Source organism: Petaurus breviceps, unplaced genomic scaffold (genome assembly GCF_028583685.1).
Source record: "Petaurus breviceps papuanus isolate PSGF00001 unplaced genomic scaffold, PetGlider_PUasm1.0 175, whole genome shotgun sequence".
NCBI classification, from domain to species: domain Eukaryota; kingdom Metazoa; phylum Chordata; class Mammalia; order Diprotodontia; family Petauridae; genus Petaurus; species Petaurus breviceps.
The window spans coordinates 30,131,534-30,275,712 of record NW_027185764.1 but is presented as its reverse complement, the minus strand read 5'-3'; the positions used below and the strand labels follow the sequence as shown (position 1 = coordinate 30,275,712).

General features: G+C 38.2%; 3 protein-coding genes across 11 annotated transcripts in view; 2 read left to right on the top strand and 1 right to left on the bottom strand.

Moving 5' to 3' along the window:
• The first annotated feature begins 25,067 nt into the window (after positions 1-25,067).
• Positions 25,068-84,470, top strand: OCLN (occludin). Of its 5 annotated transcripts, none has more exons than XM_069085000.1 (9): positions 25,068-25,240; positions 34,817-34,940; positions 36,145-36,814; positions 39,205-39,366; positions 64,172-64,320; positions 73,536-73,745; positions 77,876-78,047; positions 78,614-78,655; positions 82,826-84,470. In XM_069085000.1, the coding sequence occupies exons 2-9, from the start codon at positions 34,891-34,893 to the stop codon at positions 82,925-82,927; spliced, it is 1,557 nt and encodes a 518-aa protein (XP_068941101.1). In that variant the 5' UTR covers positions 25,068-25,240; positions 34,817-34,890; the 3' UTR covers positions 82,928-84,470. The 5 variants fall into 5 exon arrangements, with proteins under 5 accessions (XP_068941101.1, XP_068941105.1, XP_068941102.1 ...); XM_069085004.1 differs by having other exon boundaries at positions 25,068-25,251; positions 34,825-34,940; XM_069085001.1 differs by lacking the exon at positions 25,068-25,240 and adding an exon at positions 25,286-25,436.
• A 10,193-nt stretch (positions 84,471-94,663) lies between these two features.
• Positions 94,664-125,194, top strand: GTF2H2 (general transcription factor IIH subunit 2). 3 transcript variants are annotated; one of them, XM_069084996.1, is made up of 17 exons: positions 94,664-94,803; positions 95,426-95,482; positions 100,573-100,668; positions 101,101-101,178; positions 103,727-103,763; positions 103,983-104,069; positions 108,954-109,004; positions 109,440-109,494; positions 111,852-111,957; positions 113,427-113,517; positions 113,660-113,747; positions 114,687-114,794; positions 118,457-118,520; positions 119,282-119,385; positions 119,921-120,023; positions 122,584-122,623; positions 124,877-125,194. In XM_069084996.1, exons 3-17 carry the CDS (start codon positions 100,613-100,615, stop codon positions 124,994-124,996), a joined length of 1,188 nt encoding a protein of 395 aa, XP_068941097.1. In that variant the 5' UTR covers positions 94,664-94,803; positions 95,426-95,482; positions 100,573-100,612; the 3' UTR covers positions 124,997-125,194. The 3 variants fall into 3 exon arrangements, with proteins under 3 accessions (XP_068941097.1, XP_068941095.1, XP_068941096.1); XM_069084994.1 differs by lacking the exon at positions 122,584-122,623; XM_069084995.1 differs by lacking the exons at positions 94,664-94,803; positions 122,584-122,623 and adding an exon at positions 95,026-95,235.
• A 4,000-nt stretch (positions 125,195-129,194) lies between these two features.
• SMN1 (survival of motor neuron 1, telomeric) overlaps positions 129,195-144,179 on the bottom strand; it is a 22,441-nt gene continuing 7,456 nt past the window's right edge. For 2 of the 3 annotated variants that reach the window (XM_069084999.1, XM_069084997.1), the window contains 7 exons: positions 141,401-141,520; positions 140,866-141,063; positions 140,201-140,362; positions 137,875-137,946; positions 136,871-136,981; positions 134,097-134,147; positions 129,195-130,462 (listed from right to left, as the gene is read on the bottom strand). In XM_069084999.1, coding sequence (XP_068941100.1) covers positions 134,100-134,147; positions 136,871-136,981; positions 137,875-137,946; positions 140,201-140,362; positions 140,866-141,063; positions 141,401-141,520 — 711 coding nt within the window. In that variant the 3' untranslated portion in view covers positions 129,195-130,462; positions 134,097-134,099. The remainder of the gene's footprint in view (positions 130,463-134,096; positions 134,148-136,870; positions 136,982-137,874; positions 137,947-140,200; positions 140,363-140,865; positions 141,064-141,400; positions 141,521-144,179) is intronic. The other variant, XM_069084998.1, reaches the window with a different exon arrangement.

Below are 144,179 nucleotides of genomic sequence, written 5' to 3'. Positions count from 1 at the left end.
TAGATTCCTCCCACAACCTTCTGTATATAAGACCCTGTCTTGTCTTCATGTTTGTGAGAGCGCCATAGAATGATCTAGCACAGACTTACTCTGTGTCTAATACAAGCGAACTTTTAATAAACTTTACTTTTCTTTGGCTGAGAAGACGTGAGACGAATTCATTCAGCAGGACCCGGTGTGTTGGTATTTTGGGGTCTCCAGAGCAACCCTCTTTATGGGTAACCTCTACACACACATTCACACATCCTTTAACAATAAATTGGCACCACCTGGTCGAGAAAGGTGAAACTGAGGGATGCTGAAGGCCGGCTGTCTCAGAATCACAGAAGGCACTGCATTTAGGGCTTCCACTTCTCTGGGCAAAGGCAAACCTCCAGGGTGGACTAGGGACAAACCTAGCTCCTGAGGCAAATACTACCAATCAAGCTCATTGATATTCAAGCCCACTCAGTGAGATTCATGACTACACAAGAGATTAGCCTGACCATAAATGAAAGAAAAATGCTGTTTGGTTTATGACTTGTCGGAAGGAAGACAATTGAATATGCACATCGATACAAATTTCAGAGGAAGATCATTCTAGGCAAGGGAAATAACCCAGAAGCAGGAGATGGACTGACTTGCTAGGAGGCCAAAGTCAGATTTAAGAGTAAGAGGTGGGGAGTAAGACTAGAGAGGTTGAAAACTAAACAGAACATTTTGTATTTGATCCTGTAGGCAATAGGGAGCCACAGTTTACTGAACATAGGGGAGTGATGTGATCAGACCTGTACTTTAGGAAAATCACTTTACTGGTTGGATGAAGGACAGATCTTCCTGGGAGGGACTTGAGGCAGGCAGATCCACCAGCAGATTATTGCAATTGTGAGGTGATGAGGGCCTGCACTAAAGTAGTAGCAGTGTCAGAGTAAAGAAGGGAGTGTATTCAAAATATGGTGCAATGATGAAATGGTATTGTTTTCTACAGTAACATTTTTAAATTTTTTTTTGCCTTTTTTTTTTAGGGCAGTTGGGATTAAGTGACTTGCCCAAGGTCACACGGCTAGTAAATTTTAAGTGTCTGAGTCTGGATTTGAACTCAGGTCCTCCTGACTCTAGGGTCAGTGCTCTCTATTCACTGCACCACCTAGTAGCCCCCACAGTAACATTTTTCCATCACTCTCTTAAGTCTAAACAATCAAGCCCTAACTTATTTTTGTTGTTGTTTAGTCATGTCCTCTTTGTGACCCCATTTGGGGTTTTCTTGGCAAAGATACTAAAGCAGTTTGCCATTTTCTTCTCCTGCTCATTTTACAGATGAGGAAACTGAGGCAAACAGGGTGAAGTGTCTAAGGTCACATAGCTGGTGGCTGAAGTAGGTTTTGAACTCAGAAAGATGAGTCTTCCTAATTCCAACCCCAATTCCCAAGAAAAAATGCTAATATTTAATATTTAACAATCACCTCTCACAAACTGCTATGAGCTAGCCCTAATAGTACAAGCCTGTAAGACCCTGCTCTCAAGGTGAGTTGCCTGTTTTACAGGAAACTTTTGTAAGGTGGAATAGAAATCAAACTACTTTACCAGGTTCTGGAGACCATGATCAGCCTTTTAATCCTCATTCCCTAAACTCAAAAGGCATAGTGCTATTGATGGAAAATAACTTAGTGATCAAGTTTTAAACTGTTAGCTGGCAACCTCCTGGTTATTCTACAGGTCTAGCTAGACCAAATGTGTATTGAATATCTCCATTCTACTTTTACCCAGTACGGGTAAACATTCCAAGTCCTTATACTAGGAAGACCTCAAGCTCAAAGAATCATCTTTTTTTTTTCCCTTGTAATTTCTCTTTATATTTTCAGTTCCAAATTTTCTCCCTCTCTTCAGCTTCTCCCCCACCCATGGAGAAGACAAGAAATACAATACCCATTATACATATGGTGTCATGCCAAATCTATTTTTACATTAACCATGCTGTAAAAAGAAAAAGCAAGAAAAATAAAGTGAAAAAATGGCCCAATCTGCACGCAGTTCATCACTTCTCTTTCTCTGGAAGTGGATAGCAGAATCTCAGCTTTTTTTTGACTGATAAGAGGAATTATTGGTAGCACTTCAGATGACTCTGCCCAGCTGTGCTGAAAGGAATAAATATTTATAATATTCCTCTTCATTGTATTCAGTGAAGTGGTTTCCTGTTTTATTTTCCTCCATTTTTACAGAGAGGGAAGTTAAGGAAATGTTCTAAGTTAACTTATCATAAGCAACATGTTTAAAGGACTGACTATATAGTAACAGGGAAAAGATTATGGTGCAGAGGAACATTCTGGGGCAATTTGGAATAATCACTCTGCTCTGAATGCTGAGGTAGCCTGCAGGAGTTTGTAGATGCATGGTATTTAATACTATGGGTAAATTATATTGCTCTGCCCCTTCTTGTTATGCTGACCAAGGATAAGAGTAAGGGACTTTCTCAGGATAAAATCCATAGAATGCACATTTGGAGCTCAAAAAGTAAATATTTCTCCTTGTAGTGTATGAGATTTTTGGAATGTAGACCTTACCTTGGCACAGAATGCCCCTCTCTTAGACTCGTTCCCATGGAGACTTGATGGCTCATAAGTGTTGTACAACGGGTGGGCAGGCATTACTCTGAGTTCCTCAAATTACCATGGCATTTGACCTTAAAGGAACTTCTGTAGTGAAGTTACTTTCTGAGTTCCAAATATGCTTTCTATGGATATCATTTTGAGATAGCTCTTTATTCTTATATTCAGCCATCATAACAAGAGGGGGAAGATCAATTTAATTTACTCACAAAATTAAATGCTGTTCATTTACAAATTCCTGAAGGCTAGCTGGCACTCAGACCGAACAAATATTCCCAATTGCTCCAGGAGCCTAGGTGGCAGACAGATTGATGAAGGAAAAGGAGGACTGCTTGGAAAGTCCATATAGGTTGGTATCCATGGTGGATAGGATCTTCCCTGTTTGCCTATATGTACAGGGAGATAGGAATACAGAAAGGTGGGGGAAGGGAGGAGGCCAAGACTAGACCAGAGGTGCTGACCAGGTGAGAGCAAGACTAAATCAAAGCCAAGGCAATGATCCAATGGGGGTTTGGGTAAAAGCAAACAGGACCAGCCAATCACAGAAACAGTGAGGTGCCCAGACTCAGTCCTCAGTATCTTCTCCACTGTATCCTCAGAGAGGAAGGTCCTTTCCACTCTCATGTTTACCATTTACTTCCTGTTTCCCTTCCACGCAGTTCGAGTGAGAGAAGGGGTGTGTGTTTGGGGTGGGAGAAGTCATACTCAGTTGCTCTTTGCCCCTCCCCCCACTCAGCTACAGCCCAAGTAGCACAGAGCAAGACAAGTATTTTATTTATTAAGTATTTACTGAGTGCCAGGTACCGTCAGTACCTGGGGAAACAAATAGAAACAGAAGCAAAGTTCCTGCCTTCAAGGAAATTATATTCTAATGAGGGAAAACCACAAATTAAAGGGAACATGGAATGTGGGTAGAGAGAGAGGGTACCCACTGGGGGCATGATGGTATAGTTTGGAGAGTTAAAAGCATAGCTTGAGCACAAAGAAATATGGTCAACATGTTGTGTTAAGTGTCCCCAAAATGGAGGGGATCAAGTCCCCTGAAAAGAATTTACCAATAGAAGGGGGCCAATATGCTGGAGGGATAATCTCAGGTGAGAAGGCCCCAAGTGTTGAAGGAGTTCCATCTGATATTTGGAAGTTTTTTTTTTAAAGCAATTGGGGTTAAATAACTTGTTCAAGGTTACACAGCCAGTTATTTCTGGCTGTGGTGCTGAGTATCTGAGCCTGGATTCAATTCCCCAGGTCATCCCAACACTGGGGCCGATGCTCTTACTCGCTGTGCTACCTGGCCACCCCTGATATTTGGAAGTTTTGTTAATCTAATTTCTCATTTTTATTTATCTGTTATTTATTAAAGGCCTAGATGGCTATCTAACATAAATAAGTATGACTGTGAACACAAAGAGTGGGATAGAGAGATGGAAACAAAACCCAATGAAGAGAGATTTTTTCCAGAGTGGGCTACTGGGGGTAAATTGGGAAGAGGAATGGAGAAAAGAACGGAGAAAGCATTTGTCATTTCCCCCCATTTAAAAAAAAATTAACAAACAAATATGCATAATGGTGAAGCAAAACCAAATTTCCACATTGGCCATTTCTAAAAATCTCCATCCCATTCTGTATCTTGAATCCATCACCTCTCTGTCAAGAAGGAAGTAGGATGCTTCATCATTGGTCCTCTGGAATCATGGTTGGGGACTGCATAGATCAGAGTTCTTATTTGACATTCTTAATAACGATCCAGAGTGCATAAATAAATCAGATCACACCCCTGATGTTGCTGTTTTTTCCTTTTTGCACCTGGAGAGATAGACATAAAGAAACAAATCAAATGCTTTGTGGTGAGAAGCATTGGTGTGAAGGTATCTTGTCAATAAAGTGGCTGAGGGCTGCTGCTCCAAAAGCCAAAGGATACTTCTATGTCATGGGCCCCACTCCATCTGGAACATTCACAACCCCCACTCCCCACCCCTTTCCCTCACCCCTACTTCCCAGGCACTGACCAAGGAATGATACACTGATTTATAGCTAGGAATCTTTACCACTGGAGTTTGAGACATAACCTTGATTTCATTTGGAAGGTCATATGGTTTGAGACATTCAGCGAGAAAGCATGGATTTGTCTAAGAGACTTTAACCACAGAGCTACCAGAATTCGGGGAAGGACACCCCCTGAACCGGCTCATTTCTTGCTTCCCAAAAGAGTTTTGCCCTCTCTCTTCTTCTTCAGAGTTAGGGGGCCTCTTTAGTTTTTGAGTCGGATTCCGATGGTGATTTCTGTCCTGACCAATGAGTATCCATCTCCAAAGTCTACTCCAATTCCTAAACAAAAAAGTGCTACACTTTATTACTCTCTGTTCTCTATATGCACTAGATTAGATTCAAATCTCTTGCTTCTACCACTTTCCTTGAATTCTTATGCCCATTCAATTTGTTCCTATCCCAAACTGCTGCCTTCCCCATTTCCCTTGCTCCCACCTTCTCTTATCACATTGAAGCCATATTTTGTGGATAATTTGCCCCGCCCCTTTTTTTTTTTGCTAAATCCCATCCCAGATAGACAAGGGATAATAGCACATCTACTGCTGCCCTTTGTAGTGTGACTTTATCTTTTCTCTCTTCCCTAAACTTGGCAAAGAGGAGGGGCTGATCTGCTCCTTGTTTTCCAACTTCAAGACCACTAATTATTCCATTAGAAGGACATGATTTTCATTCCTACCTCAACACCACATCTTTCCTGCTGTAAACTACCACTCCCTGGGGCTCATTTCCATCTTCCTCAATGACTTCAGTATCTGACTGACTCTCCTTATGGAGACTAGGTACAGCATGAAAAAAGGTGGATTTGGAGGCAAGTGAATCTAGGTTTGAATCCTGACTCTTCTTCCTTTCTATGCAATCTTGGAAAAGTCACTTGCCATCTCTGGGCTTCAACTATCTCATCTTTAAAATGAGGGGGTTGGGGGCAGCTAGGTAGCACAGTGAATACAGCTCCAGCCCTGGAGACAGGAGAACCTGAGTTCAAATACGACCTCAGACACTTAACACAAAAACTAGCCATGTGACCTTGGGCAAGTCACTTAACCCCAACTGCCCTCCAAAAATCGAAAACAAAAAAGATAGGAATAGGGAGTGAGGCTGCAAGCATGCTTTAATAAAGCACAGAGGGTACAGGAGCAAAAGGCACAGAAAGTCGAGAGATAAGCAGCAAAACAAGAAGGTATGTTGGGAGAAGGCATGGGGGGGACATGGGATGGGGTGCTGGAGCAAAGCAGGCAGTGTGGGGAAGAGGATGAAAAGGGGAAAGTCACTCATATAACCACAGATTAGGATTGGGAGCACTCAGCTACAGACTTGATGGAGATGAAAGAGGGCTGGTGGGGCAGGAGTTTGAGAACTCATTTATAGGGTTTTAGTTGAAGGCAGACTTATCTGTGCCAACTTGGGGTTAGCTAATTAACATATCCAGATCATTTCTAAGTTGTCAGTAAAACTTTAAAGTTAATACATCCACATCACATTAAAATCATCAGCAACATTTGGGGTTCTAGAGCTTATCTGAGGTCTACAGATCATAGGACCACAAGGTTCTGACAGCATGACCTGAAGGGCTTCCCTTGATTTAGCCTGCATTCTCAGGATGCGAATTTTGGTTAAAATGATACAATTTGCAAATTGTGCTTCTTTGATCTTTGTAAGTGACTTCTAGGTTTCCTTTTGCAAGTTTACTTCCTTCTATTGTTACTTTATACATGCTAAGTATAAACTCGCTCTACTGACTTGAAGAGGAGGAGGGTGGTCAGGGCAACCAGAACAAGACACAATTTTAACACATTAGGCCATTGACAACTTTATAAAAAAACAGCTTTAGTACAATGGTAGGAGTGGAAAACAGTATGCAAAGGACCGAAGTCCATGGGTCACAGATGACAGTGGAGGCAACAAAATGGAGACAAATAAAGGAAAACAATGTTTAGGGAAGCTCATCATAGATTTCCATTCATTAAGTTTATTTTCATTTCAATACCCTACCCCTCCAATATAATCATCAGCTCCTTGAAAGGAGTGACTTACATTCTCTTATATTGTTCCTCTTTTTTTTTTTTTTGAGGCAATTAGGATTAAGTGACTTACCCAGGGTCACATAGCTAGAAAGTATCTGAGGTCCTGTTTGAATTCAGATCCCCCTGACTCCAGTGCTCTACCCACTGTGCCACCTAGCCACCCCTTGTGTTCACTATACCTTCCATAGTCTTAGCACAGCACCACCTACTTAGTAGGTGCTCAATAAATTCTTGTGGATTAATCAATCCAACTCAAAAGCACTTATTAGACATCTATAATGTACTAGGTGCTAGGGATGAAAGGACAAAAATAAAAATAGTCCCTTCCCTTAAAGAGATTATAGGCTGGGGCAGCTAGGTGGTACAGTGAATAAAGCAGCAGGACCTGAGTTCAAATGAGGCCTCAGACACTTGACACAAAAACTAGCCATGTGACCTTGGGCAAGTCAGTTAACCCCAATTGCCCTCCAAAAAGCAAAAAAAAAAAAAAAAAAGGAGAGAGATTATAGGCTACTGGAAGGATAAAACATTCCAACATTTAAGTAAGTGCAAGATAATGTGGGAGTGAGAGAGCAGTAATCTAAAGGGATCAGAGAGGCTTGTCACAGGAATTCAGATTTGAAGGGAATTCTAAGATGTATAGTGGCCAGTTATAGCAGGAATACAAGATGATCTGTGCAAAGTGAGGAGGAAATCTAATGCTGGGAGACAAAAGTCATCAGTATTCTACGGAGTTTTAAAATATGACCATTTCTAGCTGGAATGGGAAGACTGGTCAGTGAAGATCCTTAGAGGATGCTATGTTCGCCCTTTCTAGTGGGTTACACAGAGCATGCACAACATTTCCTGCTTAATTTCCATCCAACAAGAATGGTTGGTGAGACTTCTTCCAATCAAAAGTGATTTAAGGGGCTAGTACTACGGAGTGACAAAAAATTTTCTGCTTGGCCTGAAGAGCCTGAAGAACTGACCAGGTATGTTCATCCACTCCTCCCACCCCACCACAATATATGTGAGAAAGCACATCGCCTATTTCTTTTGTGTTTATTCTCTCCCCAATATTGATGAATGAGTATGAAGGATGGAATTGACCAGTTTATGAACTAATGAGTTCAACCAGATGGGAGGAGCCAGAGGCCCCTTAATCAAGAAGAGGCAATAGCAGAGATCACAATAGCCATCATAGCAGGTGAGGGACCTGCTTGATCACAGTATATCCTGGAAAGAGCCACCTCAGCTAAGCAAGGGAACAACTCATCTGTGTTACTGCCATACCCCAAAGTGAACTTGGTGGGACTCTGTGAAGGAGGAAGGGGACTTCCAAGACCAAGAAGTTTTTTGTTTCAATCAGAATTAAGTGATTTGCCCAGGGTCACACAGCTAATAAGGGTCTGAGGCAGGATTTGAACTCAGGTCCTCCTGACTCTAAGGTCAGTGTTCTATCCACTGTGCCACCTAGCTGCAGAGTTCTGAGCTACCCTTGGTTCTATATTTTCTCTACATGTGTGCTTCACTACACTTGTATTACCTATTTCAAGCGTGTGCTCACTCTCCCCAAAGACTGTGTATATACAAGTGGGAAAAGATGCCCTCATTCTGGGGAACTTTTTGTAATATCTGTCCTTGCCATCCCCCTCAGTAAATGTCTTTTTGTAAAAACTAATTAATGGGGGCAGCTAGGTGGCGCAGTGAATAGAGCACTGGCCCTGGAGTCAGGAGGATCTGAGTTCAAATCAGACTTCAGACACTTGACAGACTTACTAGTCGTGTGACTTTGGGCAAGTCACAACCCCAATTGCCCTCCAAAAAAGCAGCAAAAAAAAAGTATAAAAACTAATTCATGTCAGCTGACTGATTAATATTGGTGGAAACATACCAGATGGGGCGAACATGTGATACTATTAGAAGACACAACCCCTCAGGGTTAGGCCTAGAATCTTGAGGAAGGAAATAGTCACCCACTGGGGACCCAACCTGCCGGTGTGAGGGGGGGTTAGGAGAATGAACTAAGGGGGACAAGGGAATTTCTAATCTCAAAGCAGGAATTAGAATACAACTTTTCTTTTTTTTTTCTTTCCCCATTACTTCTTCCCCTCCTTCCCCCAAATGGCTGCTTACAGTAACACAGCTCTTTCTAATTAATATCGGATAGGGATAAATAAGAGTAATTTGCATTTCTCAGGCTCTTATCTGTTGGGTTTCAGGTGACCCCTGTTCTAGTTCTTCAGGTTGGTTTTTTTTTAAACTGAGTCTACTTTAAAATAAATGCTAATTGTTGCAAAATACTCCAAAGGAACGGAGGACCTCACAGGTGACAAAACCATAGAAATACATAATCTTCAACGACAAACTCTGCAATATAAAGTTAAATAGCTGTTACTACCCTTTTTTTCATCATAAACCTTCAGGCAGGCAGTCAGGATTTAAAAGCCCTGCAACAAAGCCTAAGACTTTCCAAATAGGTCACTTACTGAGTGCATATATTAATAAATGAAACAACTAAGGCTGTACAATGTATTTACCTATGTATGCACAGAGTCAAACAATATGCAAATAAAATATATTTGCAAATTCATTTTGTGTATTTGTAACTAATATGAAGGAAATGTACCTCCTAAAAAGCTGAAAATAGAGATGCTTTTATAAGATGTTTAAAGTGTATCAGTTTCAGCCAACCCAGCTCAAATGCATTGATGAGATCAGGACTGTCAATGATAAGGGAAAAGAGACTTTAGTCCTTTTTCAGTGTGGGGCTATGGGGTAAAGGACTAGCAGAGTTAAAATTAGATCAGACAATAAATGATACTGACATTTTGGTCAGCTTTGCTTTTTCACTTGCCATCATAATCGCTACTATTTATATGTTACTCTAATGTTCAAAAAGCAGTTTATGTTGTCTTGCCAATCAGTCAATAAGTATTTCTGTGCTAGGAGCTGTGCTAAGCATGAGTATATTAAGAAAAAGTAAAAACAGTCCTTTCTCTCCAGGAGCTTGTGGGAGACAACGTAAACATAAATCAGAATGTACAAATACAAGGTAAATACAGAGTAGCCTTGAGGGGAAGGGAACTGGGAAAAGATTCCTGAAGAAGGTATTGCTTGATCTGCTTGAAGGAATCCAGGGATTCTAAGAGGCAGAATTCCAGGCATGAGGGACACCCAGTGAAAAAGCAGAGAGAAGAGGTGAAGCATCATGGGTAAAGAACAGCAAATAGGTCAGTATGGCTGGAAGGAAGAGTGTGTGGAAAGGAATAACATGTCAGAGACTGGAAAAATAAGAATGAGTCAGGTTATGGAGATAAACAGCAGTGTTTATATTTGATCCTGGAGTTAAAAGGAAGCCAATGGAGTTCACTGAGTGTGGAGGGCAGTGGTGGTGGGAGTCAGGGGTGACACAATCAGACCTACATTTTCCGGAAATCATTTCAGTAGCAAAGTGGAGGATGGATTAGCAGGGGGAGGAAGTCTTCCCTTTCTCCATCTGAGGAGCATTCAAGAAGGTCCAGAGCTGTTTTTGCATGCAGGGAAAGTACCGTAAAACTTCTCTGGGGCAAGCAGTAGGAAATGTGTCCTCAACTGACAGGGCATATGGGCAACCACCCTATTTTGGCAAAAGAGGCAGAGACAGAGACCCTAGCATACTGGTGCATGTAAGCAAGAAGGGGATTACTTCAACGGAGGAGATGATAGTTCCCTGTTAAGTATTCTTCTACTTAGGTGCTGTTATTTATACTCTGCTCAAAGTCTGCAGGTGCTTTGGGCACATTTCAGCTCACTAAGCTACAGCTCTAGAGGTCTCATCTTAGTTACTCTTCTGAGGTCAGCTATCTAATACTAATGTAAAATGGATACTTCAGACAAATAATTAGATAATTCAAGCAAAAATCCTTTTCACATAGATTAACCAATTAAGTAAGAAAAATGTGGGGTTTTTCCTACAATAGAATTTTCCAAATTACTGCTATTTTTTGCTTTTGCAGTGTAGATGGTGGGGCAGTTAGGTGGCTCAGTGAATAGAGTACTGGACCAGGAGTCAGGAAGACCTGAGTTCAAATCTGATCTCAGATATTTACTAGATGTGTGACCCTGGGAGAATCACTTAACCCTGTTTGCCTCAGTTTCCTCATCAGTAAAATGAGTTGGAGAATAAAATAACAAACTATTCCAGTATCTTTGCCGAGAAGACACTAAATGGGGTCATGAAGGGTGGACATACTTGAAATAATTGAACAACAAAAAGTGTAGATGTGGAGATCACCTACCTATATTTAGGAAGGCACCAACATACTTAAATATAAGGTCTCCAATCATTGTGTTAGTTGTTAGTCTCTAAGACTACACTTAAGATTTTTTAAGAAAATCCCTGTGATCTGAAGGTTGTTGATTTCTAAGCCTGGTGTATTAGAATAGTTTTTCTACTAGTAGGGCATCAGGTGTGGTTGAGGTAAGGAACAAACAGACTGCATTTTCCAAAATACCTGGGCTCTAAGAGAAATTCCTTCCTCATCAGAGAAATGGTCAAAGTATACAAACAAGCATTTTTCAGAACGCTACAAATTACTAACAATAAGAGAAATGCAAATGAAAAGACTCTGAGAATTTATCTCATTCCCAGCAAACTGGTAATGATGACAAGAGACAGGAATAGTTTATGTTAGAAGAGCTGGGGAAAGACAGGGACACTAACGTATTATTGATGGAACAATGAATTGGTACTACCATTCTGCAAAGAAATTTAGGATTATGCAAATTTATTATCCATAATATTTTGATGAGGATACAAACAGTGTCCTAAGGATTGAGTTGCTTTTCCCTAGTTTATTCTCTAACCTGAAGGCCAGCTAAAGTCTCTTCCCCTAAACATGAAATACCACAAAACTTCCCCCTTATTCTGGACCATAAAATTCCTCGTCTCCCCCCATCCTGGGTTATAAAATTTCCCCTGTCTCCCTTATCTTGGACCTCCTATCCTGTCATTCATCTTTCTCATCCTGTCCCTAATCTTCAACCCCCATTGTTTAACTTTCTTGTATTTCTTTTGTCTGGGATGTTTGCAAAGCAAATATTTTGCTCAGGTCTGATTTTCTTTGCAGGAATTCCTCAAATGCCTCTTCATTGACCATCAATTTTCTTTTTCAGTGAGGCTCAAGTTTACAAAATTATATCACTTTTGAGCTCCTTTGGAACACATTATTCCATTCCCTCCTTTGGTTCCTAGTGGGCATAACACAGTCTTGTGCTATTTGAATGTCTTTTCCTTTATATTTCAATGTCTTCCTCCTGGTCAATTGCAGAATTTGTTAAGAGAACTGTTCAATTTAACTATTATGCTTTTTTTGTTTGTTTTTGGAGGGGGAGGAAGGGCAGTTGGAGTTAAGTGACTTGCCCGAGATCACACAGCTAGTGTGTCAAGTGTCTGAGGCCGGATTTGAACATCATTCTGAAATATCTATATAAGCATTACTTCCCCAAATATCAGAGTCTCACTTAGCTTTCTTGCTAGGAGACTGGTACTGCTTTTGCATCAATAAAACTCCCAATGAATAGCTAAGAGAAAATCCTGTAAGTGAATTCTTTCATACCTGAACCAGCTCTACCAACTCAAAACCTCATCACTTTGACCCAGAAATTCCACAGCTAGACATATATCACAAGGTGGCCATTCACAAAATGAATGACTTCATATAAACCAAAATATTTATGGCAGAACTTTGTAGGATAGCAAAGCACTGCAAACAAACTGTGGTACATGAATATAATATTACTGTGCTCTAAGAAATGTCAAATGAATACAGAGAATCATGCAATGATTTACATGACTTGATACAAAGAGGAGTCAGGAAAATAATACATACAATGACTACATCATTGTAAATGGACAGAATAACTGTCACAAAACAAATGAAACTGAACATCATGAAATTATAAGGAACAAACCTGATCCAAAGAAGAGATATGAAAGCTAACTCCTCATACCAGCTTGCAGAGATCAAGAACAGTTGTGGAACATTGCAAGTAAAGTTGGATTGTTTTTGAACATGTTGGTTGGTTTCAGTGAATTTTTTTCTTCAAAAAATTGCTTTTTTTTTGTTATAAGAGAAGGCTATCTAAGAGGAGGGAGGAAGAGATATATAGGAAAAAATCTGGGTAATATAAAAGCAAAAGATACTAATAAAATCTATTTTTAAATAAAGAGAAATCCCAAGGACTACATTTCCCATTAAACTGTGTGCCTGAAGCACTGAGTGATTATCATAGGATGAGAAAGTGAAGGACTCAAAGAAGAAGAGGAAAAACTAGTGCACAGGACCTATGTGAGGAGGTTTCTTAAAATGCAACACCCAAATCCTGGAATCTAGGAGTCCTGGGCATGTTCCTGAGACCATAGGGATAAAGGAGAACCAGCTAATGAGATCTTGGCACATGCACTTTTCAAAGTTTTGTGTCAAAGGTGCTTGCACTAAAGGCTTGTTCCCTCCCCCAACTCCCATTTTTAACCATTCCAAGAAGCATTTCCGTTTATGCTGGGTAGTTTATTTCATTACATGTGTCTTCCTTGGTTGTTCTATTTGTTTAACTTTCTTGTAATTCTTTTATCTGGGATGTTTGCAAAGCAAATACTTTGCTCAGGTCTGATTTTCTTTGCAGGAATTTCTCAAATGCCTCTTATTGACCATTAATTTTCTTTTTCATTGAGGCTCAAGTTCACAAAGTTATATCATTTTTGAGCTCCTTTGGAACACATTATTCCATTCCCTCCTTTGGTTCCTAGTGGGCATAACACAGTGTTGTGCTATTTGAATGTCTTTTCTTTTATATTTCAATGTCTTCCTCCTGGTCATTTGCAGAATTTGTTAAGAGAACTGTTAAATTTAACTATTATGCTTTTTTTGTTTGTTTTTGGAGGGGGAGAAAGGGCAGTTGGAGTTAAGTGACTTGCCCAAGGTCACACAACTAGTAAGTGTGTCAAGTGTCTGAGGCTGGATTTGAACTCAGGTTCTCCTGGCTCCAGGGCCAGTGCTCTATTCACTGGGCCATCTAGCCACCCCTAACCATTATGCTTTTTAGAGTTACTTCTCTTCTTCCATATTGTCCTTTACTTATGTGTATTTGCATTACCATTTAATTGTTTCTCTTTTGTTTCTTTGGTGAGGTTTGCCAACATGGATTCAATTTTTTCTAATCTGATGATTATTTCTGCTTGCACATCCCCTAAATTCTGCTTTCACTATTCTTGTTTAATGAACCATTCAGCAACATTCTGCTGCAGCTCCATGCTTTTTTGGAATCCACAGGGGCCACTGTCTCCTCAGGTGTCAATTCATTTTCTTATTTTTCCCCCAGGTAACTGGAGTTAAGTGACTTGCCCAGGGTCACATAGCTAATAAGGGTCTGAGTCTGGATTTGTACTCAGGTCCTCCTGACTCCAGGGCCAGTACTCTATCCACTGTGCCACCTACCTGTGCCCAATCCATTTTCTTTTGTCTTGAAATATTCATTCACAGATGTCTGGATTCATTTAGATGATCTAGAGATCATATTCCTTTCTGTTACTAATATCTTCCCTGTTTATCTTTTTATGCTATAACATTTTTGTTCATTCTTTTAAGTATGCTTCAATCTGTAGTCAAACTCCATTAGTTCTCTCTCTGGGGATAGATAGCATTTTTCATCATAAGTCCCACAGAATTGTCTTAGATCATTATATTGTTGAGAACTGCTAAGTCACTCACAGTTGATCATCTTACAATATTGCTGTCACTGTGTACAATGTTCTCCTGGTCCTATTCATTTTACTTTGTATCAGTTCATGTAAGTCTCTCCAGGTTTTTCTGAGAGCATTCTGCTCATCATTTCTTTCTTTCTTTCTTTTTGGTCTGGAAAGTTGGAAATTTATCTTTTTAAATAATATTGTACTTTCTTCCCAATTATATGTAAAGATAATTTTTTTCAAGTTTTCAACATTCACTTCTTTTTTTCTCCCTCCTTCCTTCTCCTCCCCCAAAGCCAGCAAGCAATCTGATATAGGTTATACATGTACAATCATATTAATCATATTTCCATATTAGTCACATAGGAAAAGAAGAATCAGAACAAAAGGGAAAAGCCACGAGAAAGAAAAAACCCAAAAAGTGAAACTAATATGTTTCAATCTGCATTCAGACTCTGTAGTTCTTTTTCTGGATGTGAACAGTCTTTTCCATCATGAATCCTAGAATTGTCTTGGGCATTTTATTGCTGGGAAAAGCTAAGTCTATCATAGTTGATCATTGAACAATGTTGCTTTTACTGTGTACAATGTTCTCCTGGTTCTGTCCACTTCACTCAGTATCAATTCATGTAAGTCTTTTTACGTTCTTCTGAAACCCTTCTGCTTGTCATTTCTTATAGCACAATAGTATTCCATTACATTCATATACCACAACTTGTTTGACTATTTCCCAATTGATGGGCATCCCCTCAATTTCCAATTCTTTGCCACCAGAAAAGAGCTGCTATAAATATTTTTGTACATATAGATCCTTTTCCTTTTTCTGTATCCTTTGGGATGCAGACCTAGTAGTGGTATTGTTAGGTCAAAGGGTATGCATAGTTTTATAGGACTTTGTGTATAGCTACAAATTGTTCTCTAGAATGGTTGAATCAGTTCACAACTCCACCAACCACTTCCCCTCCAACATTTGTCATTTTCCTTCTCTGTTCTATTTGTGCTATAAGTCTTAAACTAAATTTTCTTTTTTCTTTATTTTATTTTATTTGCTTTTTGGAGGGGGAAGGCAGGGCAGTTGGGGTTAAATGACTTGCACAAGTTTTGTGTTAAGTGTCTGAGGCTAGATTTGAACTCAGGTCATCCTGACTCCAGGGCCAGTGCTCTATTCACTGCGCCACCTAGCTGCCCAAAGTTTTCTTTTTCTTAGATTTTTGGTAACTTTGTTTTTCTCCTTACTTATTTTTCAGTTTCTGACTCCTTCTTTGATGGTAGATCTCCAGGGGCAAGACCTCAAAGCTATCACCACCTCCTCCTACAGTGTATCATTCACCTTTCATCAGACTCAGTATCTTCCACAAGTGACTTCTGGGGGAGGGGATGGGGAACAATACTGGTCTTAACTGGATGCCAGTCCCATTTCCTTAGGTTGATGTAGCCTCTTACACATGCTGGTACACTGCCCCTATTCCCTCTTTTTTTCAGTTCTCTATCTCAACACTTGGTGCAAGTGTGCTGCTCTGTTGACATCACAGGTGAATAAAGCATCTGGCTTTTGGCTTTCCATGTTATAGGGAAGGAAAGCAGAGCTGAGTTTTGTTGCGAGGTGGTGATTTGTCTTATGTAGCCCTTTCAGTGTCAGTTGGCTCTCCCAAAATGGTATTAAGAGCACTTTAGGGATTAGCCTTCTTGGTGAGTTCATTGGGTCATTAAATCCTTATATTTTTGTTGTCTTAGTTTGTGTAGACAGCTGTCATTCCTTTATTTCTTGTGCATAACTTCTATTTTGGAGAGGTTTGAGGGGTCATAAGGAGCAGAAAAAAAAAGTACTCCTCCCTATTGTTGGCCACGTATCCTGGAAGTTGAATAAGTTTTTATTAAAAACCTACATGTAAAGCACTTGTGCCAGGAACTAGGTATACAAAGATGCTATGAAAGAAAGTCTCAGCCTACAAAGAGCTTACATTCTACAAGGAGAACAAAACCTATAAACAGTTAAGTGTGAAGATAATAACTTGAGCAGTTGGGAGAAAACATTAAAAATTGAAGGAATCAGTAGAACTTTCCTACAGGAGGTGCACATGACTGGAGACTTGAAGGAAGAAAGGATTCTAAGAGGCAGAAGTGAGGAACCTGTGCATTCCAAGACCAGGGATAGGTATGTATAAAAAGACCAAGGCAGGGTACAGAACGTGAGTTTGAGAAACAGCCAATAGGCCAGTCTGGCTAGAATGTCAAGTTCTACAAGGGAATATTGAGCAATAAGCTAGGAAAGAAGCCTGGGGCCAGATCGTGAAGGACTTTAAGTGAAAAGGTGAGGAATTTTTATCTTAGAGGAGCCAGGGAGTGATATGGTCTAGTCAGGCTTGTGTTTTAGGGTGATTATTTTGGTAGTGATATGTGAATGGCTGATAGAAGAGATCAGAAGCTAGGGACCCAGGCAGGTTTGTCAAATTGGAACTGGACAAGAGGTGATGAGGCCGCTGGCAAGGCAAACAGAGAGAAAGAGCTGGATGGGAAAGGCATCACAGAGGTAGAAAAGATCAAATGTTGGCAATTGCTTGGATATGGGGGGGGGGGGTAGGGAGCGTAATAGAGAGGAAAAAGAGAGGGATGACTTCAAGGTTGTAAAACCAGGAAGGATGATGTTAAATTTGGTAGAAAATAGGGAAATTCTTAGGAGCACTTTATACCACCACCTTAATATTAACCACAACAGCTAGCATTTACAGGTTTACTTAGCATTTACAGCTAAGATTTTCAAAGCAATTTACTAATATGATTTCATTTAGTTCCTATAATAATCCTAGAAGACATTATTATCCCTCTTTGCAGATAAGGAAATGGATTCTCAGAGAAGCTCAGATCAAACGGTACAATTTTTTAAACTAAGGTCTCTCGTTATAATGAGTCCAACAGTCTTTTGACATTCCATGATGCCTCAAGCCCCTAATATCCAGGTGTACTACCCTGGGGTTCATGGTCCTTCAGGAGGTCTGTGAACAGACTTTAAGGGGTCTATGAACTTGAATGAGGGAAAACTTACATCTTTACTTTCACTAAACTTCAACTAAAATTGATCATTTCCTTCAATTATCAAAAAACATCATTCTGAGAAAGGGTCCAAAGATTTTACTATGTCCAGACTGTCAAAGAAGTCCAATATACACACACACACACACACACACAGAATGAAGATAGCCTTATCTAGTCTAATCTGCCTCTGAAAAAAGAATATTCTACAGCATCCCTAGGAAGCATTCATTTGGCCTTCTTTCAAAGCAAAGTCCACTGTCTCCCAAGGCAGGCCACTGCACTTTAATTTTAACAATATTTAATTAAAATGTTTTATTGCTGTCTTTCATCCATACATCATGGTTATTTCTGGAGAGGTAAAGAAGTATCCATTTCCTCAGAAGAGCCTTATCCCACAACAAAGAAAAACAAAGAAACAGGCATTTGATATAGTTAATCAAGTTTAACAATGTATGTAACACTCTAACCAAGTAGTCTCCTTGACTAAGTTGTTAGAAACAAGGTAGTTCTTGAAGACTCTGAGGAAGAAACAGGAGGCAGAGTGGATCAGGTGAGTCAAACCACTGTTTGCCCCTGCCCTTAGACCCTGCTGAAGATAATCCTGGACCTTGAGCCCAAGAATCCTAAAAAGAGTAGTACCCACATCATCAGCCCTCCTTCCAGCCCCAAAAATCATGACAGAGGGAAGATGTGACACCTGTTAACCTGCTTTTGCTATAGCTCTTGCCTCCTCAGCAGTCACAGCTGCTGAAGACATGGAAAAGAATTTTCTCCAGACAAAGGTCCTTGGTACTGCCAAATGACTCACCATCAGAAACAGATACAGTTTTATCATTGGAAATTAATTGAAAGAAGATGCTTTGCTGCTGCCTCTTACAGACATTGAGGCCCTTCCTTCCCTTGGATTTGAAGCTGAAAACCTATTCTGTCTCTTGTCTTCCCTTATTAGAATGTGAGCTCCTTGAGAGCATTTTCTATCCATACTGTTTCATTTTTTTTTTGGAGGGGGGAAGGCAAGGCAATTGGGGTTAAGTGACTTGCCCAAGGTCACACAGCTAGTATGTCAAGTGTCTGAGGCTGAATTTGAACTCAGGTCCTGCTGACTCCAGGGCTGGTGCTCTATTCACTGCACCACTTAGCTGCCCCCAATTGTTTCATTTTCTATTTGTATTCCTAGCACTTAGCATAGAGTATTTTCCATAGCGTCTTCCCCTAATAAATGCTTTAATCATTCATTCACTCACTCATGTTTTTTCATTTGCTTAGAGCTCCACTTCCTTTTCATTATCTTTTTTTCATTTATATTGTAGTCACTCTATATAATTTTCTTTTGATTGTGCTTATTTTACTTTGCATCAGTTTACACACATCTTACCATGTTTCTGTGAATTCTTCAGGGTGGTCATTTCTCAGTATACAATATATCTGGATGGTCTCAGCCTATCTGAAAAGATGTTGGAAGGACATGAGAGACTACTGAAGGAATCTGAAAGGCTAAGAGACACTGGCCTCAGGTTGCCAATTGAAAGTACCAATTCTATAGCAACTTTGTAAAGCATATCAGAATCACTCACTCCCTGGCCATAATCACTGAGAACTGAAACTTTTTCTAGGGCATATGACTACTACTGGAAATTTGTGAAGAAATGTAAAGCCATCATTTAAAAGACTCTCATAAATCTCACCTGTAGGCATGAGCCTGAGAACCAAAAGCAGACAGGGGTTATCAGGACTGAACTCTCTGGCACTTTTTTGGGATAGCTTTTGTACAAGAAATGTGAATAGGTTTTCATGGACTCTTACTAATGGAGATTATATAATGGTTAGTTTGTATAAAATCCTGACATGATGTTTTTTACTACACAATAGCATATGATCTTTATTTGGAGAACTGTAATTTGCTTTGTGATGCTATGTATAAAATACTTACACATGACCTGTAAGCTTACAACACTCTATGCACATTAATTGATGTTTTAAGATGTGGGCCTCAGATTGTATAACCAGTATAATTAGCAGGGATACCAAATTTTCTTTTAGACAGAGAGGAGGACATTTAACAGCTTTGCCCAAGGAGGCAAATAGACTGAATTCCCAAACTACCTGAACTTACAGAGTGATTTGAGAAAAGTCCTTAGGGCTCTGTTCCACATGAGTGTGCCCATGGTGCCAAGTGACTATATCACAGGAAGAAATTGGAAGGAAGGCTCTGGGAAGGAGAAAGGCCAGTGCTCAGGATGTGAAATGGTGATATCATACAACCTAGGAGTCCTAATACATTCCTGGAACCCCCATGATAGGAGAAATGAACCAGAAAAGTATAATAACTGGCAAATGCAGTTTTCAAGAAGTATTATCAAAGATATTTATCTATATTCATGGGTTCTACCTGCCTCATTCTAGTTCCTCAGACAGAGAGAAGAAACTGAAAAAGAGACAGAGAGCCAGAGAAGAAGAAAGAGGAGGATCACAAGGAAGAGGGGCAGAGAGGAAGAAGGAAAAAGAGGAGAGGAAATGAGAGGGAAACCTCTCATTATAAAACCAAAGAAAGATGGAGACAGAGGCATCTTTCCCTATTTCATTTCAAAGCTGTGTTCACTTCTCAGAAAAGTCCTTTTCCCAAGCTACTCTTCCCAGGTGCGAACTGGTGAAGAAATTACACTCACACAGGAAGGAGTGATTTTTAAAAATTGCTTTACAAGTTGGTCCTAATCAAAATGTTTAAAATTCCAATGTATGGCTCATTTCTGATATTTCAATAAAAAAATAACCTGAATTTATATGACCTCTAAAAGTTTTCAGGAAACTAGGTAAAAATGTATAATTATCTAAAACCAAATGATATAATTATCCAAAATACTAACTTGAATAGAACCCTAATCTATGTGAATACAGAGTTGAATGGGAAACAGGCTATACCTGCATCCTAATCCTTATACATTTACTGTATGTCATGAAATGCTGGTTACTCCCAGGGATAAGAATAATTAAGTTTACTCATCATATTTCATCACCCTTTCTTAGAAATTATTTCCTCTTGGCTTCTCCATATATAGATAAAGAAAACTGCAACAATTTCAGGAGGACTTCCTACTAATTATTATTATTATTGTTTTTTTTTAAGCAATCGGGGTTAAGTAACTTGCTCAGGGTTACACGGCCAGTTATTTCTGGGTGTGGTGCTGAGTGTCTGAGCCTGAGATTCGATCCCCAGGTCATCCTGACACTGGAGCCGGTGCTCTTACTTGCTGTGCTACCTGGCCACCCCCCCTACTCATTATTATATGTGACTTCCAAAGATATGCATGAACTCAGATGCAATTACCAGTCATTCTATTCACAATGGGAGATGGGATAGTGAGGAGTTATTCCTTTCTCATCTCCCTAACTTTATACTATTTAACAGTGTGGAGTGACATACTACTTATTAATACATTTCCATTTTCTTCTGAAAATCTTCTGCTTTCCTCAATCAAATGGTTACAACGAGATTCACTGAAAGAAAAACCTTAAAATTTTTGAAGTTATTTTTGTTAGTCTTTTGGTTTTTCTATTTCTTACACATTCCTTGATCCTCTCTTGCAAGCCACTGTATGCATCAAAGATTTTAAAAAGAGACTAATTTAGCAAAATCAAAAAACATCAAACATCTTGATATATAGACAGAGTATTCCACATGAAGTGTCTCTCACCAGTACAAAGAAAGGAAGATGTATTTTTTCAACTCTTCTCCAGGGCTAATCTTGGTCATTACAATTACACAATATTCAGTTGAAATTTTCATTCTTTTCATCTACATTGTTTTAATCGTTGTGTATATGATTTTCCTAGTTCTTCTTAATTCACATCATAAGATACAGACTGTACAGTGTAAAGAATGTTGGATTTGCAGTCCAAGAACTTGGGTTCAAATCCTGACTTGGTCATTTACTACATTGAAAAAGTCACTTCACCTCTCTGTGACTCAATTTCCTTAACTGTAAAATGAAGGGTGAGCTGGATGACCTTGAAGGTCCCTTCCAGCTCTAAACCCATTATGCTATGTCTTCTTTGAATTCATATTTATTTTGTCTTACTGTATCATAATAAATATTCCATCACATTCATGTAACATGGGTTGTTTAGCCATTTCCAACTGATGGGCATCAAATTTATTCCCACTTCTTTATTACCACAGAAGTGCTACTATGAGTATTCTGATACATATGAGACCTGTATGCACTTCACTGGACATGCTATACCTTGTCAAAATACTTCTTAAAATATGGCACCCAGAACTGAATACGATATTCCAAAAATACTGGAGCAACTATCACCTCCATTGTTTAGATAACAGTGCTTTTTAAAAATGTTACCTAGACCAGATTAGTATTTTTGGTTGCTGTGTCACATAGGTGATTCCTTTTAAGTTTGCAATCTGCTCATCTCCCCATTCCCATTATTTTTTTCCCCACATGAAATATTTTTAGCGAGTTTCTTTATGAGGTTGATTTTTTGAACCCAAACATGACTTTACATTTAACTCTATAAAATTTTATATTAGATTCAGTTCCTCATTCTTAGCCTAATATATTTTTGCATCCTAATTCTGTTTTCCAAAAACTTTGCCAAGTATGATAAGGATGCCATCTAACACCTATACTTCTAAAACACTTATAAAAAATTTTTAGAACAGGAACAATGGCAGGTCTCTGGGGAGTTGGGGAGGGGGTGTCTTCCTAGAGACTTTTCTCCAAGATGACATAATTCAATTGAGTTTTGCTTATTGAATTATATTAATAGAATGTTAGAATAGTTCAATAATTAACAAACTATTCTTTTGTTCCTAAAATGATACAAAGTTTAAAAAATCAATTTAGTTCCTCTAGTTATTCTCGATGCAGCATATGTATTTATAATATTAAATTTTAAGATTTTAAAGACAGGTGATAAATCTGAGACAATTGCTTAATTATACAAACTGAGTGGAATGTTGGGAGATAATTAAAGTAATCTTAAGGCTACCATTTAAAGGATTAATTTGATAGTTTCCAGCTTTATAATAACAATTAAGCCTGCATTATCCAGGAAAATACACACCTGCATTAAAAATATAATTGCAGTAATGACTTTAATGCAAAAGATTTCCAATAAAACTAGTTACCCAGTAACACTCATCATTTAAAGTTCCTCATATATATTTTACATGTGGTACTTACTGAAAGATCACAACATGTCATCAAGATTTAAGGCAGAGGAGACTTTTCTCTCTAAGCTCTGAAATGTGCATACTTCTGGGTGGTATCAGGGAGAGACTTAATTATTAGCAATACAAACCTTAAAGTTTGAAGCAGGAAGTGAAGCCCAATGTATGAAATTTAAGTTCCAGACTCAATGCAAGCAGGCAAAATGACAAGAATTGTAATAAACTGTTTTATTGGTTTGTTTGTTTTTTTTCCACAGAAAGGGCTACTGAACATGTAAAATCCTATAGGATAAGAAATAGGACCTCAGACCTCTCAGTTACATCAGTAAATAGTGGTAATGCAAATAAGGCATCAAATCCTTTTTGAAGTGAGGCTTTCTTGAAGTAATTCAATATAATTTCATGGTCTTTATTAAATTCAACAAGCATTTATTAAGTGCCATTTCTCTTAGATCCTTCCAGATCTATGAATCAGTGAGCTCGGCACTGAGATACTGATAAAAAGATCCAAAAAACAACCTAGTCTCTGTTGTCTAGAAGTGTACAATCTACTAGGAGTGATATGATATGTACAGGGAGAATAATAAAAGCTACACTATAATAGGAGCAAAGGACAGAGATAAATCACTTTAATCTGGGGAGAGGGTGGATCAAAGAAGGTGGTTCCTGAGTTGAGCCCGGATCAGTGACTCCAAGTAGTGAAACTTCCTTATTTTACAGATGAGTACCCTGAGCTCCAGAAAAGTTAAGTGACTTCCAAGGTCACTTACATAGTATGCTGCAGAGTAAGGATTTAAATTCAAGTCCTGTGACTTGAAGTTTTTCCACTTCATATTTCTTTCTTTCTTTTTTTTTAAAGCAATCGGGGTTAAGTAACTTGCTCAGGGTTACACGGCCAGTTATTTCTGGGTGTGGTGCTAAGTATCTGAGCCCAGATTTAATCCCCAGGTCATCCTGACACTGGAGCCCGTGCTCTTACTCGCTGAGCCACCTGGCCGACCCTTCCACTCCATATTTCAAAAAGCATATGAAAGGACAGAGTGAGTTGGGATGGGGTGGGAGTGGGAAAGGTTTAAAAAAAAATGATGTAGAAAATTGCAGGAAGGGATCAGGGTGCATGAATAAGGAGTAAATGATGTAATGTTGGAAGAGTAGGTTGGAGCCAGATTGTAAAGGGTCTTCAAAACTAGACAGAGGGATGGGTAATGGAAAGCCACTGAAGAATTTTGAGCCAAGGGAATATCAAAAGCAGATAATTAGCAAGATAAATTTGATAGCAGAGTGAAGGATTGAGTGGAGGGTTGAGGAAGGAAAGCAGCATCCCAAACTGGAAAGAAAAATATAGTGAAAAGATCCCAGTATTTAAGGTCAAAAGATCTGATTTTGAATTCTGGCTCCCTTTCCATACTTCTTAGTGGGATGAGAGAGGTCGATCTGGGACTGTTTCTTCATCTACAAAATAAGCTCATTGGTCACTAGATGATTCCTAAGGTTTCTTCCGGTTCTAAATCCTTTGAGTTCAGGAGACTAGAATAGTCCAGAAGAATCGGTAAAGAGTACTGAACCAGAGTGGAAGCTGGGTAAGTAAAGAGGGGGCAGATGGGAAAGAGGTTGTGGAAGTAGAAATCTACAGCACTTGGCAGGTCATCCTATGGGAAGGAAGTAAAAGGGAAGGATCAATTACTAGGTTTCTAGCCTAGGAAGAAACATGATGTCACCAAAAAAAAAAAAAAACCTGGAAAGATGGAAGGAGGTGCAACCGTGGTACTTAATTCACTTTTGTATTAGAAATAGTCTACGATCGTACCTTTTTTTTTCTACGCCTTTAAAACAACTGTATCACTTGAAGACAAGTTAAATCGTTTTTATTTCTTAGGTTCCAAGTACCCACAACCCTCCACATCCAATTCAGTAGAAAATACTACAGGATTTCAGACTTAGAAATGAGACCTCGAGAAAATTTGGTTCAATTCCCTCAGTTTACAGATTATTAAACTGAGTCACAAGTAAATGAAGGGACTTGCCTAAAGTTGCATTGTAAGTGGTAGAAAAGCGGAACCTCACACAAAGGCGATCACTTCCTTATTTTTAAGAATAATAATCTCCCTTCAAGATTCTCCACAGTTGGCCTGCAGTTCAATAGTTCTGTCTTTGACCACACTTGGGGAAGCTTTGGGAGAGCAGCCCTTTTCCAACCAAAGCGCATGCCAAACTAGACCCGAGAGAATTCTGGAGGATCACACCCTTCCAGGAAAACTAGGGCTTGTGGGCGATTACGCCTTCAATTTTCCAAGCCCCCTTCCACAGAGCCTCAAGACTTCGCCTGAGGAAAGGCGCTTCCGAAGCAGACCCAAACTCACCTAAACGGGCAAAGCCCGAGGGTATTCACTCCGCCCTCTGAAACTGAACCCTGTCTCTTTAAGCTCTCAGAACTGATGTGCAGAGAGAGCTACCTGTTTGTCTCCGCCCGCCTCCTCCTTCTCCTCCTTCCCCCCCTCCCCCGAGTTTCAGGTGAATGGGTCACTGGAGGCGGCGGCGCCACACCTGCTCCTTCCCGCCCCCTCCTCTTCCCCTTTCCTTCCCTTCCTTCTTCCTTTTGCTGTATTAGCCGCGAAGGTCCCCGGAGCCTCGCGCGCGCCTGGAGAAGACAGGGTCGGAGGTGGGAACTGCGTTGTGGAGGAAAGGGTCTGGCCGAGCTACAGCCGGGGGGGGGGGAAACCCCAGTTTAGGAACTGGTGCTGCGCATGCCCGGGGGCTGGGTGTGGGGAGAGGGGAGAAGGAGGCTCTGGCCACAGCAAAGCCCATTCTCCCGCTGCCTGCTCGCGTGAAGAGGATCCAGGAGGAGCTGGAGTCAGGTGCGCAGGGGCCAGTGAACTCGCTCTCCTAGTGCGCCTCTGCTGTGCCTGGCGCGGGGACAGTGAGTAGGGGACAGAAAGAGGTCTTACGTGTGCTTCTCCCTCTCGGAGGCTGGAAGGATTGAACCTGCTTCCCCGGGGGGGCTCGGTCTGGGGAAAAAAGGAGAGGGGCGCCTTCGGCACCTAGCCTTCAGTCCTGGACTAAGACTCCTCGGAGGAGCCGATTGGGGTCGGGGATTGGAGTTGCTGAAGAGCCTGGGGACTTGAAAAGGAATGGGGAGGGGATGGCGGGAGAGGGTCTGGGAGGTGGAGGGCGGGGGAGCCGGAACCTAACTTGGCCCCCTGGGGTGCTCTGAGAGGGTGTGTGTGTGTGTGTGTGTGTGTGTGTGTGTGTGTGTGTGTGTATGTATATGTATGTGTATGTGTGTAAAAAACTGCTGCCTGCTCTCTTAGGCTGAAATATTTAAAGCCACTCCCAGTTTTTTCAGAGAAAACTTTTCACTTTTCTTGGGTTATTGTTGTGGTTTTCTTGCCACTGTAAGTCTTCTTTGGGAGCTTTCGCGGGAGGGGGAAACCCGAGCCGCGCTCGCTTGGGGCCGCGGTGCGAAGGGTCTACTGTCCAACGGGGTGCAATGTAGGACTTTGAGGAGCAGGGGTGAGTTGTGGGTGGGGGTGGGGGGACGTCCGTTTCTCTCTCTCCAGCCCTTCTTGTTGGGACTCAGACGAAACTTTTGGAAAAGAGACCCGGGAGCAGTTTGCAGAACCTGAATGAAGTCCTGGACGTTTGGTCTGGTTTTTGTTTTGGGGAAGCGCAGCCCCTGGGCTCTCAGCTGTAGTAGTGGAGATGGTGGGGCACCCGAATATAACTAACTACACCTAGAAAAGCTTAGCCCCCCCCCGTTCAATACTATAGAAATACTGAATCAGGGTATTGATTAGTAATTGAATGTTTTGAGATCGTTGCATTTCCTTGTTACTGAAGCCCATCGTGGTTATAGTTTGGTTTTAATTTGTGTGAATGGAGATTTAATTCATTTTTTCATATATGAGTTGATCGCTTGAGTGTAGATACTGCTTTATTTTTTGGGTATAGATACTGTGTCCTCAGTGCCTGACTCATAGTAAACTCTTAATAAATTAGCCTGATTGCTTGGGGAGAGTAAAAGGAACATATATAGATGTGACTTGGGAATTTTTACTCTACCACTTGTTACCAAGATGATTTTATATTAGATACCCTTTCTTTTATCTTATTTGCACAAACAAGATTGGGTTTGTCTCTATTAACGAGATAGAGCTTCTAAAACAGATGGAAGGACTAGTATTAGAAACGTCCACATTTTGATCCTTGGCCAACTTTCACAAATAGGTTGGTTGGATTTGCTAAGGGCAGCTTTTTATGTGACTTCTAGTTCAGGTCCCTAAACCAACCATCGGACACATCTTTCAAAGGAAGTTTGGAGAAAAGGGTTGAGGGGCTAAGAAGTACCCAAAATGGCCTCTTTATTCACTTAGTAATCCTTCTATTCTCAACTAAATGGTTTTCTCTAGATAAATGTGCATGTACAAAATGATCTATGAGGACAGAAAATAAATTTTCTTGGCTCATATGGGCTCACTAACACATTTAGGCATGACGATTGAAATTCTTGGAAAACTCAAATATTTCTGATTTAAGGTGATGGGAGGAGGGGGAGTTTCCCCCCTATCCTTGGACAGTCTTCAGGCATTTATTATTTGCCCTGTGTTAGGCACTGTGCAAAGTTCTAGGAATACAAAGAAAAGCAGTGAAACTGTACCTACTCTCTAGAAGCTCACCCTTTAATGAAGATCATGCAAACTAGTGTACATACAAGATAGATATATAGTAAATGGGTATTAGTATCAGAGGAAGGGCATTAGTAGTGGGGGAATCAAGAAAGATTTCTTGCTTAACAGTTTGGGGCTTCTAAATCTCAAGATTGAGAAATAATTTAGCTCCACCAGAAATCTGTAAATCTGAGATACTCATAAGTGTGATACAGAGATGATTTTTCTAAATCAAAATCGAATTGACTTAAAAATACCTTTATTGGTAGAAACTTAGGCACCAAATATAGCTTATATAAAACTTGAGTATTAATAATTTGAGTTATAATTTGTGAATTTTTAGCATATTCACATGTATTTTTCTTTTCAATTTAGAGGTATAGCCTGTAGTCAGTGGTTTATGTGCATATATAAATCATTATGGTATATGGTGTTTTCATTGTAATTTTCACAGAAGATTTGAATCACCATTTAAAAAGCACTAGACAAAAAAAGGAAAAAACCCAACCAAACAACCAAAACATTAAACTGTAACCTAAACCTTAACTGCTCTTAAAGACTATAGCCACAGTTTATGGCAGAATCCAGAAACCACTCACTGATCACTCAGCAAGCATTTTTTGAGCATCTCCTATGTGTCAGGAACCTAGGGATTCAAAAGCAAAAACAGTCACTTAAATGCAAATTACTATGTACTTATAAGAGATTAATCAGGCATGTGGTATAAAAGATAATCTCATAGGGGAAGGCACTAATTGCTGAGGGCAACAGAAAAGGCCTTTTTGCAAAAGGTGACAGTTTTACTAAGTCTGGAAAACCAAGAGTAAGAAGTGAGTAGAGAGCATTCCAGGCCTGGGAGACACTCTGTGCAAAGGTAGAAATGGGAGCTAGGTGTGTCCTGCCCCTTGAACAGCTAGTCTGCCTGTATGGCTGGATTGTAGAGTATGTGGAAAGTATAGAAGTCTAAGAAGATTGGAAAGTTAGGGAAGGGGTCAAATAGTGAAGAGCTTTAAATGCCTGAGGACTTCTTTTATATTTGATTCTAGAAGTAAGGGGGAACTACTGGAGTTTACTGAGTGACAGATACCTATTCTTTAGGAAAGTCATTTGGGCAACTAAGTGGAAAATGAATTGGAGTGGAGATGGAAAGCAGGGATAGCAATAGCAAGGCAGTTACTGTTGTCTACGTGGGTGGTAAAGAAGGCCTGAACTAGGAGGAGGGTAGAAATGAGGAGTGTGAAGGTTGAAACGAGTCAGTTGGTTATAAATGAGAAGTTGAGAATAAGAAGGCTTTGAGCTGGAGGGATGATCAGGGAAGGCAGAGGAGCTGAAGTGGGTCCTATAAGTTAAAACAATTGGAAAAGTATTCATTTCAAGCAGGAATCCTTTTCCTTAAATAAATCCTCAGATAACTTCTTTGTATCTGTATCATATATCTTCTTAAATTTAGTCCACTCTTCTAGCCTGACAACTTTTTAAATCCTGACTCCATCCTCTAGGGCTTTAGATACCCCTCTTAGGTTTGTGTCATCTATAAATTTGATCAGTTTATTGATCAAATTGCATTCGAGTCATTGATAAAAATATTAGCCAGCACAGAGCTGAGCATGGATACTTGACAGTCCACTGCAGATTACTGTTCCTTGAATCCAACTCTTCAACCATTTCCATCTAATTGTACTCCTGTTTAGCCTGTATCTCTCCATTTTTCCAAAAGAAAAGTGTGACCTCATTTATCAAACATTTGGCTGAAATCTAGGTAAATTCTATCAGAAGCATGCCTAAGATATACCAGTTTAGCAACTGTGTCAAAAAATGTTGGTCTAGCCTGTTCTGGACAAAGCAACACAGGCCTTTAATGATCACTGCTTCCTTTTCTAGATAGTGACTAACCAATTCTCTAGTAATATGTTCTGCAATATTCCTAGGAATTAAAATAAAACTCACTATTAGCTTCTAGTTTAGAAATTCCATTTTCTCTCTCTCTTTTAAATTGGGACCACATTTCTACTTCTCCAGTCCTGTGGTGCCTCTCTTTTCTCTGAGTTTTCAAATGTCACTGGCAGTGATTCAACTATCACATAGGCCATAGAACCAGGAATGTCGTTCATCTGGACCAGAGGAATTGAAATCATAAAGGACAGCCAGGTACTTTTTCTTATCTCTTTAGATCAGCTATTGAAGAGATCTTCCTAAAGCCCAGGTCTGACCATGTCAATCCTTCCTGTTCGATAAATTCCTATGTTTCTCTGATACTTCCAGGATCAAAACAAAACAAAACCCAACCCCAGAAACTTTTAATTTCACTTTAAAAACCCTTTCATCCATCACCTGGCCCCTTCTTACTTTTCTAGGCTTCTTCCAGTTTACTCTCGTCCCATGTACTATTGACCCAATGACACTGGCCTCATTGCTATTCCTTGTACAAGACATTACATCTCTCAACTCCACTTGTTTTCTTTCTTTCTTTTTTTAATGGTGCCTATTTAAAATAGATTTTTATTTTTCAGGACAAGAACTCCATCTCCTTGTCTACCAGATTGATAAAGTACAGTATTCTTGACTTCTCTCCATTTGTACACATTGAAGCATTCAGAATGTCCAGGTTTGCACAGTAGCTCAGATGTTAAACTGCCATTGTACTAAGGCCTTGTGTACAGATTTGAGTCTTTCCATTTTAAAAAAGATGTATGAAATGCTCTCTCTTTGGGTGCATTTAGTCAACTTCCTCAGTGGTGGAAAGTACTTTGAGAACAAAGTGCCAGCAATGGGAAGGGATAGCTTCAAAAAACTTTTTGGGAAAAAAATTGGTAGGATTTTGTACCTAGCTGGGTACAAAAGATGAAAAGTTTAAATCAAAGATGACAATGAGGCTTTCAGCACACTTGACTAGGAGAATGGTAGCGTCACTGACATTGTACCCAGCTAGGTACAAAATCCTACCAATTTTTTTCCCAAAAAGTTTTTTGAAGCTATCCCTTCCCATTGCTGTCACTTTGTTCTCAATGCACTCCTCTAGGAGGTGGAGTTGCTCTCTGTATATAGACTGCTCTTGTACCTGAGTGGTAGGGGCAGCTAGGTGGTACCATAGAGCATAGAATGCCAGGCCTGGAGTCAAGAAGACCTGAGTTCAAATTCAGCCTTCAGCACTACCTGTGTGAGCCTGGGCAACCCTGTCTGCCTCAGTTTCCTCATCTGTAAAATGAGCTGGAGAAGGAAATGGCGAATCATTCCAGTATCTTTGCCAAGAAAACCCCACATGGGCTCATGAAGAGTCAGACATGACACAAAATCACCTGAGTATCCACCAAGCATGCCTCCTCTTTCTGGTGTGCTCTTTGAACTCTTGTATAACATAGCTGCGATACGGTTGCAGACATTTTCTAATTCTATCTTGCTGATGCTCACATTATTCATTCTCAGTTGGTTATTTTATTACAGTTGTCATTGTTCTTATGTTTGTCTTCATCACGAATCATGCCTTGGAGTTTCTCTTCTTCCACCATAGTCTTCGTGTTGAAAACATAAGCAGTCATCCATTTTTTATCAGCTGCCTTGTTTCTCTATTTCCAACCAAAAGCTATTTTTTTCTTTCTATTTATTTGAGTTCTGTCAGTGACACTACCATTCTCCTAGTCAAGTGTGCTGAAAGCCTCATTGTCATCTTTGATTTAAACTTTTCACCTTTTGTACCCAGCTAGGTACAAAATCCTACCAATTTTTTCCCCAAAAAGTTTTTTGTAGCTTTCCGTTCCCATTGCTGGCACTTTGTTCTCAATGCACTTTGGACCCTTTAGCATGTCAGTCTGCTAAGTACAGCAGCCTCTTGTCCCTGAATCCAGGCTCTTTTGATCCTAGTTTCAATGCTTTCATCATACCATGTCAGGCTAATCTTCCCTAATCACTACTTTTCTTATGCCCTTCCCTTGCTCAAAAACCTTATTTCTTTATTTCCTGTTGCATCATATTTGGCTTCCTTTTCCTGATTTTTTGGGCTTTCCCTCCCTGTCCAGATTTACTTCCTGCTATTTCCAATACGAACCCTTGCCTCTTTCAGGTTAGTCTCTCATTGCCCCACAAACAAATCTTTCTCCTGCCAGGAAATGTTGTCTAACTAAATCTTCCCCGATTTTTTGGACTGATCCACAGTTTTATTTCTTACAGGAAGCCTTCCCTGGTGACTCTAAACTTCATTTACCTGGTCTTGTTTGTGATCTCCCATAACCCTTAGAATCTGTTTCATGCCATTTCTGGTTTTCCTAACAGTTCTTTTTTTCCCCCCATTTCTGACATACTGTTTATTAAACCAATGAGGGGTAAAAACACAATGATACATTCAGGTCTTTACAAATGAAAGGATTTGAAGTCACTAGCTAATTTGATTTCCTTCTCTTGCTCCTGGGTTTTTTCATTATGTACTGGGTGACACTGAGATGAAAAAAGCCTTCAAGATCATTCACTACAATTTCAAAAGTGAATGTTTTAAAACATCTCAGCAGTAAATGGTCTTTTTGCTAAATTTTGACCCTTAACTCTCAACAAGCATCAAAAAGAAATTAAGAGTTCTAAGAAAATTTTGGGCTCTGTTTAAGGCAAGAAGAATCAAAACTCAAATGCCTCACTGCAACAATTTATGCCAACATTGTAGACAAAATTAACATGAAACAGTACATTATCATCATTAAACTGCTTTAGATCTGTTAAATACATGCATATCAAAATTCAACCAGATAAATTAATATTTGTAATTAAAATTTCAGAGTAACATCTGTACATGTCCTGAATCTCGTTAGTAAGAAATCTTGACTTAAGTCCAGGTCCCATTCTAATGTACCATTAGCACTAGCACATGATATTTTCCTTTGGTGAACTTAACTCAGACTGAAATCACCGCAACAGAAATACTCTGTTGGCTTTCCAGGAGATTCAGGGAGAATATAGTGAGGCAAAATGTAGGTAGAAGTTGCAAGTGGTCACTTAGGTCTCAAGTTTTAGATTCTCTTATCCCATTGATCAAATTCTGTACAATATTTTCCATAATTTCAACCATTTGTAAGAGGTTTTGCACTGTCCTGAAAAGACTCTTCCTTATTTCTTTTGAGAAACTCTCCAACCTCATTCTCTTTCTTTCTTCTTCCTTCTACCTCTGGCTCTTTTCCTTGCTCATTGGACAGGTCACTTTGTGGAGATGGCAGGGTTTTTAGATGGCTACTTGGATGAGGTAGATTTATATTTGCTGACACATCCAGCTAAAGTTTCTCTGTACTTATGTAGGCAGCCAAAATGGATCCAAGAACCCCAGGCTCTTTTGACTGCCCTTCTTCTAGGCCAAAGTTTTGTGGGAAATTAGTAAGGACTTTCCCACCAATTTCCTGTTTGGCATTCCTGGGTATCAATGTATGGTAGGGATCCAGGGATGATGGGGGTGGTCTTGAATTTCCTATCACCTGATTCTGATGCTGTTCTTTTGCCTCTGGAAATTGTGTCAGGAGACAAGGTTGAGTGGCCATTTGATCCGGAAGGTGATTGGTAATCTGAAGTTCATCATGTTCCTGATCCCTAGGTGGACTTAAATCTTTCCCCTTGACTTTTCTCTTCCTAGGAGTATTATTGTCACAAACCTTTTTCATGCCCTTTTCTGAGGCATCTTTGACTTGGGAATCAGACATGACTAATCCTTTTTAGAAACTTTGACATCCAAACCCTGGAAGCCACATTCCTCAGGAAGGTACTCATACAAGAATGGATATTTCTACAGAATTAGCTTTTTTTCCTCAGAGCAATCATCTTGGGATGGCATTAATTTCTGATTTTGTGAGAGGTGGAGCCAAGATGGCGGAATGGAAGCAATAACTTTCCTAAGCTCCTCTGTGGATCCTGTCACTAAACTTTAAAAAGTAAATCTGAATGGATTTTAGAGTGACAGAATCCACTGAGAGACAGAACGTGGCAGAATCCAGCCCAGGAAAGTGCCCACGTGGGTCTGGGCAGGACCAGCAAGGACTAGAGAGCAGACTCCAGACAAGTGAGAAGGAGCCCCAGCCAGCAGACTCTTCTAACAGTTCTTACTGAATCTAAGTCATATTCTCAGTGGTTTGCTTGTTGGGTTTATTGAACATTGACTGGACTATCATTGCTCTATACTTAGAATTCTTCAGGAAGCTCTCACTCTTCTGTGACGTTGCAGAAAGAATTCACTTCTTTATTTTTAAAATAAATTTATTTATTTTTATTTTCACTTCCATAAATTTTAAATTTTCTCCACCTTCCTTCTCCCCCTCCCAAAAATTTTGTGTGCAATCTGACATAGGCTCTACATACACTTTGTTTATAGAAAAATTGGAACAAATGGAAGGAACCATGAGAAAGACAAAATAAAAAAGAGCAAATTACAGTGGCTTTGATCTGCATTCAGACTCCATATTTCTTTCTCTGGATGTGGATAGGACTCACTTCTTAGTTTGGAGTTAGACTATAATGATGTTCTCTACAGTTCTTTTCCACTTTGGGATTCCATACTACCTTGTATTATTTGTTTCTCTTTCATATGTGAGTTAGTTTTGTCTTTGCAACTGGAATAGAAGTCCCTTGAAGGGTAGGAGCCCCGAAAGACCCTAGCACATTGCTAAAGGCATAATCTAGGCATTAAGTACACTAATGAAAATTATGTGTGTACCCCTCTATATGTGTACTGTCTTCTCACATGCTCTCTCTTCACATACCTCTCCATGAATGTTCCCTATGCACATTTGTGGGATAAACCTCAGGTTTATGGGAAAATATTCATTGCTCTTTTTTTTTTTTAACCAGTCCATTTCATTTGCTTAGGAAAAAAATTCCTTTTACTGTGGATTATGCTATAGAGATTTTTAGGATTAAGTTAAGCAATCTTTAAAGGATTATTTTGATGTATTTTTGAAAACAAATAATTTTGTAGAAAAATACATGCATAATACTACATTTTATCTGCTGGAAATTTTCAAAGTTTTATTGAATTTTCTTGCTCATTTTTCTTCCATTTTCTTTCACTAACAGCAAAATATAGAACAATGCTCACATTTTCTGATAGAGTCTAAGTTGTGTGAGGGTAAGGGACCTTGGGATTCCTTTGTTTCCATGGTGCCTGGCCCATTGCCATTTATGCTTGTTGATGGACTGAAGGTTCCCACCCCTGCCCCAACCTATGGCAAAATGGAGAATAATAATATTTTATTTTTTCCTTCACAGGGTTGTTGTGGGAAAAGTAATTTAAAATATGGCATAGATGTGAGCAGCTTTTATTATCATTATTAGTGTTAAATCATTAGCAAATTAAGAAGTATAATAGTTAAGTATAACATTTAGAATTTGCCATTTGAATCTTTAATAGTAGTTGAGGAAAGGAAGTGAAAAATTACATTTTCAAGATACTTAGACCTAGAATAGTTGGTTACTTGGCTCTTTAGCTTCAACTGATGGACATGTGGGTAAGCTTCTGGTATTAACAACAGGATAAGCCAGTGACTTTAATCCAGTTTCTTAAAAGTTGTTTATTTACATATTCACTTATTTGTTTATTTATTTTTTTCCAGGTTGTTAGTCTTATTTTGGAGGAGGCTAAGAAGAATTCTTCATTTTGAAATTTCCTAGAGCACTGATATCAACAATGTCATCCAGACCATTTGAAAGCCCTCCTCCGTACAGACCAGATGAATTGTAAATATCCTTCTGATATTTTTCTTAATAACTTAGTTATCCACAGGGAATGAGAATATGTAGTTGTTTATATAATTAACAATAGTTGGTCGGTAGAATATAACTCTTGCACTCAGATTTTTGGCAGTTGGTACAATATAATACCTTTAATAGCTTTTCTATTTAAAGGTTGTTACAAATTTCCTTAATTACTTGTGATTTTAAGTGTGTCATTATTCATGGAGTGGGATTGGGTTACTGTACCATTTTCTTAATGGAAACTAGAGCAATAACATGACTGATAATGGCTTAAGTTATTTCAGAGAGTATATAATTAATGATTTGTGTTGACCATTTAACGAGTGTGGAATTTTCTAAGATTTCCTTGTTTCTGCTATTTTTGTTTTTCCTTTGGATTTATTCATGAACAGATCATAGCATCATAGGTTTAGAATTGGAAGAGGCATCTCAGGTCATCTAGACCAACCCCCTCATTTTACAGATGAGGAAACTGGGGCCCGGAGATGTTAGGTGACTTTCCCTACTTATTTTCTCCCGATTCTTTTTATTTATTTGCTGTTGGCACTTGTTTGTGATAGGAATAGCTGTAGACTTAAAAGTGCAGACTTTGGACAGGCTGATTAAACTCACTGGTTTGTGTGAAAATTAAACTTGAAAGAGTCCTACACTTATCTTGAGACTTCAGCTATAATCCTAACTTTGCCATTTAATAGAATAGCTCTATTACCCTGGTAAGTGAGCCTCAGTTTCCTCATTTTTAAAATGGAAGTTTGAAAAACAAGTTAATGAAAATCCACTTTTTCTCCTTTTACCCCCCTCATTGGAAAAAGAAAAACAAAACTCTTGTCACAAATACACATAGTCAAGTAAAACAGATTTCCTCATTGGCCACATCTAAAAATTTTATGTTAATCTGCACCCCAAATCTGTTACCTCTCTTTCAGGAGATGCATTGTGTGTTTCCTTATAGGTCCTCCTAATGGTTGCTAATTTATTTGTTCTTTTGATATTTTGTGTACCGTAAGCTCTTTCTGGGCAGGTTTGTGTTCTTGAAAACCATGGCAAAAATATGCCTTTGATAGCTTTGGATCTAGGTTTTCATGTAAATATTCCTTCCAGTCCTTTTCATCTTGTGTGATTTAACTGGGGTCTTGCCATAAATCTTGTAACTGAAAAAATGTTTTTAAAAAAAATTTTATTTCAGCAAACCATCTCATTATGCACCAAGCAATGACTTATACAATGGAGAGATGCATGTTCGACCGATGCTTTCACAGCCAGCCTATTCTTACTATCCAGAAGATGAAATACTTCATTTCTACAAGTGGACTTCCCCTCCAGGAGTGATTAGGATTTTGTCAGTGATCATTATTGTGATGTGTATTGCCATCTTTGCCTGTGTGGCTTCCACACTTGCCTGGGACAGTGGCTATGGAAGCCCCTTTCTGGGAAGCAGCTACTACCCTTATGGAGGAAGCAGTGGCTTTGGTAGCAATCTAGGCTACGGCTACAGCTACGGCTACGGCTATGGAGCTTATACTGATCCAAGGGCTGCAAAAGGTTTTTTACTGGCCATGACAGCATTTTGTTTCATTGCTTCATTGGTGATATTTGTGACCAGTGTTATCAGATCGGGAATATCCAGGTCAAGAACATACTTCTTGGTGGTGATCATTGTAAGTGCTATCCTTGGCATTATGGTATTCATTGCTACCATTGTCTACATAATGGGAGTCAATCCAACAGCACAAGCTTCTGGATCGTTGTACTCAGCTCAGATATATGCTCTCTGCAACCAATATTATTCACCTACGACAACTGGACTCTATGTGGATCAATATCTTTATCACTTCTGCATTGTGGATCCTCAAGAGGTATGAGTACAAATGAGTATTTTTTTTCTACATGAGTCATTAATTGTTATTATTATTATTTTGCTTTTTTGGAGGGCAATTGGGGTTAAGTGACTTGCCCAAGGTCACACAGCTAGTTTTTTGTGTGTGTGTGTTAAGTGTCTGAGGCCGGATCTGAACCCAGGTCCTCCTGACTCCAGGGCTGGTGCTCTATTCACTGTGCCACCTAGCTGCCCCGAGTTATTAATTATTAGCAAACAATTAACATGCATGTTTTTGGGGTGATGTATATAATGGTTTTTTTTTTTTTCAATTAGGAATTTTCCACCTTTTCTTTCACCTAAATAATTCACTATTTTATTTACTTGGGGCTTTGAGGAAGGCAAGAAATTCGGGGAGGAGAATATGAACGTGCAAAACTTTGTACAGTATCATCCTATTGTTTTCAAAAATAGAATGTGTAATATGAGTTTTATTTCTGCTGCTTGCAAGACAGGAATAGGTCTGCTGCAGCAGAGCAGTTGGATGGCTGGATATCCTAGAAGCATCTCAATACTCCTTCCTTCTGCCCAGAGGTTCTCATGCCTGAGCCCTCTACTTAGGTGACTGTATCCCCTTCTGTTTGACAGATACATGGTAAAATGGAAAAGGATAGGGTCTGGACCTTTGATTTCACTGATAAGATGAATTCTCAGGCCAGGAAAACTCTAGCAGTGCAGATCAACACATCCTTTCTGTAACTTAAGGTCTACACTGGAGAGTTGCCTAGAGCACTGACCATTTAAATAACATACTCAGGGTCACACAGCCAGTATGTTATAGATGGGACTTGAAGCTAAGTTTTCATGACTTGGCCAGTTCTTTCTCCTCTAGGCAACCCTGACTCTCTTTGAATCCTGTGTCTATGCTTAACAACCTCTGTAGTCTTGGGCAAGTTATTCAGCCTCTCTAGCCTTCAGTTTTCTTAATTGCAAAAAGATATGATTCAGTTAGGTGACCTCTGAGTTCCCTTCCATCTCTAAATCTTTGACCTTATTCCAAATTAGATATGTTATTGAAAGACTGACTATAGCCACCCTGTTCATTCAGTCATTTTTCAGTCTTCTTTACCTCTTCCTGACCCAATTTGGGGTTTTCTTGGCAGAGGTCTGGAGTGGTTTGCCATTTCCTTCTTCAGTTCATTTTCCAGATGAGGAAACTGAGGCAAACAGATTTAAGTGACCTGCTTAGGGTCACACAGCTAGTCAATGTTTGGGGCCAGATTTGAGTTCATGGGGTGGCTAGGTCGAAGAGTGAATAGAGCACCAGCCCTGAGTTTAAATCTGGCCTCAGACACTTAACACTTACTAGCTGTGTGACCCTGGGCAAGTCACTTAACCCCAATTGCCCTGCCTTCCCCCCTCCAAAAAAACCTAAACAAACAGATTTGAGTTCATGAAGATGAGACTTTTTGCCTCCAGGCCTGGCACTGTATCCGCTGTGCCACCTACTTGCCTTAGTCATTGAAAAACTTTCAGTGGACACCATGGGGCCATGTTGGTATAGTGAACTGGTGCTCCCCCCAGTAAGAGGCCACCTTTTTGTGATGCTGCGTTTTGAACAAGGAACCTGGCATCCTTAAATAGTTGGTTAAATCTAAGCTGCATCTTCCATGTCTGTTGAAAAGTAAAAACATTGAGTATTTTTCAGTGTAGGGTACCTACAATAGGAGGAATTCTTATGCAGGAATATTATCCCAATTGGACACTCTGTCTGCAAGTGGAAAACTGAAAAGTCCTACCAGTAAAAAATGATTTTTTCTTTCCATTTTAAAAATTTGGATCTTCATATAATAGACCTTCACCTACTGACTATGAGACTATACTGTTGAAGAATTTTGATCATTCTTAGATTGGCTGGTTCTTTTTGTCATCTATAAAGAATGACTTTATTAAGCAAATAGTATAAACAAAATTATGAGTGAGGGATGCTTACTTATTATTGATTATTTACAAATTACTAAAGGACTACTTACATACATAGTCTTATATATTCATTGAAGCAGGTCCCAGGGGCGGCTAGGTGGCACAGTGAACAGAGCACTGGCCCTGTAGTCAGGAGAACCTGAGTTCAAATCCGGCCTCAGACACTTAACACAAAAACTAGCCATGTGACCTTGGGCTAGTCACTTAACCCTGATTGCCCTCCAAAAAAGCAAAAAAAAAAATTTAAAGCAGGTCCTATAGGTTATTGTATGTAGGTGAAATTAATGAAAACATGTATTTAGGAAGTATGAATTAGAGACTTTTATCATTGTTCTTAGCACATCAGTAAAGGTGGTTGTCCTTATTTTATGGAAAGGAAAATAGCTTATTTTAAATCTCCCAAACAGCCAGGCAATTAAAGTTTGATTTTCTTTTAACCCTTTTTAGGCCATTGCTATTGTGCTGGGGTTTCTGGTTGTTGCAGCTTTTGCTTTAATGATATTCTTTGCTGTGAGAACCCGAAGTAAGATGGACAGATATGACAAATCCAACATTCTATGGGACAAGGAAAGTGTCTATGAAGAGCAGCCTCCTGATGTAGAGGAATGGGTAAGTGTAAAAGAAAATGAACTCTCTTTTACTCGGGTATTGGACCGTTGACCCCGATGTTCTATTTGACCCTTAGTGTGGCTTTGTTTTCCTTTGTTCTTAAAATTAAGATCAATTTATCTTACAAACATAAGTTAATTTTTATCATTTGAAAAGAAAATGGCTGATATCAGTGACAACTGCCTCATTATGATATGAAAATCCACATTCTCATTTTCCTTTTATAAAGGAATAGACCTATGAAGTGATTAGAGAAATGCTTCCAAATGAAACAAATATCTTCCGTTTATCTGGGCATTGCAGAAAACGTCATTTTTCTCTTTCCCCTTTTATTTGCAAAAATGTTTGCCAGCTTATAAAACATCTAATTTTACAAATTTCACACAAAAATCACAGCTGTGTAAAAAAGCAGTGCTACAGTACATTGTAGTGCATGTAGTCCCTATGTGCATTTGGTTGTGATTTTGGAGAGGGAGGGGTTGAGGAGGATGAATTTTGAGAAGAGGGTTTTATTATTTTCCTCTAGGCACAGGGAAGGACAGCAATGCTAGTCTTACCAGTGGTGTCTTCCTTGTGGTATGTGTATTAACAGTTTTCCTTTCCTCCCAACCCCCATACCCTTTGATGCCTGGAATTTCACCTTTAGACAGTATTTCTTGGAACTTCAAATTTATGATTATATTGCTGTATGCTAAGCATCTAGATGTTTGCTTTTTCTGCCTGTAGAGTTTTCCTAAACCTCATTGTCTACAAAAAGAAGGGGGAGGAACGAAAAAGTTAGTGGATTGTTTAAGAGCTGTTGGCCCTACAGACTGGCAGCTGGCCTGCTTGGTTTATAAGTCATTATGGAATTATAGTGAAAAATGGCCTGAATCCTTCCTTATGTTTTGAAGATGAGGCCTCAAACACACTCAAACAAACTCATGGTCTTATTGTCATAGTTTTTAACAGAGACTTAAGAGACTATCATAGACTTTATCGGAAAACAGAATCCAGGCCTGTGGCATGGCAACTTCCTAAACATATTCAGAGCCATCACATCTCCCTTGATCTTTCCCCTACACCTTTTTACTATGGTAAAAGTATGGTAGGTGATTAACAATATAAAGATGAATTCAAGTGGGATCTTTTTGTAACAAGTAATAAATGCAAACACCACCTATTATTTAAAATATAGATGCCATGGGATACGTGTATGGAAGTGTTTTTCTCACAACTGGTTAAGACTAGGATCTTAAGGCATTTGGAGTAGGTCAGTTTTGGTAGGGGTATGAAGAGGGAAGGACAGGATATTTCTAAAGAGGATAGACCTAGGTGGAACCTTAGCGCAAAGGAAAACTGGGCATCTTGGGGAATGCCAAGAGTTGGGAGAGTACTGATGGAAGGTAAAGTTTAGCAGAGGACTGTCTGAAACACTGGATGGAGGAAGGTGGTATGCTACATTAGAAAGAATGGAAGTCTTAAAGTCGAGATTCAAGGTCTTGTCCAGCCCTGCTAATAACTTTTTATGAACTTGAAGAAGTTACTTTACCACTCTGGGACTCATTTCCTCCTTTATGTAATGAGACAGTTGGACTTAAGTAAATTTCTAACTCTAGAAATATTTGTTTCTGTGAACTGTTTTTCCCTAAAGGGAGACTGAAATCTAAGTGGAGTCTTTGCCAGTTTATGGTATAGCATGAATGAGGAAGTCTTCTAAGACCTGCTGGTATGGCCTTTCCCTTCCTCTCTCCCCTGCATTCCTTTCCCCTTTTTTTTTTTTTTAAATTCTGTCTTTTTCATTACTGCGCTCTTCTTAGAGCACTGTGGTTTCACCCCTCTGTTCATCACTTTGAAAACCCCCTTGAAAACACTTTGTGGGTTTTTTTTCCCACCTTTGGATTCTCATATTTGCTATAAGAAGTCATTGTGTTTTATAGAGAAACTAGTATAACGCTACCAAGGAATGTTTTCTTTTGACCTTTAGCTCTAGGCAAGGCCACCTTTAAGAGGGATAGGACCAGCTATTGTGAGCGGCAGCTAGTGAGTGTATGAAGTAAATGTTTCGGTGAGAGTTTCTGGGTGTGTCTTATGTTTGTTTACTGGTGGTTGGTTTCAATAGGTATGGGAGACCAGTTCCAGCTGATGAGCATGGAAGTCCCAGTGAACTTTGTGCTGTCATCTGGTTTTGCCATGATGAGGGTTTGATCAATTGTAAGTGCTTAAGATAATGGAATGAAAGATGTCTGTAGGAAGATAGAAAATTGCATGTAATGATAGATTACTTTTAACAAATTTGTAGGCTCTCCGGTTTCCAGTGATGTTACAGAGAATGTGTTTTAAGGTGTGCTGCAGAGTTCCTGACTATCAGGAAATAAATCGATGGTATATACCATAAAATTCAATTTTACAAAGCAGTGTTTTCATGACTATGAAATTGGTGGTGCAAATACTGGTGATTCCCATTTCAAACACAAGAAATGAAGGTTGGGGGCTGTCATTTTAATCCATTTTACACACAAGGAGTCATTTCTATTGCTTCTGTTTTCTCCCATGGGAAGTGACTGTTAGACTCACTCACAAAGGCCTCTTTGAAATAAACATTTTAGTTTCTTTGCAACTTTTGTGTCAGTCAGGTATCTTGATTTGCTGTAGATGTTTACATTCTAAATTAAGAAGTTAATTTCCTCAAACTCAAAACTTTTCTTTGTTGGATTGTTTACTTATTTGTAAGTTTCTTTGTTAATTTCAGATTGGTTATTGTTCTTCCTTGTTAATGTGGCCTAATCTTTATTCAGGCAGCTAAGTAAAGAAGTAGATAGAGAGGCTGGCCTGAAGGTGGGAAGACCCAGGTTCAAATTTGGCCTCAGACACTGTGAATGACACTGGGCAAGTCACTTAACCCTGTTAGCCTTAGTTTCCTCATCTGCAAAATGGGCTGCAGAAAGAAATGGCAAATCACTCTAGTATTTTTGTCAAGGAAACCCTGAATAGGGTCACAAGAGTTAGACACGACTGAAATGACTGTAGAATCTTCATTTTTCTGATACTGCAATAGATATAGGAAGACTTGTTGGTTTCTGAAGTGAAAATAATACTACATTCCACCATACTATTTGCCAAGAGTATACTATTTGCAAGGTACTATACTAGGCACTGGAAATACAAAAATGAACAAGATGTGGGACCAGATAGCTTCACTGCTGGGAATATAATCTGAGGATGTATTAAAAGGGTAGCTATTTATCCAGATATTTTTGTTTCAGCATTCTTTGTAATAACAAAACAACTGGAAGCAACTGTAAGAAGTCTTGCAATGGGAGGGATGATTAAATTGTGGTATTTTGATGCAATGAAACACTATAATACAGTTAAGATTAGCAAATATAAAAACATAAGGAAATAAGGAAAGTTTTGTGACAAGACTTCAGTGAAATAAGTATACTTTAGGATCATGTAAGAAGAAAAGTGAATGAGAATGAATGGACAAATCACACTGTTGGAAATTTAGAAAATTATTTGAAAAGTTAGGGAAATTTACATATTTAAATTTATTCATTTAAGTGAAAATCATTATATTGGCATTGAAAAATATTTGTAATTACTAAGACAAAAATAAAGATGGGAATCCCCATGTTCTCAAGAGACAGTGTACTTATTTAGTCAAGAGTATACTGAATGTGGAGTCAGGATGACTTAGTTTTATGTCCATCTTGGATACTTACTAGCTGTGTAACCCTGAGCCAGTCATTTACTCTTTCTGTATACACACACATTTGTATATACACATATACAGATGTGTGTGTTTATGTGTCTAAATATAGAGACACACATATATATCTAAGGGATTTTAATACTAGACAGTGATGATGCAATACAAAGTTTTAAAATGAGTGAATGTTTAAAACAAAAAATTAGTTATTTTTTTTAATCAATTTTAAAATGCTATGAGAGTTTAGGGGGTTAAGGAAAGCCTGATGGAGAAGATAGCATATGAGCTAGGCATTGATTGCAACAGACTGATGAATAGCTAAGGAAGAGCGACTCTTCCAGACTGAAGGACCAGAACAGTGGTTAGGAAACTTGGAATAGATAGGTTTTGTTTGCTCATGTGACATGTGAAGTAGAGGCAAAGGTGAATAGGTAAGTTGGTGTAAAATTATAAAGGATTTTGAGCTTAAACATTTTTTGGGGGGGCATGGGAGACCCATTTAAAACGGGTCTTTTTTTGGTGGGTGGGGGTGTGGAGAAGTGACTTAAGACCTATGCTTTAGGAAGAGTAATCTGTCAGTAGTATATAGGTCATATTGGAAAGGAAAAAAGACTGGTGACACTGTTGAAACAAAAATATAATGATAGCTGCCATTTAAATAGTGTTTTCAGATTCGTAAGATATTTTACATAAATTTTCTCATTGGAGCCTCACAACAACCCTGTGAGTTAATTATCACTAGTGATTTGCCCATTTCACAAAGGAGGGCACTGAGCCTCAAGAGAGGTGGTGAGTTGTTGAAGATTATGCCATCAGGTGAGATGTGACCTTTGATTTTCCCTGCTCCAAGTCGAGCACTATATCTTACATCGTTCAGGCAGGTAGTAATGACTGACTGCCATAGGGAAATCGAGGGAATGGAGAACAAACAACAGGTGGGAAAGGTATTACAGAGGGTGGGCTAACCCGAATTTATAACTGATTATGGGAGTTAGGATAAGAAGAATCAAAAGTGACTCCAGTGTTCTGAGCAGGGGTGATAAGATATCATCATGATTAATTTTTTAAAAAGTAGGTAAAACTGAATACAAAGTAACCTTACAGGGAAAGGCACTTGCCCCTGGGAGGACTTTCGTTGGTGCTTTCACAGATTCTTGAAGGGAGCCAGGAATTCTGAGAAAGAGAGGTAAGGAGAATGAACATTAAAAAAATTAGACCAGTATGACTAGACTATAAAGTTCATAAAGGAGATGAATGTACAGGGAAACTAGAAAGATTGGAAGTTTTCAGGTTGTGAACTGATTTAAATGCCAGGGGAATTTATAAGTGATCCCTTGAAGTAATAGTAAGTCACTGGAGTTTGTGAGGGGAGGGATAAGTAATGTGATCAGACCAGCATATTAAGTCTGTTAAGCATCTGTGTGGAGAATGGATTGGAGTAGAGAAATATTTGAAGCAGGATAATCAGTAAGAGATTGTTGGGGGTGTAATGCCACGAACGAGCAGCTTTCCAGAGGACTGCTACTGTGAACAGCTTCTGAGGTTCTGATTACACTGTATGGTGAACACTATACCATTACAAATCAAAGCACAACATCCACAGAAAATCAAGGTTCAGCATTCACAATGTTACAACTTATCACAGAAAATCACAATATAGTATTAACAACATCTTATCATTAAAATGGCCACAAAGTAGTCACAATATTTAGAACAAAGAATAATCATCTCAAAGTACAATAATCAAAGTCTTCCACTCACGGGGCACACTTGATTAACTCAAATCAGTCACTTATTTAGCAATCAATTACTAAGTATCATACACAAACCCTTCACCCCTAGGTCAATAGTAAACTTCAGTTTCATCATTACTCAGTACCCAGGGAGAGGTCTTTTCATTTTGACTTGGGGCGAGCTCTCAGATTCCCTGGATCCCCTTCCATGGTCCCAGATTCTACCTGGATTCACCAGACTGTCACCTGGGTTCAGTGGCAGACAGCTCCCAGTTCCTTGTCCAGCCCTCCAGGTAGGTGCTTCTCCATACTGAAGTTCACAGGGTCTGGTCCATCTCAAATCCTTCACAATTTCTGCTTCTGAGAATTCAAAGCTCAACCAAGTCACAAACAGACAAAGTCTCAGCATCCCAGTCATGCTTCCTCAGTCTTCTTCTGGACTCCTGGGTTCCTCTGTCACCTGGGTTCCTGACTCCTGGGCTCCTGTTCAGAAGAAGCTCCACCACCACAAGTTCTCAGGAAATTCTGGCTCAGTTCTCCATTCTCTCTTCTGTAGCTGCTCTGCCACCAGATGCTGGTCCCAAGAAATTCTGACTGTGCCTCTCTGGGGCTTTTCCTTATATACACACAGCATTAGCTTCCTGTTTCTGCCAATCCCTTCCTGTTACATCAGTAAAAGGAGATAGGAGTTCATACCTTCTGTTTCCCCAACAGAGGCTTGATCAATTACCTGCTACCTTGTCAATACAAAAAGGGATCTTCAAATTCAAATTACATTACCATTTGGGGAGGGGGGCGAAACACAGCTAGGTGGAACAATGGATAGAGCACTGGCTCTGGAGTCAAGAGGACCTGAGTTCAAATGCAGCCTCAGACACTTACTAGTTATGTGACCCAGGGCAAGTCACTTAACCCCTGTTGCCTCCAAAAATTAAAGGGGCAGCTAGGTGTGGTACAGTGGATAGAACACCAGGCCTGGAATCAGGAGGATCTGAGCTTAAATCCAGCCTCAGACACTTGCTAGCTGTGTGACCCTGGGCAAGTCACTTAACCTGGATTACCTTTAAAAAAATATTAAAAGAGGCTGTTGGTTCAGATAAGAAGTTTTGAGGACCCAGTCTAGGGTGATGGCTATGTTAGCAGAGAGAAGAGAATGTACATGAGAGCAATTGTAGAGAAAGAAAGGACAATATTTTAAACAAATGGATAGGTATAGTAAGTAAAAGGAAGGGGTTAAGGATGGTGCAGACACATAAGCCTGGAAGGCTGGTGGTGCCCTACTAATTCTGTTTTTGGATATGCTGAGTTTGAGGTAATAGACATCTAAGTGGAGTTGTCAGTCAAGTGGTAAGAAAAGTAGAACTTGAGTCAGAGAGAGAAATGGAGAGTGGGGAAAGGGAAAGAATGAAAAGGGAGGTGGAGGGCCTGAGCACTGAATTTCAGTGGTGCGTACAAATAGGAACCTTTCTTGGCATTGGGGATACAAGTATCAGTAGTCCAGGATTCTGGAAAGAGGTTGGGGAGGTGAGGATGTCATATATACAGAAGTGATCATTGAAGTCATGGGAGAGTATGAGATTTCATAGTTGATGAGGGAGAGAAATTTTATGTGAAAAATATGGAGGAAGCTCAGTATTTTTACTAAACTAGAAGGCAAGACCATCTCTTGAGAGTGAATAGTGTAGGTAGGGTGGAGGTGGAGGCCTCGAGGAGATTTGAAAAGTTTTCAAACAGGCACTTGTGATAGTAATGGCAATTAAAGATTCCCCTGTATTGGCTTGGTTTTCAAATTGATTGTATTAAAACCCAGAGTTTGTTAATCCCACCTGTGGGATGGGCTTGTTGATGTGAAAAGAAAGTCCTGAAGTGGGAGGAGCTGGTGACATAGATTTGGAGAGACACTAGAGAGAGGCGGAAGATCTTTTTTTTTTGGAAGCAGCACCTCGTGGAGAGAGAGAGACTAAGAGGTTGCTGGTGGCCGCTTTGAATTGCCCTGGACTTTTGAGACCTGCCCCCTGAGCTGCCAAGGACTGAGGAGACATGGCTGTTTTGCTGGTACTTTGTCTGTCTGTTTTGATGTTATTTTGCCAGATTTGTCCACTGGTGAAAGACTGTCCTGTTGAAGAAGTCCTGGAACCTGGCATTTGGTTAAGAAGGCCTGAGACTGTCCTGCAGACAGAGAGTGAATACTGTCCACTGGTGAAGGACAGTGCTGTTGTTGCAGGGGTCTGGGAGCCTTTCTGTTGGTTCAGAAGCCCTGAAGAAGGATTTTCTTGTTGTGTGTTTACAGAAATCCTGGGAGAGGGCTTTGCTAATGTGTTCAGGGGTTCTAGGACTGTTCTACAGACAGAGGATAAATTCATGAAGGGACTGGCAATGTATCTTATGGCCTTGCTAAGCCTTGTCTCCCCAGGAACTAAGATTGCTGAGAACTTGCCTCGTGTCAAGATGAAGAAAAGACCTCCATTTGGGTATTAAGTGCTGTGTTTAAACTTGATGTAACTCTGGGGTAGATTCAATTGTGATCCAGGGGTGGGGAACTTTTGACCTTATGTTTGGAAACTAATCTCCATTTGAGAAGAGGGGCTTTGTGGTGGACTTAATTAAGGTATAGCCTAGGGGTGGAGAAGTATTTAGAACAGAGACTTTGTAATTGATTGAATGATTGGAAGGTCCTGGGCTGGGGTAGTACTTGGAGATTATTTAATCATACTTAGTAAATACTGTATTCTGAATGATGTCATGTTTTGATCTTCTCTGTTCTGGGTTTGTTACTGAATAAAATAGAGAGCACCTATGCTGGTATTTTGAACCTGGGAAGTTGCCTTTGCTTGATATTACATTACAGCACTTCACATTCATTAACTAGAGGTGAATGAAATTAGCAAAGTGCCTGAATGTTTGTAAAGAAAAAGGGAATATAAGTTTTCTACCTTTTATAAGAGTAATTGCTAGGGCCACCCAGGTGGTGCAGTGAGTAAGAGCACAGGCCCCAGTGTTGGGATGACCTGGGGATCAAATCTGGGCTCAGATACTTAGCACCACACCCAGAAATAACTGGCTGTGTAACCTTGAGCAAGTTACTTAACTCCGATTGCTCTAAAAAAAAAAAAAGAGTAATTGCTTATGTTTGTATGATGTTTTAAGATTCACAAGGTACTCTTCTTACTACAGTTCTGTGAGGGAGAAGTATTATTCAGATTTTTCAGATGAGGATACTGAAGCTCACAGAGGTTTAAATAAATTGCCAGTGGCTATACAACTATATTAGAAGCAGTTCTCACTTAACTCTAAATTCAGCACTCTTTCCTCTGTACTGTGGTGCTATTGCAATTGCATCCATAGTAGTAAACCATGAAGAATAAAGACAAATGTTATAAAATCTTGAGAATGAAGATAATAGAATCATAGAGGTCATCTGGTCCATTTCCCATTTTACAAAAGATGATTAAGGCCCAGAGAGGGTCTGACTCCCTGTGACTCCCAAGTTAACATGTTTGGTGAATGGATCAAAGAGAGGAGGACCAGAAGCAGGAAAATAAATAGTTAACTCTTTTGCATAAGAGGTGAACACAGATTCGGTCTATAGTAAGAGTGGAAATAAGTAGAATAAGTAGAACAATTACCACCTCATCCCAAACATAATCAGTTTTGAAAATTTATTCTGAACCTTTTTTTTTTAGGATCGGAAACCCAAAAGGATATCAAATGAGTTGGCTTTCTCCAACTCAGTGGGCTTCAAACATTTTTGTATGTTTTCTTTATCAGAGAAAAATTATTTCCCTCACCTTGCTAGCTCTAATTACCTAAGCAGGAAAACACCAAGCACATCAAATTTGCTGGAGATTTCTGCCCTAGGGAGGGAGGCAAGAAAGGGTTCTCTTTTTCTGTTGCCAAACAGAGAAAGCCTCTCAAGAGATCCTGGCTTTCCAGGTACCACCTGAAGGGAGTTCTCCCAAATTCAGGATCATTATAGATGGCAAAGAATGGCAGACTATAATTTAGTTTGCATAAAATAGCTAATTTACATGTCCCAGCTGGTTCTTAGCCTTGCCTCAAATCTCCTGTTAAATCCATTGGGGAAATTTCCTCTCTCTTAAAAAAATAAAAACCTCAGTAGGGTTTTTGCAACAGTGGGTTTTTTGCTCTGAAACAAACTTCCCAATAAATTCCAGATAAGGTTCCTGATAAAATAATTGAGTTATCCATGTTATTACCGTCTGAGCTCGGAGTGGGGAGTTGGGGGCTGTGTCCTTTAACTTTAACAATATGACCACCACAGTGCCTTTGTTATTGACCAGTTTTGTTGTCTCTCATTGTTGATTTATTTACATTGTTGTAGTCATTCTATATATTGTATAACATACAGTTATTTGTTAGATTTATTCAGTAAGTTTATTTAGTTGCCTAATCTTTTTTTTTCTTTTTTGCTTTTTGGAGGGGGGAGGGCAGGACAATTGGGTTTTAATGACTTGTCCAAGGGCACATAGCTAGTAAGTACCAAGTGTCTGAGGTTGGATTTGAACTCAGGTCCTCCTGACTCCAGGGCCACCTAGCTGTCCCTCTTGTTTCTATTTTAAATCACATATCTCACATGATAACTACCACCCTAGTTGATCATTTCTAGCCTTTATGATTCAGAAAACTAATTGGTTTCCCTGTCTCAAGTCTCCATTCATATATCTGTCCCCCACAAAGTCAATCAGCAAGCATTTATTAAGTGCTTACTGTGTCCTGGTCACTGCTAAAATCTGGAGATATAAAGAAAAATTTAAAAACATAGTCACTGCCCCCAAGGAATTTACATTTTAATGGGAAGAGACAACATGCAGAAAATTATGTACAAAGGAGATATATAAACTGAAAATGAGAGTTGATCCTAGTAGGAAGACAATAATAGCCTGTGTATTTTGTGGGGACGATGGGGTCCAAGCACCTCATTGGGGGGGGAGTTGTGTATGAGAAGGTACCCAATGGCTTCTTGGCAGAAGATGAATTGGATCTGAGACTTGAAAGAAGCCAGGAAATGGAGGTGAAAAGGGAGAATATTTCAGCATTGGGGATGACCATTGAAAAGCCATATATTTGGGTGATGAGTGTCCTTTGCAAGGAATGACAACGAGGCCAATGTTGCTATATTGTAGAGTATAAGACGTGTATTGTGGTTGTAAGAAGAGTAATAAGACTGAGAATGTAAGAAGAAACTAGGTTACAAGGAGCTTTAAAAGCCAGAGAGAATTTTATATCTGATGGTGGAGTTAATAAGGAACCATTGAAGTTTAATGAGTAGCTGATGACATGGGCAGACTGTAAATAGTTTTCTACCTATCACTCCTTGTCCTTTTTGTTTGATCACTTTGGGAGCATAAGTTGAGTGATTGTATTCCTCGGTCAAATGGTTATGTACAGTTTAGTGACTTTGGGGTTGTGAGTTACAGTCTGAGTTGTTTTAATTTGCATTTCTCTTATTTGTGACTTTCAGATCACTAATAATAACTTTTTTTTTCATTTTCTTGTTGATAGCTTGCTTGACTCTCTTCCCTTGAGAACTTACTTTTCAGATTGGACCACTTATCTCTTGGGGGATGGCTTCTGTTTTATTTGTTTGTATTCATTCCCTGTATATCTTAGCTATTAGACCTTTATCAGAAGAATTTGTTGCTAAGATTTTTCTCCTACTTAACTATTCCCCTTCTGATTTTTAAATGCATTCTCTTGGTTGTACAGTGTCATACTTTTCAAAGTACTTTTCAGTGACTTTTCCAAGACCATACAGTTGGTGGCAGAGCCAGGGCTTGACCTCTGGGCCATTTAAATGATAACTAATATCCTGTTACCTTTCAGAAACTGCTTGCCTACTATTTCTTCCTTAGAGAAGATAGGGACAAGTAGCCAAAACTTTTTACAAAACAGTTTTCTTCTGATATTTAGTGACTTTGTGAAAGATTTGTTGGGTAATAAAGGTTGAAATGAATGAGCCATAGGTAGTATGATAGTATATGCACACTATTATTTATGATGTAGAAAATACTCCTATCACGGATGATTGATTGGACATACATTTTGCTACTTATACACTAACATTCATCAGAAGAGAACTGAATTTTTTCTCATTTTGTAGTTTCTGATTTTATAAATGAGAAAATAAAGGGCCATGGAAATGAAAAACTTAGAAAACACAAATTAAAGCAGTTTGAGGAAAATTGTGAAACTAACTTGTATGGTCCAGTAGAAAGAGCATTGGTTTCAGAATCAGAGGAGTGAGTTTGAATCTCATTTGCATCATTTTTTTAAGCTGTGTAACCTTGAACAAGTCCCTTAAACAGTTTTCTCTTTGGTAAAAGGAAAGGAAAGGAAATAGATCTAAATTTCCAGTCCTATGATTGTCCTTATTAAAAATAATTATCTAAAGGCTTATGGAAATTCAAGCTTATCTTCAGTACTCAAATCTTACGTTTGGTAGAACCATTTTGAAATTGTGATAGACACATTTGAGAAAAAGAGACATTCAGGTTAGATTTTCCTTGAATTATGAAACCTGTATACTGCAGATGTTTTTAAGAAAGGTGATATGACTAATAACGCCTGTTGGAGTTGTGAAAAGTGATCCAAACATTCCGGAATTCAATTTGGAACTATGCCCAAAGGATTTTAAAACTGTGTGTACCCTTTGACCTAACAACATGACTACTATTTCTGTATCCCAAAGAGATCAAAAAAAGGGTGAAATGACCTATATGAACAAAAAGTATTTATAGCAGCTCTTTTTGTGGTAGCAAGGAATTGGAAATGGAGAGGATGCCTATCAATTGGTGAATGGTTGAACAAGCTGTGGTATATGATTGTGATGGAATACTATTATGCTATCAGAAATGACAAGCAGGAGGGTTTCAGAAAAACCTAAAAAATGTACATGAACTGATACTGAAGTGAGCAGAACCAGTAGAACATTGTACACAGTAACAGGATTATTGTACATTGATCAGCTTTGAAGGATTCAACTACACTAATCAGTATTATCTTTTTTTTTTTGAGGGGGGAAGGCAAGGCAATTGGGGTTAAATGACTTGCCCAAGGTCACACAGCTAGTTAAGTGTCAAGTATCTGAGGCTGCATTTGAACCCAGGTCCTCCTGATTTCAGGGCTGATGCTCTATTCACTGTGCCACCTAGCTGCCCCTGATCCAAGGAAATTCAAAAGGACTCATGATGAAAAATGCTATCCACCTCCAGAGAGAGCACTGAAGGACTCTGAGTGCAGATTAAAGCATACTTTTTTCATTTATTTTGTTTTTCCTGCTTTTTTTTCCAACATGGCTAATATGGAAATGTTTTGCATGCCTTTCACATATATAATTAATATTCTATTATCTGCCTTCTCAATGGGTGAGGAAGAGGTGAGGAGAGGATTTAGAACTCAAAAATTTAAAAAAATGAATGTTAAGGGGCGGCTGGGTGGTGCAGTGAATAGAGCACTGGCCTTGGAGTCAGGAGGACCTGGATTCGGATCTGGCCTCAGACACTTAATACAAAAACTAGTCATGTGACCTTGGGCAAGTCACTTAACCCCAGTTGCCCTCCAGAAAGCAAAAGAAAGAAAAAAAAAAGATAAAAATGAATGTTAAAGTATATTTTGGGGGCGGCTAGGTGGCGCAGTGAATAGAACACTGGCCTTGGAGTCAGGAGGACCTGAGTTCAAATCCTTATCAAACACTTAACACACAAAAAACTAGCCATGTGACGTTGGGCAAATCACTTAACACCAATTGTCCTACCTTCCCCTTCCAAAAAAAAGCAAAAATTAAAAAAAAGTATATTTTGTAAAAAGACGGTATGATATATTGGAAAGAGTATTGGTTTAGGTGATAGAAGGCACAGATTTTAATTCCCTATTTATGTTAGCTACTTGGATAGTTGGGTGACTAGCCATGAGTAATCACTCCCTTTAACCACCTTTCTTGCTGTGTAGAATGGGCCTAATTAATTGTATCTACTTTGCCTACCTCCTGGCCTATGGTTGTTGTGTTGACCAAAAGAGGTGATGAAATGCATGGAAGAGTTTAATTAAATTTTAGTACACTATACATATGTTACATATGCTCAGCAATACTATGTACATCCTGGGTAGTAGTGTAGAAAACATGTAAACTCCAGTTGCACATTTTTTTGGTTGTTTTGTTTTTTTCTAAGCCCACCTCTATAGTATAAAGGAATCCCAGAATACCAGCCACAGAAGGGAGCTTAAAGATGAACAGAAGAAAAAACAGATCCAGAGAGGGGAACTCACTTCTGCAGGATCATTTGTGGTATGGCAGGAACTAGAACAGGCCCTTTTCCAGCCTCGTGATCCCAGCTCCAGAGCTCTTTGTTCAGTCTCATATCTTCCCTTTCCTCTCCCTTCTTTCTTGTTACTCTGTATAGTTTATTTAAGAAACAACAACACAGAAATAGCTAGCTCCAGGTTCCCCACCCCTAGGTAGAAAAACAAAATTAAGAATAGCATTTGGTAGGGCCCTCAAGGTGGGTGAAGGTGGCGCAGTGAATAGAGCACTGGCCCTGGAGTCAGGAGGACTCGTTCAAATGTGGCCTCAGACACAACACAAAAAACTAGCCGTGTGACCTTGGGCAAGTCACTTAACCCCAATTACCCCACTTTCCCTCCTCCAAAAAATCAGAAAAAAAAAGCATTTGGAGAAAAGGGGAATGACCTAATTTGGACTTCTTGACCCATGGATTGCAAACCCTTGAATAAAAGTAGTGAAACGTGCCCCTCTTGTTTTTTTTTAAGTAGTTGGCAGGTGGCCAACCTAATTGCTTCTCCAACAAAGTAAATTCATTCTAGAAAGTTCAAAATCTTTTGTTATTAGTATGGAACAACATTTACTTAGTTGCTGCCCCCAGGGCTTAAAGGCCCTGGTCTTGGATCTACGGGAACTTTCACCTTTCTCTACCAAAAAAGGGAGATTGGTAGAAAGCAAAGCTCTGTGTGGATCCCTGACCGAGCTTGGCGTGTGTAGCCCATGAAGTTCGGATTGCTCGCCTGGTAGCCATGCTCTCTTTTGCAACTATTTACATAATGTTTACCCGAATGATCTCATTGGAGATAATGTTTTATACCTCTGAAACCAGGTGCTTTTAGATATTAGCATTCAGTTTGAAGGGGGGTGGGTGGAACAAAATGAAAATAAAGGCATTTGTCACAAGCCCCATCCATGGTTCTCACAAGTTCATCTTTCCCTTTAACCCGGCTTTGCAACACTGGTGCAAACAACAGTAAAAATTGATGCCTGATACATTATCTCATCTTGAAACTTATGCACAGTGGGGGATGGGGTGAGGTAGGCGGGGCCAGCAGCAGGGGAGGGGTGGGGTAGGTTGTGGGAGGAGTGGGGAATGGATACAATCTGCTGGAGACATCTGCTGGAAGTGGGCCTGGCTCTTTGTTTTGTAACCAGCACAACCATTCTCCAGTGTGCCTGTTCTTTATAAAAAGTCTCCTGGGGCATGGGCTGCCACTGTATTAGCATATCACTTCTTTTAAAGAAAAAAAAAATAACTGGCATCTGTGTTTAGGTCACAAATGGAAGAGAGCAGAATTTGTTTATTTTATTTAGTTTGTTTTGTTAGATAGCCAAAGTTAAAGTACACAGGACCATGTCAACTCAAACAACATTGGACTCTGAGAAGAGAGAGAACATGCTGGAAAGGAACCATTGCTAGATTAAAGAATATTACATGAAAATGAATCAAGTTTTGAGTGTCCGCCGCTCAAAATGGGAATCGCCAGCTTTTTTAGAGAGGCAGCATTAAGAGTTGTTGTTCAGTTATGTCTGACTTTTAAGTGACCTCATTTGGGGTTTTCTTGACAGATAGTGGAATGGTTTGCCATTTCCTTCTCCAGCTTATTTTACAGATGAGGAAACTGAGTCAAAGAGGGTTAAATGACTTGCCCAGGGTCACACAGCTAGGAAGTGTCTGAGGTCAGATTTCCTGACTTCAGTTGGGCACTCTATCCCTACTGTAACGCCTAGCTGCCAAGCATTAAGAACCCTGGGTTCATATCCTACCTTAGACTTGCTTTGTAACTTTGAGTAAGTCCCTTGATTTACTTGTTTACTTAGTTAATTAGCCGGGTAAAGTGATGATGATGGCAGCACTTGTGTTAATCCTTTCACAAAGCTGTTGTGAGGAAAGTATTTTATAAACCTAAAAGGTATTTAGAAATGTAGGATAGTTGCAATTATAGCCAAGGAAAGGCATTAACTGTGTGGAACATGGAAGAAAGGTCTGTGCTATAGTCTGCCTGAAATAGATGAAAAGCTTGAACTCTGCCACGTTGGCTTCCTTCTTTTTAAATCACCACATGGCTAACATGCAAATGCAGGTTGAACTGGTCTGTAGGATCAGGTGGCAGTAAAGCGATGGTCATGGTTTTTTTTTGCCCGGTACTCCTGATATTATCTCTAGGGTAATCATGAGTCTTGGAGAGTAAGGTAATACATAAGTAAATGGTGGTTGAATGGAATAAAATCCTGTGGTTTCTTATCCTTAGATCTGTTATCACAAATATAGATCGTCCACCCTGTATGATTCTTGCCTCTGCCTCTCTGTCCTTCTCCAGACAGACCTGTGTGTGTTCATTCTGATGGGACTTGATGGGAGGCACTGCCGGGTTATCACAATCTGAACATTTATGTTTTCCCCTTGACTGAATATAAGGTTTTTTTTTGAGGAAGCCATTGAATAGCATTCAGATACCTCTTTGCAGGAAAACCTTGGGATTTTGTTCTGGATTTTGTTCTACTGAACTAAATGCTTAAAAAAAATATACAGGAAACAAAAAAGGGGGCCGCTAGGTGGCGCAGTGAATAGAGCCCTGGCTCTGGAGTCAGGAGGACCTGAGTTGAAATCTGGCCTCAGACACTTAATACTTACTAGCTGTGTGACCTTGGGCAAGTCACATAACCCCAATTGCAAAAAGCAAATAAATAAATAAATAAATGCACACAACACTATCTTATAATCACCACCCTTCCCAGTCATTTGCATGGCTATGGTCTCATATAGAAAAAAACTTACTCAGTTTTGAAAATTGATCCCTGACATTTTTAATGAACATCTGTAAGAGAATGCACTGGTCACAAAAAACTAATTAGAAACATCATAATAGACAACTTCATTCCATTGTTGACAGGTTTACTAGACTAGCAAACTAAGGGAGTATTTTGGATAATGGTTCCTTGTCTAGAATTCAGTCTCACCTCTGGCATCATTATTATTAGCTGTGTAACTGTGGACAATTCACTTAACCATTCTAAAACTCGATTTTCTAATCTGCCAAATTGGAATGATGATACTTGTAATAACTATAAACTAATGTATATTTAAGAAAGAAAGAAAGAAAATTGATCCCTAAGTGCCCTTAAAAACTGCCACTTCTAGAATGAATTTCTTCTATATATATTTAGTCAGTTCCAACCACTTTTCCCAGTTTCATATTCTTAAGCATCATTATTAATTTTTCTTTTTACATTGTCTACAGTTAGAGGTCAAATATGGTGGCTTCACTGTTATCACTGATGAGACTAGATCACTGTAAAAACATTGGCAGACCAGTTTCATTTTGTCTATTTGCCATTTACTTTCTTAGTTTATCTACAAATTCATTTGGTTGATCTTTTTAGTTGGATCTCACACAGAACTCTACAGATTAATTTTCTCTATTATTTACTCTTCATTGTTTCATAAAGCATCTTAAAAAAAAAGGAAGCATCTCAGTGCTGCAGCACAGGATTGTGAGAAGATCCTGCTCATTTATCTTTATCTGTTCTCATTACATCAGCATGAATGCTGCTAATTAAAAATGTTCTAGTCACTGAAAAAAAAAATAAAGCAATGTTATATATCTGTTATTCTTCTTTAAGGTTTTGCAAATTAACTTGTACTCTAAACCTTCATTGCCTTTGGCTGCCATGTCCTTCTGCTTGCCAGAGGGATCAGGTGTGTTTAACTCAGTCGTTTTCTGGGATCTTCTTGCCTATTCATTGTGGCTTTGTTAAATTTCTCTAAGATGTCGAAAGACTCATTGTCTTTACTTTTGCAAGTTGCCATTTTTTTTCAGAGTAAAATATTTGTGTTGAAACAGATTGGGTTGAATCTTGTGGTTCAGTTGTTTTTCAGTCAAGTCCCAACAATTTGTAAACCCATATGGGGTTTTCTTGGCTGAGAAACTGGAGTGGTTCGCTATTTCCTTCTCCAGCTCATTTTCCAGATGAGGAAACTGAGGCAAACAGATTTAAGTGATTTGCCCAGTGTCACATGGCTAGTAAGCATCTGGGGCCAGATTTGAACTCAGGAAGATGAATCTTTGTGATTGCAGGCCAGGTACTCTGTCCATTTTACCACCTAGCTGCTTGGGTTGGAGGAGTTATAAATGAATGTAGTATTTTCTGATTTTTATCCATATTTGGCACTGATTTTAACTGTGCTCACTCAATCTGCCTGCAGTTCTCCCCATGGTTTATTAATTCAAGGACGTTTTCCTAGTTCCAACCTGACTGAGTAATTAGCAGTATCTTTGAGATATAGTGGATAGAAAGCCAGCCCAAGAATTAGGATAGCTTGAATTAGGCTCTTCTTCTGACACCTCCTGTCTATAACTCTGGATAAATAAGTTAACCTATTAACCTAGCAATTTTCTAAGAATATTTCAAGAAAAAGGTAGATCTTCCTTGGTGGTGAAGTTACATCTCCAGACAGAAACAAACTATTCTCTATGGGATGGCATGCAGTTAATTTTCCCACTCATATCTTCTCAGAAAGCTGGTAGCTAAACAGGTGTTAGCAGACCTGGAAAGACCTCTACTTTTATAAAGTAAGTAATATTCATAATATCTGGCATTTGCCAATTTCTTCCTTAAGGTTTAAAAACCACTTTGTTATTTGACCGATTGAGAGAAATCTGAAGGAAGCCTTGAATGGATTTGGACTCACAGGTCTTTACTGGTTGAGCATCTGTAGGTGAAAAGTATCAAAAAAACTGGAAAAACTAGCTAAACAACTTAGTGGTTGGAGAACTTGTGCTACCAGGACATGGAAGGCAATTGGGGCATTCAGGTTATAAAATTAGAGATGATACTTTGAGATTAAGTGCTGCTCCCTCTGGCACCCCATAAACTCAGCTATTTTAATTGCCAAGCCGAGAAGCTCATCCTAGTTTCCTTTTAGCCTGCTCAGGAGACTAAACAAAAGCACAAAATGTTTGAAGCAGATGTAAGTAGTAATTTTGTATGGAGAAAACTTTCTATCCAAATGGTAGACTTCTAGGCAGTAATACTTTGCTAGGTGTCTCCACCTCTTCAAGAGTTTCATAGCTTGGGTGTGGTAGAGATTCAGCCTGTATGCATTGGTATAGTGGCAGAGGGTGTTTGTTGAGTTTCAAAGACAGAGAACCTGCATTCAAATAGTAACTAGTCCACTTACTGCCTGTGGGACATTGAACAAATTACCTACCCTCTCTGGGCCTCACTTCCTCATCTGTAAAGTAAGAAGCTTGTACCTTTAGTTCATTAATCTATGGTCCTATTACCCAAAGCTAAGTCCATGAGAAATTACTTTGGAAACAGAGCTGCATAGGACACCCAACATCCAGAAAAGGTTTACTTTGGTGTGTGATTGTTGTTTGCTATTCATTTGTTTCAGTTGTGATCCCATTTAGGGTTTTCTTGGCAAAGATTGGAGTGGTTTGCTATTCTTTTTCCAATTAATTTTACAGATGAGGTAACTGAGGTAAACAGGGTTAAGTGACTTGCCCAGGCTCACACAGCTAGTAAGTGTTTTAGGCCATATTTGAACTCGGGTGTTCCTGACTCCCGGCCTGATGCTCTATCCACTGTATCACCCTAGCTGTCCTTAAGAGGTTATTGTAGCAATTCAAATAGTTGATGGTAATGAGGACCTTTATTGGGTTGGTAAAAATCAGAATAAAAAGAAGGGAGTCATAAGCAGGTAACTGATTGAATATGAGAAGTAAAAAATGAAAGATAACCCTTAGGTTCTGAAGAAGAGAAACTGACAAATAGTGCCATAGCCTGAAAAAAAGTAAAGTTAAAAAGGAGGAGCTGGTTTAGAGAGAAATCTGACAAGCTCTGTTTTAGACATGTTGAGTTTGAGGCACCTGCAGACTATCCAGGAGGAGGGAGATGTTGGTCTAGAACTCAGAAGACTGGCTAGGGATGGAGTTAGTTTGGGGAGGTGTCTGTGCAGGGGTTATAGATGAGCTGTGGCAGTGAATGAGACTGCCCAATGACAGAAATCAGACAAAGAGAAAGGCTAAGGCAGAAACCTGGGCGGGGTAATAGCTACCTTGAGGAGACAAAAGAAGGAGACTGTTTAAGGATAAACCCAGGGGAATACATTATCTCTTAAGCCAAGGGAGGAAGGTATATTTAGGAAGAGGATTCAGCCTCAGGATTTAAGAACAGAATTGTAAAAACATGGCCACAAAGACTGGGGTGTTGGAATGTTAATAATTAATTTGGGGTAGTAGCTAGGAATGCCTTTGTTTTTGTTGGCAAAGAAAACTTTGGGGTTTTCTTGTCAAATATGCTGTAGTGGTTTGTCATTTCCTTCTCCAGCTCATTTGACAAATGGGGAAACTGAGGCAAACAGGGTTGCTTGATTTGCCTGGGGTCATAAAGCTAATAAGTGTTGGAGTTCAAATTTGAACTCATATCTTCATGACTCTGGGCCAGGTACTCTATCCCTACTGTACCACCACCTAGCTGCCCAGGAATGTCTTTACTGTGATTCAGATCAAAGATGTGGAGAAACTGATTGTTTCTAAAATTGGCTAATAGGAAAAAAAATCCAACCAGTTGAAGACTGGTCAGAGCTTGATAACAACGGCATGTAAAGTGGATTTTTCTTCATAAAAAATTTTGTATTTTCATTAAATTTTCATTTACAGATTATTCAATAAAAATACTGAAGTAAAAATACAACTAACACACCTGAAGAGTTAGGTGAACATTTGTAAACCTTTGGAATCCTATAATAAGAACATGACGTGAAACTGATATATCAGAGAACAGCTGTTTATGTTAAAATGCTCACCTAAAGTAAAATAAATGTATAGGCTCCTGGCTGTGTGAGCAAAGACATCATCTCTTTTTCTCCTTAGTCTGGAAACAATCCCAATTTTATAGTTTTATTATGGTTCTCTGTATTCTCTTTGTTTTCCTAATTTAAACTGGAGATCAAGAGATATATGCACTCTTGAACTGATTCAAAAAGTTCCTTAGAAGTGTACAAAAAAAAATGTGACCTCAGGACACTTGTCCTCTGTGGGCATCTGTTTCCTCCTTGGTGAAGAAGAAGGGTTTGGAGAAAACAACATAGAAAATGACTACAACAATGTGAATGAATGGAATGAGCAACTGCAACAAAAAACAACCCATAACTGAATGTTGAGTAATTACATCGACCAAGAAGTTTAGCCCTGGAAAGGAGATGAGAAAAGATCCGTTTCTCCTTTTGGAGGTTTGGTGGGGGGACTGAGGTATGGATTATTAAATAGAATAATAGATATTTTTTGGTGTGTTAGTTTATTTTTAATAAACTTTCATTTTTTTCTATTCATTAGATGGCTCTCTGGGAGGGCTACATTTAGAAATAAAGTTGATATAAAAAAGATAAAATTTACTTTTTCAAAAAAATAAAGAAATGGAGGAAAACAGTATAGATAATGACTGCATGTTACCATTACTGCAATATTATCATTAATGGTAATAAATAGGGAAAAAAAACAACCAAAAGCAGAAAACAAAAACAAATTACCAACATGCTATATAAGTATGATGACCAAGCATTTCACAAGAAAAATTGTATTGTGGAATGTCATAGCTTCTGTCAGATTTGTTTGGTTTTGTTAAATAATTCAGGTCTTTTCCTCTTTTTTTTTAAATTCTTTGTCTCAAGGGATGGCTTCCTGGGTAGGGTAGGGATATAGTCAGAAATGAACACAACAGAAAAACAAAGTATATTAATTTTTTCAACAAAGGGGCAAGACAAGAATGTTTTAGGTTCCTCTGAGCATGCTCTCAAAAAATCCAAAACCCCGTCTCTCCTTGAAGCTGCCGAGGACTGCAAGGGGACAAATTATCTTTTATTTTTTGGAGAGCAGTTGGGGTTAAGTGACTTGCCCAAAGTCACACGGCTAAGTAATTGTGTCAAGTGTCTGAGGCCGAATTTGAACTCAGGTCCTCCTGACTCCAGGGCCAGTGCTCTATTCACTGTGCCACCAGCCGTCCTAAATTATCTTTCTTAAGAAGACTCATCTTCTGAGTGTGAATTTCCATTACTTTCCTTCAAAGCTCTGCCTATGATTTCTATAGAAAGGGAAAACTCAGTGTGCAAACTGCCACAGGATAGAGATCATCTGTCTATTGCAGAGAATTGCCTGGGCTCTGAAAAATGAATGGCCTTTCCCAAGATCCTACAGTTACTGTTCTATCCACTACAGCAGCTACCTGACCTGATAATAAAAGTGTAAAATTTTACCTTGACAGGCAAATCCAATTTCTTTTTCTGTTTTTTCCTTCCCATCTTACCTCCCTACCCCTCCTCATTTCTTCATAGGAACAATGTACTTACTAACCTATAGGTAATTATAAGTGATCTAGCAAGAGGGCAAAAATTATTCTTTTTAAAGGTAGATGGTGAAGCCAAAATGGCTTAGGAATGCTGTCGCTTATCACCTATCTGGGACAGCTAGATGGTGCAGTGACTAGAGTGCCAGGTCTGGGATAGGGAAGACCTGAATTTAAATATGGGCTGACACACTTATTAATAGTGTGACCCTGTAGGCAAGTTGCTTAACCTTGTTTGCCTCAGTTTCCTCATATGTAAAATGAGTTGGAGAATAAAATAACAAACTACTCTAGTATCTTTGCCAAGAAAACTCTAAATGGGGTCATGAAGAGTTGGACATGACTGAAGAAATGAACAATATATTAAGCCTGAGGGTAAAGGCAAAAGACCATCCCAGCTCTCTAGAAGCTCACTTTATTCAAGATAAGACTGGTATGCCAGCGCTTTGAAGGAGGTTGAATTCTAGGTAGAGGGATTTAAATGTGATATGTTTATGAAGTGACTTAATCTCTAGTTTATCAGGAGAGTTGAGATTTAGAGCTCTGTTGTTCTCCCTTCTCACTTGAATCTCAAAACCGAGAATGCTTCACTTCTTTCCGAGCATAACTGATTTTTCTCTCCAGTTTTCCTAGTTTCTCAGTGTTCTCCCTGCCACTTTAATAGCTTTATATTTACCTTGAATACATTTTTGTGTTTACTTAACCATGTATACTTCTACCCTACAGTACTTGGCCTGTAATCAGGAGCTTGATAATTGCTCTTGGGATTTAATAATATTTCATCTGCCTTATGAGAAGGCTGAGTCAACGCCTGTGTTAATGCTATAGAGGGGCTGTAGTGGTGAGGAAAACATTTAATTGTACAGACTGAACTCTAATAGATAAAATTCTGATTAGCAAAGTTAGCGTACTATGAACAGCATAAAGGACATTTTGCTTTCTGTGTGCTTAGACATTTGAGCCATTGCTTTCTAAAATTATAGGCCTATCAAAAATTCATTTGTGATAAAGTTGTAAAGGTATAGCTCTGGGGGAAGAAAAAAACATTGGAGAAATTGTATTGTGTGTGATTTTTTTTTTTTTTTTTTTTAAAGTGGGAGACCCTCCTGATCCCTAATTAGGCTAGGCCTCCAGAGAAAGAGCAGGTTTCTGGACTTGATCATTATCCCATGTAATCTAGGGTGTACTGAGAAATTCACTAGGAGCAAAGAATGGCCCCCCTCTTCTTCTGCCCTGTAGCAGGGTCTAAGAACACTCCCTGGCAACCCCCACCCACTGGTTTCCCAAATACTGCCAAAAATCCACCTTCCCAGTAGAAATATGTCATTCCTTTCTGCCTCAAAAGAACAGTAAACAATCAAGAATTTTCCCCTCCTCTCCACTCCAGTACTACAGACAGCACCAATATTCCATGGCTTATCTGTATATAATTATGTATGGTATTGTGAGAATATTGCCTTTTCACATCATGGAATGAAAAATTTGCCCCCAAATTGACACAAACTGGTACCTCTGCTTCCCAGGGACTAATCAATTAGATAAGTGCTGTACCTAATAGCTTAGACTTAGAATGATGAAGGAAATTCTGGTCTTCAAAAACTCATGAAAATTCCTTCATCCAATATGCTAATTGTCCTTTTGGAGGATCACACTCTCAGTCCTTTTGACATGTAAATATTCTTCTCACACTGTTTCCTGAGGTCTAAGCCAATTTCCATAATAATGAAGCCTGGTATGTGAATGACAGCTTTATAAAAGGAGTTTACTCCCAAATTATGGAGAGAGAAGAAAGAAAATTAAACTGTGACCATTTTTATATGCCCACTATAGATAAAAACAAAACCTTTTAGAATCTGTAATAAAGGAGAAGCGGAACTTTCATTTTTCCTCCTGATTCTCATGTTGTTAAGTCCTTTTAAAAAAGTGTTATTGAATTTAATTTCATTTTGAGTATCATCTGAATAGTGCTTTAAGGTTTTCAAAGGGAGGCAGCTAGGTGAGGCTAGAGGGAGGTAGAGCTCTGGACCTACTGTCAGGAAGACCTGAATTCAAACACTCAGACACTAGCTCTATGGCCCTGAGACAGTCACTTAACCTCCATTTGCCTCAGTTTCCTCATCTATAAAATAGGGATAATAATAGCACCTACTTCCTAGGGTGGTTGTGATGATCAAATGAGATAATAATTGTAAAGCACTTGGCACATAGGAAGTGCTTTATTATTATCATTTCCTTCATAGCAGTCTATCGGTCACTAATATAAATACTATCTTCATTTTACAGCTGAAGAGACTTAAGCTCTTAGGAGTTGGATGACTTACCCAAGGTGGAAACACCTGGTGTGGAGCCAGGGTGTACAGTAGAATCATAAATTGGGAGGGGCTTCCTTCATGTTATAGATAAGGAAGCTGAGGTTTTCAATTAAGTCAAGAAACAAACACAAGCTCACAAGGGTCAGAACTCAGTTTCCCTGAGTCTGACCCAAGTTTTCCAGCTCTACCCCTCCTATTATGACACAGACAACTGAAAGGGTAACTGGTGGTCAGCAGTGGCTTATTATACCAATGTGTATCAGAACAATCAATGTTTCTATATGATGGGCTTACTTCCATTTTCCTTGAACATCTAAGATTATTTTGTTAGGAAGAAAGCCTTATATTACAGCATTTTCACATCTGTGGTCTCAGATGACTCTGTTAACATTCTTATTTCTTGATGGGGCTATCTCCTTAGGTGAAGAATGTGTCTGTAAACACACAAGAAGTACCTCCTCCAGTTCCATCTGACTATGCAGATAGAGTTGATAGTTCCATGGCATATTCCTCTTATGGCAGAATGAATGACAAACGACCATATGCAGACTCTTCATACAAATCAACACCGTAAGTAACCAACATCCCCCACACCCACCTTTGGTTCAGTGACTCTATAAATCAACATGATGTTTTATTTAGAAATTAATTCTGGTGTGTAGAATTGCTACGAAGACTTTTTTCAAGCTATATGGCACCCATGTGGACTTCCATGAATGTCAATGTATTTCCTATTGCATGGCACTATGGAACAAAGGAAAGAGCGCTTGGAGACTACTGTCTTGGGTTCACGTACCCAGTTGCTAGTCATGTGACCTCAGAGAAGTCATAGGACCCCATAATGCAAGAGCTAGAAGGGACTCTAGAGATTATCTGATTAACCCTCTCTTTTTACTGATGAGGGCATGTAGCACCAATGCAATATTTACAGCAACCACGATCAAAATAAAGACTGTGACTATAAGTATCACATGACATTCAGTCACAAAATATGCCATACTCTCCAGATGGAGGATAAAGCTGAAGGATTTATTTAGATACCAGAAAACCAAATCCCAAAACCAATAAGCAGATTCCATCTTAGTACCAAAGATATTCAGAAGCCATAATAACACTGAGAGCCACAGCATCCTTCAGCCTTCCCACAAACAAATATGAGAGATCAGTATTTAATCACAAAACTCTGTCTCCTTGCCTGAGCTCCTCTGTCCCCAACTGTCTCCAATTGTCTTCAACTGTCTCCAACTGTTTCTCTCTCTACCTGGCTAGCTCTCTGTCTACCAGCTTCCTGTGGGCTTTCCTTCCCCTTCAGCAAAACTCCTCCCACCACAGGCTCCATTTGACTACATTGAGCCTGTTAGGGGGCAGAGTTTATTTTCACAGCAGGGAAGCTTCCTGTGGGCTCTAGCAGGGAGAGTTTATCTTCACAGCAGGGGAGGTCTTCAGACTCCCCCTAGGTCTATTAAGGGGGAGGGAAAATCTTCAAATTCCCATTCCCTTTACATGGCATTGAAGTCCAAAGAGGTCACACAGGTAGGGAGTAGCAGAGATAGCATTGGAACCCAGGTGCTGCTTTGATGCCAAGTTTACTGTTCTCTTGGCTATACATGCATATGCTTGGTCCCATTTACCCTCCTTAAGCTTCAGTTCTTTCCTTTGTAAAACAAGAATGATAGTGCTTACGTTGTTCTCCATCTCCCCAAGTTTTTGTGATAATTAGGTCAGGTAGTTTCTGTGACGTCCTTTATAACCATAAAGCACTGGGTAGCATCATGCTGAGTTATAAATTTATTATTGTTGTTGGTAGTATTTCTCACTTGTTAGGTTACTTGTAATTGATAAGCTTATTGCTTTATATCTTTTACAAGATTTTGAGAAGGAAGAAACCTTAAAGATCACCTAATCTTTTTTTTTTAAAGCAATTGGGGTTAAGTAACTTGCTCAAGGTTACACGGCCAGTTATTTCTGGGTGTGGTGCTGAGTATCTGAGCCTGGGATTCGATCCAGGTCATCCCGACACTGGAGCCGGTGCTCTTACTCGCTGAGCCACCTGGCCGCCCCTTGGATCACCTAATCTTAACACTTTCATTTTATAGATGAAGAAAATGAGACCCAGAAATTTGCATACTAACTATCCCATTAAAAATATTTTTAAATAAATTGACTTAGGAATCATTATTTGCATCATGTGTTACGTATGTCACACATGTGGAAGTGGGTTCTTTTCTGTTCTTGCTTCTCTTTGGAACATCACAGGATTCATAAGATTTAGGGAGGAAGGGAACTCCTAATTTTGTGGATAATGAAATTCAAAATACTGAGTTCTGCATTAGCCTTGTTTGTTGCATAGGTTTGATGCAAAATTTTGTGGAATAGAGATCACTGCCCTGGCAGTCAGGAAAACTGAGTTCGAGTTGTATCTTTGTCTGAACTGTATGTGGGGACCTTGAACAAGTCATTTGGTTTCTTGGGACTTACCTGTGAAAATAGAAGTCTTGGTTAGGCAATCTTTCATCGCTATTCCACATCTAAATCCAATGATTCTATGTTGCTCCTACCCATCTGGTCCAAGAACTGTATTTTACCTTGGACTTTGTTACCTGTTTCTCATGTAGTACCGTAATAAATGATGCAAAAAGAAGCTTGGGGAAGTTGCTACCATGTTCATAGGGATGGCAAGATGGCTCAATGTATTTGATTCTTTAATAAGACCGTCCTTACCCACATTTCCTCCTTTCACTTTGGAAAAGTCATATTTGACATCTCTTAGTTTGAATTTTCCAGCAGAATTATTGATGAATAGATTGTGAACTGGATAGAGCCAGGATGGAGTTTGTCTAGGCTAGCACCATCATTTTGAAAATGAAAAAACTGAAGTTTAACAAAGTAAAATTGGTTTTTCTAATATCACAAGTAAATAGCAGGGAGAGGTGGGGGGGCGGGGGAGGGAGGAGGATTTGGACCTGAGGCCTCTGGTTCTAGACTTGGGGATTTTTTTTTGACATGGTGCTGCCTGCCCCACATTCAGCATAGAAAGGAGTCATATAAAGGGCCATTCTTACAGCACAGGAGGTGCTGAAACCGTTAATCCTACACTGGCAAGCCGATTTTAATTATAGGATCCAGCTGGAAACAATGAACTTTATTATAATAAATGGAATGGAATTTGGAAACCAAATAGACCTGCAATCGACCTTACTTAAATAATCTTCTATTTGGGTGCTCAGTAGCTACCTCTATATTGATTAAAACGAGGTATATTTTGAGAAAAGGTTTTCCTCCAAAACCTCTTTTTGACCTCACTTTCTAATACCACAGCACTGGGCTAATTGGTCCTGTTTTTAAAGTTACAAGTTGTCATTTGTATGACTTTCAAGTTTGTAAAACTAATTTATTTTACATCATGTGACCATTGTTGTCTCTCAATTCTTCAGTTTAGCAGCATGGGCATTCAGGATGCCATTACTTTCCAAGATTTTAAGGGGAAACAAGTATTTACTGTGTGCTACTGTGTTCTAGGCACTGTGCTAAGTATTCAAAGACAAAAAAAATCTATGTCCCTGAAGAGATTCTATCAAGTAAGGCAATATGGAGCTAAATAATTATGTTCAGTGTACACACACACACCTTCCTCCCCCCCCTGCATATTACATATACATATGTGTGTATACATATATTAGCATGCATAGAAATATCACATGAGCACTTAATGTTGTATACATGTAAATATACATGTGTGTATATATTAGTACATGTTATACAGGTGTCTACGCACATAAACATTTATTAAGTGTCTGTCTGCCAGTCAGTGTGCTAAAATGCTAGGCATACAGAAAGAGACGGAAGAGTCCCTGGCTGCAAGGAGCTCACATTTATGTAACATCTTCTGAGTGCCAGGCACTGCGCTAAGTGATTTTCAAATAGTACTTCTTTTGATGCTGAAAACAATCCTGTGAGGTAGGTACTGTTAATTCCATTTTATAGTCGAGAAAACTCAGACAAACAGAGGGTGAGTGACTTGCTAGGGTCACATAGCTGGCGACTGTCTGAGGCTGCCTCCAGGCCCAGTGCTTTATCTGTTGTGCCACCTAGGTGCCTCTTGGGAAGGCTGCCAGATAAAGCTTTATGTAGGAGGTGGGTACCTAGTATGTGTGAAGTATTCTGCTGATTTTTGAGGGGGATACAAAGGTGAAGAACACATTGCCTCTTTCCTCTGGGATCTTAAAGTCTAGTAGCAGAGCTATGATGTATACAAAGAGCTAATGAGAAGTAATATGTAGCAAGAGGCCTGTCAGAGGCCCAAAGTGCTAGGAGCATCCAGAGGAGGAAGCAATACCAAATTTGGGAAATTCTGGATCTATATAAAATCATAGGATCAAAAATTTAGAGCTGGAAGGAGCCTCAAAGGCAGCCCCCTCATACATCTCCCTCATTTTACAGGTGAGGAAACTGAGGCCCAAGGAGGTTAAATGAACCTCCTGTGGAACCAGTAACTAGCATTAGGGGCAGGATTTGCACCCAGGTCCCCTGACTACAGAACCAGTGCCCTTTTCGCTGTACAGTACCGCCTGTTTCATTTCTACTTGTATTAGGTAACGACAACACTTCTAGCCCTTGATATCCAGGTACATAGAATCAGAGAAATTTAGAACTGGAAGGCTATGTAGGGTTTAACTGGGCCCGTCTTCCCATTTTACAAATGGGGAAACTTGAGTCCCCAAGAAGACAAGTGACCAGGCCATGTTTATTTGTTATTGTTGTTTACTAATTTCAGTTGTGTCCATTTCTTTGTGACCCCATTTAGGGTTTTCTTAGCAAAGATACTGGAGTGGTTTGTCATTTCCTTCTCCAGTTCATTTTTCAGATGAGGAAACTGAGGCAAACATTGTTAAGTGACTTTCCCAGGGTCACACAATCTCTTGTTAATGTTAGAAGCAAGACAAGGACTTAGTGTTGTAAATCCATACCCTGTTCAAAATCTGCCAAGATTAGGAGACAGGAAGACATTTAGGTGAAGACGATTCCTCCACCTTTGCTAAGTGGGTCCGAGTATCTTAAATAGGTCTCACTCCCAATTATTCCTTCCACACCCAGGTTTGGATAAAGTAGGACAGGAAAATGAAGATAGTGCCGGACTGCTCTGTAAAATTTCCATGGGTAGCAGACTACTAGTGGTCACTGGTCTTTCTCCTAGACATTCACAAGAGGTGAGGATATGAATGATGGCATTGCCCAATAATTTTGGAAAGCTGGTGTAGCAAATGAGAAATTCTATAATGAGGAGCCATCTGACTGGTCTTCCTGAATCCAGTCTAGTCCTTCACCAATCTGTCCTTCCTAATAAATGTACTGTTAATATCATGGCTCTCTAGTCTAGTCCTTCACCAATCTGTCCTTCCTACTAAATGTACTGTTAATATCATGGCTCTCACTATTTTTGTCATGTCCCTCAAAAACCTTTATTGCATGACCATTACTTACCAAATAGAGTCAAACTTCCTCATCCTGGCATTCAAGGCTCTCCATAGATTGGCTTCAACCCACCTTTTCAGCCTTCTCATATTTCCCATCTTCATGTATTCTCTTCTTCCAAACTAGATCTATAAAATGGGCACAACATTACTTCTAGTATCTACTTTACAAGGCTTCTGTCATAATTAAGTTAACGTTGCAAAGATTTTATATATATTATAGCCAGATTGTGGAGGGCTTTGAGCGCCAAAAGTGGAATGGTTCCCACTTCCCAGTTAATCAGCATCTATCCCTTTAGGGGGTGGGGAATTCTCTTTATCAAACCCCTTCTGGAAAATGTGAGTGAATATGACAGAAGATCTACTAAAATATACCAAGAAAGTAAGAAAATATGGTGATTTGTAAGATTGAGGTCACTGAACCAGAGTTAACTTAAATTCAGTTTTTTATTAAATTGATAGTGGTGGTGATATCTTCTAGCGAATTAGGAAAATTTCTTTTGGTTAGTTAACAATCATTTGAGTAGTATGACATCAGTGGTTTTTGAATCAGGAAAACCTGGGTTCAAATCTTACTCACACATTCTTAATAGCTGTTTGACATTGGGCAAGTCATTTAACCTTGCTGAACCTCAGTTTTGCCATCTATAGAATGGGCTGATTCCTTCCCAGAGTTGTAAGGATCAAATACAACAATACAAATAAAGTGCATTGTAAGTGCCAGCTATTGCTTTTTACTATGAGCCTCAACTATTAAATGAAATAGTCTAAACTAAAATGTGATGATGCTGATAATCTTTGTACAGGAAAAATGGGTATGAATCAAACACTTGTTCTTGGAATAAGTGTCTAGGAAGGGCAAAAAAAAAAAAGTATGGTGATATTTAAAAGATGTGGGGAAAAATCCAGATGGAAAAAATCCAAGCTGAAGTTAGATGTCAAACTTGCTGCTGCTGTTTGTCCTTCCTTCTCGAAGAGGACCATGTTGTCAGGGAGGTGATGCTATGACATGCAAGTGAATTGGATTTAAGTGAGGGGGAGGGCTGTGCAAAGTCACCAGCTTCAACTTTCTCTTTCAGAGGCATCTGGGTATATTGTGGCAAGATAAAGATTAGGATGACTGGAGATGGCCAGTCAACCCCAGATCACTATGAATCAGCTTAAGTTATAATACCGAAGATTTCTGATATCATGAGCTTTCCACAAAACTTGTAAATAGAATTCTAGCAGAATTCAGTGATTGATTCTGTTCCTTTTCTGTTGCCTTTCCCCTGAAAATTGAAGCCTGTTTCGAAGGTTTTATGTTATCATTCTTGCCACTCAAAACTGTGTTCAAAGCAAGAACCTAGGCATATCATGTGTTACCCTAACAAAGTTTTGGACAGAGCATCTGGAAAGTTTGTTTTCTAATGACTCATGGGACAAAACCTGGCTTCTCCATCTTCCTACATGCAGTGATTAAAATGTGTAGCAATTCAGTTGTGGAGCAAGCTTGGGAGGTTTTCAAGCTTGGTGACAAATTAGAATGGAGAGGAACTGCCAAATCATGTCCTGTCCCAATCTAAACACACCCAGAAACCTATCTTTTTTAAAACCCTAGTTGAAAACTTCCTTTGTATATTAAGTAAGATTTTAAAGAGGGGTGGGGAGTGACAGAGGGGAAGATAAAGTTTTCTTTTGTTGATCACAGTAGGGACACTTATCCAAATGCATTCATTAAAGTCTACTATGTGCAGAATTCAGAAGACAGAGAGATGAAATAGGTAATGATTACAGATTATCTGTTTCAATTTCTTCCTTGTATATTTCATGTTTTAGTTATTTATTTTTTTAAAAAAATAATTAACTTATTTTTAGTTTTCAACATTCCCTTTCATAAGATTTTGAGTTTTAAATTTTCTCCCCCTTACTTTCCTCTTCCCTCCACAAGACCTCATGCAGTCTGATATAGGAGCTATTTATACATTCATATTAAACATTTTCACTTTAGTCACGATGTAAAGAGGAATTAGAATTAATGGGAGGAACCAGGAGGAAGAAGAAACAAAACAACAAAAGAAAAGGAAAGCAAATAGTCTGCTTCCATCTGCATTCAGACTCCAATGCTTTCTCTGGATGTGGATAGCATTTTGCATCATGAGCCTTTTGGAGTTGTCTTAGATCCTTGCATTGCTGAGAATAGCTAAGTCTATCAAAGTGAATCATTGCACAATGCGGCTGTTAACTGTGTACGAAATTCTCCTGGTTCTGCTCGTTTCATTCAGTATCAGTTCATGTAAGTCTTTCTAGGTTTTTCTGAAGTCTGCCTGCTCATCATTTCTTGTGGAACAGTAGCATTCCATTACATTCATATGCCGCAACTTTTTCAGTCATTCCCCAATTGATGGGCATCCCCTCAATTTCCAGTTCTTTGCCACCACAAAAAGAGCTGCTATAAATATTTTTGTACATGTGGGTTGTTTTCCCGTTTTTATGATCTCCTTGGGATACAGTCCTAGAAGTGGTATTGCTGGATCAAAGAGTTTGCACTATTTTATAGCCCTTTGGGCATAGTTCCAAATTGCTCTCCAGAATGCTCTCTAGTTCACAGCTCCACCAACATGCATTAGTGTTCTAATTTTCCCATATCTTCTCCAGCATTTGTAATTTTCCTATTTTGTCATGTTAGCCAATGTGTTAGGTACCCCAGAGTTATTTTGATTTTCATTTCTCTAATCAATAGTGATTTAGAGCATTTTTTGTATGCCTTTAATTTCTTCATCTGAAAACTGCCTGTTCATATCTTTTGACCATTTGTCATTTGGGCAATGGCTTGCGTTCTTATGAATTTGACTGAGTTTTCTATATATTTTAGAAATGAAGTCTTTATTAGAGACACTTGTTCTAAAAGTTGTTTCTCATCATTCTGTTTTCCTTCTAATCCTGGTTGCATTGGTTTTGTTTGTGTAAAACCTTTTTAATATAGTCATTCATTTTGCATTTTATAATATTCCCTATCTTGTTTGGTCATAAATTCTTCCCATTCAACTGGTGAACTGTTCCTTGTTCCCCTAATTTGCTTATGGTATCATCCTTCACTATACCCATTTTGACCTTATGTTGATATATGGTGTGAGATGTTGGTTTATGCCTAATTTCTGCCATACTATTTTCTAGTTTTCCCAGAATTTTTTGTCAAATAGTGAATTCTTACCCTGAAGCAGGAGTATTTGGGTTTACAAAAATCATTTAGAGGTACTTTTTAAAGTAATGAGATTTTAGGAAGTTTTGATTAAAATGTAAATTTGCCCCTGAGTTCTTCAGTTGCATGTTTTGTTAACTTTGGCTACATCCTGAGCTTTCTCCGAATTAAAAGCCAATAGTTGAAAAACCACCTGTTAACTTGCTCTCTGTTGGCCCTTTTAAAATTTTCCTTTCCCTCCTTGTGCATTCTTAAAACTTCCTCCCCCATTGGCTATTGTCTATTCTCTTCCCCCTCCCCCCCAACTTCAGACTTGCATTTATATTAAATTTGACTGTTATGTCATAAATCTGCATTTTGAAATGATTTTACTTAGTTGGGAGTGGTGGTGGTGGGGAATAAAATACTTCTGCAATAGTAAGCAATGCTATTGGAAAAAATATATATTGTTGCCCATTCATTCTTTCTAATACATGACTAAAAGTTTTAAAGGATTTTTAATAACTATCTTTACTTATGCTTTAAAGCTTAATCACCTCCAGATTTAAAAAGATTTTACCTTGAGGTATGAATAATTAAACTTTTACATTTAATCCAAAGAAATTTTATGTGAATTTTTAAACTTCCAGTGTTGTATATAAGAACATATTCCCCTTCCCTACTTTAATTTAGTTTAAATCATTCCATGGAAATTAAAAAACCTGTAGAATAGAAAAGTCTAAGATTTCCCCAACTGAACTGGTGTAGGGTAAATTACTGACATATAACCTTTCAGATAGAACTAAGTTTTCTTAAGATTAAATGCCCTTATTTTATTTAGAAAGGCTGAAGAGAGGCTCCTTTTAAATCAGGACCTAAAAACTATTACATGCATCAGAAAATCCTAAGGGCTGCAAAGTTGGGCATACCAAACTCCAGGAATCTGTTCAGTGGACTGTGCATAAATTTCTTGACTGAGTAAGCACACAGGATTTTGGAGGTCTCTTGGCATTTATTCTTGCTGCTGTTTGGATTGTGGGGGAGGGCTGGGGTTGAATAGTATTGCATTTGTTAAGACCATTCATTCTGTGTAGTGCTTCTGGTTTTGGTTTATAAATTGACGACTGAGGTGTGATGGTGCTGTTTTCTTCTAGAATACCAGAAGTGGCTAAGGTGCTTCCAGTGACTTCACCAGTGGATGATTTCAGGCAACCTCGGTACAGTAGCAACAGTAACTTAGCAGTACCTACAAAGAAATCTCTTGGGAAAGGAAGGACAGCAAGAAGAACTGACCAGGACCACTATGAAACTGACTACACCACTGGTGGGGAATCGTGCGAAGAATTGGAGGAGGACTGGGACAGGTACAGAGAGAGCATCTGGAGAGCACAGACCATGATGGGTGACCAAAATGGTGCTGGGACTTCTTACTTTTAACTAGATAATTTCCTGGGTTCTTTCACTTTGAGACAGCGCAGATGCGTTGGGAGAAACTTAATAAGTAGTTGCCTGCTTTGAGTTTTCCAGGGCAACTTCCTCTAATGTTGATGAAGGCAATATTTAAATGATTTCTGAAAATCTTCCCACATGCAAATGGGAAGTGCCACTGAGCTGAAATCACTGGTGTTTTCATATGCACTTAAAAGCTTTGGGAGAAGCTTCTGAAGAACTGCATAGCTGATGGTTTCAGACCATGAACAAAGCAGTTAACCTCACAGTGTCACAAAAAACTTTCTAAGAGTGATAAGGTTCAAAACAGCCAATGATGTTTGCTGGTATAGAGTTTCCTCAGCAGAAGTTGACTACAGCAAGGAAATCACAGGTCTGGGTCTCCCTCACCCCCTACTTTCCCTCCCCCCCAAACAACAAACAAACAAAAAATCAATAAACATTCATTAAGTATAGACAAACAGAAAAAGAACTGTACAAATGTAAGAGCTCTTGTAAAAAGATTCCTGGATGTAGTTTTAATATCTAGGTGATCTTAGGAAAGCTGTTTCATCTCATTGTGGCACAGCTTCCTCATTTTTAAAATGATAGGTTTGGACTAGATAATCTCTCCTTTTGAAAAACAGTATTTTACATTTTGCATGATTACACATGTATAACCTATATCAAATTACTTGCCTTTTCAGTGAGTGGGGCTGGGCGGGGGCAGGAGGAAGGGAGCAAGATTTGGAACTCAAAAATTTTAAAACAAATGTTAAAAAAATGTTTTTATATATTACTGGGGGAAAATAAAATACTAAACAAAAAATCTTTTTGAGTTCTAAGTTTTTCTTATTCCTCCCCTTCCTCCTCCCTAAAAGGTGGTAAGCATTTTGATATAGGTTATATCTGCAATCATGTGCAATTCTCTTTTAAACCACTCATACTCAGTTACCAAGTTTAATTTGAAATCTTAGATATTTTTTAGATATCTAAAACTTTATAGGTATATATTTAATATCTGAGCATATAGACATCAATGAAATAATTTGCAAGTTAGGTTATCCTTTGTATACTTTTCCCTGAACAAAGGAAAGCAAAAGCAATCTTTCTCCCCAAATAATTCAGGAATCCCATGGCAAGCGAATTTTTACTTATCTAGCCTTCCCCTCTCCTGATGTGTATGTAATACTATGTCTTCAACTGCATTCTTGACCTTTCTCCATCAAGAACGTTAACCTGTTGGTTGTCGCATAGGCATCTTAAACTCAAAAAGTCCTATATAGAACTCATCTTTCTCCCTAAATCAACCCCCCCCCAAACTTCCCTATTTTTTCTTACTTTTTAAAAATATTTTGTTTTTTCCCCAATTACATGTAAAAACAATTTTTTTTTTGCTTTTTGGAGGGGGGGCAGGGCAGTTGGGGTTAAGTGACTTGCCCAAGGTCACACTACTAGTAAGTGTTAAGTGTCTGAGGCCAGATTTGAACTCAGGTCCTCCTGACTCCAGGGCCGGTGCTGTATTCACTGAGTCACCTAGCCGCCCCTAAAAACAATTTTTAATATTCTTTTTTTTTAAGTTCTAAATTCTATCTCTTTCTCCCTCTTCTCCCAACTCCCTAAGACACTAAACAGAATGATATAGTAGGTTATACATGTGCAATCATGTAAAACATTTCCCTTTTTTGGAGGGCAATTTGGGTAAAGTGACTTGCCCCAGGTCACATGGCTAGTAAGTGTTAAGTGTCTGAGGCCAGATTTGAACTTAGGTCCCCCTTACTCCAGGGCTGGTGCTTCATTCACTGAACCACCTCGCCGCCCCTAAAGATTTCCCTTTAGTCATTCCTTCCATTAATGGAAGAAAATGAAAGTAAGGAAGGAAGCATGTTCTGTATTCAGATGCCATCAGTTTTTTCTTTGGGAGCAGATTTCATGAATCCTTTGGGATTGTCTTGGATCTCTCCCTGTTTTGTCATCATTCTTTCAATCACCTAGTTTTGAAAGGTGGGAACCATCCTTGACTTCAAGTACCTATTCCTAACATCTGATCAATTAAAAGATCCCATCTCTTCCACTTCCTTCTCATTTGTTCTCTTTTGTCTGTTCCCACAGTAGTCACTTTAGTCCAGACCCTTAATTATCTTTTGCCTGGACTACTACAACAGTATTCAGACAAGTCTCCATCAATACTTCTTCCTTCACCAGTCCATTCTCCACAGTTGCCAAATTGATATTCTTTAAGCTCAGCTAAAACTGTGTTACTCTTTCTAAGGCAGCTTCTGTCCACCCTCCGTTGGCCTTGAAGTTAAGATACACCTGGGTTTTCAAAGCCCTTTACATCCTGACTCCAATCCTCTGACATTTTATGTTGATTACTGATGGTGATTATTCTGCCTGGAACACACTTAAATTTCAAGCAAAACAGTCTACTTTTGTTCTTGGTGTTCTCCAGCGAAGATAATTCATCTCTCATTGTCATGCTGCTGCCTTTTGAAATCTCTTAACTCCCTTCAAGGCTCAGCTCAACTGCTAACACCTTCATGTAATCTTTCCTACTTTAGTACATGTCCCCTCGCTTGTAAAATAATACAATTTATATCTCCAATATTTACTTACATGTTGTATCCTCTAGTAGAATGTAAGCTCCTTGAGGGCAGGTTCTGCCTTACTTTTTTTTTTGTAGTCCCATTGCTGTCTAGCACACAGTGGCACATAATAGGCTCTTAATGCCTAAATTAAGTATATTATTATGTACTTAGGTACTTTTTGTTTGATTGTCCCTTATTAAGTTTGAATATTCTACAAGAGCCCTAAGATGAGATGCTTTCTTTGTGATAAGGTGGTAATCTTGTCTTCTCAAAGGCTTTGCCAGCATAGCAGAACATTTGATGTGCCATTAAATACTGAAAAGGCTTCTAGGACAGAGTTAACAGACATTGATGACTCTAAGTTTGGAGAAACCCATAACCAGTCTGACTATAGAGTGACCAATTTTGGAGCCAAAAACATCATATAGAAACAACATCTTGAAAACTATATGCTAGGTTATAGAGGCATTGTGATCTATCCCTGTTGATGAAATCACAGCTCTTGAAGCACTGAAGAATCATTATGTAAAAGAAATACGTAAAAGGCCTTCCCTGTTGCCTGCCACTGGAGCCCAAGTTTGGGCAGATGCTACTAGACTGAAATATCTTTGAGTTGACTCGTGGATCAAGTGTATGGCTGTTACCCATGTTCAGAGTGGCTCATCACCATGCTGGCCACAGGGTGAAAAATTATTCAGCAAGAAACTCTTAAAGATTATCTGTTAAACTATAGTGAATAAAGGAGGAAATAAGCTTCTATAATAGTGCCTACTTTGTGCCAGGTACTATGCTAAGTGCTTTTTACAAACGTTATTTCATTTTGTTACTAACAGCAACTCTACAAGGTAAATGCTATTATTATCCCTATTTTGTTGAGGAAATTGAGGCAAACAGAGCTTGTCACTTGCCCAGCTAGTAAGTGTTTAAGGCCAGATTTCAACTCGGATCTTCCCAACTCCAGACCCAAAGTTCTATCCATCACTCCACCAACTGCATCTAGACAAGTTATCAACAGGTTGTAGTAGCTAGAGGTAGAGGAGGAAACTTACACTGGTCCTTCATATATTGAAGAAAGATTACATAGTCTTGAGGGTCCAGCAAATTAATTTAGCTTATGGGTAATTATAGACAGAAGAACCAATAAGGAGCCCATTCCACATAACTGAACCTCAACTTAGTGTTCTTTGGGCAGCTAGGTGGTCAAGTGGATAGATCACTGGGCTTGGAATCAGGAAGACTCCTCTTCCTGAGTTCAAATCCAGCCCCAGATACTTACTAGCTGTGTGATCCTGGGCAAATCACTTAACCCTTTTGCCTCAGTTTCTTTATCTGTAAAATGTACAGGAGAAGAAAATAACAAACCACTCTAGTATCTTTGCCAAGAAAACTCCAAGTGGGGTCACAAAGAATTGGCCATAACTGAAAAATGACTGAACAGCAACAAAGATATTTAACAATTTTCTCCCCTCGATATTTAGGGAGTACCCACCAATAACTTCAGACCAGCAGAGACAGCTTTATAAGAAAAACTTCGACACTGGCCTACAGGAATACAAGAGCCTACAAGCAGAAATTGATGAAATCAATAAAGAGCTCTCCCGTCTGGATAAGGAACTGGATGAGTGTCAAGAAGAAAGTGAGGAATACATGGTGAGTTTCCAGAGATAAAAACCCTTTCACCAAAACTAGAGGAAGTAAAGACTGGTTTGATCATGAACAGAATAAATTCTGCTTGAGTTGGGTAGTATTAATAACATTTATCTTCATGCCCTAGCAAAGGTACTATTAATCTTGTATTCATCCACTTAAAAACTTTGGGAAACTTTATTTTACTTTGAGCAGTCTGAGGCTTTGATTTGTAAAAACCAATGATTCTCTGAAAATAGAGTCGTACTGTAGACTGGTATTAACACAAAGAAGTCTTCCGTCTAGACACTACTCCCTAGCCTCGTGTGCAGTCTTTCTAAAATGCAAAAGGAGCTGTTGGCATTAATAAAGGGAACAGGAATTTGTTTGTATCATTTTAACTTCTCTTTGCCTATATGGATGACATCTATGGAATGACATTAGGTAACATAGCACTGTCTTTTTTTCCTTTTAAACATAATTCAAGGTTTTAAACCTTAGAGTAAATTAGAGGGCTTGAGGATAATTATAATTATGCTTAAGATAAATTCCACAATAAACATGCATTTGCCTGTGTTTTTCCTTAATAGGCTGCTGCTGATGAATATAATCGACTAAAGGAAGTCAAAGCAGTAAGTATTATCAAAATTTTCTTAATTTCTCCATGATCTGTTATCTTAAAAAATTAAATGGAGTGAATATTTATGAAATGTCTGTCATATACAAGGCACTTTTAGATCTTAGGGATGATACACAAGATAAATTGTAAAGCATGCCAGTCCTCAAGCAGCTTGTGATTTAGTAGGGATGATTTTTTTAAATGTACATATAAACAGTAGTATGTGGTAAATGCTCATTCTGATAACTGCAGTGGAATGTAGGATTTTGGAAGCTTCAGAACTGGGGTGGAGGCTTGAAGTAGAGGGTGAGGGTTATTCTTCTCAGCACTACTATATCTCATTTTGGAGTAGGTTATAATAATATTGATTGTATGGTACTGCTGTTATTGTATACAATGCTTTCTTGGTTCTGCTCATTTCACTTTGTATCATTTCATATAAGTTTTTCCAGGTTTTTCTGAGAACTAGATGTTATCTTAGCATTTTCTCCATTATCTTGGATTTCTGCTCCCTCTTTACCATTTATGTTCTACCCTTTCCAGTTCAAAGACCATTCACTGTGGAAGAGAAAACCCAGTCAAAAGGAAATTGAGAGCTGAGCTGTCTTAATAGTAATCTGTTACCATCCTGTCTTGTGCTAGAATAACTGTTCCATCCCACTTATTTTCCTCTTTTCCTGAGCAGAGCTTTAAAAATACATTTTTTGTTGTTTTTGAGAGGAAATTGTGTGATAGATAGAGAGTTGCCCGAACATCTAGGGAGAAATGGCTTGAAGTCCCATTTGTGACATATACTGACTGTGTGACCTTGGTTACTTAGCCTCTCTGGGCTCTGGTACATTGATGTCAAATTCAAATAGAAATGGGGCCCACTAAACTATACATCAAGATCCCTGGGGGCTACATATTGACTTAGTTAACCATATACTAACTAACATCACATCCTATTGTATTTTTATTTTTGTTAAATATTCCCCAATTACATTTTCAGTTGGTTTTGGCAGCATTCAGGAATTGTGTGTGATCTGACACTTATGCTCTAGCATACTGTGTGAGGCTGTTAAGTTTTAGAGAAGGTGCTATCTTGTGTTAGTAGAAATAGTTTGTGCTTGTGGGGGTTGCCTATATGAAGGGAGCGACCAGTCAGTCCTTCCTATTCCATTGTTTTGCCTAGTATTTATTGCCTTGAATTCATTATGGACTGATGAAATTCTTAGAGGACCATGGCATTTAAAAAAAATTCATCCTGTTATTTGCCCTTTTTTAATTCTTAATATGTATATTTTTGAACCCATTTAGATGAAAAACAGCATGGCATAGTAGATGGAGCTCTGAACTTGGGGTTAAGAAATTTGGGGACTGGGGGCGGCTAGGTGGCACAGTGAATAGAGTCAGGAGGGCCTGAGTTCAAATATGGCCTCAGAAATTTAACACAAAAACTAGCCATGTGACCTTGGGCAAGTCACTTAACCCCAATTGCCCTACCTTCCCCCTCCAAAAAGCAAAAAAACCCAAAAAACTAAAAAAAAAAAAAAAAAAAAAAAGAAATCTAGGGATTAAATCTTGTATCAGACATTTATCAATGGTATACTTCTTGAAAAGTCATTACCTTTTCTGAGACTCAGTTTCCTCATCTTTAAAATCGTGATGATATCTATAGCACTTATATCATAGGATGAATGAGTTATTGTCATAAAAGACTTGACAGAGCTCTTTGAGCATTCCCCCCACCCTTTGATTATATTTGCAGGATTGGGAAATATGACTTATTGGCCCTTGCTAAATATGTTCCATCCCATTTAAGAATCCAGTGTTCCTAAACCACGGGGCAGAAATCCAAATCCCTATGGCTCCAAATCTCAGGCACCATCTTTTTACTCAACAGTTGACTAATGAAATCTGATCGTCTTCTTTGAATTCTTTACCTTCAGTGAGCGCTAGTGATGAAATTTTACCCACCTTGTCCCCTTTTCAAAGATGTATATTTTTCTTTCCTGTGACTTTCAAATCTTTAGAAACACATTCTAGGTTTTTTTGGATGGTTTTATTTGTTCTCATATGAATCATCAGAGGTGGTTGTCACCATTAACAATTTTTGTCAGTGTAGATGACCAAAGAAAGACAAAGACTGGACATCTTATTCCTCTCTGTCAGTTTAATAAATAGCTCCTTTGGTGTTCCCTTTGCAAATAGTTACCAACTCCACTAACTTCTCTTTCTGTGAGCATTTTTGGAAGACCTCTGACCTGGTGAAATCTACTGAACCATGTCCTCATCATTCTTTGAAGCTTAAGAAGCTAATTTCTTAGTCTTGTTTCCTGTATAGAAAGTCTCAAAAAAAAATCTCATTCCTGTTATAACTCCAAGTATTCATTGTTCCTTCTTCCCTTCTTTCTCTGTCACATTTTCCTAATGTCCATTCTTTTTTTTTTTAAAGCAATTGGGGTTAAGTAACTTGCTCAAGGTTACACGGCCAGTTATTTCTGGGTGTGGTGCTAAGTATCTGAGCCCGGATTCGATCCCCAGGTCATCCCGACACTGGGGCCGGTGCTCTTACTCACTGAGCCACCTGGCTGCCCCATGTCCCTTTTTCCAAGAATGATGAGACTCCCCTTCTTCATGTATAAATCCTTTTTGTCCCTTTTGTTTTCTCCCTAAACAGTTTTGGGTTTTGTTTTTTTTCCCAAACAACACTTTGTTGTCTCTGATAACCTGGAGAATAGAACTGTATTCCTCCAGCCCTTTTTATTTTCTCCTTTTAGGCAGAGACCAAATTGAACTTTGTACATATGAAAATGTTATATAGTTGCTATCAAGAACACATAGGACACAATTTGCAGGTCACAGTAAAATTATCCTTGCCCTTGGAACTTGCAAGAAGAAAGTTCCCATAGTCCTATGTTATCTTTCTGGTAGCTCTCTTTTAATGTCTGTGATTGGCTACTGAGGCCAAATTTCCTATTTGTGAGATATGAAACTCAAGATGAGAATATTATGAAATGTATCAACCTCATTTCACCTTGGCACTTGTCCTCCAAAGATCCCTTCACATCCCTACATGCTAAGTTCTCTGGTCCTGCTTAGAGAATGAAGCTTATTTTATATAGGAGACAAAGTAAGACATAAGGCCATAAGCTAAAATTCTATTATCTGATGCAGTCTGGCTACTGGTTTCACCTGGTTGGTGCTCTCCTGAAGCTTTCCTCTACTTGAGTAGACATTACTGATCTAGTAAAAAGGCAGTTTTTGAAGCCTTTAGGCGTTTATCTTTTCCTTGTCCCCTTCCCCCACTCTCCATGGCACATGATGCTCTTGGCTTGTCACGACTTCTGCTTTTGCTGATTGTTGTGATTTGGATAGTAGATGTGGTTGGAGGGAAGAACAAACCCATATACACATTGTTCTATCAGAACTCTGAAGGTTTTTTGGTGTTTCTTTTTTTGCTTTTTGGAGGGGGGAAGGTAGGGCAGTTGGGGTTAAGTGACTTGCCCAAGGTCACTCGGCTAGTTTTTGTGTTAAGTGTCTTGACTTTGCTGCTGGTGCTCTATTCACTGCACCACTAGCTGCCTCAACTCTGAAGTTTTTTTTGGCAATTCTCCCATTGTATTAATTCCAAACATGCTAGGTCACTGATATGGGCCACTTACAGGCTGCACCATCTTAGTTCCTGAGAAATTGTTTAAGATTTGATAGGGATGGGGGAGGTATGAGAAGGAAAAGATAACCTCTATGTGTGTGTGACAAGTATTAAAGTTTTCTTGCTTTTATATCAGAATAATTTTCCCTTAAGCCACACTTCTATTGAATTCTTTGTTGTAATAAAAAAAAAGATCTGAGCAAAGCCATTTAACAGACTTTAGCAGACCTATGCTGATAATTTAGCAGCCACAGTCTCTATCTTTATAGTTGAAGGATGAAGGGAGAATTCCTTATTTCTCTAGAATGGAGATAACACTCATAACTAGCTAAAATATCCATATCACAATTGACAGATTCTGACTTAGTAGAACACTTAAGGTGTTTTTACTTTTTTTTTTCAAAGTTTATCAGTGTATAAAATGAAAAAGAATGTTAGCTGCCCATTAGAGCTATTTCATCTTATACTGTTGTGGGAGCTCTAAAAAGAGAACCTACAGAAAGCATTGGTGTAATTTTTCACTAATTCTTTCCTTTTTTTTTTTAGTCTGCAGATTATAAGAATAAGAAGAAATATTGCAAGCAGCTGAAAAACAAATTGTCTCATATCAAAAAGATGGTTGCAGATTATGATAGACAAAAAACATAAGAGTCAAGTGACTGGAAAGTTTGAGAGGACTGTGGAGTATATGCTTGCATTCTCTGCAAAAGAATTAACCAATGTTATCTGAAGACAAAGTATCTCTAGAGTGTAATTGATGAGAAGATATCTCTTTGTGACCTTTATCAAGTTTGGGTAACTAGAGTAATTCAGTGACATCAGTGTTGATATGTTTTATAATGCTTTTTGGTAACTTACCTTTATATTCTGATATTAAAGGTTTTTAGTCTTTTAAATTTGGGTACTAGTATTAAGGACCAAATGTGTTTTGAAGATTTAAACCTTAATGACTACTTCAAATGTCACCAGTGCTGTGACTTACACTCCAGTCTCCTTTGTCTTCTCAACTGGACATGTAACCTTTTTATAAAGTTCTCTCTGAAATAGAGTTGTTACTGCTCTAGCTCACAATTCAGGTGAACTCCATATAGAGACTCTGACTATATGAAAAATTAAGGTCTTTGCCTTAAATATATTCATGTCTACTATGTATGCTGCATTCTAAACTACAACCCCATTGAATTCTTAGTGGCTTGAAAATTGTTTATAATGAGAGTGAACTATTTTCTTTAGCTGATGCTATGTAACCAAAATTATGCAAAAACATCAAGTGTATGAAATTTTAAAAGTGTATATATTTTACTTTTTTAATCAGGGCATTTAGACTCATGATGATGTAGGTTAGAATTTCTGTCATGTATTTTTGAATGACTGTCATTCACCTGTTATGGTTTACATGTTTTTTTTAACCAGTTAGATGGTCTGTGTAATAAAACATTAATTACTTTTGTAATACAGTTATAACTTGAACTGTATATTACTGGAACTTTTCCACCCCTTACATAGTTTTATTGATGAATCAACCTGATTAATTAATAACGCAGCCATTTTTGATATTATGTGAGCGCTCATATTAGTATGTGGAAAAACCTTATATAATCAGTGGTCGTAATTCTGGTGGTAGCTGTGTGAAGAAGTCTATTCACACTATGCTGGTTTGCTGATTACACTAATTGTTAGGTTGTTGCATTTTTGGATATTGACGATAGATTTATGTGAAAACTGGACATAAAATGGCAGTTCATGTAATAGAGATTGCCAGTGGTGTCATTTAGTCTAAGTATGTTCCATTTGTTCTTAAGTTATGAGTAGTCAAATAAATTTAGCTCAACTGGTATTGGCTACTGTTCATCTTACCATTGTTTAGAAATGCTTTTATAAAAAGCCTGTGGTGTCCTTTTATAAAACTATCCTAAGACTGTTAAATATTCAGCTTTAATCTTTAGTACATTCAAATCACTTACCAAATATGACTTAATAATGATATGATAAAATATCATTTCCAAAGACATGAGTCATTGGTAAAAAGATGAATGTATTCTGTTGTGTTGATTATTGAATTAATATCTTCAAATTGAAGAAAATTATATTTTTCTGTGTGCTATATACATGAAAGAAAGTCCATTAACCTCAAAGAACAGTATAGTCTTACCTTAAACTTTCACTAATTAAAAGGTATTACTGCATTGGATATTGGATTTGAGTTTTACTTCTCTTGAATTCATTTTTATTTTTTCTTAATGGGTTTTTTAAAAATAATACACTTGTGTAACATCATGTATTATGTATTGAGTTTTGAAAATTTATTTTCCTAGTCCTATTACTAGTTTTATTTTTATTACTTAGTCTTTTTCCCTTATGTCTGACTGTGACCCCATTTTTTTTGAGGAGGGTCTTGACAGAGATACTGGAGTGATTTCCCATTTCCTTCTCAAGTTCATTTACAGATGAGATAACTTAGGTAAACAGGGTTAAGTGACTTGCTCGGGGTCACACAGCTAGGCCAGATTTAAACTCAGGAAAATGAGTCTACCTGACTCCAGGCCTGGCACTCTATCCACTGTGCCACCTAGCTGCCCCAACATAGTACTTATAAAGATAAGACAGGACTCAAATGAAGAGATATGAGAAGACACTCCTGACCTACTCCTTCATGAAAATGGGGAGGGTTCCAAAAACCTCATATTTTGCATATATTTTCAGACTTTTCAACATAATCAGTTGGACTGACTTTTTCTCCTCTTAAAAAATACAATTTGGGGGCTGCTAGGTGGTGCAGTAAGTAAGAGTGCAGGCCTTGGAGTTGGGAGTACCCAGGATTGGTTCTGGCCTCAGATACTTAACACCCACACAAAAAAAACTGGCTGTGTAACCTTGGGCAAGTTACTTAACCCCAATTGCTTTAAAAAAAAATACAATTTGTTATATGGGATGGCTCTCTGTGATGGGGAGAGGAAAAGGAAACATGAAATAATTATGGTGATGTTAAAAAACAGAAAATATCATTAAGCTTTTTTTTTTTTGGGTATTAAGTAGAGCCCCTAGACTGTATATAAGGATCCTTGCTCCCTCTATATTGACTTAGAAGACCACATTTTAACATTATCCATTTTTTATTTTGTTTTTTAATTTATTTTAAATATTTCTCAATTATTTTTAAATCTGGTTCAGGATCACTCTAGTGTATTGCAGCCCTATATTTGCAATTTTATACTATTAGAGTCATTGTGCATTGTATAGAGTTTTCCTGGTTTTGGTTCCTGGTTCAAGAAATTTTCCCATGACTCTGAATTGTTTACATTTGTCATTTCTGACAGTACCCCCATGTAGTATTTCATTAATGTACCAGTTTGTTCAGCCATTGCCTAGTTGACAAGCATTCACTTTGTTTCCAGTTTTTTGTTACTGTAAAAAGTACTGCTATGAGTATTTTTTTAAATCGATGTGACTTTTTTTTTGTCTGACTTCACTGGGATATGTACCCAATAGAAGGATTGAGGAGTCTGAACAGTTTAGTGTTGGTGATATTTTTATAAAATGTGAAACCTTTCCCAAGCCACCAAAACCAATAATAGTTCCACATGTGCGTCCCTTCCCATAGCCCCTCTAACATCGATTATCTGCTGTTTGGAAGAATGTGAAGCTTGAAGCCTCAGTATGGTTTTAATTTTCATTTCTCTTATTAGTAATTTGGAATGGTTTATTCTATATTTGTTGATAGTTTGCAATTCTTTTGAATGCTGTTAATAATGATTTCATATATTGTCAAACTGTTTATATGTCAGCTAGGTTTGTTAAGTGGGTAGCTAAGTGGCACAGTGGATAGAGCACTGGACCTGGAGCCAAGAAGATTCATTTTCCTGAGTTCAAATCTAGCCTCAGATACTTACTAGCTGTATGACCCTGGGCAAGTCATTTAACCCTGTTTGCCTCAGTTTCCTCATCTGTAAAATGTGCTGGAGAAGGAAATAGCTAACACACCGCAAATGTGATCATGAAATGTGGCCAGGACTGAACAACAAAGGTTTCCTTAGCTGCCTTTTTTCTGTTTGTTATAAGAGATGGCTTGCTGTTTAGGTGGGGAGAGCAGTTTTTGGAAATGTAAAACCAAAAGATAACCAAGGGAGTGCTTGTTTTGTTCTTTTTAAAGAACTATTCATGTCCTTTGATTATTTAGGAGAATATTATTAACTATTGGGGAATAATTTTTGATATTTTGTAATTGTCATTTCCCTAAACATCTTGGCTATCACATTCATTAAAAATATTTTATATGAAGACTTTTCTCCCAATTCATCAATTTCTTTTCTTATTACATTTTTTTTGTGTGTAAAAACTTGGTTTTATGTAGCCAAAATTGCCTTTTTTTCTTTTATACTCTAAGTTAACCGTTTTACCCTTTAGCCATAGATGTGAAGGCTACTTCCTTTCAAACACATAACTCAAGTTAGAATTACTTCTTTAGTCACTGTAGCATCAGTGTGCTAAACTCTTGTTATTTAAAACCAAAAGTTACCTTTAGAATATAAATTAATTGCACAAAATGATATTTTAAAATGTTATACTTGTCTGTTTTGGCTTATTTAGTTTTTTTAACTAAGCTAGTCCAACTCAACATGGATAGGGCCAACATAAATAGTGATCTCTTTCAATTATGTGAACTAATGAAATAACAAACTAATCCAGAATTACAGATAATGATCCTTTCACTTTGGAATGAATTTTTTATTTCTATTGAAATAAACTTATACCCAATACTTTAGAGAAAACAATGCAGCCATATTTGAAATTAAGGAGTGAGTTCCTTATAAAGGAAAGATTTCTTATGCAAGCTTCTTGCTGAATTCTTTTCTTGAATGTTTCCCTATTCTTGGGGAGAGGTATTGTCCTTGATCAATACAAAGCATTAACTGAAACATAACTGTTATCTAGAAGGTTTCTATTAAGTTAACTCATAGCATCTCAGTATTGGACTGGCCCTGGGATCCAGCATTCCTAGAATGACCCCTGATATGGACAATGTTCATTTCCCACCTGGGAATCATGAGACAAATCCTGCTAGTCCTGCCTGGTACTGCCACTAAAAAGAGTACATTTTAATCTCAAATGAGCCTTCATATCCCTCTTGGCCTTGTTCCTGACTTTATGGACTTCAAAGCCATGCCTCTGCTGTTGTCTCATCCTGGAAATTCATTCCATCGACACCTGGGGCCTCCTTACCCTGAAACATCCTACCACCCCTGGGGTCTGCTCATCCTAAATGTTCCCTCTTTGAGGTTTCTGCCTCCTTCTCCTAATGGTCAGTTCCTCCTCAAGCTCCATTTTGTGAAGAGACTCAGACCAGATTCCTCATTTCCCTCCTGGCCCTTACTCTAACTTGGGTTTCAAAACCAAACCTCTACTGTTGTCTTATCTTTTTTTATTTTATTTTAGGAGTGGGGAAGGCAAGGCAATTGCAGTTGTGACTTGTTCAAAGTCACAGAGCTAGTAAGTGTTAAGTGCCTTGAGGTCACATTTGAACTCAGATCCTCCTGACTCCAGGGCCAGTGCTGTATTCACTGCACCACCTAGTTGCCCCCTGTTGTCTTTTTTTTTTTTTTAAGCAATTGGGGTTAAGTAACTTGCTCAGGGTTACACAGCCAGGTGTTTCTGGGTGGATGCTAAGTGTCTGAGCCTGGATTTGATCCCCATGTCATCTCAACACTGGGGCCGGTGCTCTTACTCGCTGAGCCACCTGGCCGCCCCACCCTGTTGTCTTATTGAACTTTCCTCAGCATTTGGGGCCTCTTGGCCCAAGAACATCCAACCACTTTTACAGTGTTTACCCTGGAATATTTCCTCTGCGAAGCCCACCCCTTCTACTATGTGTGAGTTTCTCCCGCAGCTTGTGAAGGGACCCAGGCCAGCTCACCTTTTACCTCCCAGTTCTGTTCCTCATTTCATTTCTGCTCTTTTTTGTATGTCGTCTTTTTCCATTAGACTGCATGTTCCTTGAGTGCAGGGAATGTCTTTTTTGCTCGTATTTGTATTCTCAGCCCTTAGCACTGTGCTTAACACATACTAAGCACTATAATGTTAACTTTCTGTTTTTCAACCCAGTAGCCATGTAGAACTCTCTCAGTTTTACAGATGAGGAAACCAGCTCAGAGCATCTTTGACTGCAGTAGTACTCTTACACCTGGAGTAGAATTATAAACACCTTATTTTGGGAGAGACGTGGAATGAGGTTCAGCCCCAAGAGAGCAACTACAATGGTGAGGGTGCCAGAGACCACATTTTATGAGAACTGTGAGATCAGAAATCACTCAGCTGGGGAAATTTACCCAGGCTAAGATCTAATCAGAGAGTAAAAGAAATTATAAGTTTGGGCTAATGTTTATATTCCTTTTCATTGTGTTTGCTCAGACGGGTCCTAGGGAAACGTTGATTCTTCATATTATCAAAGATAGGTGATATGGAAATTGATATCTCTTTACCTTGATTTGAGTGACTCAAGTCATGTACCCCAACCCAAGATAGCCCACTTCTCATTTGATTAACCAATCAGTTGAGTAGGCATCCCTCAGGAACACTTCCCACCTCAAAGGACATATAAACTGAGACCCCACTACCATTAGTGGTCTTTGGCCTGAGATAGCCAAAAGACCATCCTTTTATTAATAATCTGCTGGCTTTATTAAAAAATACCCAGAAATTGTCTCTTGAGCCTTTTTAAATGTCACAACTAGGGGTGGCTAGGTGGCGCAGTGAATGGAGCACCAGCCCTGGAGTCAGGAGGATCTGGATTCAGATCCAGCCTCAGACACTTAACACAAAAATTAGCAGTGTGACCTTGGGCAAATCACTTAACCCCAATTGCCCTCCAAAAAGCAAAAAAAAAAAAAATGTCACAACTAGTTGAAGGAGTAAGGATGGAAAAAAGTATAGTGAGGATCTAGTAAATATCTTCATATGTGAAGGGCTGTCATGTAGAAAGCTGAATTTTACTTTTTCTTTTTGACCTTGGGAAGCAGAACAAAGAATAGTGGGTGGAAGTTTCAGAAAGGAAGGTTTAGGTTTGATGGAAGGATTGAGAGGAAAGAAACCTCCATCAGAGGTCCCCTAGCAAACACCTTGCATTTACTAAAGAGAGGTTAGATCTCCTGCCAAAGGTCATACAAGTACTAAGTGGAAGAGACAAGATTCTAACCTAGATCTTTACTGAAAATCCAGTACTTTCCTCATTATTGCTTCATCCTTAGTCACATGGAATATATACAAAGGTATAATTCCTCTTCATTGGAAGTCTTCAGGCAGAGGCTTAGATGACTGTCACTGGCTGACCCTATTGCAGAAGTATTCTTTCATCAGGTACAGGTTGGACTACATGGTTTTTGAGGTTAGTTCTTACTCTGAAATCCCCTAACCTCAGAGGCTGTCTAATTCAACTGATCTCTAAGAAGGAATCCTCACTATATACCATCTTTTCCAGCTAGTGTCCCCACAACCTATCAATATGGAATGATTTCTAAAGTTATTTTTGTTAATTTGGTTGTGTATACAATATTTTGCATGTAATAATTTCAACAGATTTTTATTAAGCACTGATTATGTGCAGGGTTTGCGGGAACAACACTTCCCTACTTCAAGAAACAGTGCAATAGAGGGGATATGAGACATGTACCAATGAAATATGGTACATATACTTTGCTGAGGGCAAAGTCCAGGGATTGGAACTTTTCACCAGAATGCCAAAAGGGTCCGTGACTCCAAAAAACTTCCAGTGGTCAGTGCCAAATTCTTAGCAGAATAATGCTTTGGAAACCAGTCATGTTGAAATACAGATACCAAACTATTAAAAAAAAAAACCACCAAGATTATACATCTCAAGTTAAGAACTGCTGGTCTAGATAGTTTGAATAAGAAGTAGTGGTAGGACATGGTTCTTCTTTCACAACATGACTAATGTGGCAATATGTGTTATATAATCATACATATATTGCCTTTATCAGATTGCAGGCTGTCTTGGGGATGGGGAAGGAGAGGGAGGAGGAAAAATTTAGAATTCAATAGCTTATAAAAGTTAATGTTGAAAATGAAAAATAATTTTTAAAAAGTAGTAGCGGTAGAAAAGACCACTTTCAATTGGGGCCTTCATGGAAGGTTTCTTGGAGGAAGTGGTATCTGAGCTGTCATAAAGGAAGAGAGATTTCAACTGATCCAGGTGGCATCCTGCTTCCGACTCTCCCATCTTAGATCTGTCTTGTCAAAATAAGTACAGATTGGACCATGGTCATTCCCATGTTATAGGAAGGTTTCCTTTTGTGTATGGGTTGCACTAGAGGGCCATCAAGATCCCTTATAATTAAAATTCTTTGATTCTGTGATTGTATTTTTTTTTCTCTTTGTATCCTCAGCCTGCAGCAAGATGCCTTACATATAATGAGAGTTTAATAAATATGTATTGAGTTGAATTATTGGAGTAGGCAGAGATGATGGAGAATTTATTCTGGGTATTGGGGACAGTGAGAAAGTAAACATGCCTATGCACAGAACTGGTGGACTGGGATGATTTGGTTGGTGTCTGATTGTAGAGAGCCTTCAAATGGCAGGTCACAGAATTCGTTTCATTTTATAGGAGATAGGGAGTGAGCCTATGAAGTTTATAATGACTTGGAAAGACCTGTGCATTAGAAAGATTATTTTGAGAGTGACTGGATGTTGGGAATGAGGAAGAAGGAAAAGTCAAAGGTGACTGAGTATTCAAGTCATATGACTGGGAAGACATAAAGACATCAATTAGTTAACAAGCCTTCATTAAGCATTTACAATGTACCAGGCATGGTACCAAGTGCTCATCCTACAAAGAAAACACAAAAACACTCCTTATCCTCAAGGAGATTGCATTGCAACAAAGAAATATGTCTAGATATGTAATATGTGGCATAGGTACAAAGGGGATATATGGTAAGCTTGGATAGGAAGGCACTAGCAGTTGGGGGCATCAGAGATTCCAAGCGGGTGGTGCTAGGAAGGGGGATAGCCAGTGAAAAGGCATAGAGGGAAGAGATGATGTTATTTGGGAGACTCAGCAAGGAGGCCAAAATGGCAGGAAGAAAGAACAGAGGGCAGGTTCATGGAAGACAGTAATGTCTAACAGGAATGAAGAGGTAGGAAGGGGCAAGGTGGCACAGTGGAGAGTGCAGAGCTTGGAGTCAGGAAGACCTAAATTCAAATGAGGCCTCAGATACTTAGCAATATGACCCTGGTTAAGTCATTTAATACTGTTTACTTCAGTTTTCTCATCTGTAAAATGAGCTAGAGAAGGAAATGGCAAAACACTCCAGTATCTTTCTCAACACCTTCTCCCCCCCCCCATAGGGTCACAAAGAGTTGGACACAACTTAAATGACTGAACGACAACACAAAGGGCATGGTTGTGAAGGACTTTAAAAGCCAAACAGATGACTTTATATCTGTTCCTGGAGAAAATAAGGAATCACTGAAATTTCTTGAACGGGGGAATGACATGATCAGATCTGCATTTTAGAAAAGTACTTTGGTAGCTGTATAATAGACTGGAGCTGGGAGAGGCTTGAGGCAGGGCAGCCATATAAAAGGCTATTGCAAATTGCCCAGTTGTCATGAAACACTGAACTTGGGTGGTGGCTGTGTGACACTGGTACCTGAAGTTTCTCAACTTCATGGTCTGGGTCTCTTGGACAAAGTACTCATATACATTTTTCTAAACTTTGAATCATTTCACAAGTTGAAAGTCCTTCTGACTGAATCATATTTCTCATTACTTGATCCTGCCCATTTTATTTATTTTTTTGCCTTTTGGAGGGCAATTGGGGTTAAGTAACTTGCCCAAGGTTACACGGCTAGATTTTTTTTGTGTGGGTGTTAAGTGTCTGAGGCCAGAACCGAACTCAGGTTCTCCTGATTCTGGGCCAGCACTTTACTCACTGCACCACCTAGCTGCCCCAGATCCTGCCCATTTTAAGCTCAATTACTTAGGAGTGACAGGTGTAAGAAAATGTTAGTCAGGTAGGACTTCCTCCTTGCATTGGATCTGGTGTTGATGAGAAAGAGGAAAGGGGTGGGGAGAAGCATCTGGCATTCCAAGGGAGGTAAACTTTGGCATATAGCTAGTCTCTAACTTGCCAAGTTCATTTATAAATTTATTTGTTCGGGTACTCAGTCAACAAGCATTTTAAGTGCCTACTATGTGCCAAGCCAAGAAAACCCTAAATGGCACCACCGAGAGTGGGCCAACAGCTGAAATGACTCAACAACAACAGCAGCAGCAGCAACAAAATGCCGGGCATTGTGCTGAGCACTGGCAACAGAAAGAATGGCAAACAGCCGACCAAACAAAGCCCAGTGGCTGCTCACAGGGAGCGCAGCCTGATGAGGGAGACACGTGTAAAAACTGGAGAGTCTCGGAGGGAATGCACCAAGAGCAAGGAAGCCTGGAGAAGGCATTGTTGGACTGTGAAAACTATTCTTCCCCTCCAAGGAATGTTTGCCATGGTGATTAGGTTTCTGCATGAACTCACAAAAAATCTGCCCAAACCACAATAAATATTTAGTGATGGTTCCTTTGCCTTTGCACAGATTGCACGGGTCCAGAAAGCGCTCCCTCCTCACATTGGGTTCTTAAAACTCCTAGCTCTGTGGGCAGCTAGATGGTGAAGTGAATAGAGCACCTGCCCTGGAGTCTGGAGGACCTTAGTTCAAATTCCACCTCAGACACTTAACACTTACTAGCTGTGAGACCTTGGGCAAGTCACTTAACCCCAATGGTCTTGCTTTTCTCACTTCAAAAAGAAACAACAACAAAAGAACCCAACTCCTAGTTCTGGGGGTAGCTGGTGGCTCAGTGAATAAAGCACTGGCTCTGGAGTCAGGAGGATTTGAGTTCAAATTAGACCTCAGATACTTATTAGCTGTGTGACCCTGGGCAAGTCACTTAACCCTGATTGCCTCAAAAAAAAAAAACCCCAACCTATTGGCTGTCTTCAAGATTCACTTAAAGCTTCACTTCCTTTTGGGGGCATTTCCTAATTCTCTCAATTGTACGCTACCCTAACTCCCAATCACTTCATGTTTAGTTTATATATACAGTATCTTATGTTTACTTAAATATAGTATCTTATATTTACTTAACTGAGTATGTAACTTCCTGTTGTTCAATTGTGTCCACTTTTCCTGACCCCATGTGGGGTTTTCTTGGCAAAGATACTGGAGTGGTTTGTCATTTCCTTCTCCAGCTCATTTTACAGATGAGGAAACAGGCAAACAGGGTTAAGTGACATGACCAGGGTCACACAGCTAGGAAGGGTCTGAGACTGGATTTAAACTCAGTTCTTCCTGACTCCAAGCCTGGCAATCTATCCACTGCACCTCCTAGCTCCCTGGTATCACTCAGTCTTGAGAGCTGATGATCTCAAGTTTGCATTTGATTCCCCATCACAAAGACATTTCCTGACTATTTGATTCACTAGTATCCCAGGTACTGTCTAGACACTATTAATTACAATACTGCTTTTGTGGGATATGGGGGCCTATGAGTAATCATAAACGAGGGAACCAAAAATGCACAGGGCATGTTATGTAAAAATAGCAACGCAGATGAGACAGAAGTGACATGTAAGGCGACATCCCCGGAACTGATCCAGGCCTCCGCAGGGATACGGAAAAGCAAGAAGAGAATAGAGCCGGGGAAGTCTCGAGCCCCTGGGTGGTTTAATTATCCCGCTTCTGAATATCGATCCAGCAGCAGGACGGTTAGGTGACTTGTCCACGGCCACTCAGCAGCGGAGCCGGGCTCCATTCTCCCTCACGCTTTTCCCAGCTGGCTCAAGCCTGCATTGGCTTCCTCCTCACCCCGCCCGTCAGTCACGGACGAGGCGGGGGCGCCTCCTTCCTATGCGCCCCACCGGAAAGGCCTAGGCTTCCTTGATCTGGCAGATAGGCCGCACAGGGCAGAGAACGCTGGGCCTTGCGTTCAAATCCAGCCCGACACCAGCTACCTCGGTGTCCTTAGCAGCGAAGTGCGGCGAGCAGTGCAGCATGGGCACGTTCTAGCTGTGTGACCCTGGGCAAGTCACTTCACCCTGTGTGCCTCAGCTTCCTCATGTGTAAAATGAGCCGGAGAACCGCTCCAGGGTCTCTGTCAAGAAAACCCAAGGAAGGGTCCTGAAGAGTCGGACACGACTGAACAACAGTGAACGACGATGGGGCGCCATAGGAAAGAGCTGCAGTAAAGCGCTCTGCAGACCTTGGCGCGCCCCTTTAACGCCGGCCTCTCCGAGGCGCGCTCAGCATCCAGCGCCCCCTGGCGGGGAGCAGGCCCTCTGCCTTCCGGAACCTCTCCGCGCCCCGGAACGTTTCTCCGCCGCAGCGGCGTGCCTGGCGTGGCGGGGAAGGTTTTGGGCTGAGCACCGTGCGCCATGCGCACTCGGCGCGCTCCGAGTTGGACCCTGCGGCTGTGGTTGTCCATACTCTTCTGGGACCCCGCCGCCTTCCCGGGCGCCGCGGTGAGTATTCTGGCCGGGGCCTGGGGCGCTCGTGGAAGCTGGGGAGCAGGACTACGAGGGAGAGAAGGAGGAAGGTGGGGAGGGGGTCTGGGAGGAGGCAGCCCCTGGCGCGGGAGAGGGGAGGAGCCCGATCCGACGTGGGAGGTGGAGAGGACTGTTGGAGGCTGGGGGAAGGCGAGGGGGAGGGGCTGCTACCGGAACCGGAAAGGGAATGTCTGAAGCATTTGGGGACCGGGGAAGGAATTGGGGCCATTTAAATTTGGGCCGTGAGAGTGACTGGAGGTGGGCAGGGAAGCAGCTTACTGGAGAGTGGGGGAGTGGATTTTGGTAGAGTCCACAAATACTGCCAGGCATGGAGGCTTAATGGGCGTTTATTGTAGCAATGAACGAATGGACTTAGGAATCAAACATTTACTAGTAGTGTGACCCTAGGTGAGTCGTTAACCCTTCAGTCTCAATTTCCTTTTCTGCAAACTGGGCACACGAGCCCTTTCATAGGGTTGTGAGGCTCTAGTGAACTGTTATGTGTACAGCACATTGCGAATGTTTTAGCGTTATATAAATGCTAATTAAAATTATTGTAAACTGACTTGATATGTCTTTTTTCTCCTTTGTCAACCAGTTGTTGCTGAAAACTCCTGAGCAAGGGTGTGCCTCCTGGTGTTGGGACCCTAAAAAGGTAAACCTTTGATAATTGGATGGAAAATAATTTTACTGGTACAGTGTATTGGAGAGGTCCCTGACTTTGATGTAAGAAGGTTTCAGCTCCCAACCCTTAAACTTGTGTGTTTAGGCTGGTCATTTAACCTCCCTGGCCTCAACTTACTCATCTTGCAAAATAAGATGTTTTGGAAGATGATCCCTAACATCAGCTCGAGGTAGTGAGAGTGGAGTTTGGAGTTAGTGTGATTTGAGTTCAGATTGTGCCCTTCACTGTGTGACTGGGAACAGTCACTTAACCTTTCTTAGTCATAGTCTCCTAATCTGTAAAGTAAGGGGGTTGAATTAATTTCAACTAAGGTCCCTTCCTGTTTTAAAACTGAACTGTGATCTCTTTTGGCCCTAAACCTTATGAATTCTTGGAAAATCCCAAATAGTTGTTTGTTTAAGGAAAACTAACCTAGGCATTGATTTAATATTAGCAACTTCCTGGAGAATTTAAAATTATGGATATTACTAAAAGTATCATGCAAAGGGTTGCTTTTACAAAAACTTTTTTTCACAAATTTATTTATTTTTACTTTTCAACATTCACTTTTGTAAGATTTTGAGTTCCAGATTTTCTCCCCTTCTCTCTCTTCTTCCCACCCCAAGACAACTTGTAATTTGGTATGTCTCTACATATACACTCATATTTAACCTATTTTCACATTAGTCATATTGTAAAGAAGAGTTAGAACCAATGGGAAAAACCATGAGGAAGAAGAAACAAAAAAGAGAGAGAGCAAATAATAATGCTTCGATCTGCATTCAGACTCCATAGTTCTTTTTCTGGATGTGGACAGCATTTTCCATCATGAGTCTTTTGGAATTGTTTTACATCCTTGCATCACTGAGAAGAGATAAGTCTATCAAAGTTAGTCATTGAACAGTGTGGCTGTTAACTGTGTACATTGTTCTGGAAGAACTTCTTAACATATCCTATTTAGGAGGATCAAACTATTCTTGTTAAGTCATTCCTGACTTTTCGTGATCCCCTTGGCAAAGATTCTGGAGTGGCTTGCCATTTCCTTCTCCAACTCATTTCATAGATAGCAAAATTAAGGTAAACAGGGTTTTAAGTGACTTGCCCAGGGTCTGAGTAAAGTTCCGAGTGCAGATTTGAACTCAGGAAGATGAGTCTTCCTGACTCCAGGACTTGGTACTCCATTCAGTGTTCCACCTAGCTGCTTCCATTCTCATTACAAAGCTTTTATGGTATAGATCACCACCTGTCCATTTCTTCTCAGTCTGTGTGACTCTTTGTCCCTTCTCTTAAATACTACATAGAGAATCCACCAAATTTACTAAAGGCTGCCTTCTACTTCAGTGGTTCCCAAACTGTTGACCAGGAATAGTTTCTGTCTGTCTCCCTTCCTCTACCCACCCCCAAGTGATGATAGTTAGATGGTAGCGTTCCTCAGTTTTCTGATATTTAGAGGCTGGTTGAAGGAATGAAAATTTCGACCTTGGCTCTAGTCTCACATTCAGCTTGGTTTAGTATTTTTCATTTTTATTTTAATACAGGAAATGTAGAGAACCAATTTTTGCTCATTATTTTCCCTGCATATATTATTGGAGCTAAATAAAATGTCACTGTTTGGTGTCTGTGAATTCAGGTGTTGTTTGCAAGGGACTTGTGGGGAGGGGATATCAGTGTAGTACCAGTGCACACTTTGCTGTCAAGTACTTAACTCATTACTCAGATGCTTATGTGGCTTTATAATCTTATAATTTGGGTGTCCTTCCAGTGATGTAGATTGAATATTTTGTCTGCCCATTCTGGGCAACTTTTATTCGTGTCCTAACATAAATTCTACATGGAGGGTCCACCCACTGGGCTAGAAACTTTCTTTTCTCCTGATCTTTCACAGATACCAATAGAGTACTCCTGCTTTTAACTTGTCATCCTTCACACTAACTACAAGACCAGCCTGTCTTTCTTCTCTACCTAGCATAACATTTCCCTGATGATATCTATTGGGCTTCTTATTTGAAGTTTCTCAGTTATTCCATGTCCAACCTACTGGGACCCATCATTCTTCTCCCTTTTGCCCTCTGTATTATATTCATTTTTTAAATTTAAGCAATTGGGGTTAAGTAACTTGCTCAAGGTTACATGGCCAGGTGTTTGTTTGGGTGCTAAGTATCTGAGCCTGGATCCGATCCCCCAGGTCATCCCAACACTGGGGCCGGTGCTCTTACTCTCTGTGCTACCTGGCTGCCCCTATATTCATTTTAAAATTTCATTTGAATTGGAAAAATCTGACTTTTAAGGTTAATTGGTTGCATAGGAGACAACTTGTTAAAGGAAAGCCTCTAAAGCTGCATTATTCTGTGGTGAGTCTGTTGTGGATTTTTTTTTTAATAATAAAGTGAGAGTTTACATTTTTTAAACTTTTCAGTCAGTTTCTGTTAACAGTGGAGATATAGAAAATTGTTGTCAAGACCTGTCAGGTTTTTCTCATGTTTCTGTCAAGAATACTTTAATGTTTATTTAGATAATTTTCCTGAAATCCTGTGAAGAAAGAGGCAGTGGTTATTGATGTCATCTTGATTATCTTTCTGTGATAATATTCCCCTCCCTTTTTTTGAAAGCTATTCACATATATTGATCCCTCAGTTCTTTTAAAATTGTGTCATCTCCAGCATTGGTTTCCTCTATGACATAGATATATTGATTGATCCAACTTTAATCTTATTAAGAGCTATTTGCATTTCCTTATTTTGTGATTTATTCCAAATATTATGGTTCTATGATCAGTAATGAAAATAATTTTGTGGAAGGATACTGGCCAGTATATTTTTCATATGTTGTTCTTCTGATTTGATCTGTAAACAGTTTTGAAATAACTTGGCTTACTTGGGTCCCAAACTAAGATTTCTGCAGATTTGTTTTCTCCATTATGGCTCTTGATATATATATTTTTTTAAAGCAATAGGGGTTAAGTAACTTGCTCAAGGTTACATGGCCAGTTATTTCTGGGTGTGGTGCTGAGTATCTGAGCCCAGATTTGATCCCGGTCATCCCGACACTGGAGCCGGTACTCTTACTCGCTGAGCCACCTGGCCGCTCCTAAGCAATTGGGGTTAAGTAACTTGCTCAAGGTTACACGGCCAGGTGTTTCTGGGTGGGTGCTAAGTGTGTGAGCCCGGGATTCGATCTCCAGGTGTTCTCAACACTGGAGCCAGTGCTCTTACTCGCTGTGCTACCTGGCCACCCCATGCTCTTGATATTTTTTAAGGTTATATTGCTTATAATTATCTTACAACTTTTATGGTGTATAATGAGGTTTATGTTACAGACCAGTGCAAATCATGGTAGCTTCGTGGGGAGTCATTAAAGGTTTTAGAGAAGACCTGTACGTTAGGAAAACTGATCTGGCAGTGATGTGTAGGATGTATGAGAAGAGCAGGAGAAAATTTTAATTATTGGAGAGAAACTGAAGAGACAAAGTTAACAGAACGTTGGCTGTTGATTCTGTATCGATATGGGAGAGGAGAGAAGAGGCAGAGATCATTCCTAGGTTTTGAGTCAGGCAAGTAGGAGGGGGCAAGGTTTTGTTTTTTTTTTTAACTTAAAAAATTGTTTTTTTGTGTTGTTTTTTTTTTTTTTGCCTTTTGGAGGGCAATTGGGGTTGAGTACCTTGCCCAAGGTTACACAGCTAGTTTTTTTGTGTGGGTGTTAAACGTCTGAAGCTGGAACCAAACTCAGGTCCTCCTGACTCCGAGGCCGGCGCTTTACTCACTGTGCCCTAGCTGCCCCCAAAATTCTTAACTTAAATGCCAGATAAAAATAATCAGTTCTGTATATGTCATAGAACAAAAGTAAAGGATTGAATATGAAACTTAGAATCTCTATTATGAAAAGCTTTCTTTTCTTTTTTAAATATATAATAAATTCAGCATGTGGTTTTCAAAACTGCCTTGCTTGTGGTTCTTTTTGACCTTCCTTTTCAATTCTTTTTCTTTCTTTTTTTTTTTTTTAAAGAGGACTGTGGAGCTAAGATTAAATTCTGTTTTGAACATACTTAGTTTCATGGTTGAACTGGTTGAGTTGCTTAAGAGGAAAAGATTGAGAAGTAGTTTGTGGTCAACAATATCAAATAATATAGAGACATCAAGGAAGAAAGCAGCCTGAAAAAAAAAAGGATTGGAAAGAAGACAATTTTCTTAATGATAGAACAGAAACCACTTGTCAAGTGAGTGAAAAATAGTGAGAAAACGAAAGCATTGTATATGTATTCTACTTTATTAGCATCATTTGAAAAGAACTTGGCATTTGGAGTCAGAAGGCTCCATTCATGGGTCTGTAACTTATAATTTGTGTGAACTTGGACAAGTCTTTAAACTCTTAGGACCACACTTTTTTCATCTGCCACATGAAATTGAACCAGATAAGAAATATTATTCTTTTTTTTGTGTCATGGATTCTTCAAAATAATATTTCTAAACTGCTAATATAAAATCTGTAGGATTACATAGGAAACCAGTTATATTGAAATAAAGATGTCATCTTTCCCCCATCCCATTGTCCTTGAATCTGTTTCCTTGAAATCTATTGATGTACTTCCAGCTTAAGAACCCTTTGTCTAGATGGCTTCTAAATCTGTGATCAAAAGTTTGACTTGAAGGAGAAGTAGAAGAGAGTGATAGTATGAGAAGGTAGAAGAGTGAAGGGCAGGTTTTTGTTGTTGTTTACAGCAGGAGACCTGAGCAGATTTGTGAGTAGAGGGGAAGAAGCCTAGAGAGAGGAGGACATTTAATATGCTTGAGTGAAAGTTGATGATTGGCATAGTAGTATCTCAGTTGAGATGGGATCAAGTACACAAGAGAGGCGGGCCTTTGGAAAGCAGACAGAAAGAGGAGGAAATGAAAATAAAAGAGCTTTTGAGTTGTAAAGGAAGACAGTTGACCATATAACAGATGGCTTCAATTTTCTCTGTTAAATATGACTTAGTAGGTTTTTCTCCTTGTTAATATCTTATTTCCATTTGGATGTACTTGATGGCAAATACTGTTGTCACATCCAAAATGTACTAATAAAAATCGAATGTTTTTGTCTTACAGGATATTTATTTTTTGATAATTGGATCTCACAAAAGTAATAATGGATGAAGAGCCTGAAAAAACAAAACGCTGGGAAGGGGGCTATGAAAGAACATGGTAAATACAATATTATCTAGTTTTGTCTTTTTTTTTTTAATATAGTACTTTATTTATTTTGGAAGGCAGTTGGAGTTAAGTAACTTGCCCAAGGTTACACAGCTAGTTTTTTTGTGTGGGTGTTAAGTGTCTGAGGCTGGACCCGAACTCGGGTCCTCCTGACTCCGGGGCTGGCAATTTACTCACTGTGCCACCTAGTCACCCCTATAGTACTTTATTTTTTCCAATGACATGTAAAGATAGTTTTCAGCATTCATTTTTTATAAGATTTTGAGTTTAAATTTTTTCTCCCTCCCATCCCCCATCCCCAAATAGCAAGCAATCTTACGCTGTTTTTTGGTTAAAGCATCACTGTTTCTTTCAACCTTTTTCTTTCTTTCTTCCTTCCTTCCCTCCTCCCTCCCCAATAATCCAAATAATTATTGCTTTTAGGGAAATTCTTAAAGAAGATGAGTCTGGGTCACTTAAAGCTACCATAGAAGACATTCTCTTCAAGGCCAAGAGAAAAAGGTAAGCCAAGAGTTCACTTAAAAGTTTTCAGCTAGCATCTAGTTACTAGATCATCTTTTTATTTGTAGCTAAGAAAGCAAGGGTCTTATTGTTCCTTACAAGACTTTGGATTCTGTATTTTGCCTTTAAGAGTGACCTTACATAAACTAGAACTGCATGATATATTTGTAATGAAGTTTACTACTGACTTAGATTTATTTGTGGACACAAAGGGTGAATTTCAAAGTCCCTTTCTGTGAGGAGATGAAGGGATGGTTAGTACTACAGAAGGCTTTTCTCTGGGCTCTAAGATTTTCCTCATAAAATCTTTGTCCCTGTCTTAGAACTCTTTTCCATTTTTTTCAGCCTTAGAATCTAGAGAAACAGTTTCCAAAGAGTTCCCTAGATGAGCTAAGGCTAGTTTGTTTCTGTGTTTTACTGAAGTTGACCCTTCAGCTGTTAGATATAGTATAGTGCTGAAATAAATGTAAGGTTGCTAAAGGGCTATTTATTTATTACCTTTTCATTATACTCCATTTGGTAAATTTTTTTCAGAGGATATTAGCAAATTATTCTTAATGTTTTCTTTTTTATTCAATTCTTTTAAAGCCATAATTGAACTCTTATGGTTTGTTAACTTAAAAGCATAGAAATTAGACTATCTAGAGAATAAAATTCATTTAACTCATATTTACTTCCTTTTTATTCTTTTGAGTTCAAGGGATTATGTCAAAGTAAGTTCCTCTTTCCTCTAACTTTTTTTTTTTTTAGCCTCTGTTATGTTTCAGAGAAGTCACTGTAGGCCCTATTGTAAGGGGGAAGACCCAGTGAACCTTCAAGGCTAGAATGGGAATGGGATCTCAACGTGACAAGAACATAATAGGAATGATAGATCACATTGAAATAGTACTTTTTGTTCATAAAATAACTTTATGTACGTTGTTTCTTTTGATTCTCATAAGAATTTAAGCTAGTATAATGGTAGATAGGTAGGTTTGTTGTACGACACTATTCTTGTTTCACAGTTAAGTGAACTGAAGCTCAAAGACTCTGTGTCTCAGTGTCTTGCCTAAGATCACATAGCTTTTCTTCTGACACCAAATACAGTATTTCTTCTTGTTATGTCCTGTCTTCCTTTAGGATGAGGGGCCATAAAAGTGTTAACTATATGTTATTTCATTTTTTTCTAATCAGAATTTATTTATTTTTTGTTTTCAACATTCATTTTCCACAAGATTTTGAGTTCCAAATTTTCTCCCCATATCTCCTCTACCCCCAACCCCAGGATGGCATACACTCTGATTATTCCTTCCTGTAGTCTACCCTCCCTTCTATCACCCTCCCCTCCCTCTTATCCCCTTCCTGTTACTTTCTTGTAGGGCAAGGTAGATTTCTATACCCCATTGCCTGTATATCTTATTACCCAGTTGCATATAAAAACAAATTTTTTTGACATTTATTTTTAAAAACTTTGAGTTCCATATTCTCTCCTTTCATCCCTCCCCACCCACCCCCATTGAGAAGACAAGCAATTCATTATAGGTTATACATGTGTAGTTATGCAAAACATTTCTATAACAGTCATTGTGAAAGACTAACTTATTACCCTTCATCCTATCCTGCCCCCAATTTATTCTATTTTCTCCTTTGACCATGTCCCTTTTCAACTGTTTGCTTCTGATTATCCCCTCCCCAAGTCTGCCCTCCCTTCTATCATCCCTGCACGGCCCCTGCCTCCCCCCCCCTCTTCCCTCCTACTTTCCTGTAGGGTAAGATACTCAATTGAGTGTGTATGTTATTCCCTCCTAGAGCCAAATCTAATGAGAGTAAGGTTGACTCATTCCCTTTCACCTCCCTGCTCTTCCCCTCCATTGTAACAGCTTTCTCTTGCCTCTTTTATGTGAGATAATTTACCCTATTCTATCTCTCCCTTTGTCCTTCTCCCAATATATTCCTCTCTCACCCCTTAATTTTATTTTTAGAAATCATCCCTTCATATTCAACACCCTGTGCCCTCTGTCTATGTATACATATATATATTCCCTTAAACTACTTCTATATTAAGAAAAGTCTTACGAGTTACAAATATCATCTTTCCATGTAGCAATGTAAACAGTTCAGTTTTGATAAGTTCATTATGATTTCTCTTTCTTGTGCTTCTCTTGATTCTTGTATCTGAAAGATTTTCTCTTTAGCTCTGTTCTTTTCATCAAGAACGCTTGAAAGTCTTCTAGTTCAATGAATGTCCATTGTTTCCCCTGAAGTATCATACTCAGTTTTGCTGGGTAGGTGGTTTTTGGGTTTAATCCTAGCTTCTTTGACCTCTGGAATATCATATGCCAAGCCCTTCGATCCCTTACTGTAGAAGCTAATAGATCTTGTGTTATTGTGGTTGTGTTTCCACAATAATCAAATTGTTTATTTCTGACTGCTTGTAATATTTTCCTTTGATCTGGGAATGTTATTTCATTTTTAAAATGTGGCATATTTCTTGTGATTTCGTAAGATTACAGTATTAATATTATGGTTATGCATTGTATTCTACTGAAATACTTACCTATTTTAACAGAGTATTTGAGCACCATGGACAAGTTCGACTTGGAATGGTATGTTTTTATTTGTTTTTCCCACTGCTGTAGGTATTTTACCAATAGTATACAGATGGTCCTGTAGAATTAGCAACATGACCACAAAATTTTTAAGTTAATGTTTTTTGAAAAGTACACTTTTCATATTGTCTCTGTGTAGATTAGTGTGTATCAAATACCAACTTTTTTGAAGTTTAGAATTTATCCTTAAGCATTTCCCATTTTTTATATTTGCAGATGAGACACCTTTATGTAGTTGTAGATGGATCAAGAACCATGGAAGACCAAGACTTGAAGCCTAATAGACTGACGTGCACTTTAAAGGTAAAACATCTCTAATTTAAACTGATTAAAAGACAAGAGTTTAGACAGTTTTTTCTTCAATTAACATTTATTTCATTCTCTTTCCCACTTACCAAACCTATTAGTAGAAAGAAAAGAATAACAAAACTATGACAAAATAAGTATAGACAAGCAACACAAATGTCCGTATTAGCCATGACTGAAGATGTGTGTCTTATTCCAAATAATAGTCCATTACATCCTTCTGGAGATAGGTACATTATTAGTCCTCTGGAATCATGGCTGGTCATCATTCATATCAGAGTTCTTAGGTCTTTCAAAACTGTTTGTTTTCTCAATGTTGATATTATAGCATAATTATTCTCCTCGTTTTGATCACTTCACTCTGCATTGCTTCTTACAAGTCTTCCCAGAATTCTCTGAAACCATCTTTTTAGTTACTTGACAGCACAATAGTATTCTATGACATTAATATACCAGACTTTATTAAGCTATTCCCCAGTCCATGAGCTCCCCCTTAGTTCTTCGCCACTACAAAAAGAGAGCTGCTATAAATATTTTGTACATACAGGACCTTTTACTCTTTCTTTGATTGGTCTCTGGTATGACTATAAGTGTCATCAAGGCTATCTCATGCCTCTACACCTAATAGCACCTGGCCCAGCTTCATTCTCTTGTTCCCAGATGGCACCATGGAAATGTCTGTGATAATAACTTCAATTTATATAGCACTTGGGGGCTTATGAAAACACTTTGTTCACAACAGCCCTGTGAGATAAGCATTAAAAACATTTATAACCTGCATTTTCACAAAGATATCTTTTGTGTAGACATGTGATTTCATCAATGTGGAGCACTTCCTGTTAATGGAAGCTCTCTCAACCCATTAAGAATAATTCTCAATCTCAGACAGTTGCTGGAGAAGTTGGGTGACTGGCTGGTGGACAGAGATAGGTCTTGAATATAGGTCTGACCCTCCCTGCCATTTACAGATGAAATAACTGAGATTCACAGAGGTTAGGTGATTTGCCCATAGCAACATACTCAGGTCTCCCAAGTCCCTGTTTAAATACCATTTCTACCATACTATGTTGTGTTCATAGGGTTCTGGGTCTACAAGGTCCTTCTCAATCCTATGGGCCTTTGTGCTCTGCTGGCATGGCAGGCACTGAGAAAACAAAAGTAGAAGAATGTGTCCTGTGAATTAGTCCTGTGGTTTTGTGGATGCATCTCCTCATATACAGCTTATCCAAAGGTTCTAGTATGTGTATAACCTAGAATAAACTGGGCAGTTATGTTCTACTGCCTCAGACTCATCTGTGATGCATACCTGAGCTGACATCTCCAAAGGCATTTCCTTTCCTTCACGGAAAAACCATTAAAAAATAGGTCAGGAGGCACAGTTCTTTGGGACCCTCACTTGAAGTTGTTAATTCCTATTAATATTCCTTCCTCTCTCTCTGGTTCTCAGATGCCACCAGTCTGATTAGAACAGGAGTTCTTTTTTTTTTTCTTTCTTTCTTTCTAGTTTTCAACATTCATTTCCACAAGATTTTGAGTTACAATTTTTCTCCCCATCTTTCCCCTATCCCCCACTCCAAAATAGCAAGCCTACTGATTACCCCTTCTCCCCATCTGTTCTCTCATATCCCTCATTACCCCCCTAACTTTCTGCTCCAGGCCTTGGTCCTTTTTGTGCCCAAAGAAGGATTCTGTGGTTTGTTTGTGCTTCCTCTGCTTGCTCATATTACCAGCCAGTTACTTGACTTTTGAGCTCTTTGCCACGGTAGAACTCTGCTTGCTTTCTCCCAAATTGCTGGGATTTTCTCAGCTGCCGGAACTATAGGGGGTGCCCTCTCTACAACCCCCACAAGCTCTGGCTCTCTGGCCACACACCCCAGGACAACCACCCGAGACTGATCCAGATCCAGGCAGGTTAAAGTAAGAGCGATTACCCTCTGAATGGTCTCTTGGTCCCCCTATGATCTGCAGGCCAGGAGCTCCTGAGGCAGCCACACAGTGCAGCCGCGGCACCTCTCCACCTCTCCCCCTGGGGTAGGGGCCAGACCATGCTCTTCTATTACCTCCCCCCCCCCATTCCAACAGAGTTCCACACTGACCTTTTACTTTGTCTTTGGCGTTTATGGGTTGAGAAGTCTGGGAACCTCCACAGCTGCTGATGATTCACTCTCCTGAAGTCTGCTCTGACCTCCACTGGTCAGGCCGCCCTGGGGCCAGAACTGTGGGGCTCACTGGCCTCACTCAGCTTCCAGCTTGGTGGGTTAGACCCTTCCTGTCGCCATGCCAAGCTTCCTTCAGCGGGAGATTTGTTTTCTTCCTGACTCTTTGTGGGTTCTGTAGCTCTAAAGTTTGTTTAGAGTCATTTTTTTTACATGTATTGGAAGTTATTGGAACGGGAGCTCACACCAAGTTTGTGCTTTTACTATGACATCTTGGCTCCGCCCCGCCTAGAACCTAGACACAGTTTTAATTGATCACTGTTTTTAATAAATATAATTTTATTGCTTTATGTATATATAGCAACTGAATTTATGTTAGCAGTGTTAGGTTAGCAGTGTCATTAAGTAAAGGTCACCTTAATTTTTTTAATCAGAAGATAAAAGTTACTTTTAATTAGAACATTCAGTATCAGTTAAGAAATGTGTGTTCTTAACCTGATTGAACATATTTTATTATCTTAAGGAGTCTAAGCTTTCCCTGGCATTACTATTTAATTATTTGGTTAGTAAATATTGTAATATAATAGTTTGGTAACAAATAGTAAGTATTTGGTAGTCCAAAGGTAAAGTTAGGTAGGACCCTTATATAATTTAAAGAATTCCAAATTAGTAGAACCTCAATTAATATGACTTTATTCATCTAAGGAAATAGCCTTTGAAGAAATTAAAACACTGGAGGGCTATATTGTGTGCTGAGAGAGAAATCAGAGGAAGCTTACCAACTTCTGTTTTCACAACTTTGATTTAAACTCATAATTTTAACTCAAGAAAGTTGATGTTACTAGCTCTGAAGTGAAGAATTTTATTGAATGTCTTGATGTGGTACCCTGACAGTACAAAACAGTAAAAGCTCTGAGTTCATTTGTGGGTTCTAATAATGATAAAACACATGTAGTGCTTTATCCAGTTTACAAAATGCTTTCCTCAAAATAATTCAGAGAGTAAAATAGTATAAATGTCATCACTACCATTTTGCAGATGAGGAAACTGAGGCCTAAAGAAGTGAGGTTACTTGCTTATGGTCACATATATAAATATATCTTGTGTTCTTTTCATAACCACACTGCCTCCCAACAAATAATATTATTTAGTATCCTACTTTTTAAGAAGTTCATGAGTAAAATATAATGCATTTCTAATTCAAACAATAAAACAGAAACATATCTTGCATGTAACTTTGCTATTAAGTACATAATCTAATTTTCTTTGAAACTTAGGATCCAAGGGGTGGATAGGTGGTGCAGTGAGTAAAGCACCAGCCCTGGAGTCAGGAAAACCTGATTTGAAATTCGACCTCAGCCACTTAACAGCTGTGTGACCTTGGGCAAGTCACTCAACCCCAATTGCTCTGCCCTCCCACTCCAAAAAAGAAAAAGAATAAAGGACAACAAGCAACTAACCAACCATATCTACATAAGTGTCAAAAGTGCCATGATTTATCAATAATAGGAACAAAATAGGTCTCTGATATATAATAAATAATATTATAAAGCCTTTTAAAAAAAAAAAAACTTAGGAGCCATATAATTTCAGTAATTAACAGTAAACCTCATAGAATGGTAGAGCCTTTCATTTTTGTGAGGAGAAATGACAAGTTACTTTCGGAAAGCCAAAGACAAATGTGTCAAATACTTCCAGTAATTAAGAAATGTTTTAAGGGTGGCTAGGTGGAACAGTGAATAGAGCACAGGCCTTGGAGTCAGGAATACCTGAGTTCAAATCCTGCCTCAGACACGTGACACACTTACTAGATGTGTGACCTTGGGCAAGTCACTTAACCTCAATTGCCCTGCCCTCCTCCCTCCCCAGAAAAAAAAAAAGTTTTGCTTGTAAATTTATTTCACTTCAGCTAGTTTTATTTTTTGAGTAGTTGCATTTTCTTTCTCCAATAAAATCAGTTCCTATCTGTACATCAGAAGGTGAGTTATTTTGATTTGGATGCTGTTCTGAATTTGTAACATACAGAGTCCAGAGGTGTGGAACATTACATATGTTGTCAGACTCAATGGATGTGTTGGTTAGTTTTCTTCTTTTTTTCTCTCTCATTCTTTGTATCAGAGGGCAGCTCTTTAAGGAGGGATCCATTAATAAGGTTTTATTGCTATATATATATATCACCAATTGATATGTATCACCATTTCCTAATGTATTGCCCTCCTCACCCCTTCTAGAGAGCCATCCTATATAATATAGAATTTTAAAAGAAGGGGGAAAAAGTTCTGCAAAACTAACTGTACTTATTAAGTGAGTCTGACTTTAGTTTTCCATATCCTTGATCCCCAACCACTGTAGAGAAACTTGGGGAAGTCTTTTTCTTGTCTCCTTTGGGCTAGGCTTCTTTATTATATTTTTGCAGCATTTAGTTTTGATTTAAAAAAAATTAAGGCCCCAAAAAAGATTTTACTGTGTAGCTAGTAATTATTTTTTTTTGCATTTGTTTTGAATATTTCAGTATTTGAAATCTATTAGAAATCTTAGAAATCCTATTAATGTGTGTGACTATATGGTAGTAAGTGTAATAAACAATTGGAAAAATCTGAAGATCATGTAGTGGTATGTAATTCAGAACACTAGAAGAGAAATGTAAGCATTTATTAAGTTCTGTAATAAGGTCTTTTGATGGGAAATACTTGTATTTAATATGTAAATTTTTTTATTTTTACAGTTATTAGAATACTTTGTAGAGGAATATTTTGATCAGAATCCTATTAGTCAGGTATGTACCTCTGATAGAAAGTAAAACTAGATTGCTGTTAATGTAGCCAAATGTAATTGACAAAATGAAATGAATTCCATGTTTATCACTTGTTTTTAGTCTTTTTTTTTTTTAAGAATCTGATAAGGTTAAAAAATAAATTATGAATTAGGTTGTATTTTGGTAGATTAGTAAATGTCCCAAGTGTTCACCCTAAGCTGAGCAAATACAAGGAAAAAAAAAAGAATACTAGGAACTAAGCAGTAGTCAGAGTGGAATTTCATAACTGAATTAATTTTGCCAAAAAAATTTTTTAAATTATAAAATATATTATTTGTTATAAGCAAATGCCCACTATGAATCATGATCTCTTGGTTATTAATTGCTTGTTTTATTTGAGTTCTTATGAAAATTTTAATATGTAAGAGTAATAGAAGGTTTTGATTTATTTTTGAGATTGGGATAATCGTAACTAAGAGTAAGAGAGCTGAAAAGCTGACAGAACTCTCAGGTATGTCCTGCTTGTTACACATGTGGGTTAATCACTGCTGTTTAGATTAGATTATGGGCTTTGAAACATCAGGAACCATACCCATTAAATATCATTCTCTTGCATGATACTGTAGAAAGACCCTTGGTCTAAGAGGCAAGAGGTGGGATTCAAACAATCCCTCTGCCTTGTGCTGGTTGTATGACCTGAGACAAGAATAGCATTTCCCTAAGCTTCACTGCACTCATCTGGGAAATGAGCGGATTAGACCGTGGGACTTGTAGGATTCTGTCGGGTGTTGTTCATTTGCTATATTTGTACCCTGAATGCACCCTCTGAAACTATTTTATGAATATAAATATATTATAAATGAACCTCTCTTAGACTGAATTCTGACTCATTGGTCACTATGATAGTATTGTGATTTTAATGCATTTTCTCAAATTCTCTAAAACCTTGCATATATATTAAAGACGTTTTGAGCTACTGCTTAACCTTGAAATTAATTTTTTTGTTGCTTTTTATGATTTTGTATGAGCATCTTTTGTTTTACATTACCTGCATTTCCCCTTGTATACATTCTCTCCTGTATAACAAAAAAAATTTTTTTAAGTAAAGGCAAATTCAACAGAACTGTTCAAAAATCAATTAAATGTTAAATAATATTCCTTCTGAATTAAAGAGCACAGGAAAAATCACAAGTGTAACATTTAGTTGTTATTTTTAAAAAATTTCTCTTTACATTAAATTACTTGTTCTGTTAATTCTTCTCTTTCCTTGGTAAAAAGGAGAAAAGAATAGTGATATCTTCAGAAAATTGGCAACTGCACTTCTAAATAATAGAGTTGATTCTGAATTGAATATTTATGCAGTACACAGGTTATGTAAAACCAGGTTGTTGTTGAACCCTGGGTATCTTGAATGTTTGAGTAGATGAAATTGTGCATTATATGCAGACTCCTTTCATTGCAGTTATCATTTATCAGTAATTAACTACTTTATTTGGATTAAATAGTAAATTTCTCTGACATAGCTATTGTATATTTCCTAACAAAGCTTTTGTAGGACCAGTTTGGGATAGTAACTTTAGTGTTGTACACTGGTTTGTGATTGAGGAGACTTAAGTTCTAGACCCATCTCTGGCCCCTTAACTCTTCTGTCTTAATTTTTAAATCTATAAAGCAAGTACATAAGACTAGAATCAAAGATCCTTAATCTGGGGTCCATTGATTTTTTGTTTGTTTTTTGCAAGGCAATTGGGGTTAAGGGACTTTCCTAGGATCACAGAGTGTCTGAGGCTGGATTTGAACTCAGATCCTCCTTACTCCAAGATTGGTGCTCTGTCAACTGCACAACCTAGCTGCCCCTATTAATTTTTTTTAAAGTATTTTGATAACTATGGTTCAATATAATTGACTTCATTTGTAATTTCATATATTTTGTTTTATGCATTTAAAGACATTATTCTGAGAAGATGTCCATAGACTTCACCAAGACTGCCAAAAGGGTCCATGACCCACAAAAAAAGTTAAGAACTCCTGGGTTACATTATTTACATTTTTTGAGAGGTAAAGTGTTGCAAAAAAGTAACAAATTAATTGATACAAAAATATTTATTGGATGACTTTAATACAAAGCAGTATTCTAGGTACTCTGGAAGATAGACAAATCATTAATGAATAGTTAGCTAGGTTGTTTTTTGTAATACTTGAATATCAAGGAACCATAACACACACTGAGTTAACCTGGCCAAATGAGACTTCCTTCATCCTCAGCATCCTTAGTACGTTCTCAAGGTACCATTTACTACAACTCCTCACCATCAATTTAGGCATCATCTAAACAGCATCAAAGTATTGATTCATTTGTCAAGACCTTGCATAGATAGACAGTATGATCAACTATTCAAATAGAGTCTCTGTCCTGAACTAGTTTCAGAGTAAAAGGAAAATTGGATTTTGTTGATCATTTCTGAGAAAAATGTTAATTGCAGGGTGGCTAGGTAGTGCAGTAAAACTGGAGTCAGGATGGCCTGAGTTCAAATGCAGCCTCAGACACTTAACACTTGGTAGCCTTGTGACCTTGGGCAAGTTACTTAACCCCAATTGCCCTGCTTTCCCCCTTCCAAAAAGAAAAAAAGAGAGAAAAAAAAGTGTTAATTGTAAGACTTTACCATGTTAGCAACATATGTAACAACACATATTTAGGGGGAAATCTTATTAAGGTTTCATTGTGTAATTAATAAACATGGGTGTGTATGTGTGTGTGCGGGTGCCTGTGTGTATGTATGCACACATCTATATGTATATAGATGCATATATATGTAAATGGTGTGTGTGTGTTTATAAAATAAAAAAAAAATTTCATTTACATTTTAGGAAATTCAAAGAAACACATAGCCTCTCTCAAGAAGGCGGTAGATATGACCTGCCATGGAGAGCCATCTCTCTACAATTCCTTAAACCTGGCCATGCAGACACTAAAGTCAGTGTTTTACCTGTTTTTTTTTATTATTTAATTTAAATTATTAGGCAGGTTATTAAAGGGGTTAAAGTGCTAGACTAGCTCTGTAAAATCACAGTGTTTCATGTTGTAGAAATATTGTTCATTGCTAGGGAAACTATAAGGGTATTTGTGTTTTGTGGTACTATTTAGAGGTGATATTAGAAAATATTTTTATTTCCCTCACTTGAGGTTTCAGGAGACAAGTACTTTGTTCACTACAAATTTTAGAGATCTATAAATAATTATTAACTATTTTAACTGTATTTCAAAATAAATGTGTTTAGGGTAATGAATATTTGAAAGCAGTTGGTGTAAGAAATTCAATATGAGAATTGGTGATTTGATTTCACTTTCATTGAATATAGTTACTTTTCCTCTAGTATCCTTGCCTAGAACTCATATGTACCTCGCTTATCTGGCAGCCTCACCTGTCCATGACAGTCCTAATCCCTGAATAGCCAAAAAAGTTCCACAAAATCCATCTCCTGACGCTAACTTCTAGGGCATTGCACCCTGCAGACAGCAGGCTAGTGAGAAGTGTCTGTTAAGCCTTTGGCGATAGTGGAAACAACAGAAGCTAGATTCGAGGTTCGGCCACCCCCCCAGCTATGTGGCCATCACCAGTTCTCGGGACCTGAGTTTTCTCATTCATAAGTTGGGATGATAGTACCTGAAACACATACTATGTCAGGTTACTGTGACTATCAGATAATTTCTCCAGATCACTTCCTAAATCTTAAAGTGTTGTAGAAATATCAGTGACTATCACTGATGCTCTTAGGTGGATTGGAGCTGCTCATCTGGCCTTGCTGCATGGGAATCACAGCATAGCATACAGTGCTGGACCGAGTTAGAAAGACCTGGATTTAGTCTTGCTTCTAACACTTAATTTAATAGCTGTGTGACCACTCAGAGCCTCCTTTTTTTAACTTGTAGAACGACAGTAGTGACACTGTGGTGCCTCAGTGGGTTGTTCTGTGGAGATTTACTTCCTGAACAAAATTCCTTATGAGTGTTATTGCGTATTGCTTGGCATGTTCTTCTCATTTTACAAACATTTCTGACGAGTGTGGTTTTTTTTTTTAATTTGGAACCATTTGGTGCTGGAGTAAAACAACTAAAACCACCTCAGTGTTTCTCTAAGATATCACTACATAGTGAATGCCTCATTTCTTTATTTTTTTTTTTTGCTTTTGCCTTTTGGAGGGCAATTGGGCAATTGCCCAAAGTCACAGGACTAGTAAGTGTGTCAAGTGTCTGAGGCCGAATTTGAACTCAGGTCCTCCTGACTCCAGGGCCAGTGTTCTACTCACTGCGCCACCTAGCTGCCCCTTGCCTCATTTCTTAATGTTCCTGTAATTTTAATCTCTCAATACTCTTAGCTGGGTGTAGATTATGTAGATATAATTTCCTATTCCTAATCATAGTGTGCTTTGTCTCATCTTTAGACACATGCCGGGGCACACAAGTAGAGAAGTCCTGATCATCTTTAGCAGTCTTACCACCTGTGATCCGTCTAACATCTATGATCTAATCAAGGTGATGCTCATTTACTTTAAAAGTAGAACAGAATTACAACTTTGAAGATAAACAGTGTCTTTATGTACTCTGTATATTTAACATGCGTGTTAAGTGATCATTGAATATCCTTATCACTCCTTCTTTCTTGTTTCTTGTGAAGAGTTTAAAGGCAGCTAAAATTAGAGTGTCTGTTATCGGCTTATCAGCAGAAGTTCGAGTTTGCACTGTACTTGCCCGTGAAACTGGTGGTAAGTACATAGAATACTCACCATCTCCTCCCATTTAAGAAGTATAACTTCTTTTTTTTTTTTTTTGCCTTGTGGAGGGCAGTTGGGGTTAAGTAACTTGCCCAAAGTTACATGGCTAGTTTTGTGTGTGTGTGTGTGTGTGTGTGTGTGTGTCTGTGTGTCTGTGTGTCTGTCTGTCTGTCTGTCTGTCTGTCTGTCTGTGTGGAGTGTCTGAGGCCGGAACCAAACTCAGGTCCTCCCGATTCCGGGGGCCAGCGCTTTACTCACTGCGCCACCTAGCTTCCCCAAGAAGTATAACTTCTGAATTACATAAATTAAGTCGTTCAGTATTTTATGGCTATTGGAATAACTTAAGATAGCACTATATATCTTATAGTTGAAAATACTAGCTGCCATCTTACTTTATTATTGTTTATATATGGAGGTATCTTCCATTTGCAAAACTGAGGAACTTTTATAATTAGCATTTTTCAGAGAGACTGAAATACATAGATAAAAGGAAGAATTTCCATGTTAAGTCATTGAAAGAGATTCTCTATAACTTTGATCTTTTATAATTATAGCTATGATAGAAAATTGATATCTGTCTGGGGAAGTTATCTAAATAAAGTGTTTTTAATGATAATTTACCTTAAAGCTTTTTTTTTTTTTTTTTGCTTTTTGGAAGGACAGTTGGGGTTAAATGACTATGACTTGCTCAAGGTCACGTGGCTAGTTTTTGTGTTAAGTGTCTGAGGCTGGATTTGAACTGATGTCCTCCTGATTCCAGGGCTGGTGCTCTATTCACTGTGCCACCTAGCCACCCCACCTGTTAAAGCTTTTTAATTTCAAATTTTGTATTTTATATTTTTATGGCTAAAATGACTAATGAAATAAAGAAACAATGTTTTGGTTATATGTTTAAAAACTACGATTTTAATATTTTCTCCCAATTTTTAGGAGCATACCATGTTATTTTAGATGAAAGTCATTATAAAGAACTCCTAACACATCATGTTAGTCCTCCACCTGCCAGTTCAAGTTCTGAATGTTCTCTTATTCGTATGGGTAAGTTTTATTCTGTTTATTTTACTTTTAAAAATAAATTTTGATCTTTTGTTTTAACATTGCCAAAATTTCTCAGTATCCCTACCCTTTCTCACAGAGCTATCCCATATAACAAATATTATTGTTATTATTAAATTTTTTTTCTTTTGCTTTTTTGGAGGGGGGTGGGCAGGCAATTGGGCCTAAGTGACTTGCCCAAGGTCACACGGCTAGTTTTTTTGTGTTAAGTTTCTGAGGCCATATTTGAACTCAGGTCCTCCTGACTCCAAGGCTGGTACTCTATTCACTGCACCACCTAGCCGCCCAACAAATATTATTTTTTAAAGGAAAAAAAAAAGAAGAGGGAAAAAAATAAAAATCAATAAATACATGAGAAAAATTTGAAAATATATTCAGTGTTCCAAACTAGTAGACTCCCCCTTCTGTAAAGGAGTAGAGTGTGAAGATTTCTCATCTTTTCTTTGAGGCCATACTTTTTCTTTGTAATTTTGCAACATTGATTTTAGATTGTTTCTTGATGGTTACTCTTTTGCGCATATTTTCTTGACTGCCTATTTCACTGTATTCATGTAAGTCTTTCCATGCTTCTTTGTGTTCATTATATTTATTATCTTTTATAGCACAGTAAAAATTCCATTACATTAATTTACCACAGTTTGTTTAGCTATTCCCCAGGAAATGGATGTCTATTTTGTTTCCAGTTCTTTGCTACTACAAAAAGTCTTGCTGTAAATATTTTGATACAGATGAGGACTTTATACTTCCCTGGCATATGTCTCTATTAGTGGAATTTATTGATCACATTTTTACAGTAGAATCTCTCCATCAAAGAGTATAGTTGTTCTGTTTACTGCATTTGCTTAATTCCAGATTACTTTCCAAAATGGTAATATGGATTAGTGTGCCTACTTTCCCATAAGCACTCTAATACTGACTACTCAAAATGAGTAATTTTAAAAATATCAAGTTTTAGTTTTTATTTTAACAAAAGAATTAGTTTTAACTTAAAAAAATTTTTCTTCCCTTTATTATGCTTTTATATCACCTTCATTTCCAAATTTCTCTGTCCTCCCCTACTCAGCAAGTCATCCATATAACAGATTAAAAAAGAATTATAAAAAAAATAGTTCAGTAAAGCTAAGGAAAATATCAGCTAAGTTTGACAGGACTTGTAATATGCCCCATTCTTATTGCATTGAAAGGAAGTAATTTCTATTTTCAACTTTTCCAGGGCCAAATTTGGTCATTACAAATATAAAGTTCAGTTTCATATATTTATTATTTCCATTTAAATTGTTGTATATATTTTCTTGATTTTGGTCACTTCACTCTCTATGAATTATCAGGTTTGTTTTTTAAAAAATATTTTTGAATTGTTCATCTTTATTTCTAACAGCACAGTAATATAGTATTGCATTGATGAAATAGATTTATAATGTCAAGGGAACACATTCATAGAACATTCAATTGTGACATGCTTTTCATAATGTATTCTTGGCCAAATTAGCCAATTAGTTCTTCTGGTGCATATCACTTGCACAAAGTGATATATCTCTCAAGTAATTCTTAAATTTAAATTTCCTGATTTTCAATCTTATTTACTATCATGTTTCATTAAGAGCTTTAGTATTTTTGGTTTCCTTTATTTAAAAAATGTTGGGGCGGCTAGGTGGCGCAATGAATAGAGTACCGGCCCTGGAGTCAGAAGGACCTGAGTTCAAATCCAGCCTCAGACACTTAACACAAAAACTGGCCGTATGACCTTGGGCAAGTCACTTAACCCCAATTGCCCTCCAAAAAGCAAAAAAAAAATGTTAAGCGATTTTTAAGCACAAGTTACAGCTAAAATATTTATTTGTTGTACTATACATGAGGTTTAAAGTTTACCTTATGGAAGTATGCCTTCAAATGAAGATAGTGAAATATAATGAGTATAATGAGGGAATTTTGCAGAATTTTCTAACTTCTGAGAAAATAATAATCACTTTTGATTTATCACCACTTATATTCACTCAGCTAAAGTGAAATTAATTTGTATAATTTATTCTGTGAATTCCTGATTGTCATAGCCAAATTAGATAATTCTTTTTTTTTTGTATTAACATTTTTATTGGAGTTCTAGGTTCCAATTTCTATCCCTCCCTCCTTTCTTGTTTCCCTTCCTCCTCCCTGAGATGGTAAGCAATCAGATATAGGTTATACATGTGCAGTTATGTAAAACATTTCTTTATTATTCATTTTGTACAAGAAGACTCGAGTAAAAAAAAAAAATGAGAGAAAAAGTGAAAAATAGCATGTTTCAATCTGTATTTGAATAATATCAGTTCTTTCTCCAGAGGTGGGTAGTAAACATCATTAGTCCTTTGGGATTGTCTTGGATCATTGTATTGCTGAGAATAGCTAAGTCATTCATAGTTTTTCATCTTATAATATTGTTGTTGCTGTGTACAGTACTGTGTTTGCCTTGTTCACTTCACTATGCATCATCAGTTCATGTAAGTCCAGGTTTTTTTTAACCATCTTGCTTGTCATTTCTTACAGCACAGTAATGTTCCATTATGATCATATACCATAACTTGTTTAGTCATTCTCCAATTGATCGGCATCCCTTTGACAGTTCTTAGCCACTACAAAAAGAGCTGCTATAAATATTTTTGTACATATAGGTCCTTTTCCCTTTTTTTGGGATATAGACCTTGCAGTGGGATTGCTGGGTAGGCACAGTTTTATAGCCCTTTGGGTATACTTGCAAATTGCTCTCCAGAATGGTTGGATCAGTTTCACAGATCCACCAATGTTGCATTAGTGCCCACAAACCAGACAATTCAAAGAAAGGCAAACAATATTTTACTTGAATTATTTTAGTTATCAGTAAAGTCATCTAGTAATTATATGGTTGACTGATTGTCTTTTGACTTGTGGATTAAATCCCCTGTATCCTTAGAGAGAACATATTCCAGAATTCATATTCCAGTTCCTACTATGCTCTAGTTGTCTACTCCTGGCTGGATGCTGGCGCATATACACCACCCACTTCCATCTATATATCTTCCAGAGATATCCCAGAGCCCACCTCAGTTTTGACCCTTGGATCCACTATCCTGTTGGTCACGGCATCATCTGCTGAGCCTTTGCTTCTTAAAGTCTTAAAGCCTTTGCTTCTTAGGTCAGAACCTAAGGATCCCTTGGCTTTTTTAATCTGCCTGAAATGAATCCTCCTTTATGTGTTGTCTCTCTCATTCAGAGGGATCGTCTCATTTTGTCTTGTTCTATTTCTGTTCTCAGAACTTAGCATAGTGCTTGACACATGGTGAGTGCTTGATAAATATCTCTCCATTCCATTCATTTTCATTATTGGACAACTATTCGCCCAATTCCTTTGTTGCCTCTCCCCCCCACCCCCCGAATCCTGAGAGCTAGGGTTCCCCTCAGAATTCTACCTATCACTACTTTTTTTTACTTAAATTTTCACATGCAGTCTTGTTAGAAATTGGAATTGTAAATGTAGTTAACTTGGAGGTGATCTCTAAAAAGGCTTCTAGGAGGTAGAGAAATGAAGTCTGCTACAGTTGTCAGTAGTACTATATGAAAAAATTCAGGAACTAAGTCACAGAATTGTTGCTTGATTCAGAGAAAGAAATTAATACACTTTCTTTTTGAAGGTTTTCCTCAGCACACCATTGCCTCATTGTCTGATCAGGATGCTAAACCTTCTTTCAGTATGGCGTAAGTAAAGATTTAAAAATTTTGTCATTGACAGAAATGCACTTTATTTAGTCCTTTATAACATATTACAAATAAAAGACAGTGAAATTTAATGAAATGATTAATTTAAAATAGGTTGTTGGCCAAATTGTTAATTTTGCTATTAAATACTTGGCTGCTATTGGAATTGATGTGAATAAATCTCAGAGTAGTTGAACATTAAGGATGTCATTGTTTTTAAATGTTTTATATAAAAATAGACAGCATCAGTTGCACAATGGCCAAATTATAATACATCAGTATAATGGGATATTATAGTGCTATAAGACATGAAGACTACAGGAGCATGGGAAGACTTATGAACTGATACAAAGCAAAGTAAGCAGAGGCAGGAAAAAAAATACACCATGACTGAAACAGTGTGGATGGAAAGAGTGACAGTAGGAAGAAACAATCAAAACTGAATTCAGTTAAATTAATGGTGGCCAAGTTTGTTGCAGATTTGGGGGACTTGTGGGTGTGGAATATAATGTCAGAGTTTTGTGACATGTTGGTTAGTTTGGCTGAACTTTTTTCCTCTTTTTTGTTCTTTATTATTCAGGATAGTTCTCTGGGAGAGGTAAGGGGATAGATGCATTGGGAAATGTAGATGATGTAAAAACTAGCTACCAATAAAATCTTACTAAAAAAATATTCAGATACACATTCACATCCATTTATTTAGCAATGATTATTCAGAAATGTCTTTGTTACTCAAAAATGTTCACACTTTTTCCCTGAAGGCATTTGGAGAGCACTGCTGAGCCAGGCCTTACTCTAGGAGGGTACTTCTGCCCACAGTGTCGGGCAAAGTACTCTGAACTTCCAGTTGAATGCAAAATCTGTGGTAAGTCACCACTACTCATCATTTCACTTTATTTACTTTATGATCTGAATGATCGCCTCCAGTCCTAGTTCTGCTGTTTACCAGTTGCATGACCCTGGATAAGCAAAGTAAGCTTTGTGAACCTTGCTTCCCTTATGTATAAAATGAAGAAACTGGACTGGATGAGCTCTAAGGCTGCCTTGTGATTTTGGTTTAAGTAACTAAAAGTCCAGTTTTTCCTGTATCTCTTGAGTTTACTCTTACCCAGTAGAAAGGATTCCTCTCTATCCTTATATAATAATCACTTGACTCCTGACATCTGCTATTATATGTGGAGGCAAGCATTTCCCTGCAGATTGGCTATTGAAAATTTATTGTATACAGTTTGAATGATACTGTTTAAGCCTTATGATGTGTCCCCATAAATTTAAACAATGCTGCATGAAATTGATGTTACCAGGAAGTGATAGGAACTTAGTTGAAGTTTATCAATTTGGGTTTTGGTCATTGTCTTTTATTTTCAGTGATTAAACTTGTTGTTTGTTTTAAATGTTAGGTTTAACATTGGTATCTGCTCCCCATCTGGCACGGTCTTACCATCATTTGTTTCCTTTGGAGGCTTTTCAAGAAGTTTCCTTGGACGAATATAATGGGGAGAGGTAAAGTTGACTTATAGCCATAATATATTGCAAGTTATAATAATCTAGAAACATTTGGACAGGTTAATTCCTGAATTTAACAAGACAGTAAGGTTAGCCTTGGAACAATCCCTTGTTTTGGTCTACTGAAGGTGAGCTTTGTCTTGAAGGGAAAATAAGATGTTTATGGGAAGAGAGTGTAGTCCAGTGGAAAGCATGTTGGATTTGGATCAAAAGAATGTGAATTCAAGTCCTGGTTGAGATTGGGCATGTAATATATTTAACCTCTTTGGTATTCATTTTCTTCATCTGTAAAAAGAGAGGATTGGACCAGATATTCTCAGGAGCCTTTCCATGTCCCAATTCTGATCTGGTGACCCCATAAGTGTGGTGAAATGAGGACTTGTCTTGAAGACAGGAAAACTTTGAGATCTGTCACTGCTACTAACGTGTGTGTGTGTGTGTGTGTGAGTGTGAGTGTGTGAGAGAGAGTGAGAGAGAGACTGACTCAAGGCAAGTCACCTTTTTCCAAGTTTTCAGTTAACAGTTGCACTAATCATCTAACCAGGTTTTGTGGGGCAGGGCTTTGTGTACCATAAAATGAAAAATAAATGTATACTATTTTTCTTGTTGGAATACTGCTGTAATTCAACATGAGACTCAAAAATTCGAATATAGCAATTGCCAAGTCTGTTTTTCCAGAACAAATATTAAAGTCATGACAATGTCACTATTATGTTTTTTCACACTACATTTTTTTATTTTTGTGCTTAAAAACTCAGTAAGTTTGACTAATTTGGGGAAATGTCAATCTGAATTTTATAGAGTATTAAAAAAATTTTTTTTTGCTTTTTGGAAGGGGAAAAGCAGGACAATTGGGATTAAGTGACTTGCCCGAGGTCACAAGGCTAGTAAGTGTTAAGTGTCTGAGGCTGAATTTGAACTCGGGTCCTACTGACTCCAGGACTGGTGTTTCATTCACTGTGCCACCTACCCGCCACATTTTAGAGTATTTTAAAAGAAATTTAGCTTTTTTATTTTCAGAAGTGTTTAAAGATGGAATATAAAGTATCAAAGTCCTGGTTAGTAGAAGTTTTACTTTAAAGAATAGCTAATATTTCAGTTAAACAATTAAATATTTGTTAAGCACCCATTGTGTACCTACATTGTGTATGCTAGGTTTTGGGAAAATACAGAATGTAGATAAGAATGATTTGTAGCTAGTACAGGAAAGTCTCGGTCTAATAAGAGTCAAATTATTCTAATCCTTCTGAATCCAGGCATAGACATGGTGGTTTTCCCTACTTTCTATGTTCTGTCCATAGGGCATGTCAGTCGAAAAAGAGCTGGTGCCTTTTTTTCCCTTTTTATTTAGTGTTTTATTTTTCCCCAGTTACATGTAAAAACAATTTTTAGCATCCATTTTTAAAAGTTTGAGTTCCATATTTTCTCCCTTCTTCCCTCCCCACCTTGGTGCCTTTCTTAGGTGATAATTTAGCATTACCTGCCCTTCTTCCTGCCCCCTACACAGCTATAGCTATACTTCTCAACTTGTGATAACACTGATAATCCTGGAGATTGGTTTTGATGGAATGAATCAATAAATTTCAGTTACACCCTCTCAACTTGTCATTTAAGACTTTTCCTTTACAACTCAGCCCCAGTGTACCTGTCTAGTCTCAATTACATGCTAAGTGTCCTCTGTGACCCAGCCAAATTGACCTTTTCTCTGTTCCTCACCCCTCTTCTCTTTTCTGTATCTTTGTACTGGCTGTCACCTATACCTAGAACACACTTCTTTACTTTTGTCTCTTAGAATCCCTGACCTCCTTTAGGCCCAGATCAGGTTCCACCTTCTTTATGTGTGCATGCCCTCCCCCATTTGCCAGTTCTTTTCCCTAGATGACTCGCTTCTATTCTCTTTTGTGTGTCTTTTATATGTATGTTCATATTGATTCACCTGTTAGAATGTGAGTTTCTAAGGCAGAAACTATTTCTCTTTTGTCTTCATACTCCTAGAGCCTGACACATAGAGATACTAAATAGTTCTGATGATTTGATTGACTGGTTGAATTGATTATAGAGACCACTAGGTTATTTCAGTGGATAGTGTTTTACTTTAGTCAAAGTTTGGGCTTCAAATATCACCACTGATGTTTAATAGCTGGATGAGATGTCCTTGGGCAGATTACTTATCATCTGTCTAAATGTTCTCATCTGGAAAATGGGGATAATTAATAGCACTCAACTGTTGTTGGGAGGGCAAAGTTTGATATATTTGTGAAGCATTTTGAAAACCTTAAAGAACAATATAAATACCTTTATTTTTTATTTGTTGACTGATGTTGATGATGTCATTCATGTCTTTGTTGTAAAAACTTAAGCGCAACAAAATCTGTTCTGTTGATCTGGTCTAATTCTAATCTGATTAATTGAGGATCTCAATTTATTGTAATTTGTTGTATTTTTTCTGGCACTGTTTCCAAGTGGTTAGAATTTTGCCATGATAGAATGTAGTAGAAAATGTCTTTTTAGAGGTAATTATGTTTTAAAATGTAATTAAGAATATTTTTTTCCCCAGATTTTGTCAGGGATGCCTAGGGGAATTAAAAGATCAACATGTAAGTTCTCTTGGTTTCTAATTACCAAGAAGTTTTTAATGCTTCTCTTATTAGGAAAACTTTTAAAGGATAAATAAGTGCTAAAGGACCAGACTGAGAACCACCTAGCTCCCAGAGCTAACAATTCATTCTTCAGCAGACCTCAGTTCATAATTAAGAAATGGAGAATTCAGAGTTTAAACTCTCACTGAAGGCTCCCTAGCTATTTCTCCACATTTCGCCTGATCACTTTTATAAAAGAAGGCACATATCTTGGATTTCTACTTCTTATATCAGTTTGACATGACACTATTAAGAGGATGAAGAAAAGAAATAGTTATTTTTGGAAGTTCAGTGAGCTGTACTTTCAAGCCACTTGGCTACTTAGTATGGTAGAATTTTCTTTAGTTACTTTTTAAAGATGAAATTAAAATTTCATAAGTTGCCTCACAAATGTTTAATTGTTTTGAATTTACACCGCCAATATTTTCTGATTATGTTCTTACATAATTTGTATAATAAGCTTCCTTTATATTTAATTTGTAAGATTTAAGTCTCTACTCCATATTACATATTAGGACTCTATTATAAAATTATTTAAAGTTATAAATAGAGCAGTTCATTTAATCATATTCCCTCCCCCAAATCCTGAAGTTCTGTGAAGTAATCGAAGGGGCCTTCAGGGGAAAGAAATTCTAGTACCAGATGAGAATGTCTAACCCAACCATCCCTTTTGCTCTCTGTCAGCCAAGTACAGTGGGATGAGGTTATCTGATATGTGTTGCCATCACAGATTGGTAAGAATTCAGTCACAGAACTGCAGAGTTGGTTTTCTTCGTGAGATATATTCATTGAATGAATACATCTGTTAATGCAGAAAGCATTATAGTTTGTCAGTCTATTTTGGCAAAGTCCTTGTGAAATAAGAAGTGTATTTGTAGTCTTAGATTTACTTTTTTGCTCTAAAATTTTTTGTACTAATTTTCATTTTGGATAGTTTGGCAAAGATGGAGAGGGGCACATATATGTGCATATTTATATGTATTCAAATTGAGAATAGAAAAATATTTTCACAAAACTAGTGTTTAAATAAACATGTATGAATCTGGTTTGAATATTTAAGAAACAGACATGACAGCAATGATCACTAATTTAGGTTCATATTTGTGGTCTTGAATTTTAGTTTGTATACTGTTATCAAATTTTGACAAATGGTTTTGTGGCTCAGACAATTTCAAAGCCAGTTTACATAACTACAGAAAAAAACCCATTGAATTTATTTTTGTAAGCTTTATTATTTGTTATTCTTATTTGTGTATCACTCATTTTTAGACATTCTTAATCTTCTTGTAGCAGAAAAACATTTAAGTAAAAACAGGTGATACAGTAATTCTGTCTGATATTGTATGTAATGTTTTGCCCCTTGGTACCCTGCCTCTCTGCCAAGGAAGGGGAAGAGATATAATAAACACTGAATTTAGAAACAAGACACTCGTTTTTAAAAGATAATTTTTATTGCTATCTTTTTTTATCACCTAAATTCCCACTGTATCCTGCTCCCAGAGAGCCATTCCTTATAATAAAGAGTAAAAAAGAGCTGAAGAAAGTTTATCAAAACCAACATATATTGAGGACGTTGACATTCAATCCAGTGTTCCATATCCACATTCTCCTATCTCTGCAAAGGAGCATGGGGAGAGACATAGAGGAAACTCATTTTTAGAGTGAAAATTTGATTAGCTGAAACAATTCTCTTCTGAATTCATAGCTAGCACCCAACTACAAAACACTGGCTTGTAAGTAAAGAGGAAATGAAAATTATTGCAAAGCACTTTCTGGATAAGCTATTTCATTCATTATTGGTCCCAGTTACAAAACACTTATTAATAATGATCCCCATAACTAAGTATGTTTTTGTAATGTTAGTTTGGAGTAAAATTGATTTGAAAGTATAAAGGTTTTTTAATTTTTAAAAATTAGCCTTATTTTGTTACCATTTTAGTAGGTAACATTTTTTTAAAAAATCATTTAAAATATTTTCAGCTGTTAAACGTTTTGTTTATAGTTTCATCATTGCAAAACATTTAACTATATCTGTTATAAAATGAACGAGTTTAATAGAGGGAGAATTAAAAGATAAAAAGACTGAAATAGCTAATGCAGAGAGGAACTAGCTAGTTCTGTATAAAGTATCTTTATTCTTATGTTAGACTTAACATTTGACAATTAATCTTTTCTTCATCTCTCTGTCCCTCCTTCCACTCTTTATTGCAGGTCTATATTTGTAGTGTGTGCCAAAATGTATTCTGTGTGGACTGTGACTTGTTTATTCATGACTCTCTACATTGCTGCCCTGGTTGTATTCATAAGAATCCAGCTCCTTCTGGTGTGTGACATCATCCTTTCCTACATATTCTATTCCTGCATAAAAAGGAAAACTACAGCCTATTATAGGGTGACTTGAGAAGTAGCTCTGAGATGGATTGTAGTAAAATGTGAAGAACAGTTTGAAAATAAAGTAAGTTTTTTTTTAAAGAAAATATTTTGTGTTCAGAAATTAATATTTTTAATAAACTTTTACTTATTAAATGATTTGTGTCTCATCTTTGCTCTTTTAAAATTAATTTCATTTACTTTCTTTTGAGTCACAGAGAAGACCTTGGTGTAAATGGAGGAAACATTAGATTTGCCATCAAAGGACCTGTGTTCAATGCTAGCTATATTGCTAACTAGCCTGTATGATACTGGTGCTGCATTAACCTCTGTAAGGGTTGAAGTTTCGAGGAGGCTAAATTTAGATTTTGATGTAAGGAAAAGATTGCTAAAAGCAGCTACCTCTAAGTGGAATGGATTGCCTTGGGAATAAATTAGTTCCCTGTTGCTGAGGGGCCTCCAGCAAAGGCTGGATAATCACTTGTCAAGGAAGTTGTTGTGGAAATACTTTTATGGATATGGGTCAGACTAATTGACTGCTTAGGTCCTTTTCGGTATCATGATTCTGTGACTCTTGTGTTTCTGATGTCTCTCACATCCAGTCACTTTATATTTGCTGACTAAGAACAAGTCTAAGCCAGTTCAAAAAGGCCTAATTTGCTATAGGATGATTTTTCTGGCCACAACAGCTTTTGAATACCATTTTTTAAGTTACTGAGGGGTTAAAACCACAGTGGTGATGGAAACAACATAGATGAAATTATAAACTTTCTAGTTATTGAGATACATTTCAGTTATCTCACTGACAATTTATCTGGGGGGGACAAAAGTCTCAAAAAGCCATTGAAGGTGAGCTGTTTCTACAAATGCCTGATGGTGTGCCATTTAATATCATTTCCTATTGGCTTCCATTTCTGACTCTGCCACCATTTGTGCCATGACCACAAGCTCTATTGAAGCTATCTCACAGCATTTTCATGCTTCAAAGTCCAAAGTATTTTTTGGGGGTGGGAGAGAAGGGAGGCACTAGATATTATTTTCTAGGCAGAGGAGGAAGCACACTAGGAACGATTATTTTTTCTTTCTTTTAGCACAAACTTTAGGTTTTTGAAACAATCTAGGGGAACTCATCCTACCTTACAGGGAGTATACCATGCAACAAAACAGATTACTCAGCAGTCCTCAAAGCTTCCTCATCCCCAAGTCCTTTTCTTTATGAAGTCTGAATGATGATGGACTGATGGAAATTGTTAAGTTCACTTTAAAAACAAATCATCTGTTCTGCTAGAACAAATGTGAGGTAGTGCTTCCAGTTTTTACACACTACAGAAATAAAATCCTATATAAGAAAACCATTTCCCTCTCCAAAGTTCCAGCCTTCTTTATTTTTTCCAGTTATTATATATATATTATTGCTTTACAATCCAAGGTATATGTATATGCAATGTAAACTGGCACGATCAGCTTGGAAATAAAGGATGTCTCCATTTGAAGGAGATACTCTAGAGATGAATAAAAAATGTGAGTTTTTGTCTTCTGTTGTCCCATACCTTTAAAGCCCCTCCCACCAATTCTGATTACATTCAGAGAGAAAGCTGCATTATCTGATGATGCTCTCCTAACTCCCTGTTCACAAGGGCTCAGGTTCCTAGCAATCTATAGGCAATGTGTGTGGGGTGTGGGGACAAAATTTGTAGCAAAGGGCAGTGCATGCTTTGTTCCCCAGATCCTGTCTGTAGCTCAGGACGTATTTCCATATTGTCTGTGGTGGTCAGTAGTCATTTAGAAAATGAAAACTAGTTGATTTTGGGACAAAAGAAGAATCACATTTTGGGACAAATGGATTCCCTTTCCCAAAGTGATATTTCTAACCAGCCAGCTTAATCCATCAAGCAGGAAGGACTGGAGGTGAGTAAGCAGGTCTTTATTCCTCTCTTCCACCTATGCGGTGAGCCACTCCTTTGGCTATGGGCAGTTTCGGAGAGAAGCCAGCTCCTTATCCTCAATGGTGCTGCATTTGTGAAGATGAAAGGCTATTAGTTATGGCCTGTGGGTTTCTCCATAGTAAAGTGGTAAAGTTGGTATCTCTAAGAACAAAGGTGGTAGGTAAGCTATAGAAAAACTTCATACACGCATATAAACATTTATTTCTCAGCACTTCATCTTTGTGAATGACTAAAACATTGAGAAAGACTGGAGAAAAAGCCCCAGCTTATCACATTTTAACTTTTCCCAAGTCTCTTTAGCCCTGCAGAGCACTCCCTTTTGACAACTCTCCATATCTGGGCTGGTTCATAAGAACAGGTATCCCCGTGAAATCTGAACTTCTGGTTATGGAGAGCAGGGCAGCTGGCAGCCAATCTGTCCACAAGGAAAGAACCTGGGGGACAAAAGCCTCAAAAACCCTCCATGAAATTGCACATGGTTAGTTTCCTTGTGTTTCCATTTCAATCTTTCATGTTTTCAACTGTGATTGTTACAATAGATTGTCATCATTTTAAAAACAAATGTGTGAAGGAAGCTTGGGTAGCTCTTTGTTGCCTCTAAATCTGTTCGGCATGAGAACCAAATGTTTCAGTCTATCTTTGGTATGCTTCCCTCGAACATCCCTTAGCAGCTGGCCCTCTTCCTGTACCTTCTGCACAACACTGTTTTCATGCCTTTGCACAGGCTGTCTCCCATACCTAACATATTCCCTAGCCCTATTTCCCCTCAAATATCGTCGAAGTGCCACCTCCTACATGAAGCCCTTGCTGATCCTGCCCACCACTAAAAACGTTACTCTGCTTAGGATCACAGAACCTTGGGTGGGAAAGGTCCCTTGAGGCCATCTAGTCCAAACTGCTTCATTACTGATAAGGAAATTGAAGTCTCAAAATGGGTGAGTTGGCTGTGGTCACATAGGTTGAGGAAGTGGCTGGTCCTGACTCCTGTCACTCTTCTTTTCCCTGTACTATATTTCCTCACGCAAGATATTATTTCTTCCAACAGAATGTCTTTGTATCGCCAGGGTCCTGATTTTTTTTTCTTAAGTTCTAATCAATGGAGGTTTCCAAAAGCTTGAAAATTTTTCTTTCATTGACTTGTTACAGAAGATGGAGAAATTTTCAAACACTGGACAATGTCCCAAACTTAACTTTGTTGGACATCAACAAATTCATCACAAATTCTATTAAAGCTCATGCAATAATGGTCAAGCCTTTAAATCAGTGTGTCAATACTGCTTGTACTTGTGAATCTTGCCATATATTGATGGTTCATTGATGATAATCAGGATATCAAAGTGCTCAATGCTATGAAAGCAAAACACCCCCTTTTTGATTTCCTGGAGATAGACATTGTCACATTCTCCAGTCAGAGAAAATAAACATAATGAAAATTCATTTTATATGATTCTAGCAGCTAGTTTAATATTAATAACTTTTATTACACAGAACATTTAAATATGTATTTCGAATCGCTCTTTTCTGTCCCACCCTCCTCACTGAAGCCCTATTCTTAAAATGGCATGCTATTTTTGTCTTAAGAGGTAGCTTTTAGTATATTTCTAAGGAAAACAATATGATCATGAGGACTAGCTAAGGAACTTAATAAGACCTTTGCTTTAAAGTTTTTTGTATCCTGGCTAATTATAGATGTTAATGTAGATTCCAGAGGAATCTTTCTAATGCATTTTCCTGCAGGTAGCCATTGGGCTAAGTTATTTCTTGTACCAGATTTAAAATAAGAGCCTTTAACCGGTTTCTATTAAATTCATTTATATAAATAGCTTCTTCCCTTTACTTAGTACCTAGATTAAAAAGAATATCCTGGTGAAATGTGCAGGACATTAACACTGGTTTTCATGCTAAAGGCTTTTAATTTGACATTTAATGGAAAAGCAAGATTTATGCACTTGGATTTAAGCATTGCTGGTATTTCACTATAATGCTCTTCTAAAATCTGAGTTGTCATAGCCTCAGCATTTAACCTACCTGGACTTGATTTTATGAAACCTTCAAATTTCCTCATCCAATAAATCGCAATGAAAATTACTCAGAAAGCAGGGACTGAGCCTAACTTGGACTACATAACCTACTCTCCAGACATCACATCTATTCTGCTTGTGCATTTAATATGATGCAAATTTTTATCATTGCGTCAATTAAATGTAACTATGTCCATCGAAAAGATCAATTTTTATTTATTTCATTGAGCAGGATCTTGGCATTTGCCATACCACTATTAAAAGCCACTATTTTACTTACTTCCTACCATACAAGTTTATTTAGTATTTTTGACTTTGTTGTGTTCTCTCATACCCAGAATTTCACTCCCATCAGTGAGTTGGTTGAAAATTTCTTGGACGACCCAGTGACAGAATTAAATTCATGGTATCAGGTAGGAATTAGTATGTTTAAATTCATTAGGTTTTTGAAAAAAAAAAGTAACAGAAGTAAATTTACTTTTACATAGCAAGAACAGCATGCTTGGGGTGGCTAGGTGGCACAGTGAATAGAGCACCAGCCCTGGAGTCAGAAGGACTTGAGTTCAAATATGGCCTCAGTCACTTGACACACTAGCCATATGACTTTGGGTAAGCCACAACCCCAATTGCCCTCCAAAAAAAAAAGCAAAAAACAAAACCCAGCATGCTTTAATATTTTTGAGCAAATTGTAGTTCACTTCAGGTCCATGTTAACCATATCAGCAGAGCTTAGGTGACACCCGTTCCTTAACATCTTCTGTGATTATTCACAAGTAGTTCTTGCTGTTCCTGCTTTAATGCTTCAAAGCACTTTGCAGTCTGTTTGACGTTTGTGTTCCTGTTCTGTCCATCTTTGTATTCTCAGCACCTATGACAGTTTCTTGCATATTCCAAGTTCTTAATGAATGTTTACAGAATCCTTTTTTTTAAGGCCAACTCAGCCCATTTGTGCCAAAAACAGACTAGTTTTCAGATGAATCCTTATGGAGCCAAGTTATTGTCAAGTTGTAAAATAAGCAGAATTCTAAAAATCTAAAAATATTTTAGAAAGTATTCAGAAGTTATTTCAACAGAATATTGGGATAGAACTTTCATAATCTAAATTCATATTTTACTCAAAATATGGGTTTTAGATTGGAGGATATACAGTGATAGGTTTTTTAAAAAGTCAAAATTTGAAAAGTAAAGCTTTATTGACATCAATAATAAAGTTGACTAAGAGATTTCAACATTTAGGACTTTCACATTCTCGCTATTTTATTCAACTATTCAAGCATTCATTTTTCCTAAATATACTCTGCTGATTAAGAAATTAAAAACCTGTGTACATTAGAACATATTCAACAATTATACAATGGACTGTGCTCTCCAGTCAAGTCTTCTTAGAGGGGGAAAAACCAACTTTGTTCATTGCAACCAGGACAGGATAAAATACCACTCTCCTTGGGAGAGATCTGTACCTGAATTTAATAGAGAAAGAAAAGATAACATGCAATCAGTTATTTTGTTTATAATAGTCCATTTTCTTATCAAATCTTAGTTGGACAAAAGACATGGATAAGTTGACAGATATACCTTGCTAGGTTCCCAGCTGGTGAGTTCACAGAGAATTCATAATGCTCTTATATTAATGTTAATTTACATATCTGTATTTTCTAGAATTTTATATATGGATATATCTCAAAGAAACAGATAAGAATATCAAGTTGTTTTTTTTAAAGATAAAGATGGTAGAATCATTCCACCAGATTAAAAACTATTATAAAGCAACAACTAGCAAAATCACCAGTTATTATAAAGAGACTATTCTATGAACTAAGAGAGTTTGACATGTCAGCAATTTTCATTTCTCTCACCTTGTTCCTCTCATCTTTCTCAATAGGATTCAAATACAAAGAGTTTTGGGGCAAACTGTTAATTTGCTCTTATTCTTTTATATTTAATATTTTATGACAAATACATAGGTAAAACAAATCCTTTATGAAGTTGAGTTTTAAAATTTAACTTTGCTATTTTCAATTCATAGCCATTTATTTCTTCTCTTTTGCCTGCTTTCCTGTTTGTGGTGGGATGTGTGTGTGTGTGTAAGTACTTGTAACAAATATGCCTAGTGAAGCAAAACACACTGCCACATCCAAAAATGTGCCTCATTCTGAGCTTTGAGACCTTCTCTTCTCATTCAGGAGGTGGGTGTATTTGTACATCATCTGTCCTCTGGAATCATGGCTGCTCACTTCATTGATCAGAGTTGTCTTTCAGTTTTCTTTACAATGTTGTTGTTAATAGTATAACTGTTCTTATTTTGCTTACTTCACTCTGCATCAACTAAGCAAGTATTCCCAAGTTTCTCTGAAACTCTCTCTTCATTTCTTATAGGACACTCTATGAAAGTGACACTCTAATCAGGGAAACTAATTGCAAACAGTCGTCTCCCATGTTAACTGTTCCCCTTTTTAATCCTAGCTATACTAGTTTTGCTTGTGTAAAAACTTTCCAAGGAGTTGGTCTAAACCCCGTTTCCGATAAGACTGCTTTCCAATTTTCTCAGCAGCTTTTGCTATCACATATCCTTACCCTAGTAGTTGAATAAAAGCATTAGGGGGATCCCTGGACAGTCGCTCAAATAACTGGCCATATCTTTGTACAAGTTTTCTCTTTGGAACGAGTATGTGAGATGGTGACATCTATCAAAAACATTGTTAAGTTTTTATGAATTAATGTTACAGTTTATTGGTTAAGTTCTCCATGATAATTTAAGGGCTAAATTTTTTCAGGGGATTTATCATGCTTGTTCATAAAAGACAGTGAACTTCTAATGTGAATTTTAGCTACCGTGTCCTATCTTGGTAGGTATTTGGCAGGTGCTGAACTTTTAGCATGCAATGATGTACTGTAGTCTCTGTGTCCCTGTTTCCTGAATAACAGATCTTGTTCACTAAGTCTAGAAGCCTTATTGTAGTTTCTGCTGGCCATCAATAGATCCACATGCACCACTTAGGTGTTTTGAGGTTTTTCTGCTGACGTAGTGTTAGCTGAGTTCGTGAAGATGGTGTACTCTTTTTGATTCCCCTCTTAGAGTAAATCCTTTCCAGGGCTATGCAGAAACAAGCTACTTTCAGTTAGATCCAGCAACTCCAAGGACGTCTACCTGCTCTCAGTCTCTCCTACTGCTTGGGGAAAATGCCTACTAATTCCAGAAATGTTCTCTAGCTTTTATTAAACCCATGTTTCATGCATTCTGAGAATGTCTATTAATCCTCTTCCTTCTTTTTTGACAATGGAATATTTGTCTTTCTACAGATGTCTTACAGTGACAGGTTTTCCTGTGGGGTCTTTGTTAGGCAACTTTACATGTCTCTTATGGGCAATTTTATGATTCCAAATATAATTTCACATTAAGACTAGTATTGTGGTTTCATCAGGCTCTTTCCATTCAGCTTTGACTTAGGGTGTGAGTAGGCCTCTTATCAAGTCCAGCAACAGTCTTCTTGATATCTTTATGCTCAATGTCTCTTGCCTGGAGGAGAGTAAGTTATTTATATCCAGCGATTCAATGTGACTCCAGATCAATCTTGAATATTCTAGTTTCTATCTTTCCTTGCCACACAGTAAGAATATTCCACTCATCCATCTAATGAGATAGAGTTGTATTTTTTTCCCCGGTAAATTCAAATGATGCTGCTGCTGCTGCTGATCATCAATCAGTCACGTAGCCAACTCTTTCATTTTGCAGGAGGACAATGAAGGCCAGGGAGATGAAGTACCTTGTTTAACATCACACTGATATCAAGGAGAAGAGCCAGGGCCTCCTGGACCCAGGTGCTCTACTTACCAAGCTACTGCTCTCACATTACGTACTGTGCTACCTTTTATTCTCACAGCTTATAGCAACTATTCCATGTAAAAGCCACTTTAAAGGAAGCAACTAGCCCTGTAGTACCCACATTAATTAGAGAAGAAATCCTACTAGAATGAATTCCATGAAACATGTTTTCTGTGGGTAGTATATTTCAATGAAAAGATCATTAGAAATCTCATTCCTAGTCTTTATGAACTGAAGACCAAACAAAGCTGATGCCAAAGCCACTGTGTAATGAAAAAAGGTCTGCAGGGAAGCAAGCAACCTAAAGCACTAATATCACTGACAATCAAGTCCATTTATTGGTGGCCACTCCCCAAACTCTCTCTCCCATTTTTTCCTTCTCTCCCATTGTTCTATTTTCTCCCACCCTACCATGGCTTTTAACTCTTTCTTTCTTCTGCCACAGGCCTACCTTAGTCTTACCAGTGACACCCAGAGCTTCATCTATCCTTAATATTCCTGAATTTTGTGTCTGTAAAATGGTTTTGGAGTTATCTGTTGGAGCTGCTTTCAATGTTTTAGGTGGGGATTTTGACTTGTCTGTATAAGTCACTCTAAAGAAAGTATGACATTGTGGAATATTTGTCCGATAGCAGGTAGGAATATATATGGTAGAAAGGACGTTGGATTCAGAAGTATTTTCTACTTCAGGAAATTTAAAGCTCACAGGATATCAAGTTGGAAGGGATCATTTTAGGCCTTCCAGACCAACCTCCACATTTTATAGACAAAAGAGTGTTTTAAATGAGAAGTTTTAAGTGACTCATCCAAAGTCACTCAGTATATAACAAGCAAAAACGTGAAACCAGTTCCTGATTCCAAATCCAATGCTCTTTTTAGTACAAAATGCTACCTCTTGTTGTGCAAATACCATATAATCGCGTACTTTTTATAGACTGATTCCACAGATGGAAATTAAAGAAACCATTTATCATATTAAGCTATTCACTGTAGAGAAATCATATGTACATTGACCAATTAAACATCTATCATTGAGCACCCACTAGTATAAAGAAGTAGCTTTCTTACACTGAAACCAGAGATTGAGAGGCCTTGTCACATCCTTAATAGATGCAGTTGTCACCTAGTGCAAGGTCCCTATCTTTTCCCTAAGATACATCTCCCATTTGGAAAGGCATAGGAAAATATCTAATTTCTCAAAATTTATTTCAGTACAACTTAACAAAAATAGGTATATTTAAGAAAAGTGAGATGACAGTTACCATACTTACTCCTTAATTGAAGTGCTGGTGCCTTCCTTCTTTTTGATGTTGTTTTAAGCCCTGCAGAAAGGGGACAAAAATATTAAAAAGGGAATATCCACTGGCTTCATAAAACTGTTGGTAATCAACTCAAAATGTTTATCTGTACCTCTCCTACACATTCAGATGCTAATTTATGTTATGGTCATTTCCCAACTATATTGTCAGTCATTTAAAAGAAAGATCTGTGCCTTATTCGTTGTGTTCTGAGTACTCTACACCTAGGTGACCTGAACACAGGTCAAATTAATTAATTTATCCTAGTGCCCTGGTGAAGGAGATAAAGGAGAAAGGCATGGGAGAAAAAGCCATTTATCTGGCAATCCCACACCAGAAAGTACAAATGCACACGCCAGGCCTATTTGTTTTCTCTGGAGCAGCTGCTAGCCCAAAGTTACAAATACGTGGTGGTCAATGCCTAATGTCTTAGACAATCCTACTGATGGGCCAGGTAGCAAAGCAGAGAATCTGCTGTATCTATAAGAAGAGAACCAGAAGCATATAAAAAATTACTGGGTTTTGACTCCTACTTATGAAACAGTATTGAGAAGATTCACTGACTGCCTTGATCCAAACCAAAATAACCCACTGTCAGCAAAACTCAGTAAGTGTATTTGACTTGATCCCTGAATCGGGCATTTTGTAATGAGAGACAGTGTAGAACAGGTGAGGGAAAGCTGGCCTCATGTTGGGAAGACCTGCTGCACTTAACTTCTCTGTCCCAGGTAACTCAGACTCTCAAGCTGCAGGATTGTTGCTGATCTGCAAGGACAGATCATTGACTACACCCTCCTCAATCCCCAAAACAATGTTGATATCTTTCTAATTTTCAAAATGCTTTCATAACATATTATCTCAATTTGCTTTTAAAAACTCTGTGAGCCACCCAGAAAAATAGCAAAGCTGACCAAAGAAACATGGAATGGGCTGCAGGAAGACAACCACACTGATACACTGTTACTGGAGCTTCAAACTGGCCCAACTGTCCTGCGTGTTAATGTCGAACTAATAAGCAAAGGATTAAGATAACAAAACCCTCTGACCCAAAGATCCCATCGCCAGATATAAAGCCCAAGGAAGTTACAAACAGAAAGAAAGGTACCATATATCAAAATATTTATTGCAGAAAAAAATGGAAATTAAAGTTGGTGTATGTTAATTGGGAAATGTCTAAATGGAACTCTCACACAAAATAGAATGGTAAATCAATGAATTCTACACAATGATGAATGAGTAATTAAGAGAAACATGGGAAGATGCATAAAATGACACAGACTAACATAAGCAGAACAGAATATTGATAAGGTTCAGTTCCTTTCAGTCCATTCCTTGATCCCTGACAAAAATCTGATATTTAGAGTACCAAGAGTTAAAGTTTATTTACAGTCTAAAAACTCCATGATTCTTAGTTTTCTCTACCCATTTCCCTGCTGCTGTTCTTCCTCCTCAGTCACTGAAGAAGCTACAAGGAGGCCACAGAAGACTGAGGGCCACTTTAAATATTTCTTTGCATCATGGGTTGTCAAGGCTAAAACACACAGATTATGCTGGGTCAGGGCTCACCAAACTACAGCCTGAGGGCCAAATTAGGCTGCCCACCTGTTTTTGTACAGCTCCCAAGCTAAAAATATTTTTAAGTTAAAAATCTATTTTTGTTAAGTACAGAAAAAAACAAAGGCTAAACATCGTGCATTTAAAACCGTTCTTAGCCTGTGGGCTGTACAAAATCAGGTTGGCAGGCCAGATTTGGGCCTTAAGTCATACATAGTTTGCCAATCCCCATGCTATCGGGCAACAAAGTAAGGAACATAACAATCCACAAAGAATTAAAAGTGGTTCTTCAAAGGGCAATGGCAAGTCACATGATGGGCCTAAGCAGGCTGCAACATATAATCAAAGAGGGACTCTGAAAAAGAACAGGGGTAAAAGATGTCATCAAAGAGTCACAAGACGGAAAGGTAAGACAAGCTGGTCACGCGACAATGGCAAGAGGACGGTCAGTACCCCACGAATACCCTCAAGATGTCAGAAGAATGGAACCCCCATGACAAATGCATGGGAGTACATGGCATGGTACATAGTCATTTGAGTATGAGTAAGATTTGTTGATATTTTTTGCTTTTTTATCACATTTATTTCTCTCTCCCACCCCACAACAGGCTGGTAAGAAGGAAAAACATTCATAGTCCTCCACATCTCCCAGAAAGGAGGGGTGCCTTTCTCATTTTTCTCTAGTGTTGAAATTGGTTATTACAATTACTCTGCAGTCAGCTTCATTTTAGCACTCTAATTTGATAATTTACACTATCAAATTACACCAGTAACCTTTTTCCTTTTATATTACCAACATCTGAAAGCTCCTTTATTATATCATGCAACATTCCAATAGCTCCAAAGGAGCCCTTCCATCCCTGCTTGCTGAGGACTTTATATACTATACTTTACTTTATCAATTAGCATACTATAAACTTAATTTTAAACATCAAAAAAAATCAACTAATCTTACATTTAAAACTATCTGCATTTTTAAAATGAATTATAACATTGATTTTATTTTTAATAAACAAAATCATTTATGAGATAAAATAACCTTAAAGTATTTAAATTTGAAAACACATAACTAATACTTTTAAAAAGGATACCATTCCTGGGAATAACTAAAATTTCTTTGCAGCCACAGAAAAGATAGAAGTCATATGCCTACAGAAGAAGTATTCAAATAAAGGAGCAGATTTATTACCTACCAGATAGTAACCAGTATGATAGCCACTCATGTACCAGGCTATTAACATACTTCCCAAAGCATCAGCATCTTCAGGAGAATCGGGAGACATGGGAGGTGGTGGGGGAATCAACTGCAAATGGTAAAATACTCATTATTATTAGAGACAATAAGCAAAAAAGTGATAGATGGCAGACCATTTACAAAGAACATACTGAATATTAATAGCATCTTCTAATAAGGTATGTAATTCTTTACACAAAATAAAGATCAATTTAAGAGTATATAGAAGTCAGCTAAAAAATAAGCCCACAAAAAATTTAAAATGAAAAATGTTAATTTTAAAACCACCCTTATTTTTCTGCTGAACTAAGAATGATCCAAGGGTGAATGACTATGGATGAATTAATTATCCAGAACAGAATCCTGAATATTTTTTCCTTATTAAAAAAATTATCTTATGAGCACAAATAAATATATCACAGGACTAGATTTTTGAAAAGAGGATTACACACACACACACACACACACACACACACACACACACAAACAGAACATAATAGGAGAAATAGGTTCTTCCCTGTACCAAAATTTCTTTGGGTCTATCTTTGACACTCAACCACTTAGAAATTCATTCTTTTAGGTTAAAGGACATTAAAATGCAAACCTAGGGGTGGCTAGGTGGTGCAGTGAATACAGCACCAGCCCTGGAGTCAGGAGGACCTGAGTTCAAATGTGACCTCAAACACTTAACACTTACTAGCTGTGTGACCTTGGGCAAGTCACTTAACCCCAACTGCCCCTCCAAAAAGAAAAACAATAACAACAAAAAAACCAAACTTATTTGAGATTACTGGGGAAGCAGGAAGGTTCTAAGGTAGGTGGGAGTTTAGAGCAGGGACATGGTTTCAAAGCCAAACTGGCCCCAGAACAATTCAAACAACTCTTCACTAAACTCACTGAAACCCCCATTTTTAGGAAAAGACTCCTGAATGGAGCTCAGAATACTTTGAAATCAGTACTTACTGGTGGTCCTGAAGGAAATGGTGGGGGCCAGCCTGTGAGGAAGGGTGGTGGGCCACTGAATTTCAGTCCAGGCTACAATGAAGTATTTAAAAAAAAGAAAAATGAAAAAAAAGGCTTCACCTGTCCTAAAACAAAAAGGGCTGAAATTTATATTTATAACAACAACAATAATAAATGGTATTCAGTTCTTTGAGGTTTGCAAAAGCAAATATTATCTCATTTTATCTTCAAAACAACTCTGGAAGGTAGATGCTATAATTAACCCCCATTTTACAGATGAGGAAATCAAAGCAGACAGTGACCTGTCCAGGTCACACAGGTATTAAGGTTGTTTATGAACTCAGATCTTCTTGCCTTCAGCCCCAGTGCCACATAGCAACCTAACCCTAAAATGACATTCATTCCTCTCAGTAGGTATTAGCAGCATGGGCTCAAGGCCACCCATTTATCCAGCTTCCTGTTCATGCAGACACTTCAGAAGAGGCAGGCAAACCTTTTTTCTGTTTTCATTTTAAGTTTCTGAAATTCGGTTTTTGAAATAGTTTTTGTTTCCAATCAAAAATAGAAAAGTAAAAAGCAAATAAAAGGGCGGAAAAAAAGGCAGCCATAAACCATTTTGCTTTTTACAAATGGTCTAGCTACCAAATATTTAAATATTCCAACCTTTTATTTCACCATCTGATTGCCGTACAATTGTCTTTTTGTTTAACTACTTGATTACAATTTTCATATGACCTCACCTCACTAATAAATTAGATATGATTACTGAATAGAAATGATCAATTCATCACTCTCACTCTTTATTCTGAGATTACTTTCAGAATTTTTGGATAAATAAAATAATTATTGATCCAATGTGTGCCTAATACCAACATGTTTCCACGGAAAGTTTTAATTTAATAGTCAAGTTATCATCCAGAGGAAATGACGATGTATGTCCTTAAAATAAAGGATGAATTTCAAATGAACACATGATGAATAATGTTAAGCCTTGATTTGCCTATCTAATAAATAAAAAAAAAGTACTTCCAACCCAAGGAAGGCTGACAATATTACCAGTTCATTTTATATGCACATTTCATATGAAAAGCGAATAGTTGTAACAAAAAGGTTTTTGATTTACTATGGTTTTTCAATTTCAGTGCCAGAAAAACTCCCAGTAAGGAAATCTCTCCATAGATCAACAAACATTTATTAAGCACTTAGTATTTAAAGCCACTCCTAAAGCAATAATGGCTAGATCTAGATAAATCAGGTAAAACAAAAACTTTACAATGATCTAGTAACAGATAATTAAGAATAGTTAATTTTCTTTCCTCTAAATTTCTCAGATTGAGTGCTTGCATAATTGTAAATCTCTCTTTTTCTTTCATAAAAGCCTTTGGATACATTATTGTTCTTAGATTGCGTCTGACTCTTTGTGACCCCATGGACTATACTATCTATCTATGGGGTTTTCTTGACAAAGATACTAGAGTGGTTTGCCATTTCCTTCCCCAGTGGATTATGGCAAACAGAGGTTAAGTGACTTGCCCAGGGTCACACAACTATTAAGTGTCTGAGGCTACATTTGAACTCAGGTCTTCCTGACTCCAGACTCAACACTCTAACCACTGAGCAATCTAACTGCTTATTTTTGACTACATGGCCTTAGCTAAAATGACAGATATTAAGCTTCTTCTCATTTAAAGAACAAAATAAAAGTAGACCCCTGTCAAATGACTTAATGCACACTGTTTAACTATACTGAGAGGGCCTGATGCTTTAAAATAACAGCAGCTAGCTTCCATATAGTACTTTACAATCTACAAAGCACTTAACATATCTGATCTTCACAAACATCCTCTGGGGAAGGCACTATTTATCCACAGCCTTCAGGGAAGGATAAATGAAGTTAGGCTCCATAATTCTTAAGGTTGCTTCTTCATTAACTCATCTTTTTTAGTTCTTCTGGAATACAACCTTCCTCAATCTTTTTTTTTTTTTAAAGCAATTGGGGTTAAGTAACTTGCTCAAGGTTATATGGCCAGGTGTTTCTGGGTGGGTGCTAAGTGTCTGAGCCTGAGATTTGATCCCAGGTCATCCTGGAGCTGGTGCTCTTACTCGCTGTGCTACCTGGCCGCCCCCTCAATCTCTTTTTTATTTTCTGAGCTCATTAATTTCACAGCAGCTTCCCCTCCCCCACCTCCCCCCGCAGAAGGGCATATCAACTCATATTCAAATAACATATAATCGCATTTCAAAGGAAAATTCTAGACAGATCTTCTAAATCTAAGGTTTGGTTGTTTCACACACAGCCAAGTAACTCCCAGTCAGCAGAGCTTACCTTGCCTAGCCCTGGCACTGGGAGAGGAAGTGGTGGTGGAGGAGGGAAATAAGAATTCCAGTGAGCAGCTTTGGATTTGATACGATTCTGTTTGTTTCCAGGTGACCTGGAGGATTTTTCACTTTCATCTGTTGAATACTGACTTTGACTTTCATTTTCATTCTTGGAAAGAAAAAAAAGAAAGGTTAGTTTTACTAGGTATGGATAAATTGTTACTTATATAATGGCCAGAAGACGTTAATACCAACACCTTTTCTCAAACTGGCAACTTATTCATTGTACTGCTGTGTAAAGCACATTTTAAGACAAATTATAGCTTTAAAAATTACGCAATATAGATTTAAATACTGTATTGACTGAAAAACAGAATGGCTTATATCAAGGAATACAGATAATAACTGGTTTTATTTTCCAATATATACTTTTATCGTTTCCCCTGTTCTAAATAGATTCATTTTAGGAATGCAATCTATATTCATACCAAAATGCTATCTCTTTGACATTTAAAAATGTTATTTCATATTGCTCTAACTATTCACAAAACTTTTGGTACAGTTCAATCAACTGAATTTACCAAAAGATGTTTTCAAAAGACATAGAACCAAGTTTTATCCTCAATTCAATACTCCATCTCTAAGGCGTATATACAAAATTTATATTCTTACTTCATGAATAGGTTCTTCATCACAAACCCCTTCACTGTTTGGAAGAAGAAGATCTGACAAATTCTGTTCTTCTTTATTTCCATAGCCAGTGTAAACTACAACACAAGTCCCTCTCTTCAGATCAGCTGATGCAACAGTAGCTGGGTATATGTTGCCATCTTCGGACCACACTGCACAACAAGCATCCCCAACTTTCCACTGCAACAAACCACAACACTTTGAAAACTTGTATGTTTACATATTCTATAGCCATATCTACTCTATATTTGCCTAAGAAGATCAGAAATCATTAAAACAGTTAGGAATAATAAATATAATTCAAAAGGTTATTTTCTGAGGCTGAGTTTGAAAAATATATCTTGCGCAACAGTTTTATGCACACATACTAAAAATTTGCAAGGAGATAAAACTTAAGCATAAGTTAGAGGCATTCTGCGATCTCAATTTAGAGTGTTACTTTCTCCATCTGACAATTTAATTTTACTTAACATTGTAACATTCTAAAAGCAAAGTGAAATTTTATGTTTTTAAATACCTGTTTCAATGGTGCTGGGTTACTTTTTTTCTTGTTTCTGTTCTTAATATTTTTTCTTTTTGGTCCAGTACTTTTTTGTTTGTCTGAAGTTTCAGAAATTTCACCATTCTTTAAAGCATTCTATCAAAGTAAACATACATGTTACTTCTCCATAAACACATCGATCAATATTCACTTAGTTCTTACAAATAGGTTACTAAGCCACATTCCAAAGCAGGAAGCTCCCACTTCTTCATCATCTCACTCACAAACGCATTACTACCAGGCTCTTTACCCTTCTAATCTACTGAAACTGCTCCTTCAAACATGCCAACAAATCCTGATGGTGCCACTGAACAAGCGAGTAAACCTGAGGAAGTGATTTGCCTTCTCTGGGCCTCAGAGAGCTGGACTTGAGGATCTCTAAGATATTGTCTAGCTCTAATTCTCTAAGAACCTAGGAAGGAGATTACAAAGACAACAAGGAGTCAAAGGGACACTACAAAGTTCAAAGGAGATATGTAGAAAGATATCTGTCATGTATTCCACAAGGCTTAATGCAGTTTTAAGCTAGGTAAAGTTTTATACACAAAGCTTCTTGGGGCATACACCCACAGATACACATGTGTGTATACATACCCACAGGTTTGCATACATCCTTTCCCATTGAAAGGCAAAGGACCAAAGCACCAAACAGACAATTTTGCCCATTCTGTGGCAAAATCAACTGGTAACTTTGTTAACTTTTGAAGGAAAGGCAATTATCACTTCAACAGCAGTGAGAAAACCTTTTACTAGTCCCTGTATGACCATGGACAATTCATTTTCTCTTATTTATGCCTCCATTACATGATGTATAAAACTTAAGAGGGTCCAAAAAGAGGGACCCTTTAAGGTCCTTCCCAGGACCTTTAAATACATCTCCCTGCTTACCATATCTGATAGCCTTTACTTAGATCTGCTTCTGTTCGACAAATCTGGTTAAATTCTGCAACCATTTCACATTGCTCACCATCCTGTTTTCCTACCTTATTAATGACATTACTCTATCCTGGTTCTCCTGACATCTTTCTGATTTTTCCTTTCCTAGACCTTACCATTTCTTTTTTTTTTAAGTAATCTTTTTAAAAAAAATTTTTTTAGAGGGCAATTGGGGTTAAGTGACTTGTTTTTTTGTGTTAAGTGTCTGAGGCTGCATTTGAACTCAGGTCCTCCTGACTCCACGACCTTACCATTTCTTTATTTAAAAACTCTTTATGAAAACAAAACAAAACAAAACAAACAACTCTTTATGATTTCCCACTGTCCACCAAAAGAGTCCAAATTCTTCATGACCTAGTTTACCTTTCCAGTCTTATCCCTCACTACTCCATAATGCAGATACTCCACCTCCCTCTACCCCCCCCCCCAACAAAACGGACTCCCTCCCTTCATAGCTTGGCTCATGTCATTATCTCTAATCTCTTTCTCCCTCAATTCTGCCTGCTGAAACTCTTCCTTTATTTTGAGGAATAGGGCTACCTTCTCTATGAATTCTTTCTCTCTTTTCTCTTGAGCTCCCTACTGAGAGTAACTCTCCACATATCATTAGTACTAGTTGTACTAATCATACTAACTTTCCACTCAAGCCCTTTCTGTGGGACAGCCTAGTTTTGCTATCTGAACACCAGCTTAGCTAAGTATGAAGCAACTAATTACCAGCTGGTTGACTAGTAGGTCATGAATTCTTTTCCTGGGGTAACCAGTGAAATAAAGAATGGACTTTACACCCCACTTCTCCCCTCACTTCTGCTGTTGTTAAGGTGGTAGACAGGGAACAGAGTGTTAGAAATGAGCTTTTAGAACACTTACAAATATTTAAATATTTCAGACTATTTAAAAATCGTTAATATTTCAAATGTGAAGACAGGCTCCATATGAAAAATACATACAGCATCATTTTTTGTGCTTGCAAAGAATCAGAAATAAAGTGTAGACCCATTAATGGATGAAAAATTGAGATACATGAATTGTAATGGAATATTATTATACCATAAGAACACCGTGTGGGCTAATATGTATCAGTAGAATTGGTAAATATCTTATAGTATTTTAACACATAAAATTTCTCTTCATTTCTAGCCTCTCACATGATAAAGTCCTCTAGGTCTTGTGGATTCTTCTCAATGTGTCAAAAAAGGATCAATAAAAAAAAATTAACGCACAAAAAACCCCAGATCTTTTAAAAGTTCTCTATCAATAATTTTGCTAGCATAGGTCCTGTAATCTTGCATGTACTTGGAAGAATATTTCTTTCAGAAAAATCCACTAGGGGTGGCTAGGTGGCACAGTGAATAGAGCACCGGCCCTGGAATCAGGAGGACCTAGGTTAGGATCTGGCCTCAGACACTTAACACAAAAGCTAGCTGTGTGACCTTGGGCAAGTCACTTAACCTCAACTGCCCTCCAAAAAGCAAAAAAAAAAAATCCACTAATTCAAGTTTCATTAAATCAAACTGCCTGCCCCCCCCCCACTTGCTAACCAAAGTTATTGGTCTTGTGGCACAGTGTGACAAAACACAACAAGCAATAAGTTATGACATTATTAGAACCTACAATTCCATTCAACAAACATGAATAAAGGGTCTACTAAGTGCAAGGCAACAGGCTCAAGGCTGGGTACAAAGGTGAAAAAAGCTTTTGCTCTTAGGGAGCCAACTTTCTATTGGGGCATACAACATGTATGCTGGGCACATACTGTGTATACATGTTGAGCTGAGCTGGGTTATAAACCAGATATGTAAAGGAAAAGACAATCTGA

Bases quoted from the DNA above. Each gene is read 5' to 3' on its own strand.
- OCLN (XM_069085000.1), top strand. From the start codon at position 34,891: ATGTCATCCAGACCATTTGAAAGCCCTCCTCCGTACAGACCAGATGAA. The intron at 73,746-77,875 runs GTACAGAGAGAG...CTCGATATTTAG, and splicing joins TTGGAGGAGGACTGGGACAG to GGAGTACCCACCAATAACTT. The intron at 78,656-82,825 runs GTAAGTATTATC...TTTTTTTTTTAG, and splicing joins GACTAAAGGAAGTCAAAGCA to TCTGCAGATTATAAGAATAA.
- GTF2H2 (XM_069084994.1), top strand. From the start codon at position 100,613: ATGGATGAAGAGCCTGAAAAAACAAAACGCTGGGAAGGGGGCTATGAA. The intron at 113,748-114,686 runs GTAAGTACATAG...CCCAATTTTTAG, and splicing joins ACTTGCCCGTGAAACTGGTG to GAGCATACCATGTTATTTTA. The intron at 118,521-119,281 runs GTAAGTAAAGAT...TTTTCCCTGAAG, and splicing joins AAACCTTCTTTCAGTATGGC to GCATTTGGAGAGCACTGCTG.